This window comes from Odocoileus virginianus, chromosome 30 (assembly GCF_023699985.2).
Source record: "Odocoileus virginianus isolate 20LAN1187 ecotype Illinois chromosome 30, Ovbor_1.2, whole genome shotgun sequence".
NCBI classification, from domain to species: domain Eukaryota; kingdom Metazoa; phylum Chordata; class Mammalia; order Artiodactyla; family Cervidae; genus Odocoileus; species Odocoileus virginianus.
This window is the reverse complement of record NC_069703.1, coordinates 12,349,408-12,475,895: the sequence shown is the minus strand read 5'-3', so window position 1 is coordinate 12,475,895 and position 126,488 is coordinate 12,349,408. Positions and strand designations below refer to the sequence as shown.

Here is a 126,488-nt window from a genome sequence, read left to right as displayed (position 1 = left end):
GAACTGAGTGGAGACAGAACCCTTTATTTGCAGGGAGGCAATTTCTTCCAGTGCAGAGGGTCCTGTCTGTTCCCTGGCACCATGTTGGGACCCAAGGCACTAGCTCCTGAGCCAACACGTTGGGGGTCCCCAGGGGTGAGTTCCTCAACTTCTTACCCATCCGCTGAGATGCCCTCACTGAAAGGACTTTAGAATTAAAATCCACTTTATTCAATTCTTCCACTGGAGGAGCATTTCACTTTAAAGTATACAATATTCATGACATAAAATTAAGAGGCACAAAAATTGATGAGAACAGAACTCTCCAAGACAGTCTTCCCAAATAAAAGACTCTATCTAGATATTTGCTAAAGCACATCATTGTTTGCAGTGTTGTTAGTTGGGCATATCACTGATCATCTTATTTTTTAAATCAGATATAAATCACTGATTAAGACTGTTTTTTAAAGTAGGAAAGAATCTAAGATTATTTCTCATTATGGTCAAAGCTATGACAAACCTAGACAGCATATTAAAAAGCAGAGACATCACTTTGCCAACAAAGGTCCATATAGTCAAAGCTATGGTTTTTCCAGTGGTCATGTATGGGTGTGAGAATTGGACCATAAAGAAGGGGGAGCACCAAGGAATTGACGCTTTTCAACTGTGGTGCTGGAGAAGGCTCTTGAGAGTCCCTTGGACAGCAAGGAGATCAAACCGGTCAATCCTAAAGGAAATTAATCCTAAATATTCATTGGAAGAACTGAAACTGAGGCTGTAATACTTTGGCCACCTGATGCAAAGAGCTGACTCTTTGGGAAAGACCCTGATGCTGGTAAAGATTGAAGGCAGGAGGAGAAGGGGACAACAGAGGATGAGATGGTTGGATGGCATCATTGACTCACTGAGCATGAGTTTGAGCAAACTTCAGGAGATGGTGAAGGACAGGGAAGCCAGATGTGCTGCAAGCCATGGGGTCACAAAGAGCCAGACACAACTTAATGACTGAACAACAATGGTCAAAACTTTTCACCCTTAATTTCTCCTTAATAAAACTTCTGATCTCAGACCACAAAAACAACCAATAACAATAACAAAACCAGAGATAATGGCAGGGATGGAATCCCTGATGCAACGTGAACATTATGCAGGAACTAGAGCAGCCCTTCTCAAACTATGGTCCCCAGACCAGCTTCACAACATCAGCTGGGGATGTATTAGAAGTGCACATTCTCAGTCCATTCATGACTGGGGTACAAGGGGACAGGAGGGGAGACCTGTATTTTAACAATGACCCCCACAGGGGATTCTGATGTAGCCTGAAGTCTGAGACCCACAAGGACACAAAGAATGTCTGCTAGTCCTAGAGCCCTCCCTGCTGCCCTCCTTAGTCAACAAGCCTTTTGGAGGCCTCCCTTATGTCAAGTGTTCTGTTAGATCCTGGAGCTGCTGGAGGAGCCTCCCTGCCTCCTCACCCCCAACCCGAAATGTACATAGTGTGAATGGAGAGAGGTGCTCACCGAAGCCAAGAGGGCAGTGTTCACCAGTGCCGTTATTGCAACTGTTAGATTCCTGGCTCCTCAGCTATGATGTTCGGTGACCTCCGGCAGGTCACTATCTCCTTCTCTCTGGGGATAATAATAGTCATCAGGTTATGGGGCTGTGGTGAGACTTCAGTGAAATAATGCAGACAGGGCATTTAGCACTGGACTTCACACACAGAGAGGAGAGGCACCCAGGGTATAGGGGAAGAGCGTGGACAGCATGTGGGTCCATATCACCGGGCCAGGAAAGTTTCTGGGAGTGGGTCCTTTAGAAGCTGGTCTGGGGAGGCGGCTCATTCTGTGTAAAGCTGGGCTGTGAGCTGGAACCCAGTGGCTCTGAGGCTCCAGGGGCTGGGGTTCTGAGATTTGGGGGGCATCTCCAGCAGGTCCTGTGGACTCAACAGTACTATTTGGTTATCATTCTGTTCTTGTTTACCATTTTTCCCCCTTCCTGACCATTTTAAAAGTCAGAATCACCTTCTGCAGCTCCTGGAGTTTATGAACATCTTACCCAGGTGGCTCAGTGGTAAAGAATCTGCCTGCAATGCAGGAGACTCAGGTTCGATCCTGGGTCAGGAAGATTCCCCTGGAGAAGGAAACGGCAACCCACTCCAATATTCTTGCCTGGGAAATCCCATGCACAGAGGACCCTGGTGGGCTATAGTCCACGGGGTCACAACAGAGTCGGACACAACTGACTGAAAAAACAACAACAACAAATCTACCACCATCCAATAAATGAAGCCTTCTCCCTCGCTGGCTTCCCCTTCTTGAGAAATGTGGGTGAATCGAGGACTTCACCACTCACCAACCTCAGCACTTGCCTCTCAACTATCCTGTCCGGTGATCCTCTCAAAACCTTTTCTCACCAACCTCCCCCACTTTTGCATCAGTTTGCAGAAACACAGAAATGTTGGATGTGCAGGTCGACTGATTCAAGTTTCCCTTCCCAAGGGGTGCTTCTGCATGATGCTCACCATGCCTCACCTTGGCTCCCTTCCATCCCCTATCCCCCTGAAGTGGGTCAAGGACCCTGAAGTTGTTTGCAGCATAGTCTGTACTTTTTTTTTTCAAAATAATTCTTTTCTCCTTTGTTTTTATTTTTAATTGAGAAGGCCAGCACAAACGCCAGCACTGCGCCCCCTCTGTGGGTCTATTCCCCCTCTCCATCAGGAACCTGGGCCTCCCGTCCCTTTATTTCAGTGGCCGACTGATTGGAACAGAGCGGCCCCCCTCTTCCTCCCCAACCCCACAATTGTCACCGCCAATTAGTGCATTGTTAGGACACACAATGGCGTTACTGTAGCCAGTGGAATGGGCGGCCTTTGTGCTTCTCCAGCCGGCCGTGGGGGCAGTCAAGTTTCATTTAGAGACTTAAAACACAACGCCAGAAGAAAAATGCTATCAGGAAAGCAAAAAGGAAAAACGGAGAAAGAAAAAAAAAAAAAAAAACAGGAGGAAAGAAAAAGAAGGAAGGGGCGGGGGGAAAGATGATGATAAAGATGAAGATGAAGGGGAAGAAGGCAGGCCGTAAGCAAGTGTTGAAAAGGAGAAGGAAAAAACATCTGCTATTCAGGGGTTAGCCCCAACTCATGAAAAGACCCAAGTGGTCTCTACACACAGAAGCCCCCCTCAGAACACAAAAAAGGGCTCGGGCTTAACAGTAATTAGTGGTCTGATTGTGCTTGGAACACTGTGTGTCTTTAGAGGATTTTCCCAACTTTTCTATTTTATTTTTTTCCAGTCTTCTCAAATCTAGAAGGGGGGACGGGGAAGGTGGGGCCTGGGGAAGGAAGGGGCCACACTCGCTCCCAGCAATCTGGGTTTGGGGGGAATTCAGTTTTTCTCTTTGACAGGTAAATTGGATTTCATTCTCTACAGCTTGTAACTAATTACAGAGGGTATTTTTCTGGAAGAACGTGACATATGGGTGAGTCTGGGAGTCACGCAGCAGCCTGGCCCTTTTTGCAGCCTAGAAGATGCCCCCAGAGGCCCAGCCCTTTAATCCAGAGCCACAGGTTGTGGACTTTTTCTCTCAGCCAAACTTTTGTGTCCAAGAGAGCTCTGTCCTGCTTGTAAAGATGAACATCCCAGTTTAAACACAAGACTAGCCTGAAAAAGCATCCTTGACTTCTGAGCTGGTAGGCACCTGGAACGTTCGTCAGAGGGCTCTCAGGCTGGAAACACAGCTCCCCTGGTTTTCACTCCTCTGGCCTCATGGATCCCTCCCCAAGTCGATGTGTTCCCTGCTTGTTAGAGCTCTGGGTACAAAGGATGCTCTCTGAACCCCAGAAGCCTTCAGGCCACCCTGCCCTTAGACTGGTCTCTCTCTCCGCCCACCTGCCCCACCACACCCTTCAGTATCTAGAATGTGCCAAGATGCAACACATCAGACTGGCCACCAAACAAGAATATTCCTGTGTTGTCTGTAAGATTTTTCTTGGAACCACCCAACCCTGTGCAGCCCAATTCATAAACTTGTGCCGACTTCACTCTGTGACAGGGGGGTTTTTATTTCATTTCCCTTCGGATGAACTAAATATGCCTCCCCTTTCCCTCTGAGTCAGACCAGACTCCCAATGTTTGGTTGTTTCGGTGGTTTTTTGTTTGTTTGTTGTTTTAAATAAGCTAATTAATGGAGACATCCATTCCATGCAAGGTTTACATAAAATCACACTCACTTGAGAAAGCTTCCCCACGCTTTACCCAGGACTGGCTCACCGTTGGTGCCTCCTCTGGTTTTCCTGTCTGTCAAGGAGAAGCCAGGGAGGGGTGGGGGGTGGGCCCCCAGCCATGAGAAGACCAGAGTTCTAATCCACATCCTGCCCACGACCGCTGGGTGTTCATGTGCAAAAGGTGGGCCCCTGCGCTCACCTTCAGGCATTGTCATGAGGATGAGAAGAGACAGCCTATGCAAGGAGAGGAGCCCTGGCACACACCGCCTGGCAGCGAATACACACCGGCTTCCTTCCGCGTTGTCTGCAGTCCGGAGGTCGCAGGAGGGGCTCATTTTTCATTCCCTCCGCGCTGCGCCATGTGGCTGCATCGCTTGCTCTTTGCTCGGGGTGGACGCCTTGTCCACACTGGCTCCCTCACCACCACCTCCAACCCCGTGGAAAAAGAAGAGACCTGATTCCCTCAGGAAAGAAAGAGTGAAACCCTCTGATAATGGCCCCTGGAATGTCACAAACACCCCAAGTCAGGAAATGCAAATCCCAGGGAGGCCGTAAGGAAACAATGCTGACTGAGCTTCTGCTAAAGGCAGGGTGTCTGGGACGGGAGTGGAGAGGGGGGCGGGTGCATTGGTTCCCCCCAGAGCTGGGGCAAGGGAACATCTGCTTCATGTGGCAAACAGGGGAGTGGGGCCCAAAAGGGGGCTTGGTGAGCGACTTGGGGTATGACACCGGCACCTCCCATCTTCCTGCATCCTCAGCCTTCGGCTCCGGGAGCGCCCACGGAAACCCAAAGCCTGGGAGCCTGCAAAGAAAGAGGGACACAGGGTCGCAGTGGAGGACGGCCCGGCAGGGACCACAGCGAAGGAGGCTTCAAGCCTGAAGTCCTGTTATCAAGTTCACTGAATCTCATCTCCTGTCTGTCCACTGTTATTTCTCCCATCCTCGTCCTCTCTCCCCCCAGGCCATTTCAATGGCTTCTTAACCAGCCTTCCTGCCAAGCCCTTCAGTGCTCAAGCCTGATCTTGCCCCAGCCCCACTTAAAAGTCTCTTAAGGCTCTCAGCTGCCTTGAGGACACAGTCCAAACACCACAGCCTGACCCAGAAGCCCTTGACGGTGTAGTCCTGTCTTTCCCTTTAACTTCCTTTCCTGCCATCAGCATGGCCTCCTGGGCTCCTGAGCTGTGCTTTTGCATGGGACCCCATTATGGATTTAATGCTCAGCTGTTGCTGTCTTGAAATTCTGAAGAATTTTTGTTTTTTTGTTTTTTTTATGGTATTTTATTTTTTAGAAATTCTGAAGAATTTTTGAACGAGGGCCCTGCATTTGCCTTTTGCACCGTGAGTGTCCTATGCTGTGCTCAGTCATGTCCGACTCTTTGCAGCTTCATGGACTGTAGCCCACCAGGCCCCTCTGTCCATGGGATTTTCTAGACAAGGATACTGGAATGGGTTGCCACTTCCTTCTCCAGGGAATCTTCCTGACCCAGGGATCAAACCCACATCTTGCGTGTCCTGCATTGGCAGGCAGATTCTTTACCACTGAGCCACCTGGGAAGCCTTCATTTTACACGGGACCCACAAAATGTGGTGACCGGACCTACTTCTCTCCTTTCTCCCCCTTCACATTGCTCTGCCAGCTAACTTCTTACAGTTCTCCAGGTTTGTGCGGTTCCTTCTGTTTGAAACATTCTCCTTATCTATTTGCCAAGCTTTCTATCACTCATCAAATTTTGCTTGTGTGTCCCCTACTCTGCAAATTGTCCTGCATTCCCCTGTCTGAAGATTGTAGTGACTCTTTGTGATTGTTCACTTTTCAGCTTATCACAGCTTAGTCTGATTTTATTTCCTGCTTCAACTTACAGGTTAGGCATGTGAATAGGACAGATATGGTGTCTTGCACAAGTACCAAGATTTCTAATGCTCGTTTGAGTGACATTGAATCAAGTGCTATATTTAAGGAATAAATGCTTATTGCAAGTATCATTTTCACTCCAATGACCACACCTATGCTCTGCATACACCTTGATTTCGACCTTTATATCCTTACTCTAGCCTCACTTGGGTCCCTCAGAAACTGTGCACTTAAACCACTGCCTGGGACCAGTAAAGTGGCCTCTGTTAAGTGGTACGTCTTTGAGTGATGCCATCCAATAGAATGTTCTACAGTGACAGAAATGTTCGGTACAGAAGCCACCAGTCACACAAGCTACTGAGCATGTAAAACATCATAGCTAATGCAACTGAGAGACTAAATTTTTTTTAAAACTTATTTGTGTATTTAGTTGCACTGGGTCTTAGTTGTGGCATGTGTGGTCTTCTACTTACAGATGCAGGATCTAGTTCCCCAATCGGGGATCAAACCCAGGCCCCTTGCATTGGGAGTGCAGAGTCTTAGCCACTTGACCACCACTGAGAGTCTGAATGATGAATTTTATTTCTCTTGAACTCATTTAAAAGTTGATAGCCACATTGAAGCTCCCACATTGGACAGCACCAACCCTTCATGATGTTACTGATCGATGCTCATCATGGCCAGGGAGTAAGTCTGCTCACAAACCTTGCTGCTTCAGAAAGACCTCTGTGCAAATCACAAGCTTTTGAGCACCTCCTGAGGACAAAGATTTTCAGTGGCAGGGGAACCGGTCTTTCCTGGTTTCCTTAAGTGAAACCAGCAACCTCTCTCCACACACAGACTGCTGACGACCACAATTTGGGGCCCCCTGGTATAGACACATCCGGTCTTACTGGGAGTGAGAACAAAGATCCTTCCACACCTGAGAGGGAAGTACCTGATGGAGTTAAGTATTTTGGTTGCCAAGGGCAATAAGACTAGTCTTCATTCCTTCCTTCCACAGTTGTCAAAGGCTCCTATTCACACTAATTATGGCTCTTCACTGGGCCTTTGAGTTCTGGGCACACCACCAGTGGAGGGTCTTCTGGGTGTTGGTGAAGCAATGAGAGAAGGAGAGGATTCCATTATCACCGTGCACTGTTTCTTTCAGTGAGAACTTCTATAACCAAAACAGGTATCAGTAGATCACCTGGAGACAGTTTCAAAGGGGAGAGTAGCTGGGTGAGTGGAACTCACAACAAAACTATGTGGCTGAGATTCAGGATGGCGCAGGCAGATCACATGACAGAAGAGTGAGCTTCTTGGCTCTTTGTGTTTAAAAATGATCCACAAACTTGCAGCAAAGAGAAAGTCCCTATAGGATTTGGATCATAGTTCCAAATGCTATTTTTTTTTTAATGCTATTTTAAGTTATAATCACAAAGCAGGGCTGGAAGATGGGTGAAACAGATGAAGGGGATTAAGAGGTACAAACTACTAGTCACAAAATAAGTAAGTCACAGGGACGCAATGTACAGCACAGAAAATATAGTCAGTAATATTGTGTAATTTACAATTGTGTAATATTTTGTAATTTACAAAAATACTGAATCACTGTTGCATATCTGAAACCTCGACTGCAAGATCAAACCAGCCATTCCTAAAGGAAATCAACCCTGAATATTCATTAGAAGGAAGCTGAAGCCCCAATACTTTGACCACGTGATGCGAAGAGCCAACTCATGGGAAAAGACCCTGATGTTGGGAAAGATTGAGGGCAAAAGGAGAAGGAACAGCAGAGGATGAGATGGTTGGATGGCATCACTGATTCAGTGGACACAAATCTGAGCAAACTCCAGGAGAGAATGAAGGACAGAGGAGTCTGGCATGCTATTGTCCATGGGGTCGCAAAGAGTCAGCAACTGAACAACAACAATACCTGAAACGAATATGTCAATTATACTTCAATAAAAAAAAATTATCATCAAAAGGATAGATTATGGGAATTCCCTAGTGGTCCAGTCATTAGGACTCCATGTTTTCACTGCTGAAGGTCTGGGTTTAACCTCTGGTGAGAGAATAAAGATCCCACAAACAGCATGGCATGACCTAAAAATAATAATAATTATTGATAAATATTTTAGAAAAAGGATAGATTAACTTTCAGGTCTCCAAGTAAAATATGGGTCCTTCCCCTCATCTTTACTGCCACCACCTCCACCGCCACCATCTCGGGGTTCCCTTGGGGCACTCTCTATTTTCACAGACCCTAGAATAGACATTTCTGGAGAATTAGCTACAGCTAAGCCTGGTAAGTTTGAAGTGAAGTTTGAAGTGAAAGTCGCTCGGTCGCGTCCAACTCTTTGCAACCCCATGGACTCATCCATGGATTTCTCCAGGCCAGAATACTGGAGTGGGTAGCCATTCCCTTCTCCAGGTGATCTTCCCAACCCAGGGATCAAATTCAGGTCTCCTGCCTTGCAGGTGGATTCTTTACCAGCTGAGCCACAAGGGAAACCCGGGAAGTTAGAGCAAATCAGTCAATCCTAAAGGAAATTAACCCTGAATATTCATTGGAAGGACTGATGCTGAAGCTGAAGTTCCAATACTGTGGCCACTTGATGCAAAGAGCTGACTCATTGGAAAAAAAAAAAACCTGAATCTTGGAAAGATTGAAGCCAAAGGAGAAGGGGACAACAGAGGATGAGATCGTTAGAAAGCAGCACTAACTCTATACACATGAGTTTGAGTAAACTCTGGGAGCGAGTGAAGGACAAGGAAGCCTGGTGTGCTGCAGTCCATGGGGTAGCAAAGAGTCAGAGGTGACTTAACTGCAGTCCATGGGGTCACAAAGACTCAGAGACGACTTAGCGACTGAACAAAAACAAGCCTGGGAAGTCAGGATGAGAACTGGGAAAATAATAGCTGATACTGTGGGGCTTTCCCCCTTAAAGCTCTGATTGCATTTAAGAACAGATACACAACTTTCTTCCCAGAAATATAAAATTCAATTTGAAGCATTCTCCACATCTTTCTTCTCTCTGAGAACAGTGTTCATGCTAATTATTCTCAGCTGACTCTGTGGTTACAGAGGCTCTGAAATGGTTCACTGAAAATATACTTTATCCGTCACTATTTGGCTCTAGAGCTGTATTTAAAGGGAGCTGTATACAAAAAAAAAAAAAAAACCCATAACGCAGGTCTCTGACCCCAGAGGAATCACTGTCTGCCTGTGTGACAAGGAACAAAGTTTAGAGGCCAATACAAGAATAAATTCAAGTCCGTGTTAAGTTGTGGGCTGAAAGCTCCCAGTATGGTCAGAATTGGGGAAATGCAGGGATCTCTGGGGGCTACAGTCAGGAGGCAGCATCCCCCAGGAGATAAGCAGAGCCATTCCCAAGGGATGTTAAGCTGGAGCCTTCATGCTGGCTTTAGGAATCTCCTCCAGCCCCTGGATTTGGCAGGGCCTCAGGGAAGAAGTCCCAGGAGGAGGAGGGGCTCAACCAGTGAAGCTGTAAACCACGGCCGGTTAAGGACATGCAGTCACTCCAACCTGCATCCCCACATCCAATCCGGGACACCCAGCAAAACCATGATTCCTACTCTGCCCCCCTTCCGGGGCAATACACTGCAAAGCCACCTTCTGGCCACGGTGCCTCTCAACCACTCGGATCCAGTGTTAGAGGGCCCTGAACACAGGGTGGGGTAACCATCAGGAAGATTTCAGGGCCTGCCACTGAAGGGGCAGGGATGAATTCCCAGCTCTGCTCTTTACCATGAGCTGTGTGACCGCCAGCAAGTAACTTCACCATCCTGAGCCCTTCCCATCTGTCAAAAATGGGGTGATGAAGTTTCCCTTGCAGGATTACGATGAAGACCAAGCATGATTAAGAACCACCGGGAGGTGGGAGAGAGGTTCAAGAGGGACGGGACATAGGCTCACTGATGGCTGATGTTTGACAGAAACCAACACAATATTCTAAAGCTATTATCCTTCAATTAAAAACAAATTTTAAAAATTAATTAAAGATTAATTAAGTGGAATTTAAGTGGAATTTAAAATTAAGTGGGGAAAAAAAAAGAACCACTGTTCCTTTTCTACTCTTTATTCTAGTCTGTGAGTTATTTGATCACGAACTAACCTCATTTCAACAAAACTCACGGCAATACAGTTTCCCTGGAGTGCTTTTCAAATAGCAGAAACTTGGTTTACTATTTTAGAGGCACTAGGCTTTTTTTTTTTTCTGAGACTGGTCAACAAGGTTAAACTTAGGGAAAACTGTGCTGTGATGTATCAGTAAGAATTTAGTTCAGTTTCTGGATTTGACTGATCATAGTCATGAGCTGTTCAAAAGTATATCATTTAATCATTTGGTAAATATTTATGGAACACCTACGATGAAGTAGGCCCTGTGCTGCATACAGATGGCTGCCTGTCTCCTTTTATTTTTATAATAATAAAAACTCTTATCAATAACTGTTCCTTAAATAATCAAAGAGATAAGGACAAGGTCTTGGATCCAAATGATGTGGAAACATGTTTAAATGTGTCTAAGTTGCCATATATACAACAGATAAAGACTATCCAGATTACATAAATATTGTTTAAAGTCCCACTAAAAATCAAACCAGAGAATGGGCAATTCACAGAAAAGAGAACCTAAGCTGCCAAAAAACATATGAAGTACCCAGTGGAGTATTTAAAAAGAGTGAGTTAACATAACATTATCATATGATCCAGCAATCCCACTTCTGGTTATTTTCCCAAAAGAATTTAAAGCAGGGACTCAAATATCTGCACCCCCACGTTCGTGGCAGCATTATTTCCAAGAGCAAAAAGGTACAACCACCCAAGTGTCCATTAACAGATGGATAGGTGAACAAATGCACATACACAATGGGCTATATTATTCAGATTTTGAAAAGAAGGAAACTCTATTACATGCTACAACTCAGATGAACCTCAAAGACACGATTCGAGGTGCAATAAGCTGGATAAAGAGACAAATACTGTATGATTCCACTTACATGAGCCACCTAGAGCAGTCAGATTCACACAGGCAGTAAGTAGAATAGGGGCTGCCAGGGGCTGAAGAGGAAGGAATGGAGAGTTGGCATTTCATGGGTACAGAGTTTAGTGGAAAAGAGTTCTGGAGATGGACAGTGGTAATAATTGTACAACAATGTGAGTGGACTTAATGTCACTGAACTGTAAACCTAAAAATGGTTAAAATGGTAAATTTTATGTTATAGATATTTAATCACATCTTAAAAGCATTTCTAAGTTTGGATTCCAAAGTAACTAGTTTTTTAATCTTTAATTAGGTTTACTGGATATTCTTCCTCCCCCTCCCATCACTGAACTTCCTCAGTGAGCGGTTTCTGTTAAAAATGCAAGAGGGGGAGAAAAAAAAAAACTAGTACAAGGTAGACAAAGAAAGAAGTCTAAGATAAGTCATTTTGTGAAAAACGGTGATTGCAAGTTTGATGTGTACAATATTGTCCCATGTATATTAAGGAAAAGAAACTCATCATATGTGCAAAAGCATAAAGAAGTGTCTCCTAGGAAATACCCAATACTGGTCTCAAAGGTTACCTCTGAGGAGGAGACAGGGAGATAAAAGAGAACTCCTGATTTATCTTTATTGTTGAATAATTAAAAATAGATCCACAATTTCCCAGTACCTGAGAGGAAGGCTGGGGTCTCCTGCCCAGAGGATTTGGCAAGTGAGGCCTCAGATTGTCCCATCTGACTTTGATAGCATCCTACAAAGTGAAAAACAGGCTACTGCATGCCAGGAGACCACGATGGCAAATATCATGAACCATTGTCTACAAAGAATGAAGCATACCTGTGACGTCACCACTTTCAGTTTTCAGTGTGGAAAATACTCTCACCATGGCTCTACCTGGTGGTAACAGCTCAGCTTTGAGCCAGAAATATAGGAATATAAACACACATTTTATTGGTATGAGGTAAGCAAACTTACTTAACCTCTTCAAGCATCAGTTTTCTCACCTGTAAAATGGTTATAACAAAAATATAGATTTGGGAAGGAGGTTAGGACTACAAAGCATCTGGCATATACCAAGCACCCAAAAAGTACCATTGATATAAAATAATGAGTTCTCATTTCTCTAAAAGAATATTTAGAGTTCAGTTCAGTTCAGTTGCTCAGTCATGTCTGACTCTTTGCGACCTCATGGACTGCAGCATGCCAGGGCTCCCTGTCCATCACCACCTCCCAGAGTTTACTCAGACTCATGTCCATTGAGTCAGTGATGCCATCCAACCATCTCATCTTCTGTCATCCCCTTCTCCTCTTGCCTTCAATCTTTCCCAGCATCAGGGTCTTTTCAAATGAGTCAGCTCTTTGCATCAGGTGGCCAAAGTAATGGAGTTTCAGCTTCAACATCAGTGCTTTCAATGAATATTCAGGACTGATTTCCTTTAGGATGAATGGGTTGGATCTCCTTGCAGTCCAAGGGACTCTCAAGAGTCTTCTACAACACCACAGTTCAAAGGCATCAATTCTTCGGCCCTCAGCTTTTTTTATAGTCCAACTCTCACATCCATACATGACTACTGGGAAAGCCATAGCCTTGACTAGATGGACCTTTGTTGGCAAAGTAATGTCTCTGCTTTTTAATATGCTGTCTAGGTTGGTCATAACTTTCCTTTCAAGGAGTAAGTGTCTTTTAATTTCATGGCCGCAATCACCATCTGCAGTGATTTGGGGGCCCCAAAAAATAACGTTAGCCACTGTTTCCACTGTTTCCCCATCTATTTGCCATGAAGTGATGAGACCAGATGCCATGATCTTAGTTTTCTGAATGTTAAGCTTTAAGCCAACGTTTTCACTCCTCTTTCACTTTCATCAAGAGGTTCTTTAGTTCTTCTTCACTTTCTGTCATAAGGGTGGTGTCATCTGCATATCTGAGGTTATTGATATTCCTCCTGCCTGTCTTGATTCCAGCTTGTGCTTCTTCCAGCCCAGCATTTCTCATGATGTACTCTGCATATAAGTTAAATAAGCAGGGTGACAATATACAGCCTTGACGTACTCCTTTTCCTGTTTGGAACCAGTCTGTTGTTCCATATCCAGTTGTAACTGTTGCTTCCTGACCTGCATATAGGTTTCTCAAGTGTCAGGTCAGGTGGTCTGGTATTCCTATCTCTTTCAGAATTTTCCAGAGTTTATTGTGATCCACACAGTCAAAGGCTTTGGCATAGTCAATAAAGCAGAAAGAGATGTTTTTCTGGAGCTCTCTTGCTTTTTCAATGATCCAGTGGATGTTGGCAATTTGATCTCTGGTCCCTCTGCCTTTTCTAAAACCAGCTTGAACATCTGGAAGTTCACAGTTCACGTATTGTTAAATTTAAAGTTATGACCTCTCAAAACCCAAAGTCAAAGCTATTTCTCTCCCTTTCCCAGTAGCTGGCATTAGAAGTGTTAGTCTCTTAGGCTTATCTGACTCTTTGCGACTCCATGTGGCACAGCCTGCCAGGCTCACGTGTCCATGGAATCCTCCAGACAAGAATACTCGAGTGAGTTGCCATTCCCTTCTCCAGCATTTTTCCAATCCAGGGACCACACCCAGTGTCGTGCACTGCAGGCGGATTTCTACTGTATGAGCTAGCAGGGAAGCCACGTTTGGAAGGCAATCAGTAAATAGGACCCGGTGCCTCACCCACAGGACCTGTGGTTCGCAAACCTCAGTGCGCATCCAAATGACCCAAGGAGCTTGTTAAAAATACAGATTCCCAGGGGTTGTTCCCGGCAGTCCAGTGGTTATGACTCTATGCTTTCAATGCCAAGGGTGAAGGTTCAATTCTTTTTTTTTTTAAGTTAATTTATTTAATTGGAGGCTAACTACTTCACAATTTTGTAGTGGTTTTTGCCATGCATCGACAAGAATCTGCCATGGGTGTACATGTGTCCCCAATCCTGAACCCCCCTCCCACCTCCCTCCCCATCCCATCCCTCAGGGTCATCCCAATGCACCAGCCCTGAGTGCCCTGTCTCAGGCATTGAACCTAGACTGGTGATCTATTTCACATATGATAATATACATGTTAGGGTGAAGGTTCAATTCTTGATCAGAGAACGAAGATGCTATAAACCTTGCAGCCAAAAGAAAGAAAATAAACCTGAAAAACAAAACCAGATTCCCAGAGCCCATACTTAGAAACTGTGATCCAGTTGTGACCCCAGAATCTGCAATTTACCTCCGGTGATGCATGAAGCAAAGGTAAGAAACCCTGTTCTAAGAGTCATGTCTGAAACCGGTGGGGCAGAGTTCTCCACCACAATGTTCTTTTCCCTACTCTGCCCTCCCCTCCTTCTCTATAAGAAAGTGAGCACTTCCTTTCTTCTCCCTTCTCCAGAGTTTTAGGAAGTACACTTTCTAGAAAAGATGCCTTTGCTATTTCTTCACAAAGTCTCAACAGGACAGTTTCTAAAAGAAAAGGGGAGGGAAGGGGAGTGGAGAAGGAAGGGAGGAAAAAAGAGTTTCTTGGAGATGTAGTGGGAAAAGGAAGCAGAGGATTTCCAACTTTTGGTATTTAAACCAAAAAGACTAAAAATCCTTACATATCCCATTTAATGGGGCAGACAGACCCTTTCCATCCTCTGGGATAAAATCCAGAGTTTTCCAATTGGGCTAATAGTGGAAATGAGAGATACAGAAAAAAAAAAAAAAAAAAACAGGCTGGCGGGCAGGATAGTGGGGGTCGGGGGTTTGTTTTTAATATCATTTATTTAATTATAGCTTATATATTTGTTTAATATTTATTTATTGGCTACTCTGGGTCTTCACTGCTACGTGGATTTTTCTCTAGCTACTCCGTAATTGCAAGGACACTGAGGACCACAGGATGCAGCCACATAGCTGGGATGTGAATTCAGGCCAAGGCAAAAGTTCCCCTTTTCAGTATCTTTAAAAAAAAAAAAAAGTAAAAATAAAAACTCCCCTAATGCTTTTTTTCGGTTTCCTGCGGCTCGGCAAACACCAACTAATGAATTCATCTGCCCAAGACAGCCCCTCCAGAGGGAGGTAAACAGTTCCAGGCTCTTAGACCCTATCTGCTAAGTAAACCAGAACTACAATGGGCTAGGAGTTAAGCAGCTTGTGTGGCGAGAGGCTGCATAAAGTTAATTAATTGTGTCGCGGCTGTAGCTGATAAAGCAGGTCTAGTGGGTGGCTATTTTACAGTCACACAGCTCTAGGTGAAAGTTGAAAATTAACGTAGCTGCTTCAGCAGGAGCCTTGAGGTTCCAGAGTCAACCCCTATTAACACTACGGCTTCAAATGAAGGGGCAATTTGATTAGAGAAACACAAGGAGTTGGGGTCGGGGGTTGGTGGGGAGGAGAAAGAGGGCCCATTAAAGTTGGGAGCTTAGGCAGCTGCTAACCTGGAGTTTTAATTCAAAAGACAAGCGAGACATGTGCAGCAATACGAGGCCTGGGTTCTTCCAAGAGAATCCATTTTTCTCGTTCTACATCAGCAGCCATCCAGCTATGACCGACCCCTCCTTCATCCAATATGCTTAATTATTTTTAAAAACTTGTTACTACAGAAAGTTACTTCAACCTCAACAACTATGCACTCATGGAGAGTCTTGTTTCATCTAAGCCAGTGGTTCTCAAACTTGAGTGGGCATCAGAGTCACCTGAGGAGCTTGTTAAACCACAGATTGCTGGGCCCTCCTCTCAGGATTTCTAATCCAGTAGCCTGGGGTAGGACCTCAGAATTAGGATTTTTCAAGTTCCCAGGTGTTGTTGATGCTGCTGCTCAGGCACGCACATCTTGAGAACCATTTATCTCTATACCCTGTCACTTTTTCCTCCAGTATTATTATTATTGAAGCCAATCTCAGACAACGTATTATTTCATCAGAAATATTCAGCACTCTAAAAGATAATGGTATTCTCACACCTCAAAAGTAATGAAAACTCAAAAAAAAAAAGTAATGAAAACTCATTAATGTCATAAGATATCTAGTAAGAATTCAAATCTCCAAATACCCCATAAATGTCATAAATTATTTTTTAGTTTGCTTACTTGAATCAGAATCCAAGTAAGATGTGCATCTCATGGTCATGTGATAAGTCTTTTAGTCTCTTTTAATCTTTAACCATTAACATTCCTTGAACTCTTTTATTCCTTGCAATTAACTTGTTAAGGGACCTCTATTATTTTTTAAGAGGTAGAAGAACATAGCGGTAAACCCTCTCCGGAATCTTGGCTCCACCACAAGCCTTGTGACCTTGACCAAGTTAGTCAAGCCTCTGTCAGCACAGGGGTACTGGTAAATGTTTAACAACCAGTCTGGGCATGGGGCGGGGGTAGGGGCATGGGCAGAGTTCAAGCCCTAATTTGTACACTGGCCAATTTTTATGGTATAAATGCCCCCACCATGGTAGATTCAAGCCACCAACGTGATGTTGCAAAATGGAAAGCTGGGATGAGACTGTGAAGTTACACAATATTTCCTTCGTATGGGTACAACAGATATATACCACCTCCAGAGCACAGACGATAATGAAAAGTAATAAAATAATTAGGAAGTGATAAATTTGAATAGCTATTACCTTTGTTTGTAATAGAATTTATTTAATTATAGTTTATGTATTTAATTGTTTAATATTTATTTATTGGCTACGCTGGGTCTTCATTGCTGCATGAGTTTTTCTCTAGCTACTCCCTCATTGCAGTGCATGGGCTTCTCATTGCGGTGGCTTCTGTTGTTGCGGAGTTCAGGCTCTAGGGCGCACAGGCTTCAGTGGTTGTGGCCCATGGACTCAGTAGCTATGGCCCCCAGGGTCTAGAGCACAGGTTCAACAGTTGTGGCCCACGGGCTTAATTGCTCCACAGCATGTGGGATCTTCCTGGCCCAGGGGTCAAACGTGTGTCTCCTGCATTGGCAGCAGGATGCTTCACCACTGAGGCACCAGGGCAGCCCCATATATTTAACAGCTGTGTGTAACTACTAGCTTGCCAAACTCCTTAAAGTTTACAGGTCAATGCTGGTTCCTGCACACAGCTGTCTCTGAGTCTTGTCTCTCTTACCTGTGAAATGGCAGACATAATGGCAATGATGCTTAGGAGATGGTCCATTTGAGCAAACAATACAGATTCGGAGCATGCACCTGGTCTGGTGGACATCAAGTAGAGAATTACTCGCCCTGGCTGGCAGGGAAAGCAGCGATGTGGGGGCTTGTGATCACTAGATACAGTTTTCAGAATTCTCAGCCACCGAGTCTCCAGGAATTGGCCCTTGGGCCTGTCTTGGTCACCACACAAATTCCAACTGCCCAAAAGAAATGCACTTTCAGCAAGCTGATTCAGGCCTGCTCCACCCTCCACTTTACACAGAGGCCACTTAAACTGTTTGCTAAAATCAAGACCCTTCTTTTGAGATAGATCAGGTTACCGGCAAGGTGATTATTGCTTCTAATGGTCTGCAAACAGGTTCTCAACTGCTAACCCCTCCAGCCTCTGGGGACACTGGGCCAAGCCGATGGGCAGAGCCAACAAAAGCACCAGAGCCTCAAGGGTTGAGAGATGCTAAAAGAAAGAGGCTGGAGTTAGGAGGGCCCATTTCTAGTTAGCAAATTTAAGCTCAATTCCAAGCTGAGTGCCTAACATCCACAGTAGTTCCCCAAACAGCCTGTGGCCCCCTCCTGGAGGTCTCAGATTCCCAGGAGGCCCAGAGTTTAAGCTGGGGGCAGGAGATTTCATAGGCACACCAATCATTTTCCACAGAATAAGTAAATAAAAGAGGCAGGATGGAGTGGCACTAAATCTTCCAGTTGCCAGGCCACCACTTCCCACCTGTGAGTGTGAGCTTGGACAACTTACTGAACCTCTCTGAGCCTCCATTTCCTCATCTATACAATGGTTTCCACTCTGTAAGACTGTGGGATGAACAGAAGACAATGTGTACACAGCACTTAGCAAAACACCTGGCACATAACAAGTACACAATAAATAGTAGCTGCAAGGGACTTCCCTGGTGGTCCAGTGGTTAAGACTCCACACTTCCAGTGCAAGCGGCATGGGTTCAGTTCCTAGTGGGGATCCCACATGCCATGAGACATGGTCAAAAAGAAAAATAGTAGCTGCTAATAATTATTTAATGCTTGTAGATTCTGTCATAATTAATAAAACACAAATCTATTTAAAGATATATTTAATTAAAAGTAGCTTTTCCTTTCCATGTACTGTTTCATTCAAAAGATATTCAAGGTATTATAGAGAAGGTCTTTGGGGTGTTTCAACTTTAAGAAAGGGTTCTTATTCCTGGGGAACCACTGATCTAACCTCTAGGAGAGCAGCACTTTCTCTATGCACCTCAGGAGTTCTCGAACCCACAAAAAGCGACAATGTTTTTTGCACAGCTGACATAGGAAGAAAAAAAAAAAGCCATAGAGATCAAACAGCATGATCTTAGATATTAAGAAGGCAGAGGCTGGGATGAGGTGGAATGGAAAGATGTACCACTCTTAAGAGAAAAACTGATCAGAAAACATATCATCAGAGCGTTCTTTTCCCCCTTAGCGGTGTTCACAAAATCTTTCTAAGCACTTTCACATGGAAAGAATATTTAACATGAAAATAGGAATTTGCTGACACTCAGAAATGTCCATCTCTGTCTTGGTGTTCAAGGCACAAAACGCCTTCCTTTGGTTCTAAGCATTGCCATGAAGCGGGGTACAGCCCTGTGGATGGGGTGAGCCCATTTATGTGGAAGTGTATGCCTAGAAAGAGTCCATGGAAGGTTATTGCCAGAAACAGCAAACAGTGGTTAGCTCAGAGGTGCAAAATTCGGATATAAGAATAGCTTTCGCTTACTTCATTACTTCAGGATAAAGTCTTGTGACAATCATGAACTACATTTTCTACTTTTTAAATTTAGACATAGCTTACAATGTAAAGGCGCACAGATACACAGACTGTTCTAACAAATGCGTATACCCATGGAATCCACAGCTGCATCGAGATATTGAACACTTTTAACACCCCCAAAAGTTCCCTCATGCCCCATCCCAGTTAATCCTTTTCTTCTCTACCCCTTCTAGCCCCCTATTCTTCCAGGCCCTGCAAGCAAACACTGCTCTGATTTCTAGTTTTACCTGATCTAGAAAACTTCATATAAACAGAACCATACAGAATGAACTCTCGTATCTGGGTTCTTCCATTCATCATAATGTCTGAGATTCATTATTCATACTGATACATTTGTGGTCAAATTTATCAGTACTTGATTCCTTCTTGCCTAGAAAAACCCATGAACAGAGAAGCCTGGTGAGCTATAATCCATGGGGTCACAAGAGTCGGACACAACTTAGCGACTAAACCACATTGTATTGGTGAGTAATATTTCGTGACATAAACCACAGTTTATGTAGCCATCTGTCAATGGATACCTGGGTTGTATTTAGTTTTTTATTATTATGAATAAAGATGCAAAAAAAAAAAAAATTCATGTCCAAGCCGTTTTGAAGGCATATGTTTTCTCTCTCTTAGGCAAATGTCTAGGAGTGGGATTGCTGGATTCAAGTTGACTGTTTTATGCATTCCTACTCAGGGCCTCATGAGCCACTGTCAGGACGAGATGGAGGCAAAGAGAGTGGGGGAGAAAAAAGTAAATCTGAAATAAGGAGGATGTGGCATTGTAAGGCAGAAAGATACCATGGATGGTGATTTGGGAGACCTCTGATTTCAGCCCCAAACTGGCTCTTTGTCTTTGGGCAAATCAGTTACTCAGGGGGACTTTCCTGGTGGTCCAGTCATTAAGACTCTGAGCTTCCACTATAGGGGGTGCAGTTTTTATCCTTGGTCAGGGAACAAAGATTCCACATGCTGCAGTCAAGCTTAAAAAATAAAAGCGATTACTCATGGTCCTGGGTTTCTCATCTGGAAAAGAGGAGCAAAAATGCTAGAGATGGAAGGTAGGAGCAGACCTTTTCAGGTAGACACACCAAGAATGCAGCAAGGATGGGGTCATTATCAGACCTCTTGCCCTTTGAGGTGGGAAAACATGGTCAGCATCCCCACTGCTGAGCATCCATGAGGAATAGACATTGTTCATCACGACTTTCTGGATGTGTCTAGAGAAGAAAGAAGGAAGGATGAGTCTAGCTCTGCACAGTCTCCGGCTCACAGTTTATCAGGACCAATTTCCTGTCTTCTGAAACTCTTTTTCCTTCCTCCACAACGCAGCAGAGCAGGGGATCCAAGCACAGATTTCACAGACCAATATCTAAATTCTCTGGTGGGATGAGCTTGGTGCTGATGGGAGTGGTATGCTATGTGAATGAATGATCGAGGAAGGTCTGGGGAACGCCCTTTAGTGCTTGTCCAGGGGAGCCTTGCCGGTGAGCCTTTAGCCCTGGACCGCGGGCAGGCAATGAGAGGATACCTGGGGGTTATTGATCACTATCTACCAGGCCCTGTGGTTACTCCTGGGTTTGGTTTTCCCTGCCGCACTATGATCTCCTAGATGTCTGGAGAGCTGTGTTTGCACTTCGTATCTCCACAAGTTCCCTGGAAATAGTGAGGGTCCTTTGAGTTGTGGCTTTTTGTTTTGTTTTCTTGACCCTACCACAGCACGGGTGCTTCCCAGGGGCATCAGCCATAAAGAACCTGCCTGCCAATGCAGGAGACGCTGGAGACACAGGTTCGATTCCGGGATTAAGAAGATCCCCTGTAGAAGGAAATGGCAACCCACTCCAGTATTCTTGCCTGGAAAATTCCATGGACAATGGTGCCTGGTGAGCTAAAGTCCATAGGGTGCAGAGAATTGGACACAACTGAGTGACTGAGCAGGCACACATACAGCATGCAGGATCTTAGTTCCCTGACCAGGGATCAAACCCACGCCCCCTGGAGTGGAAGTGCGGAGTTTTAACCACTAGACTGCCAGGGAAGTCCCTCCATGGACTACTGAATAAATGAACAAACTATCCTTTTTGTGGCCTCAAGTTGGGAAGAAAAGAAGCTGAAGCAACATTTTTAAGGTCATTCAGGATGGTTGTCCCCCAAGTGACCAAACACCAGGATCATTCTTTGCTGAGCTCCAGATTTTTCTGCTGCTCATTCCAATACAAGTCTCAAAATTCTAAGTCCCTTCCCTGAAAATTTTCCCTTTGTTTACAGGCAAGAATAGTTCCCCTCTGTGTTCCTGCCTCTGGCAAGATCTTAAACATCATCAGGGCAGAAAATTACACAAAGTAAATAGAACTTGGGGCAGTGGAGTGGGAAGAAGAGAGGTGGATGTGAGCCTTAGGATTTTACAGGTTCCCACACCTGGCCCAGTCTGTGGCTCTGGTCACAGTAATTTCTCCTGGATCTCTTAGCTCTTATTTTGTCAAAATGACTTACCCTCGCTTTCCCCTCCTCACTCCTGAAGGCTTGGCCTTGGGAGGGAGATGGTTTGGCAGCTGTAAGAAAGGCAGGAGCAGGAGAGGAGGCAAGGGCCTGACGCTAACACCCGCTGCAGCTCCTTCCTGCACCAAGGCTGAGGCCCCTCTGATGACAGCCCCCAGGAAGCAATGACGACGTGGACTTCGACTTTCGTTTCAAAAAAAAAAAAAAAATCAGCAGAGCTTGGAAAGTGAGCTCAGGTTCTTTGGATTGCAGTCCTGGCCACTGCTAACCAGGGCAGCCTGGACAAGCCACTTCAAGTCCAGGCGCCGCAGGGAGCCTTCCTTCAGACACCCAGGGAGAGCAGCAAGATAAAACTGACAGAGAAGTACGTCCACGGAGAGCATGAGAGGGGCTGAGGACTGGCGTGTAGGGGCACAGGAAAAAGCAACTCATGAAGTTACCCCACACTCTGCTACTTCCCGTCTCTTCCCGTCTTAACTCTCACCAGCCTTCTTGCTCCCTAGTCAGTTAGAATAGCCCTTCATTCTCACACTCATACTGCAGTGATTTCCCGCTGGGCTCCAGGAATGCTCTTCCCTCATCCCTGCAGAGGTGAAGGCCTCAGGTCCTGGAGCTCCAGGATGAAGGGGGTGTAGACAGGCCTGGGGTTGGAGGCTGGCCCCATTCACTCCTGGGCCTGTGTGATTGGGTGAGTTACTTAATCTTACTTTCCCTGCGTGTGAAGTGGAGCTGGTATCACCTTCCTTGGAGGGTTCTTGTGAGGACTAAATTGGAAAATGTATATTAATATTTAGAATACTTCCCGCACATAATAGGTGCTCAGAAAAATATGTAAGTGAATAACATACATCATTTACATGGATCACTTACAGAATGATCCATGGGTGGCTGGGGAGCTGTGAAATCTTAGATATGAAGAGAATCTCAAATTGTGAGCTCTGTGAACTTAGGAACCCTGTCTTATCTACCTGACACAGTGCCTGGCATATAGTTGGCACTTGATCAGTGCTTGTCCAATAAGTTATTCATATAGAAGGTTGGTGGGGGGCAAACTAAAAAGTCTGGGGACTATTTTATGTTTTCGCTAAACTCACATTTATTAAGGACCGACTGTGTGCCAGGCAGATTCTGAGGAGAAAAGAAGACAGACTTTGGCTTCCAGAGGGTTACAGAAAAGCCAGGGCATAGGATCAAGTTGGGGGTGGGGCAGGAGAGCGGAAGGCCAGATGAACTGGAGAAGAAGGACAAGTGAGGTTGGGGGCTGGGAGGCTGGGCTGCCAGCCCACCAGAGGCGCTGGTGAGGGAGACAGTCAGGGGGGACTCAGCAGGCGGAGGGGCCGGGAGGACCTAGGATAATGTCAAGGTTTGGTCTCCCTGTTCTTGGCCATGGAAAAGTGGACCCTCATTGGCCCCATGGTGACAGGTTACTTGGCCTGGGGAAGGAGGCCTCCTCTCCTTCTAGAAGGGCAGCAGCTTTGGCAGAGACCTCCACGGATGGGACTCCAGAAGCCCTGATGCTTGTTTGAACCTGGAAAGCAGGGGTCTTCCCATTGCCCCTGGGAGAAGACAGCACCCAACCCACCCTTAACTAGAAACTGTCCTGCCCACAGCAAATGTAGAGAACGATCCCCAGCATAACACAAAATGCCACAGTCCAAGACCCAAGGCCTGGAGACTTTCAGTGAGGGAGTGGGGTTGGGGGGGGGGCGGGCTCAGGAGGAGCTTGCGCGGGTGGCTGCACGCACGCTTAATCGCTTCAGCCATGTCCAACTCTGTGCGACCCCACGGACTGTACCTGCCAGGTTCCTCTATCCAGGAGATTCTCCAGGCAAGAATACTGGAGTGGCTTGCCATGCCCTCCTCCAGGGGATCTTCCTGACCCAGGGATCAAACCCGTGTCTCCTGCACTGCAGGTGGATTCTTTACCTCTGAGCCACCGGGGAAGCCCCAGGAGGAGCATACCTGATTATTAAACAAACACCTTTCATTATACTCGCCCAGGGTGCTTCAGTCTGTGTCTCCTTTACGTGCAATTAACTGTTCCCACTTTTTTCCATATTATTCCTCTCCCTCTGTCTCTGTCTCTCTTTCTTCCTCACTCAATGGTGTGAGATTTTTATGTACCCATTCATTTAACAATTAATTAGCCATTGAGTGCCAAAATGCTGGAGATGAAAACAAGTTAGAATGTCAGCTCTCTAGCCTGGCAATAGTTATTAAAAAGTTAAATATTATCACAGCCTTTGACTCAGCAATTCAACTCCCAAGAATATATTTTAAAGATATACGCCCACCAGTGCCAACACTTCTATGTAAAAAGATAATCCCTGAACTATTTAAAATAACAATTCAAAATTAGGAACAATGCAAATGTCCATTATTAAGGAACTGATAAAATAGATTATGAAAAATTGAAACAACGGAATACTGTAACTGTCAAAAAAAACCGATAAATTTTGTGGAGTGATGAGAAAAGATAGCCAGGTAAAACGGCTTGTATTCAGTACATTATTCAGCTTGCATTATACAGTAAAAGAGCTTGTATATTATACCACTTAATTTGTGTAATTATGTGTATAAACAGTCTATCTAGATTCTACAGCTGAGCTGTCCAACGTGGTAACAGTAGCCACACATGGCTATTAAACACGGGAAATGTGGCTGATCTGAATTCATCTATTAGTGCAAAATTTCACAGCCAATTTCAAATATTTAGTATGAAAACAAGAATCTAAAACATTTCAATCATTTTGATTTAGGTTGAAATGATAATATTTGTATATATTAAATAAAAGATAATGTTGAAACTGTTTTTAGTTTTTTTTTTTTAAAGAAAAACTGGATTTTTTTTAATGAATCTATAAGAAAATGTAACATTACATGTATGGTTCAAATTATACTTCTACTAGACATCAAGTACCATTTTAGGTCAGGAGGCACAAACAGAGGTCTCAGGGCCAAATTAAGATGAAGCCTATTTTTGCAAAGCAAGCATTATTGGCACACAGCTATACCTGTTTATTTAGGGGTTGTTTATGACTACTTCCCTGCTATAATGGAGTAGAAAATGGAAACCCACTCCAGTATTCTTGCCTGGAAAAATCCTATGGACAGAGGATCCTGGCGGGCTACAGTCCATAGGATTGCAAGGAGTTGGACATAACTGAGCGACTAAACTTTCACTTCACTTTTCCCTGCTATAAAGATAAAGTTGAGTAGTTGTGACAACGATTATATGACAACAAAGCCAAAAATATTTACTATCTGAACCATAGCAGAAAAAGGGTCTCAAAGTTGCCCCAACCTTTATTCTAGAGAAATCTACAGAAACCACAGCCTACAGTGATTATCTTTATGGACTGAGACGAAAGTCAATTTTTTAGAAGTTTTTCTTCCTGGTAAGAAGAGGAGAAAACCAATGAAAATAACTTTAAAAGCCTTCTTTTGAGGGGGTATGCATTCTAGTAGGGGGTCAAGCAAGTAAATAACTAGAGAGTCAAGGAAAAGTATAAAGCCATTGTTAGGTGTTGAAATGTCAAGTAGACAATAACAATAATAATAGCCAGCAATTACTAAACACCTAGTAGATACTGACCACCGTGAGGAAAGTAAGGCTTTGTATATCTTATTTCATTTTATTGTAACATCTTCACTTTACAGTTGAGGAAATTGAAGGCTGGAGACATAAATAACTTGCTCAATGAAACGAGTGCAAGCTTGTTTCACGTTGGACTGAACTTTTCCACACTGGACTCTTCCAGGGAATCAGCCTGGAGAAGCTATCTTGATGACCTTTATTATCGCTCTCCCTGTTTCTGTTTATTTCTCTAGCTAACATTTTCCTCTGTTTTCCTATAATAGGCTTGAAAGTGAGGAAGGCAATGTGGGGGCTCCTTCTCTGGGGTGTGCTAAGTGCCTTTAAGAATCTTTTCATGATAAGCATTAACCTGCTGGTAAAACTCTGCAGCTATTCAAAAGCAAAAAGGATCTTTCCCAGACTGTGCACCATTCTCCCCACATCTCCTGTGCCCCAGATGGAGGGTGACCTCCCAGACTTCATACTTAGAGCATATATAAAGCTTTTAGCAGAAGTAGTGCATAATGATACTGTCAGGAAGCCTGCTTTTCTTACTTAACAATAGAGCGTGGACCCCTTTACATGATAGCACTCATAATCTAGTTAGGTTTTTTATTAATGGTGTTATTTTAGTAACCCCCTTTTCAATGAAAGCATCAATTAAAGTTCTGACCAAATACTAGAAAAATAACTTTAAAGAATCACTTTTGCTCTGTAGCCTTTGTTTTTAGGAAATGGATTTACCCACATTTATGATTTCTCTGCCAACATGGCAGCAGGCTGGGGCAGCTCTGGATGTGCTGGAAAACAGGCTCCATATCAGTTTTCAGCTTGCAGTAGCAATCTGCAGAGGAAGAGATGCAACAGAACACAACTGTCTATGGCCCTCGATGCGCTTACACAATCGACAGTGTCATACACCTGTAAAACCCAACACAATAACTGTCACAGTAATTATAACTTGCCAGGGGAACATCAAAGTCATGTCCAGGCAGAGTAGGGTGAGGAATAAGGCCTTAGTGCCTGCCTCTCTTTTTCTACTCTTCCAGCCACTGAACTAGGTTGGGCCTCTTCCCTTTGTCCCTGCACTCCTATCCAGGTCTCCAGGAGTCTCCTAACCTCAGATCTCCTCTGCCACAATCCACTTGTCAAGTGGTGGCCAGATTACACTTCCCCAAACCCTGTCTTGTGCATGCTGCCCCTGGCCCAAATACCTGAGCAAAATTCCAGATCTTTATCTTAGCATCCAAGTTCCTCCTCAGTGTTGCCCCAATCTATTATTCTGATTTTAACCCTGAGTTACTTTCTAAACCCATCTCCCTATCTCCAGTCAAAGTGGTCCTCTTGGCCCCCAACTCACCTTGCTCATTGCAGACTCTGCCTCTGCTTGAGTCTCCTGCCTAACTCCATAACTCCTCTTGTTCTATCTAAATCCTTCCCTAACTCAAATGGAATTCTCCGGAAGACGGCTGATCCCCTCAAGCCTAAACGTATTCCTCATCCTAACAGGTTGAATTCATGTTCATTCTCTGATCATGTGATGGTTTCAATTACTAGTTGTCTTTTATACATAAAGAGCATGTACCTCCGCCATGTTTTTCCTTGAGTTTTTTTCAATAATTTATTTCATAAACAAAATATCAAACCACTTCAATTCATGGATTTGCAGATGGAAGTCTTGATTTTAGCCCACTCTAAGAAAAGCAGCAGAAAGATCTATAATACTATATTCCCCATTTTAGATTTGTTGGCGCTCAGCTACATGTGAAACTACTTGTTCTACTAAATGTCATTCTACCATAAATATAATTCTTGATGAAATCAGTGTTCAGTGACTCAAAGCTGTGTGTTTGCATTGTCCTATCACGTCTTTCAACAAGAAGCTGTACTTGTAACTAGGATTCCCCCAACTAGACTGTACTAGATGAAAGTACCTATCATTTTATATCTTTCTCATATCATCTTATATCTTTTACAGAACATACCTGAGCACCTTTCATATGATACATTGTCCATAAAAGTGGCACAGCTTGATTAAGAGGAAACTCACTACCTCTGTGGGGCTTCCCTGGTGGGTCAGATAGTCAAGAATCTGCCTGAAATGCAGGAGACCCAGGTTCGATCCCTGGGTGGGGAAGATCTGCTGGAGAAGGGAATGGCAACCCAGTCCAGTATTCTTGCCTGGAGAATCCTATGGACAGAGGAGCCTGGTGGGCTACAGTCCATGGGCTCAAAAAAAGTCAGACATGACTGAGTGACTTTCTTTTCTTTCTTTCTTTTCACTGCTTCTGACCCAGTAAGTCAGGCCAAGTGATCTTCTCTTCCTGGAATTTCAGAGACTCTGTCTGTCCTCTTTATGGGCGTTATGATATTATCATTACTTAGCAGGACATCTTGGAAATGTTCCATGTGAACCAGAAAGAGCCTCTCACTCCCCCTCCTCCTCTTCTTTTTCCCCTTCTTCCTCCTCCTCTTCCTCTTCCTCTTTCTCCTCTTCTGCCTTCCTCATAGTTGCATGCTATTTTATTCTAAGGACGTACCATAATTTATTTGACTGTTTTCTATTGATAGTCATTTAGATTACTTCCAATATTTTACTAGGAATATAACACTGTTCTGAATAATTTTGTAATCTGTGGATAATTCTGTAGAACAAGTTCCTTATGTTAAAATTGTTAAAAACCAATGCGTGTTCCTTTGTAGTTTTGAAATATATTTTCAAATTGCCCTCCTTGAGGGGTTATAACAATCTACACTCCCACCTATAAAGTTGGAGAGATAGTCATTGTATTTAATGTTTTTTAAAAATTCCACTGAGCAGAAAATCCATACTGATCAAGCCATTCCATTATTTCTGTACAGTTAAGCTCTTTTCCTATTCAATAGAGAGACCTACTTCCATAGTTTCAGAAATTGAGAACTTGATCCTTTGTCTTATAAATCACACAGCTTCTCCACAGAAAAACAATAAAATCCAAGCACTGGGCTTCCCTGGTGGTTCAGTGGTAAAGAATCTGCCTGCCAATGCAGGAGACACGGGTTTGATCCCTGGTCCTGGAAGATCCTACATGCCACGAAGCAGCTAAGCCCACGTGCCACAACTACTGAGCCTGCGAGCTAAAGCCCAGGAGCTACAACGACAGCCCATGAGCTGCCCTGGAGCACAGGTTCTGAAAGAAGAGAAACCACTGCAATGAGAAGCCTATGCACTGACGATGAGTTAACCCCAGCTCTCTGCAATTAGAGAAAGCCCACGCAGCAACGAAGACCCAGCACAACCAAAAATAAATAAATAAATAAAATTATTTTACAAAACCCAAGCACCCAATTCTGTTTTACTTTACATACATGGATGTCCTCTGAAAACAATATGTAAAAATTAAATTTTTGTAAATTAAATCAAACAACAAGAAGACTCAGCATGATTCAGTAGAATCAACATAGCTTTCAGGGTCAAAGGAGTAAGTTTTCATCTTTCTAAGTTGTATGATCTTGGACAAGCCAATTAATTTCTCTGAGCTATAATTTTCCCCTCTGAAAAAGAATCTAGTATTACATGTTTTGACATGAATGACAATGTAAGGATAGACAGCTCAGGGAACATGTCTTACTCACGGTTTCATTCCCTGGGTCCAGGGCACTTCCTGGGATGTTGCATCTATTCAACATGTAGTGGATGAATGAAGCATACTTCCACTTACCCTTAGGATAAGTGACCTCTCCAAGGTCATGTAATAAATGACCAAGAAAAGTTAAAGGTAGTGAAGGTAGGAGCTCACACAGGTATATCTATTACCTTTCTATCTTTTTATGTATCTTTCTTTCTATCTGACCAAAGACTTCATAATTGTCCGCAGCTTTGCTTTATTTCAAGTGAAGAGCTGTCAGGAAGGCACCTTCTATAAGAATTTTCACAGTCATTTGCTTCCCTTACTTATTCATGTATCTCACACTTTTAAGACAGCATCTTTTTCTTTACAGAAATGAGACTTGATTTTATATCTGGGCTCCAACTCTATGTCTTAGCCTTAAATCAAACCTGTTGTTTAAAATCAGCCAATACTCAATGGATCTGACCCTTCCCTTTGAGTATAATATGATGCAAGGATGCGAAGTCACTTCAGTCGTGTCGGACTCTGTGCAACCCTACCGGCTATAACCTGCCAGGCTCCTCTGTCCATGGGATTCTCCAAGCAAGAATACTAGAGTGGGTTGCCATGCCCTCCTCCAGGGATCTTCCCAACTCAGGGATCAAACTTGAGTCTCATGTCTCCTGCATGGGCAGGCAGGTTCTTTACTACTAACACCATGTATTTACACCTGAAGAAAATACCTTCTGACCTCTGTCCCATCTTCCCTATCCCTTTCTTAACTCTTCACCAATGAGGTTCTGGGACCCATATTAATTTTCTGACATTATCTCAAATTCTCATAGTTTGAGTCTGCAAGCCAGCTCTGCAGCTTGATGATAAGACCTAGAAATTTTACCTTTTTATTTTTTGGGTTTTTTTTGTTTTTTGTTTTTTGTGTCATTGATTTACAATGTTTTGTTAATTTCAAGTGTTCAACAAAGTGAATCAGTTATACTTATACATACCCAGAAAATTTAAATTATCTGTCCAAGTTTACAGAGTGAATTGAGGGCCTGGATGGACGCTATGATCTAGGTGGACTCAGATCTTCAGGTTCTAGATCCAGAGCTTGCTCAACAGTCTACTCCCTTATACTCACCCCCTACAATTTTAAGTTTGCAAAGTGCTTTTGTTTCTAGTTGCTGATGTAATCATCATAATAGCCTTGGAGGCATGGCCTCATTGCAATTGCTAGGGGGGGCAAAACACCTCAAAATTCAGAGTCTTAAAACAGCAAGCACTTCCTACATCAGCTCCGGCATCTGCAGTTTATGTGAAGTCTCGTTAGGCAAACTTGCTGAACTTGGCTGGGTTTGTTCCTATATCTCTGGGTCAACTGGACGGCTCTGTTCTAGGCTGGGCTGGGCTGGGCAGGCTTCCATGGGAGCAGTTTTGACCAATGTATCTCTCATCCCCCTAGGACCAGTGGACCAGCCCAGGGATGCACTTCTCATAGATAGAGAAAGATGCAAGAGGCCAAGGTCCAATGATACAAGCAGACTTTCAAGCCTCTCCTAACATCCTATTGAACAAAGCAGGTGTCAGGGTCAGAATCAGTAGATTGGAGAGGCTTCCCTGGCAGTCCAGTGGTTAAGACTCCAATGCAGGAGGCATTCCACTCTTGGTTGGGGAAAATCCCACATGATCAAAAAAGAAAAAGAAACAGTGGGTTGCAGAAGACATTCATCTCTTTACAGGAAGAACTACAAAGTCACATGGAAGAGGGTAGAAATATGGGGGGGAATGAAGATTTGGGGCATTAAGACAATCTACTCAAATATCAAGCTTTTTTTTCTTCTACTCAAAAATTAACTTAAGCTAATTTTTCTTCATGCCTCCATACACAAGCCGATGCTCTAAAGCATGGTCTCCACTCATAGGTACCAGAGCACATGGGTGTAGCTAGAATGGGTTCTGAGGGTACTTCCTTTGCTGATAACTCCAGCACAAGGCCACATTTTGGTTTGTTGCAGCAGCGTTAACAGAAAATGAGTGACAAACTGGCATGGCTTCAACCTCCTGGCTCTGTATCCAGCTGTCCCCAGGCTAACAGCTTCTTGAAATGTGATTCACTGCTCTAGGAAGAGAAAAGTAATTGAGGGTATAATTTATATTGGGAAAATTGCTCTGAAAAAAAAAATTAGAGCAACAGATCAAACACTCTGACTTGAAGGGAGTCTTACACCAAAAGTCTAGGGGAATGGAACAAAGCAGAAAAAGGGATGCGATGAACTGGAAGGGTAGGTGGGTGCCCTGCGGAGGCGGAAGCTAGAGATGGGGGAGAGATCTAAAACCAGGAGGAACAATGAACAATACCAAGAAACTCCGAAATAATTGCAGAAGAGAAATATGGAAGAGCAACAAGCCTCACAGTTTCTGAGATTTGTTTTGCTTCTTAGAAGGGCTCAAGAAGGAAGACTTCCACGTATAACACCAAGTTTTTAAGAGAAACGTCTCCAATAGATTTCTTGCACATCCTACGCCTTCCATTGCCAAAATAAATATAGTAAGAGGCTGATCACCTATGACATGAAATCCAAACAAACTGCTAAACTCAGGGAAATCTGGGAAGATCCAGTTTCCAACTCAGATAACTCTGTGATCATCAGTTCTCTGTTTGGTTTAGATTACAAGCTCACTATATTCCCTGGTGGTTCAGAGTCTTTGGACTCTGTGGGAGAGGGCGAGAGTGGGATGATACGGGAGAATGGCATTGAAACATGTACATTATCATATGTGAAACAAACCACCAGTCCAGGCTCGATGCAGGATATAGGATGCTCAGGGCTGGTGCACTGGGATGACCCAGAGGGATGGGATAGGGAGGGAGGTGGGATGGGGGTTCAGGATGGGGAACACATGTACACCCATGGCAGATTCAAGTCAATGTATGGCAAAACCAATACAATGTTGTAAAGTAAAATAAATAAATTAATTAATTTAAAAAAAAGAAGCTCACTATATTCCCTGGTGGCTCAGATGGTAAAGAATCTGCTGGAAATTTGGGAGATCTGGGTTTGATCCCTGGGTTGGGTTGAGTTCTCCTCTGGAGAAGGAAATGGCGACCCACTCCAGTATTCTTGCCTGGAGAACTCCATGGACAGAGGAGCTTGACAAGCTACAGTCCATGGGGTTGCATAGTCAGACACGACTGAGCGACTAACACATAAAAAGACTTTCATAATGACACAAATAACACCATTCACATGTGAATACACTACCAGTGTTAAACTAAATAATAATAATGTCACCAGTCACAAAGCTGTACTGACCAAGGCCACACACCTGTGCATCTGAGGACTGGAGGAATAGTTCAATGCCCACAGCTGCCCGATGAAAGTCTTTCCCAGCCTCTGCACTTTGGACTTTATTTTTCTCTCATTCAGTTTGTTAAGCTATCCCAAATCTTTTTGCTTGGCCTGTTTCCTCATCTGTAAAAGAAGGAAATAAAAATACATGACCATTGGGCTTCCCTGGTGGCGCAGTGGATAAGAATTCGCCTGCCAATGCATGAGACATGGGTTTGATCCCTGGTCAGGGAAGATCCCACATGCTGAGGAGCAGCTAAGCCCCATGTGCTCTGGGGCCCATGTGCCACAACCAGAGTTCTCGCACCACGTGTGACTCAGTGAAGATTCCATGTCCACAACCAAGACCCAGTGCAGCCAAATCAATTAATTAAAAAAAGACAAAACTTTTCTCATCCTTGTATCTGGGTGTCCCCTTTGGTGGGCCTTACCTAAGTCAAGCTAGCTTTGCATCCCTTGAGACAAGACTCTAATTTCTCATTTGCACTTTCTGCTTACCTCACCAAAGACATACAGATAGCAAATAAACATGTTAGAAGATGTTCCATATCATATGTCATTAGAGAACTGCAAGTTAAAACAAAATTAAAATGACATGCTTATTAGAGTGGCCCAAATCCAAAATGCCTGCAACAACGAATATTGACTGGGATGTAGAACAACAGAAATTCTCATTTGCTGTTGGTGGGAATAGGAAATGGTACAGCTACTTTGCAAGACAGTCTGGAAGCTTCTTACCAAACTAAGTGTACCCTTACCAGACATTCTAGCACTCCTTGGCATTTACCCAAAGGAGCTGAAAACTTCTGTCACACAAAAACTCAAATATAGTTGCTTTTGGCAGCTTTATTCCTATTTACCAAAATCTGGAGGCCACCAACAGGTCCTTCATTAGGTGACCGGATAAAGAAACTCTGGTACCTCTAGATAATGAAATGTCATTCAGTGCTAAGCAAGAAAAGAGGTATCAAATCGTGAACAGACATAGAACAACCATAAAATGCTGCTACTAAATGAAAGAAGCTGATCTTAAAAGACTACTTATGCTGATTTCAATTATATGACAATCTGGAAAAAGGCAAACTGGATCAGTGGTTGCTAGAGGCTGAGAGGAGGAAGGGATTAATAAGTGGAACACAGAGGATTTTTAAGGCAGTGAAAATATTTCTTATGATACTATAATGGTAGATCCATGTTATAACACATTTGTCAAAACCTAAAGACTACAAAACCAACAGTGAACCCTAATGTAATCTATGGTTGCTGGTGATAATAATGTGTCAGTGTAGGTCCATTTATTATAACAAATGGACCACTCTGGTGCAGGATGTTGGTAATGGGGAAGGCTGTGCAAATGTGGGGGCAGGGGGAGTATATGGGAAATCTGTACTTTCTGAACATTTTTGCTAATGTGTTGTAATTTGTTCTTTAAAAAAAAAAAAAAGAGGCTTTAAAAAAAAAAGAAATGAGCTATCACACCATGAAAAGACATAAAGGAATCTTAAGTGCATATTGCTAAGTAAAAGAAGCCAATCTGAAAAGGTTACATACTGAATTACTCCAACTAGATGACATTCTTAAAAAGGCAAAACTATGAAGAGGATAAAAAGATCAGTGATGCTGTTTATAATAGCCAGGACATGGAAGCAACCCAGATGCCCATCAGCAGACGAATGGATGAGGAAGCTGTGGTACATATACACCATGGAATACTACTCAGCCATTAAAAAGAATTCATTTGAATCAGTTCTAATGAGATGGATGAAACTGGAGCCCATTATACAGAGCGAAGTAAGCCAGAAAGATAAAGACCATTACAGTATACTAACACATATATATGGACTTTAGAAAGATGGTAACGATAACCCTATATGCAAAACAGAAAAAGAGACTCAGATGTATGGAACAGACTTGTGGACTCTGGGAGAAGGAGAGGGTGGGATGTTTCAGGAGAACAGCATTGAAACATGTATATTATCTAGGGTGAAATGGATAACCAGCTCAGGTTGGGTACATGAGACAAGTGCTCGGGCCTGGTGCACTGGGAAGACCCAGAGGGATCGGGTGGAGAGGGAGGTGGGAGGGGGGACTGGGATGGGGAATACATGTAAATCCATGGCTAATTCATATCAATGTATAACAAAAACTACTGTAATGATGTAAAGTAATTAGCCTCCAACTAATAAAAATTAAAAAAAAAAAAAAGAGAGAAAAAAATTAAAAAAAAAAAAAAAAAGATCAGTGATGGTCAGGGGTCAAGGGTCAAAGCAGGGTTGGGAAGTGATGATTAGGTGAAACATAGGAGATTTTTAGGGCAGTGAAACTATTCTGCAGCATACTGTATTGAGGGATATATGACATTTTTTGTCAAAACTTATAGAACTATATAACACAAAGAGTGAATCCTAATGCAAACTATGGACTTGAGTTAATAATAGTAAATCAATATTGGTTCATCAAATTTAACAAGTTGCAACCACACTAAATGCAAACTGTTAATAATAGGAGAAATTGTGAGTGGAAAAAGGGGAGGATATATGGAAACTCTCTGTACCATCTGCTCAATTTTCTGTAAACCCAAAACCGCCCTAAAAAATTGTCTACTAAGTTTTTTAACAGTGCAACCCAGGATGCATGAGACAAGTGCTCGGGGCTGGTGAACTGGGATGACCCAGAGGGATGGGATGGGGTAAGAGGTGGGAGGGGGCTTCAGGATGGGGAACACATGTAAATCCATGGCTGGTTCATGTCAATGTATGGCAAAAACCACTACAATATTGTAAAGTAATTAGCCTCCAACTAATAAAAATAAATAAAATACAAAAAAAAAAAAAAAGTGCAACCCATTGCTTGACCAGTTGTGTATGCACTACTTTCTTAGACAGTAAATTATCTTTGCAGAGCACCTTTGGGCTACAAGCAACGATGTAGCCTGGCCGATATAAGCAGAAGGCGTTCAAAGCCAACAGGCCATCAGGATCATCCCCCTGCTAGAGTGTGAGCAGGAATGGCAGAAAGGAGAACAGAATATGGTGTGTGGAACACTGGGTCCCTCTGTTAGCTCTGACCAAGGAGTCACTGAGCACAAGAAGACAGCCTACTACGGGTAGCACCTCTCTAAGAAACAAGCCACACTTCTGATTTGTTTCACGCAAATAATCTAAATAAGCAAATAACAACCAAGTGATTCAACCTACATGATCTCCAGTTTTGCCACTGGTAGACCTGACACTATTATTCATTATAGATGCTGCTGTGTGGTTTTCAAGTCTTCCTTGAAGGCCTTAACAAGAACCTCAAAACATTCTTGCATATTGGAGAAGGAAATGGCAACCTGCTCCAGTACCTTTGCCAGGAGAATTCCACGGACAGAGGAGCCTAGCAGGCTATGGACCCAAAGAGTACCATGCGTGGGTCACAGAGTCGGATACGACTGAGTGACTAACACTTTCACTTTCATTCTTGTGTATGAAAGCTGGTTTGATGAACCTGTCTGCAGGGCAGCAGTGGACACAGACATTGAGAACAGGCTTACGGACAGGCTGGTGGGGGAGGAGGGGCAGGGTGGGATGTATGGAGAGAAGAACATGGAAACATCCATTACCATATATAAAATAGATAGCCAATGGATATTTTCTCTATGACTCAGGGAATTCAAACCGGCCGGGTGACAACCTAGTGGAGGTGGGGTGGGAGGGAGGTGAGATGGGTGTCAAAGTGGGAGGGGACATGGGTAAACCGATGGTTGATTCATGTTGATGTCTGGAAGAAACCAGCGCAATACTGTAAGGTAATTAACCTTCTATTAAAAATAAGTAAATTTTTTAAAAAGTTCTTGCATATAATGCTGATGATAAGGAAGGAGACATGCGTAATCATACATGAGGTATCTTATAAAGGAAAGTGTGGGAGGAGTCTTCTTTAGAATATTTTCAAAAAGTTCTTCCAAACACTAGATATATATTTTTTAATTACTTTCACTGCTGTTATTCTCCTACTTGTTACCTGAAGTTTTGTCTAAATCTTTATCCTCCATGAATTACAAAGACCTCAGGGGTTTTGTTGTTTTGTTTTTAACATTGCAAAGAGGTTTCTGTTGAGTAGGACCTTGTCATGCTACTTGTTGCTACTGATAGAGTTTGTTAGTCCAACAGTGAAACAATCTGTTCTCCCAATGCATGGTAGATAGATCTTCAATAGTGGAAATTCTCTAATAAATTTTAAAATCAGAGATGAGAAGCCTTTCTCCCACCTGGATTGGAAGGTGAAAATTCAATAAGACAAAAAAGAAGGCAGAGGGATTTCCCTGGTGGTCCAGTGGTTAAGATGCCATGCTCCCAATGTGGGGGCCATGGGTTCAATCATTGGTTGGGGAAGTAAGACCCTGCATGCTGTATGTGTGGCCAAAATACAAACAACAACAACAAAACCAACCTGGATGTAGAGTTTAACGGGTGGGTTAGAGTCCATGAAGTTCTAAGAATCACGACTGGTGAAGAAATGTTAAGGAGACCAGAAAATAAGCAAAATGAGTCTAGGCTGAGTGAGACTGAATGCTTTCAGCAAACCCACATGGTAACAGCTTTTTTCCTTCCACATAGAGAAGAAGGGGCTTCCCTGGTGTCTTAGACTGTAAAGAATCTGCTTGCAATGCAGGAGACTCAGGTTCAATCCCTGGGTTGGGATTATCCCCTGGAGGAGGGCATGGCAACCCACTCCAGTATTCTTGCCTGGAGAATTCCATGGGCAGAGGAATCTGGTAGGCTACAGTCCATGGGGTCACAAAGAGTTGGACATGACTGAACAATTAACACTTTCACTTTCATGGAGCAAAAGGATTGGAGAGAGATTTCAGATTTCTTGAGATTCACTTGAATGGTTCCTGTTGCATTGCTCAGTGGGACAATATTCTTTTTCCTCCCCAAGGTGGCCATGCAGAGGCAGTTCAACCCATCCATTCACTCTCATTCCTTAGCATGGAGTTGTCCCCATGCAGACATCCAGCAAGGGCACCATAAGAATTGATAGGCTCATGAAATGGGAGCCCTGGGGTGCACCACCAAACTAAAAGGACTCAGGTTGCAAGAACTGTCACTTAACAGTCACAGCAGGAATATATTTTTGATAACTGAAGCCTAATTTGGATTCTGTTTTTGGAAAATAACATTTGTTTTCCAAAAACTAGAGAATATTTTTGCAGGGGAAGGGGGTTCTTTCCAGTCCACTTTAGAGCTAAAAAGAAACTGTTTAGAGGATAAACTTTTCCTTTCCAAGGATTTATGTAGTAGATATGTACTGGCAAGTATATAGAATTCATAAAATATTAGAGGGAAAGGGGGACTCTAGGATCCTCTTGTTGAATCTCCTTACTCTACAGTTGAGGAAAATGAGCTCCAGAGAAGTGTTATGCCCAAGGGTACAAAGCTGGCTTACAAGATGAGATTTGAATCCAGATTGCCCATGTACTGGCCAATGCCCTTTCCACAATACTGTGTTTCATTTCCCTGCACCACAAGAAGATACCCATTACATCTTGCAGAAATTAAGACTATTTTAAATTAGTCACAAGTTAGACTTATGACTAATTGGAATACAGTGTTCCACCACCTTTAAGTCACTAGCTAAAATCCACTGCTCTCCATCATGGCACACCCAAGGCCTTCTGGTTGACCAGAGAAAGAATTAATCTCAACTCAGTTCTCTGTGTCTAGGCACCCACAAAATGGAAATCGTTGTACTTGGGGAAGAACAAGAGGACAAGATGAGATGAAAAGGAAGTATGTTTAAAATGGATAAAAGGAGGTACTTTTTTCCCACTACACACAACTGACCTGGGGAACTCACTGCAGCAGGATATTAAGATCAATGGTGAAGATTTGTGTTTTAAAAGATTAGACATTTCACATGCATATCATCAACAGCCACACTCAATAGGATGAAAGTAAGATGGATGAAAGTTCTCAAGCTTCAGTGCAGAAGTTGATCACCAACTGAGTTAGGTGAAAAGAAAAAAGTTGTCTACTCAAGTAAGATTTCACACAAGGGCAGAACTGGGGGGATTCCAGGCATCACTGCCAAGTAACACCACTCCAAAATAGTGGTGTAAACCAACAGGCATTTTATTATGTGCCTGGATACTGTGGGTCGGGAATTTGCAGAGGGCACAGTAGGGATGGATGATATCTGGGGCCTCAGTTGGGAAGACTTTAACAGCTGGGGGTGACTTGAGGCTGGAATCATCTGGAAGCTTCTTTACTCATATATCAGACACCTAACCTGGAATGACTTGAAAGCTCACTCAGCTGGGACTGTCAACTGGAGCCACATCTTATGCAGGTGTCAAGTGGGTGTCCCAATCAAAGGCACTTCCAAAAACCAGGTGTCCCAAGGGAACCAGGTAGAAGCTACATGGCCTTTTATTACCTATCTGTGAAAGCCCCATTGCATTACTTCCAACATAGTCTTATAAGTCAAAGCCATCACAAGTCCATTGAGATTCAAGAGGAGGAGACTTAGGACCTTTTACATCCCTCCCCTATGGGGAACTGCAGAAAAATATATGGGATGGGAGAGGTTTTTGCAGTCATCTTTAGAAATGCAGTCTCCCAAGGAATGGTTGGGTGATATGAGGTTGCAAGAACACAAAATCTAGTGGAAAAAACTGACGTACAAAGAGATAATCACAGCACAATAAAATAAATATCAAGGCAGTTATCTCCCCTGTTTTATAAGAATCCTTTTTTTTTCTTTTTGGTCCCTTTTATAAGAGTCATCACATTTAAATTTTTTCATTCATTTTCTGTCTTCCACTAGATTGGAATCTCCATGCATTTAGTTCCCTACCATAACCCCTGTACCTAAAACATTACCAAGCCACAAATAGGTACTCAATAAATATTTGTTGAAAGAGTAAGTGCTGTAATTGAGAAGCAGTGGAAGGAGTGAGGAAGTAAAGGCAACAACAAAGAACTCAGCTTGATGGAAAAGACATTTAAGTGGGTCTTGAATGCTTTTGAAGGATAGATACAATTTTTCTGGTAAAAAGGGGGGGAATAAATTTTTGTCTTTAAATCTCCTCCAGAGACTTCCATTAGCCCAGTTTAAGTGGACAGATCCTCATCCTAAATGCACAGACTGCATATAGCAGTTACAATGTTCTTGGTTGAAAGTGAAAGGAAAGAGGGACTCAAATGGATTAAAAAATAAGTAGTGTACTGTATCACATAAGAAGAAGTCTGGAGGCCTGCAGTCCAGGCAGCCTCAATGCCATCTTTCCTCATGGGGTCAGCTTGGTACTTTGACGTTTGCAAGCTGGCACCTACAGTGGTAGGCATCACAGGCAGACAAAACAATACCCAGCAGGGGAGAGGACTGTTCCCCCTTTGAAATAAATCTTTCCCTTAATCCCCTGACAGATTACCTCACACTGGCCCCCATGGCATCCTTTATTGGCCAGAATTGTGTCCCATGCACACATGTCACCCAAATACTGATAAGAAAAAGGGGAGCAACAGGAGCAAATGGACTAGTCACACGTTACTCCTGGGGTGTGCCAGAAGTTCCTGCCTCTCCTAAAACACAGGGCTGTTCAGTAAAGGAAGGACACCCCGAAAGAACAAAACAAACCATTGGGGTTTTGTTAGAAGAAGAAAAGAGAGGTGACTCTTTAGCATGTAGTCAATCGTACATGGAAGTTCCCAAAACTTTAGCCTTGGAGAAGGTTAAGGTTCTGTTTTCTTTGTAGATAGATATTATCTAACATTTCTATTTATTCTTTTTCATGCTTTTAGCTCCTTTCCTTTCTCCTTCTGTGTTAGTAATTAGTTGAATAAATCAAGTGCTGTATCAAAAGGAAAGAGTGTTATGTGCAGAGTGTATATACAAGTGGAATTAGTAAAAAATACATTGATTGTACATGAGTGCACTTTCAGGTAAAAACCTTGATTCAGATGCTTCTGATGGCCTAGCCATGTCCAGCTGTTCACCACTTATATCATGCTCTTTCATGGCCTTGTGCCTTTTATTTGTACCAATTCTTCTGTCTAGGAAGTCCTTCCAGTTGCCTCACCTGTAGTAAATACTGGGGATTGCCTTTCTAGCCTCCATTCTGCTGCTAAGTCACTTCAGTCATGTCCTACTCTGTGCGACCCCATGGACGTCAGCCCATCAGGCTCCCCCGTCCCTGGGATTCTCCAGGCAAGAACACTGGAGTGGGTGGCCTCCATTCTATCCTTCTAGTAATTTACTTAAAGAGATTGGGAATTGCAAAACTACTTTTTGCAGACTCCCTTGCAGCTAGGATCTGGCTCTGAAGTAAGTTCAGTCAATGAGGTACACTTGTGGGAGATTTGGAGACAGATGCAAGAAGAAGGTATCATTCTGCTGCTGGTGCTGCTGGCAAGCAAGGTTTGAGCAATAATCCTAAGAGGCATTTAACGCCATTGGACTCCATGTCCTGTTTTGGGGTCTAGTCACCAGTTTCATGGGTGTGAAGAGCTGTCGCTGCAGAAGCACCATCCCAACTTCTGGAACATAGCTACTGTGGTGGGCCCTTGACCTCAATAGCCCAGGAGGAGCCCCCCGACTTCTGCTCCCTCAGCCCATCAATTTTGTAAGCCTCTGCTTGATTCTCAGTATTAAATCTTTCTCTGTTTGAAATACCTAGAGTGCTTTCTGTTTCCTGTGCTAAACCCTGACTCATAGATCACCTAATTCATGTTTAGCCTGCTAGGCACCAGATTGGGCCAGGTGCCTCCTCTGTCCTCCTTCCATGCCCTGCCTGCTGAGCCATGCCTCTTCACCTTTGTACCCCTAACACCAGTGCTTGGCTCACAGCACATGCAGCGTCAATATTTACTGAACTGAAACTTCCTCTGCCAAGATACTAGGATGGTCCTGAAATATAGACAAAGGTTTAGATTATGCCCATCTCATGCCTGTTCTGCAAAGTCAAAAGGACAAGTTCATTCTAGACTACAACTGCATTCTAGAGGAATCCAGAGCCCTCAGCAATTCCATACTTTAGCCTACCACACGAGGTCACACCAGAATTGAAGATCCAACCTGGTGCCCAGGAAAGGGATGATAAGGAGCAAGGGAAGCTGCTTATCTCAAGAACTATGATCTGGTAATTCTCAGGACCCTCTACTGCTGGGCCTACAAGGCCTGCAATTAGCAGCATAGGCTTTAGAGTGAGGAAAACCCAAGTTGGGAGGTATGTGCGCTTGTGTAGCAAGTTACTTAACCTGTCTGGACCTCAGATTCTTCATCTATAAAATAAGGTTGATAATATCAACCTGACAGGATTCTTGGGGTAGAAGAGATTATATATGTAAAATGCTTAGCACAGTGCGTGAAACATTGGAAATGCCCAGTACCCATCCATCAGTATCTTTTATTATGGTCACCACTGTTCTTGGCTGTGCCATCACTATAAAATTCTGTTACATATTTTTTACTTTGCATACATATATTTTCCTTCAGCCCAAACAGACACACACACAATCAGACTAGGATACACTTCTCTATATCCTCTCCTAAGACATTCCATTTTATATTCTGTTGTGATTAACCCTTTTTTGCAGAAGATCCATTTAGGCACAAGACTGGGGCTGTGCTGAGGAAAAAAAAACCATTTGTGTCAGTGGCTCTCAACCCTAGCTGAAGTTCAGGATCACTTGAGAGTTAGAACACAACAAAAATAAACAAAACAAAAGCAAGAAACAACGTCTGGGTCCCTCAGCCAGAGATTCTGATTCAATAGGGCCCAAGCATCGGTATTTCTTAAGACTCCCTACATGCTCGTAATGTGCACCTGAGAGACACTGCTCAGTGGGGAAAAGATTAGTACGTCTATCGCCTCTGGGAAAGAAGACAGAAGCTCTTTTTTCTATAATCTCCACCACAGTGGCAGAGGGGAGAGGACTAAAGATTATAGTTGCATGATTCCACTTATAATGTGAACAAGGCATTCTTATTATGAACTTGGATAAATGACTCATCATGTTAATCCTTTGGTTAGTGTCTTGGTTTCTCCTTTAGAGGTGTCTCATGAGAAGAGGAGTGATTAGAAATGCTCTAGGACATGAAAAAAGCTAGTCTGGAAATACCCAGTGAGGGATATATGTTGGCTTATAGGTATTTGTTCTGTGCTAGCCCTGTGCAAGCTTGCACACTTTCGGGCTGGTTGCTGATGTCAGGTGAATGTACTTTGTACTTTGATCCAGAGCAAGTGAAACGATCCCTGCTTTGGCATAAAATCTAGCTAATATCTAAATACTAGAGATAGTTGGTGACAGCTGGGAGTGTGCTTGGACATAAAGTACAAGCCTACCTCATTTTACTGTGCTTCGCAGATATTGCTTTTCTTACAAATTGAAGGTTTGTGAAAACCGTGAGTTGTCAGATGATGGCTAGTATTTTTTAGAGATAAAATATTTTTTAATTAAGGTATGTGCATTTTTTAGACATAATGCTATTGCACACTTAAGAGACTGGAGAATAGTATAAACATCAGTTTAGACACTATTGGAAAAGCAAAGAATTTGTGTGATTCAGTTTATTGTGATATTTGTTTTATTGCAGTAGTCTGGAACCAAACCCATAATATCTCTGAGGTATGCCTGTACATCTAAAAACTGTAACTTTTTTCCCATTATTAAAGTGACACAAAAAAGAAAATAAAGAAGAGTACTGTGCTAAGTCACTTCAGTCATATCTGATTCTTTGTGGCCCTATGAGCCTGCTGGGCTCCTCTGTCCATGGGATTCTCCAGGCAAGAATACTGGAGTGGGTTGCCATGCCCTCCTCCAGGGGATCTTCCAGACCCAGGGATCAAACCCATGTCTCTTATGTCTCCTGCATTGGCAGGTGGGTTCTTTACCAGTAGCGCCACCTGGGAAGCCCAAAGAAGAGTGGAGAAACAGAAAAATACAATAAAGCCAGTAGAAACTAATAATAGAATTACATAGCATTACAAGGTGCAAGGCATGGTTCTAACCCTTTACTATGTAAATGCATTTACTCCTCTCTACAGCTCTACGAGGTAAGTAACTATTTGTGACTCCACTTTACAGATGAAGAAAGAGGATCTGGTGCTGTTAGGTGACTTGTCCAAGGTGGCACAGCTAGTAGAGGGAGAGCCACGGTCTGGACGCGTGTTGCATTCACAGGGCATGGTCAACCTCAGAGACAGCGCATAATATAAGCTTTATTCACGGATTCAATACCACTTGCTAAAGTTTAAAAAGTTACTCTCAGTTACCATTCACTCATCCATTTATTTCACAAATATTTATGGAAGGCATCTATGGAGAGCATACTGTTCCACACTGGATTATCAAGATATTGAAGAGTAACAGAGGCTCATCGTCCAGTCATCCCTATAGCACTAAACTCTCAAGTGTCTCCCCAGAATAATTACACAGTTATAATCAACAAAAATCTTAAGATTAGAAACACAGTAACTATTTCCTGAATACAAAATCCAACACTGATAACTTCAAAACTTTTGGAGTGTTACTAGATGGAATGTTTAGCTTACTAGATGGAATGTTTAGCATGACCCTCTGTATTTTCATCAATTAATAAGTACACCTGGGACAATAATTTAAGTTGAATCTCATAAATTTCACTTCGGAGTAACATGTTTAACATAGCAGTAGTGTCTTCAACTCAAAAATTTGATGCTTTTGGATGGATGGATAGATGAATGGATGGTTAGATTGAAGACAGATAAGTGAATTAATAGGTGAAAAGGCATGGCAATGTGCTAGTTGCTTAAAAATTGCATCTTTAAAAATAAAGATGTGTTGTCCAGTTTATTAAACAATAACTAATACTCAGGAGAAAAATCAAGATTTCTGCCCTTTCCATGGACTAAACATGTAATTTCAAGCAAGTCATTACGGTGCCAATTCCATCAGATTGTTGTGAGGATTAAATGAGATAACTGAAATGAATTATGCAGCATCTAACTCATGTTAAACAGCATATTTTAAACTGCCTTTAAAGTGAGGTAATATAGGTGAAAAAGCAAAAATTCAAATGACATGAAAAGCTATACAATGCAAAATAACTTTCTTTTGGCAAAGTTTTCCCACTGTTATTACTATTACAATACTATTATTAGAGATCTCCAAGCAAAAACAACATTTCCCTGTTGACTGAGAAGGGAAAAGTTTACAGACCAGGAGATAACATCCTTTGAGTCAGAACCAAGTGAAATAACACATGTATTCTGGCTAAATTCCAGCATGAGTGATTAACATTCTCCAACTTCAAATAATTTTTATTATTAGCCAACACTTGTCCATCCCCAATAATACACACGTTGCATAAAGGCCACAGAATGAGGCAGCCTCTCTTGGCATGTTCACAATCTCTGCATACTTTCCACTGAGGGTTTCCCTTTCTTTTTGATTGCCATTCCATAGCTGAAAACTCCCACTGCTTTCACCCCTGGGATGTTTGCCGACACTGACTGCCAAGTAGTTCCCCCAAACAAACAAACAAACAAACAAAATACAAGCACAGGTACAATCACAGGGAATGAAATAAGTAATATACATTTTAAACATATTTATTAATAGTTTTGATGTTTGTGAAGCGATTGATATTTAACTTTGAGGCTGGAATTAACACACATATTCTTCATTACAAGTCTTGTTGATAAGCAGGGAGGAGAGGACTGTTCTGCAATTTAGTTCCCAGTCTATGTAAGTGGGATCCAGAACACAAGAACGAGAACAGCCGCGGTGTGTCTCGGTCCTTTAGTCTAGTCCTGAGTATTTTGAGAACTCAGGCCCTCCTGCCTTTTTTTCCGCCTTCTTCCCAGTAGAAGGAAGGGGTTGGGGAAAGGGAAACAATTCAAACCCTCTTTGTAAGCGTGTGAATGAATTTCAAGAATGCTAAACACCTCAGTCTTCCAGCCTAATTAGAACACGTAGAAAAGAGGCATTTTTAGGACATTTAAAACTTGCAGCACAATAACCCATCTGGAGAGCGCCACAGTGCGTCCCAGTGGTTGGGGGCGCCCAGCAGGTCTTCCCGTGGGCTCCCGCTGCGCCGTGTGCCCCGGATCCCCGGCGGCGAGCGGCGTAGCCCGGGGGAGCGACCGGGGCGGGCGGGGTGGGGGTAGGGGGTACAGCCCCTGCCCATTACACTGCCCGGAGCCAGTGTTGCTTTTCTCCGCAGGCAGCTTCGGAACTGCCTGGATTTTTAACCCGATAAACTGATAAAGGACTAACATGTTTGGAGTCTTCCAAAGACGGAAAGAAAATCACTTTCTTGTTGCAACAGTAAGATTTGGTTACGAAATGCAAAAGTAAAGGTTAAAGCCTGGGAGATAACCGGTAGAATATGAGGCGGGGGGGAGGGGAAAGAGGTGGTAAAAATTGTGGGTGTCGCGGCCCAACTATCTCGATTCGAATCCCGGGTTTCCCATTTGAGCGCCTACTCTGCGCCAGGGGCTCGGAATACCGTGCTGAACAAGATTATCTACGTTGTGGTTTTCTTGGGGGGCATTAACATTAGCTCGGTTGCCTTGGTCAAGTTTCTAAACTGTTTCTTCACCTGTAAGGAGTGTCTGATTCATAGAATTATTTTAAAGATCTGAGACATCCTGTATTAAGATGTGAATGACTAACGCGCTGTCCGACACAGTAGGGACTCGGTAAGCATTTGTTCCTCTCTAAATCTGAGCTCACCTGGTGTGAGGGCGGCGCAGAGCGGAGACAGGTGCCACGGTTAAGAGTGATTCTTTGAGCAGTCTTTTAAACAAGCGCTGGACTGTAAGGATACTTAGCTGCTGAGAAGAGATCTGGTAGGTGCCCTGGAAGCAAGCGTTCATAAGCTAAAACATTACGGGAAAGTGAGCACCGCATAAGCGGGGATCAGCAGAGAACTCTGGAGGGACTTCTAGCCAGGGTTTCCCGCTCAGGGTCTCAAGAAGGCGTGATTAGCATTCGCCCCGCCCCCCATAGCTTCCCGGCCGGCGATTGGCCCGCGCTCCTCGGCTACCCGCTCCGGGCTGGACCCGAGGGCTCCTGGGGCGAGGCCGAACCGGCGGGGCAGTGGGCGGGGACGCACGGAGAGTGTGGCGGGGCGGCCCACCAACCGAGCCCCAGCGCGAAGGGGCGGGGCCAGGGCGGAGTCTCCCGGCGGGCATTAGAAGCAGGTGACCCGGGCGGGGCGGGAGAGGCCAGTCCGCCCGCGACCGTGACTCTGCTGTGGCCACCGCCGCCGCCGCCGCGTGCAGTTCAATACCGGGCGGAGGTGGGCGAAAGGGTGTTAGAGTGCGGGGGAGGAGCCGAGCCCGGCGCGTCCCGGGAGCGCCGCCACCGCCCCCAGGAGTCCGCTTGGAGAGCGGAGCCCCCTGCAGGGGAGGAGGCGAGCGGCGGGCCGGCGGGACGCGGCGGCGGGCGCGCACCGTGCAGTCCCGGCAGGGCCAGCGCTGGCTGCTCGCGGTGCTGTGAGGCGGCGGGATCCGCCAGTCGCCTTCCTCTCGCCCAAGTGCAGCCAGGCGCACTCGCCCCTCTGTCCGGCTCCCGGACCCTGGTGGAACGCACGGCCTGTCCCCGCCCTGCCCCCGCCCGGATCATGCGGGGGACCCCGGTGGAGGAGAGGGCGAGTGACCGGTGTGCGGCGACCTCGTTCAGGGGGCGACCCCCTCTCTGAGATGCCCCCACCTGCTGCCATGTGCTGCTTCCTCGGATACCCAGCCTCTCGCCAAACTTTCCCGATGCCAGTCCGTCTCTGAGAAACGCGGAGTGTCCCAGAGACGGGGGACCCAGGCTGGCTACGGACTATCTGCTTCTCTCGGGATTCTCGGAGGTGAGAGCCCGCGCCTTCCCCTTCCCCTCGTTCTTTTCCCTATCCCTCAGCCCTTTTCCTGGGGGGCTGAGCGCTATGACCTCGGTAGGCCCAGGGAAAAGGGAGGAAGGGTGAGGGACGGGGAGTCTGTAGTTGGGTTCCAGGAGGTGAAGGGGAGGGAAGGGAGAGAGGTTAACTTAGAGATTTGGAGACCGCTTGCGGGATTGTACCGTTGACGCCCCTCTAATTGGGAGTGGTTGCCATTTTTCTTCTCCCCCACCTTTTTTTTCTTTTTTTAAAGAGTACTTTCCCCAGAATCGGAGCTTAACCCTCCCTCTCCAGCCCTGTCCAGCGAAGAGCTGAGCGCTCCCTGCGGAGGCAGCGTCCTCCCGAAACAGTTGGTCTTTGGACGGATTTCTTGAAAAAGAAACCAACAGGTTGCCAGCCCCGGCGCCACACAAGTCCGCGGAGAGGGAAGCTCCGATCCCGGTTTCCTCCTGCCTGAGCTGGCCCCGCGCGGGCTGCGGGAGACGCGGGGAGGGAGGGGGCTATGGCTCGGCCTGACCCGTCCGCGCCGCCTTCGCTGCTGCTGCTGCTCCTGGCGCAGCTGGCGGGCCGGGCGGCCGCCGCCTCCAAGGCCCCGGCGTGCCAGGAGATCACAGTGCCCATGTGCCGCGGCATCGGCTACAACCTGACGCACATGCCCAACCAGTTCAACCACGACACGCAGGACGAGGCGGGCCTGGAGGTGCACCAGTTTTGGCCGCTGGTGGAGATCCACTGCTCTCCGGACCTGCGTTTTTTCCTGTGCTCCATGTACACGCCCATCTGCCTGCCGGACTACCACAAGCCGCTGCCGCCCTGCCGCTCGGTGTGCGAGCGCGCCAAGGCCGGCTGCTCGCCGCTCATGCGCCAGTACGGCTTTGCCTGGCCGGAACGCATGAGCTGCGACCGCCTCCCGGTGCTGGGTCGCGACGCCGAGGTCCTGTGCATGGATTACAACCGCAGCGAGGCCACCACGGCTCCCCCCAGGCCCTTCCCGGTCAAGCCCACCCTCTCCGGCCTGCCGGGGTCGCCGGCCTCGGGGAGCGACTGCGCCGCCGGGGGCCCGTCGGTGTGCAAGTGCCGCGAGCCCTTCGTGCCCATTCTGAAGGAGTCACACCCTCTTTACAACAAGGTGCGGACGGGCCAGGTACCCAACTGCGCGGTGCCCTGCTACCAGCCGTCCTTCAGCCCCGACGAGCGCACGTTCGCCACCTTCTGGATCGGCCTGTGGTCTGTGCTGTGCTTCATCTCCACCTCCACCACAGTGGCCACCTTCCTCATAGACATGGAACGCTTCCGCTACCCGGAGCGCCCCATCATTTTCCTGTCAGCCTGCTACCTTTGCGTGTCGCTGGGCTTCCTGGTGCGCCTGGTGGTGGGCCATGCCAGCGTCGCCTGCAGCCGCGAGCACAGCCACATCCACTACGAGACAACGGGGCCTGCGCTCTGCACTGTCGTCTTCCTGCTGGTCTACTTCTTCGGCATGGCCAGCTCCATCTGGTGGGTCATCCTGTCGCTCACCTGGTTCTTGGCCGCCGGCATGAAGTGGGGCAACGAGGCCATCGCGGGCTACGCGCAGTACTTCCACCTGGCCGCGTGGCTCATCCCCAGCGTCAAGTCCATCACCGCGCTGGCCCTGAGCTCCGTGGACGGGGACCCGGTGGCCGGCATCTGCTATGTGGGGAACCAGAACCTGAACTCGCTGCGCGGCTTCGTGCTGGGCCCGCTGGTGCTCTACCTGCTGGTGGGGACGCTCTTCCTCCTGGCGGGCTTCGTGTCGCTCTTCCGCATCCGCAGCGTCATCAAGCAGGGCGGCACCAAGACGGACAAGCTGGAGAAGCTCATGATCCGCATCGGGATCTTCACGCTGCTCTACACGGTGCCCGCCAGCATTGTGGTGGCCTGCTACCTGTACGAACAGCACTATCGCGAGAGCTGGGAGGCCGCGCTCACGTGCGCGTGCCCGGGCCCGGACTCCGGCCAGCCGCGCGCCAAGCCCGAGTACTGGGTGCTCATGCTCAAGTATTTTATGTGCCTCGTGGTGGGCATCACGTCGGGCGTCTGGATTTGGTCCGGCAAGACTGTGGAGTCGTGGCGACGCTTCACCAGCCGCTGCTGCTGCCGTCCGCGGCGGGGCCACAAGAGCGGCGGCGCCACGGCCGCGGGGGACTACGCCGAGGCAAGCGCCGCGCTCACGGGCAGGACCGGGCCCCCCGGCCCCGCCGCCGCCGCCGCCGCCTACCACAAGCAGGTGTCCCTGTCGCACGTGTAGGAGGAGGCGGTCAAGGGACCGGGAGCCGGGCGGGAGTTGAGGGAGCTAGGTTGTTTTCGTTTGGTAGCTTTGCCAAGGTCACTTCCGTTTTACCTTCATGGTGCTGACGCCCCCTCCTGGGGCAACTTGGAAAGGAGGGGAAGGGGCTGTTTCCAGGGGGGCACCTGTCCCAGGACTTCTCAGAGGGGCTCAGCTGACGTCTGCTCTATCTTCCTGCCTTTTCGAGGGGAACCCTGTTTTTAATTTATATGTCGTTTTCTTAATTTTTAACTTTGTTGCATTTTGGCAACAAAATTTACCTTTGCTTGGGGGGGTTGCTTTACAATCCTGAGGTTGGCATTATAATGAAGGTCCACTTGGTTCAGGGTTCTGTGAACTGTGTGGTCTCAATTGGGAAAATGTATTTCCTATACTTGTGTCTTTGAAAATAATGTGAACAGTGAAAGTTTAGGTTGCTGTGAGCGGGAAGTTTCCCGTGGGCTTCTCCAGCTTACTTCTCCTTCCACTGCATAAAGTGTCCCAGATGCTTTAAGATGAGCTGCTTGGCCCTTTCCCTAACTTTGGGGACACCCTAAGTCATACTGAGGAGGGGGAGCATAATGGGTTTACGCCTCCGGAAAGTGACGAGGTTAGGAAGTGTTTAGAGTTTCTGTGTGCGTCCTAGCTTTGTTTAGCAAGCTTGGGTTTCTTTTCTGTAGTCCTTGTAATCATTCTCATTCTTAACGGTGCCAGCTTTGCTTGAATGACTTAGAGGTAGCATTGTAAGTGTCCAGAATAAATGTTTGGAATAGTGCTAACCTAAGGGATGGCGATTGGTTGAACTTCAATTCCAGACTGTTAAGATGGCAGCTTTGTGCTGGAGGAGTGGGTGGTTCTTTTTAATAGACTCCAGTGATCTTACTTTAAAAAAAAAAAACAACTTGTGTTATATTTTGGTAAAAATGAACCCACTTCCTTCTTCTGAAAGTACTTAGTGATAGAGCTAAAGGGGGCTCCTTTTTACATTTAAGGACTAAACTGGATATACCTCCTGTAATTAAGTAAATTTCCAACACTTCTCTTATCTGCTCCACCCCCATCCCACCTCCTTTATCATGTTAAACAGTCCTTTTGCTTTTCTTATTCCTCCTCTCCTGGAGAGCTGTGATTAGAAACCACACCCACCCTTGAATGAGGTGCTTGAAAGGGGGGTGGGGTGGGAGGGAGGCTGGCTACCTGTGAACAAACATTGGCAGCAATGAGGGAAAATGACTGTCCCTGGACTTTGGACTAGATTACAGCCAGATATTTCAAAAGCAGCGAGACACTGCTCTCTGCAGCCTCTGACAACAAATGAGACCCATAATACACTTGCTTAAGCTTTTGAAACGTGACTCAGTGTAGCAAAAGGAAAGCCGTTTTCCCCACCCCACCTCAATATATTTTTCTTTTCCTCCTCTTCTGAGAAAGCCTGTATATTGGTGAGCACACCCTCACACACTTTACTGTTAGAGAATTCTGTTTGCTTTTCTAATCTGTTGAACCATTCCCTCATTCATATATGAAAGCCTGCGTATTGTTGAATATACACGTACACACACTACACACACACACTTAACTATTAAAAATGCTGTTTGCTTTCCTAATCTGTTTAACCATTCATTCAAGAAGAGTGTGAGGCTATAGTTGGGGAAGGGAGTGACAGTGCATTTTCCGGTAAAATACTGGGGACTAAATTTAAGAAGCTAAAATGGCAAATGCAATTAAAATTTGGGAAGGCCTCTCTAGGAAAATGGCAAGTATAACGATTTGCACTTCATTTATACCAAAGTTGGAAAAATAAGATTTAAGCCCAGGTCAGCTTTTACGTTATGGATATTAAGTAAACAAGTGTGTATTTTCCACAGTGGATTTAAGCACTATGCTGGTGGAAAGAAGCATGATGTTAATAGTTTTCATGAACTTTCAAAGGCTGTTCATGTTTATAAAAATGCATTGCTCTTACGCACTCATCTAAATCAAAATTAAATTTCAGCATATTTGACAAAACCTGGTACACCGAGCTACAGAACTTTCTGCACATCTAATTCGTCTGCTTATTCTGCAGCTGCTTAGAACCTTGAAATAGATACCCTGCCTGAGGGCCAGTTCCTCTCCTGTTTTTCAAATGAGGACCTTTTCTGATCACCTTGACCTCTTCCCAGAAAGTACATAGATTATTCTGCTGACTTCAGACATAGTGTCTAATTTGGGTTGTTCCTTTTCCTTTTTTTTTTTTTTTTGGAAGAGTGTAAAGATGATGCAGAATTTATCTAAAAGTTGTGAGAGGATGTGGTTGAAGTGATTTAATTCTTACTTTTAAAACAATTATTTTTTTATTTCGGCAACATACCAAACCTAAAAAGAACAACGAATTTACTTTAAAAACAATTTAAGACAGTTAAGAAAAAGGATACTAAGGCAAAAAGCAGTAATAGAGGTAATGCACTGGAGGTTTTTTAGGTTCATCCCAGTTCTTAGCGTTGCCTGTTTTCAGTCTCTCTCTCTCACCCCTGCTCTCCCTTCCCTCAAAGATTAAGCCCACCTGCTTCCTGAAGTCTTGCATCAACCACCCCTCCCCCTACCCAGGCAGAGAAACCCATCTATTTATGCTCACCCCCCCCTTTCCATCTCATACTCAATTCTCTCCTGATTTTTATTTTCATTAGGCAGACAATCCATACTCATGAAAGCAATTATAAAATGAAAGGTTGTGAGGTAGTTTAGCAACTTCTTTACAGCTAGCTCTGATTTTAGTGAGGATTGAAGGCCCACTTTAGTCTCATATACAGCTTTTGGGCTTTCCCTTTCGTGGTTCAATTTTAAGCAATGTCTCTCATCATAGATAGGAGGGTGAAGATTTAGAAGGAACTAATATGTGACCTATCAGTGAATCAGCTGACAAGAGCCTTAGGAAGTCTTTTTACTCTGTATTATTAACCTCACATTTTGAAGCTGTCTAAATTGACTGGAAGAAAGTTCTCTTGGTGCCTTATTGGTTTATCCTTGCAAACCTTTGTCATATTTTCTTGCCGTCGCTTCCAACGACGGGCCCATGTGTGTGCTGTGTGTCACTGTGCGCGTGTACAGGCTTAAATAATGTGCCAGCAGCGCTGTTTCCAAGTTGGTATTCATTAGGCCCTTTCCTCCTGGGCTAGGGCTGCACTAATCCTGACACCGGCTGCCAGGAGAAAACCTCATGGATCCCACACCGAACCTTGGTAACAGCATCCGTGACCTGCAGTCTCAAGTACAGAATGGGAACCCCAGAGCTAGGAAACGTAGTTGTATATTTTAATGAACTGCCACCCCTGCTAAAGAGGCTTCTTTCACTTTTGTGCTCTACAGAAAGACCAAGGGGGGCAGGAGGGACAAAGCTTTGAATCACTGCTTTCTATCACCGAATGGGGCCAACAGGACAGAGAACATCACAAATCTAGGCAGGTGTGAGGTACAGTGGCTGAGAATTGCCTGCTCCCTCTGCGTGCCCTTTCTTGCCTCCAAAGTCCAATCAAGTGATCCTGGGAAAGAAATCTGCCTGGGTTGAGGAGGGTGGTTCTGAAAGAAAAAGCTACCAAGACATGAAAGCAGGGTGAAGGGTAGGCAGGATGAAAGTAACTAAGTAACCCGACTCAGAACTCTCAAAAGCTTCTAGCAGCTTGATGACAATTACAGGATTTATTTCAGCCAGGATAATGTCTGTGGTACATCATTTGAAGACAATATTACTTCATGTTGTTAAAAACTGTATGTATAGTATGTATGTGTTGTGGGTGTATATAAATAATTTATATATATGGGAGATTTAGTGACTTTTGATACGGGTTTGGTGCAGGTGAATTTATTACTGAGCCAGATGAGGCACATACCGAGTCAGTAGTTCGAGCCCAGGGCATTCACTACTTTTTCTGATTTCCACATATGTGTATTGCCTGTCCCATGAGGTATCGTCGATGTCATGTCAAATCCAGAACTCACAAAGCAATGCCAGTGGTATTTTATTTGTAGACAATCAACTCAAATCTATAAATTATTACTGGCAGATGATTATAATATTGAATCTCTTAACACTAACAAAAGGAAACTCAGAGCATCTTGATAAAAAGTTTTTTGTTTTGTTCCTGGAAGTCAGTAGAACAGCAGTTGTATGTGGTTATGTTAGTTTCAAGGTACTTAATTTGCTGACACTATTTCAGATAAAAAAATCTGTATGTATTATATTTGTGGGAAGCTAAAATAATGGTTTGAGATTTTTATCAAATATGGAGAGTAGTTATTTATGAAAAACAAAGAAATGTCTATTTTTGTTTCTTTGTTCCCAATTAATGTAGATAAATTTTAAAGTGCATTAAAGCAATGGTAAAGTAAATAAAAAGATACTATACAAGTATTTTTCTCCTCATGCTTTTACAAAGAGACACACTGCTTTCTAAGTGATTCCCTGGAGTAGGAAATGGCAAACCACTCCAGTATTTTTGCCTGAAAAATTCCAAGGACAGAGGAGCCTGGTGGGCTACAGTCCACGGCATCTCAGAGTTGGACATGAATGAGCATGCGCTGGCTGAAGGCACTATGTGGATTCTAACTTAATTATCAGATTTCTCAGATATGAGTGGCAACCTTTTTATTGATAATGAAATCAAGCAAATTCCAATCACAGAAGCAGAACTAATGAAAACATGTTTAACTTGAATATACTTCTTAGGTTTCTCCTGCCAATCCTGTGATTGTTTTATGATTCACTTGAAGAAATGAAGGGAAATACCCAAGAACAGAGACACTGCCTGACACTGTTGTTTCGTCAGCTCTGTCTAGACTGCTGAAGCAGTCTGGATGGAAGCGGTGCTGTTCTGTGTGCCTGCTTGGCAGTCATGAACTCCCCAAACTTGATCATTCAATTTACAACTTGGTATTAAGGCCTACCAGGTGGCTCAGACAGTAAATTATGTGCCTGCAGTGCTGGAGACCTGGGTTCAATCCCTGGGTCTGGAAGATCCCCTGGAGAAGGAAATGGCAACCCACTCCAGTATTCTTGCCTGGAGAATTCCATGGACAGAGGAGCCTGACGGGCTATAGTCCACGGGGTCACAAAGAGTTGGACATGACTGAGCAACTAACACTTTCACTTTCATTAAGGTCTAAACACCAGTCAAGGAGCCCAGATAAGGGGATATATATTCTTCCTCTGTATTTGTGGAGAATTGGTTCCAGGAACTTTCCCTCCCGCAAATACCAAAATCCACAGATGCTCAAGTCCTTTATGTAAAATGGTGCAATATTTCCATATAACCTACACACAGTCCCGTCCTCCCCCTGCATCCTCCCATATACTTTAAATCATGTCTAGATTACTTCTAATGCCTAATACAAATCCTCAATAAGGAGTTGTTTTAAGTATAATGCAAATGGTTGGTGGTATGCAGCAAATTAAAGTTTTGTTTTTCGGAACTTCCTTAGATTTTTTCCCCAAGTATTTCCAACCCATGGTGATTGAATCCACTGATCAGAACCTGTGGATACAGAGGACCTATTGTAAGTTGATTTAAAGTTGCCACTTCCCTGACAATATGGACAGATGCTTGGCAAACCTGAGAGAATGTAGTGTCAAAGTAAGATGAGCATTGTTAGATTGGTACACATTAGGGCATTTGAGAGAATAGAAAATACAGCAGTTGAGCTGGATCCTGCTAGAAGAGCCACTGTGCCTTCCCCGTACAGGTCTCCATAGTTGACACATCTTCCCGATGCCTTCTCATTGCTTATTCCCCGCCAGTAGAAAAGAGGCCTGTTAGACTTAGGTGGCTAGAGAAATAGGTCATAATGCATTTTTAGTGGTTTAGTTGCAGAGCTCTTTAATTGGTCACATCCAACAGAATGAGAGGCAGTATAATTGTTCTATGCATAGATTTGGGAGCTAGACTGACTAGGGACTCAAATTCCAGCTCCATCAATCATGGGCTGCTTGATCCTAGATAGTTTAACCTTTTAGTACTCTCATCTTAGTACTTTCTCATCTGTGAAAGGGCAAAAATGATAGTATTTATATTTTAGAGTTGAGAGGATCTGAAGGATTAAACCAGGTTAAGGTAAGTATCAATAAAATGAGGAAGCAGCCATTCAGGCATGGGATGGGAGAGAATTGAAAGACTAGTTTTCAAGTTTGTGTCTGTGTAAGAATCATTGGGGGTTCCTATTAGAAATGTAGATTTCCTGGCTTCGCTCCAGAAACTGAGATTTGTTTTAGTCTAGGGTCCAGGAAGTGGTTCTTTTTGTTTTGTTTGCTTGTTTTAGTAAACTTTTAGAATTATTTTAGGTTTACACAAAAGTTGCAAAAATATATACATCTTGCCCTAATATTAACATTATCATAGCACTTTTGTTAAACTGAAGTCAAGATTATCATGTTAACTCCAGACTTCATTTGGATCTCACCAGATTTTCCACTAATGTTTCTTTATCTGTTCCAGGATTCCACTCATTTCTTACAGGCTTGCAGCCCATGAGAGGTAGATGGTCTAGGGACCACATCTTGTGAAATACTAGGACACGTAAAGGACCAAGCAAGGTCAAACTGCCCTATCCTCATGTTGGGAAGATGAATGCAATTTTGAAGCAGAAGGGAATAAACTGGTGAGGCTCTGGAGGGGATGGGGGTGGATACAGAAGTTTGATTTTAAGCCTTGGGATGGAATTGCCTCCATTGGATGAGAGGGGTTACCTTAAGAGTGAGGCATCTGTTCCTAACGCCAGGTGAAACAGGTTGTGGAGTTTGGAACGTGGGGTTGCTGCTTAGCCTGAGGAGATATGTCTAGAATTGTGGGTAGGTCAGGGGACTGAGTGCAGCAGATGGGGAACAAGCACCTTGAGGAAGGCCCAAGTAGTTGATTAAAGGGGATCACAGGGACCAGTTAGCCTGTGAGCCATATAAATCCTGTACTTCCTGGAACCTGCTGATAAGGCTTTGGAAGTGGATCACAGTAGTAACCAGCATCAAGCACTGCCACATTTGGCACTAGCACAAAGTCAGAGGGTGAAGCTGAGATGATCCTCTTGGGAGGCCAGTGGGAGGTGACCAAACACTGAATCTCTGCCTTTGGAAGTGTCACTTCCCACAGGGAGGAAATACAGGGCCACCGTCTGGGGAGCCAGAAGTAAAGGTTGGAAGTGAGAATGCTAGGATGAAGGAATAGATGTTTTAAGAAAAAGTTAGGAGAACAATCTGAGTAGGGATGGACACATTCTTGAGTACCTTAGGTTCTGAGGCTGTCACTGAATTTTTCTAATATTCAAATTACTAGCTCCCTTCACATTTACCTGGGCCTTTTTTAAAGAATGTTAACCACTTTTCATTTGACTCTGGATTCCTCTTAATTTCTATTTCACTTTGCTAGTTCTTTCTGCATTCTAGAGATCCCTAAACCACAAACTGGTATTCTTAAAATTTGTTTCACATTAAGTAAATTGTTCTCTCATCTGCCAAACCCATTTAAAATAGACTAAATTGCCTCAGAAACCAGACTGCCCCTGTGGACAGAATTTGCTGAAAGGCTCCTGGATTTTATTTTTGCTGGCAGTGTCAGGCTGGCCAGGGTGGTAAGTGGCCAACAGTTAAGATCTTAGGTGATCTAATCCTTGGTAGATGCTGGGATAATCGAGATTCTGCACAGAAACGAGCGCTTGCTGAGAGAGGCTGTGCAGCAGTCAAGTGCTTTACCAAGTAGTTCTGAATTCTCAGACTACAGCTTCTGGGTGAGGAACAGTCCTAGTCACTCTACACGTGGTTAGAAGGCTTGTGTGATCAAAGAGTTCAGGTAACCCACATGCTGTAGGGAAACACTTCCAAAAACATTGCATAACCTGAAATATAGAGTGAATGATTTTCCAGTAAATAACTGGACTTCATCAGCACTTTTAAAAAATCAAGTAATGGTATATCTTATAAAATGGGAAAACTAACAAATGAAACATGAGCTGTTATAAAACCAGGATTTAGTAATGTTGAATTTCAATAATGGGCATACAGGGTACTTTAGATGTGATAGAATAAGGTCATGATAGAATCTGATACAGAATGGAAAAAACTTCTCAAACACTGGGCCCTAAGTTGTCTTAGGGTGAACCACGTGAATTTAATGTAGAAAAATGACAATTTCATTTGGTTCAAACATAGATTTGAAACCTTTGTCTTGTCCTTATAAAGTTCAGTTCACAGTATTCCAGTTAAAATTGCACCATCAGTATATTCCAAAAACTAAAAATGAAAATAAATTTGAGTTGAGGTACTCTTTTATAGTCTTAGTACTTTAGGGAATAAACCCTTCCTAGGTATAAAATCTCAACACTACCCTATTGCCCCTATTGCCCCTACTAGGAACTAGTTTTCATGCCCTATAGTATTTATGAGGACCTTTAAGTTTTCCATTTATCAAAATGGCTGTAATTGTCTCTAGAATTAACACCGAAAGAGCAATTTTTAGTGATTCTAACTTGTCTTCAAACTACAGTCGTGTCCAAGCAGTGTTCCTACCGCTTTTTTTTAACCTTTGACCACTCAAGATGTGACAGCATTTCTGCTTAGTAACTGGCATATTATTACATGGTACAAACTATCTTAGTAACAGTGATTGTCATAGTTTTTCTCTCCTTCTGCACTAATTCAGATTATTTCTCCTAATCAACAACTTACCAAGAACAAAGTTAAAAGATCTGACCTTAGGTAGTGAATTAAGGTGGATGAAAACACAACAATACTATCAGGAGTGATGGAATATTGCTAGAGTGCAGTGACTAGGGTCTTAAAGAAACCTTATGGTGATTTGATATATTACATGGCTTGTTTAACAGTCACCCTCTTTATAACAACCACAGTTCTACTTCCTCTTCTTCTATTTTCTTTCCTGTTCAGTGGCTTGAAATCCTCAAGTAACTCACGTTCTGATTCAACGGTATTTCTGTAATTCCTTTCTGTGTTTTACCTTTTATCTTCCAGTGTGCTTTTTTCCCCTGTTGGTACAATAACACACAATTCCAAAGTGCCATCTAATGCACTATGCCACTGAGCACCACAGCCAGTGATTTTAAATGTACTAAATTATCTTCTGGTTGAAAAGAACATAAGCCAAAGAAATAAATGCCTCTTAACTAAAGGCAACGGTCAAAACTACTTTTGAATGGTTAGTCGGAAAATGCTTTAAGGCCTGCCTATCAGAGCTGATTGAAAACATTTGAGCTAAGCAGAACCGTAATGTTATGTGAACAGTGAGAACGTGCAGAGCAGTCACGTATTTTAATTAAAATAGTTTATTAGCTTTTCTTTTAATATAAACATGAGGAAGAAAAACCACATAAGTTGTAGCATTCTTTTCAAAATAAAACTGCAACCAATACTTGAATCTCCAAGCTCCATAAACAATATTTTTTGAGGTGGTAGATTGTAATATTTTATATCCATTATTTATCATTTATGTCTCTGTCCTTTAAAAATGATGGAACCTGTGGCACTCAATATAATGTGAAGCCTTGCTATAAAGAGAGAAAGTATTTCTGGCCCAGAAATGCTTTGTTTACAGGCAAAATTCCTAGGATTACATTTGAGAAGGTAGGAGAAAGATTTTACATAGTTGAGAACACTTTTTTTTTTAATGTTTCAAGTTTAGGTGATATCATTACCAATTTTCTAAAAGACTGATTACTGGACCGCCCTGTTTTTTAATGGGCTTCCTGGTGGCTAAGTGGTAGCCTGTGTTTTAAAAAGCCTGAGGTAAGGGTTCCTAAGATTTATCTTTCCTCAAGTAACACCCTGAAGTGACACACCTACAGGTTAACACAGAACAGAAAAGCTGTTTCATCACTTACTTTCCTGTCACTACTATGAGGGTCCAGTTCCTTTCAATTTATTACTGAGAACTAATGCTGTTGTTCATAGTTCCTTTGCCAAATCTAGAAAAAAGAAACTTCGGTGCTCAAGCAGATAAACAGCCCAGCCAGGCACAGGACTATTTTAAAAAGAGGAGGCCAGGTCTATAAAGATACAAGATATCCTCCTGAAGTCTTTGTGCAATTTGAAGCTTTGATACTTGTAGAAATATAAATGCTACGAACTTACAAAACATCACCTGAGAGTTTACTTCAATTTCTTCTAAACTCATTTAGTTTTGTAAATTTTAAACATTAAGCTCTTAATTTTAATCTTTTGTTTCAGCCTATTGTTTGCCATCTTCAAGAGGGACTGAAACAAAAAATTCAAATTAAAAGCTTAACGTCTAAGATTTACAAAACTAAATGAGTTTAGAAGAAATTCAAGTAAGCTTTCAAGTGATACTTTGCGTCTGTAGCATTTATATTTCTGCGGCAGTGTCCTGGAGTGTCCAAGCACACTGTATTAAAGCTTAAAATTACAACAAGACTTTTGGGACACCTTTTATTTCACTATCTGCTTATTCCTGGACTAACAGGTTGGCTGGAATTATGAAAATATCCTTTAATACAAGTATTTAACAAAGAGGAAAATCATCAGAAAATGAGAAGCACCATTAGAGTTAACAAGAAGCGCAGCAGGGACCCAACAGAAGTAGGTAACAACATACTTTCTCTGCTTATGATCCCAAACATGCTAATATGCTAATAAGTAGTGCTTGCAAAAAATCTGAATGACAAGTGTTATTCAGCAGCTTTTTGGTTTAAACTGATTGCCAAAAATGACTAGCAGCTTCAATGAAATAGTAGGGAGGAAGAATCCTTCAAAACCTAACAATGATACAACAGTCTGTTCCTAAGTGGCTTTATGAGTTGTTAGGAGTCCTATGTTTGAACGGTAATACTGCATTGATTCTAAAGGAATATGCAGCAATATGGGCAAGAAAAATAGGAAAAAGTAAAAGTTATATAGTTAGTGTCTTTAAAGTCTAAAAATTTAAACTATTAAAAAAAACCTCACATAGTTCACAGTTATCGGCCTACATAGTAAGCAAATATCTGTGGGTGGGTTGGGAGCTTTTAGCTTTGGAGTGGTTTTTGTAACTCTGTTTACATTAAAAGGGACAGAAGAGTGTGTTGCCTTGACAAGGTCCAGTTTTTTCCTATGACCATAATCTTTGTCGTCCGCAAGTCTCTTGAATTCAGTGTCTTTCTTCTAGGTGAAAATACTAACTTTGCTGGTTTCTGAGCAGGAGAGGTGGTATTTCTCCAGTCCTTGTTACGAGGGGTTCATGATGTTACAACCCCTCACCTCTCTCTGTTTATGAGAGGATGGCATTGGAGCGCTGAATACCAATGAAATTATCAGCACTGAAAGACCTTCTCACAGCAACTCTGCAGAAGTCTTTGTATTTGTCTTCACACAGTCTGGAGATGGCCTAAGAAAGTCAATCAGACAGAACATAAGTATAATTGGGGGAAAAAAGTTCCAACCTTAAAGAAAGCAGCATTGATAAGCCACACATCTGCATTCATTTAGGTTCACAGTTGCTGCTACTTTGGATAGCTCATATCTACACTGCTGATTCCCTAAGATAATATTCTTCAAGGGCTATGATGAGATTGCTGGGGCAGGGAGGAACATATTTAAAAACTGGGTTCCCAAAATAGGCCCCATCTAACAGCAATATGATGTTACCTACATACTAGATCCTTAAACATAATGAACACACCTGAGCAAAATCACTGTTTACCCAGCTATTCAACTTCTATTCAGTCTTCATTATTTACTACACACTCTAAGAAAATTTTAATGAGGTAGGTGTGTGTTGAAGGCAAGAAAGGTCTAATGATGAAGCACTACAAGGTGCTATTTCACATGCATGTAAATTATCGTAGAAAAATGTCTTATTTCTAAAGTACCAAGGTACCAGAAAAAGTGTCAACTTTATTCATTTCAGTTGTAAATTTTGCTGTATACCCACCAGAAATCACTAACTACTTCAAATTACTCTTCAAATCACTACTACAAATTACTTCATCCCATGTATGTTACCACTTCCATTAAAAACCCACCTACTTTCTACATCCAGTTTCTGAACCCACATTGTAATTTCCAAGTATAGGTCTCACAGGTTAGCCCCTGATGCTTCTGGTCTAATAAACTCATGGGGCTGAACTGTGATACACACACACACACACACTGTAAGCTCAGACAGTTAAGAGTGGTAAGTAATTATCAATGTACATATGATTAGGGATACAATTATACAAGAAATTATTCCTGTATGGTTATATGTAAGTGTGGAGGTTCAAATAGAAAACCATTAAGAACAATTAAATCTGATTTAAAATATTCTGAATTATGGTTACATAAGAGATAGCTGTAATTTAAAAAAAAAAAAATAATGTGAGATCTCTGTCTAACCCATAAAAGACACAGGAATAAGATGCCAATGGGTTAATAAGCTCTTCAAACTGTTAATTTAACAGCTTTTCATTTTCCTAGTCACTGCTTAGTGTAAGTTAGCCACAGATGCTGGCTTTGGTGGCTGACAGAAAACCCAGTTAGTGAATCCAGAGTCTTACCTCTAGGTTCTGTGCTCTTTCTTTGCTAAGAGGAGCAAATAGGAAATTCAGGTTGTTGTCATCTGCTAAGGAGCGAAGGTCAAAGTAGTATTTGGCATAAACACTGGCGGGAACATTAATATTAAACTGAAGGAGCTCCAGAAAGTGCCTTTCCATCTCATTCCTGGGGGAGGAGGAGAAGACAAAACCAACATAGGACAATTTTAGTCAACTGGGCTAACTTCAGAAACCCCATTCTGTGGCTCTAAATACAGTTTTGAAACAAATAATGGCTCCCCAGCTGGATTAATACACTAATGTTCAAACAAGGTGCAGCTATTTGTGGTTCTTCCTGCGTCCTGGCACTTGGGAGTTTGGGACAAGGGGGGGGAGGTTACGGCCCTCTTATGCACCCATGCTGCTGACTCGGGGGCTCATTCTTCAAAGTTCCATTAGTGCAGCCGTGCATTCATGCTCCACGCTCACTCACAAGGCCCCGCTATAGTCATCAGATGAAAGGAATGATGTATGCTGTTTATTAGCTCTGGAGAACTTGCAGACATTTTCACCGGGCGATAACAGGAAGGGGCTTATTGAAGGAGAGACACGCCAACAAAAGGAGTAGGCACATCACCACGGCAACAAATGGGGCCATGGAGAGCCACTGCTATTATCTCTGAGGGGAGAAGACTCTTGAGGCAACAAGGATTCATCTCAGATAAATAAATAAATAAGCTACACTCGATGCGAAAGGGAATCTCCTCCCCCTGCTCCAGTGCAGGGGACTGTGGCAAAGGGCAGAATGCAAGTTTCTGTTCCTCTTAACCCCAGCAGGACGAGAAGGTGTTCCTGGGACAGGATGGGATACACTTTTTAAGCTATGGGAGGCAGCAGGATTAAGGGAAGACGTCTTGGCTAGACTAAATGCACCTGAGCAATGACCCCAATGGAGCAGTTCCCCCTGTGCTCCGTCCGCCGGCCCTGACTAGGACAGAAGGTGCATACACATGCAGGGGGCGAATTCAATGCAGTGGAAAAGTAGGGTGCTGGGAGCAGGTCTTTGCTATGGGAACATACACAGTCATTTGCTTGTCTGTTTAAGTAAACAAAATCAGAGTAAGTCTTACCACTTTCACAGCAATCACTTTAAAGAGTTAATTATATAAAAATGATAAATACCCAAATGAAAGTGACTTATTTTTCAAAATATTTGTTTCCTAGTTTTAAAGTGTTAATATTTTATCACTGGTAAGTCATCAAATGTTTGATGTTCTCCTGCGTGGAGAGCAGAGTGGGAGCAGAAATGAGGTTTCTCATTTGTTGAACTTTAAACCTAACTGAACCTACCTTCAAAATTAATTTCCTGTTCATATGGCCATAAGTCTATAGAAATGTAAATCAGATAATGTTTTGATAATCAGCTAATCAGGACTTAATTTACTACAGGAATAAATGCACTTCACTATCCCTTTTATATTCTCTTCCACTAATACATTTTAATTGTGTGGAAATACAGTACTTCATAGGATTAACATGTCTATTAACAGAGCTTTACTTACTGAAGAAAAAAGCATTAGGACTACAGAATACGCTTCTGCGTTTTTTTTTTTAATGACTAGATGACTGAAGAGCATGCCATTTATAGGCACAGCAAATTTTCTGAACAGCAGCTGCTCAATATATTCAAACAAGATACATGGATGTTAGAAAACTTTTAAGGAAAAGCTGATAGATGCCAATTTTTCAATTTAGACTCAAAATGAGACCATTACAAATAGCAGCCAACAGCAGGGGGATGAGACAAATGTGACTTGAACACTTGGTTGTAATGCTTTCTAGTTTCCAAAGATCATAAACAAAAGCAGCCTATTACGAACACAGCTCCTGGTGATTCTGTTTTACACAGAAAAGTGCTGTTTACAATTAGCTTCTTCCTGTAGCTAGACACTGCCATCAGTGCTGCTGGGCGCACATCTATGAACACCCACACACTTCCCTGCATGCTCTCTGATGCTGTAACTGGACCCAGAGCCCCCGTCAGCTTAGTTGCAGGTTCTGAGAAAATTTCAGCTGCCATCATTGGCAGACCTGGTGTTTATGATTACACGTTTTCCTTCCTTCAAGGAACCAGTTTAAAGATGGATGATAGTGGTGCTCAATGTCACTTTAGCTTCCACAACTTCCAAAAGTACTTCTACTTATCTCGAATTATCTGCCATAACACTAAGGTGGCTACCAGCAATATCACCATGACACTTTTTATCATCAAAGTGGACATTTTCACCAAAAGCCACTTTGACAGCTATCAACAATCACTGGTCCCTTCTCTTAGTCACAAGCTGCTTTGCTTCAGTTGTAAATATGCACTTTGGTAATTCTGAATTAAGAGTCAGGGGCAAAGGTAACAAAAACAAACTCTTGCCACTGCCTGCCATGACCTTGATCGTCCTCTGCTGTTCACCATAATAAAGAGGTACCCCTTTACGTGTTCCTAAATGCCACCCACAAGGACATTTTCGCTGTCAAGTGAGCACTTCTAGAGTCTGCTGCAAATTCCTCTGCCTCCTGCGGCCTCCCACCTCGGGGCCCTTCCCCACAGCCAGACTGCGAGCCTGATGTTTCATGCCCATGGGAGCGTGCCATCTGTGAGGAACCCCCCTAGTTAACTCGAGGCCCCATCGAGTACCGCTGTGGCTGCTGAGTGCCCCGGGTGAGGCCCCACTGACACTTCCTGGGCTACCTGAGACAAAGGAGTTTCCTAACTCAGCAGACCTATTTCTAAACATGGGGAACACTCCTGACAGCGGAGGAAACAGAACAAGAGATCTGAAACCTTTCTATTTGGTCATCTGTACCATCATGGTTTCCGTAACAACAGAACCTTAGAGACAACCTCAGATTACAAAAGAAGAAAAGACCTACAAAAACAAATATACAGTGTGTGACTCAAGTTGAAGTTATAACCTCAGTAGTCTGGAGGTGCTAAGACATCAGCAGTGACCACTTAACTTCCAAGGCCAGACATGTGTCTCTTAAAAACAGACTGGACCTGGTAGACGACCTTAAGAAAGACGTGAAGTTATTTACTGCATCATGTTGTTCTGGTAGTGAGCTTGTAAAATGGCAAAAACCACCAAAAAAGTAATTTCAATTTATCAAGCAGGATATTACAACAATAACACACCAAGATTTAACTAATTAATGATGGGAAATACATACGGTTATACTTCAGCTAGACAGAAAGCAGTCTAATTTTATATTTATACCTAATTCAGCTTTCTGTGCAATGTAACCTTTCTTAAAATGTAACATTTCTTAAGATGTAAACTTTATGGGAGCAAATAAGGCACTGAAAACGGTTAGAGCGTTCACCGCAACCTTACAGACTCACATGTCCTCAACTGTTATGTCCTTCAGGATCTGGCAGTAGTCCACATTCCAGACAGCCTGATCGTCCCAAACCTTGGAGGCAAGAAGAATGGCTCCCAAAACAATTCTTTTCCAGTTAGTGGGGCAAATGTCGATCTCGGCATAAGTTAAAAGCCTTTCTAAGTAAACCTGCAAAAGTAGAGGACTGATCTTTGATTTTAGTTCAGTTTAAGGGCTGTGATAAGAACTGTTAGGAATGATAGTTTTCATCTGTTTTTAACATGTCTTTTATTCTTTGGTTCTACAGAGACTTTTGCTTGGCCAGCCAAGGCCAAAGGCCAGGTCACAGTTGTAAGGCAGATATTTCTGTTAGTCTGGTATTTCTACTCTGCCCATGTGAATTTCCAACCCAATTTTGGTCGCAGGAATGAAAGGACATCTCAGCATTCTAAAGACAGGCATTGTGTTATTACCTTCATACTTGTAAAAGGCAGCACATATAGCCCAGCATTGATTCAATTCAATGCTTGAGTCCCTACCGTGTGCAATGTACCTACCATACTGGTGGTGGGTACGTGGCAATTTTACGTAAAGCTTGAGTATGTAAAACTCTGGTAAGACTGAGCAGTTCTTTATCTTCTCTTCAGAGGATGAACTTGAAGATAGTAACTGGTGGTCAAGAGAGCCTCCCAGTGGCTGCTGCGTGGCACAGCAGGACAGGCAGTACAAAGCAGCTTTACATTACCTACCACATTTAGTGCCTTTTTAAGGAAGATTCATGCACAAAAAGAGCTTTTTTTTCATATCCCCTATTTTTCACATCTCTATTATTTCATAATTCATTTGTCTTACATATTCTGCAACTTAGTCAATTTTTTTGGTTCTAAGGTGGTTAAGAGCTGCCGGTGTCTGAATCCCTGGGGCTCCTCTAAATCTGCCAGGTAGTTTGTGGGATGACTTCATGGCTTCTTTTATATGTGTCAAATGGCTATTCTATAAAGAACCAGACCAAGTTAACAGCTGAGTAAAGATTAAAGACATAAGTTGTGATGGTGTTACCTCTGCCGAAGAGAATATATGCCATTTGACAAAAAGAAAAACGTCCCGTTATCAGATTGACATCTCCAATCTGCCGAAGCTCTCCAAACTCAATTGTCTTTCAAACAGTTACTGAGATTATATACCGTTAGTGAACTTCTGCCTCCACCCCCCAGCGAACTCCGCAAGCGCCAGTACTCTCTAAGAACGTCTCCACAGGGTCCGCCCCTCTACTTTATGGCACTGATAGAGGCAGTTCAACCTTAGCGGCAGTCCCTCAATTTCACTAAAGGCAAACCTGGTCTCATTTACACCACTTGCCCTCCTGTCTCAGTGGAAGTGACATCTGTTTCTTTTCCCTGAAGCTAACTCTTCTATGAATGAAGTCAGTCCCACCTCTCATTTCTGCAGAACACTGTTCCCACAATTCATCTCTTCTTGATCCACCCCCCTCTGTCAGATATTTTCTCCAATGTTCTCTTACATGTTCTCAGCCCATCCGTCACCACCCCTTAGAACACTTCCCTCAGGAAATGTTCTGACACTGGCTCCTCATGACCCATCCTCTCCTTAGCCCATTTAGTCTGCCCCTGGCCGCCACTGCCCCGCTGAAACTACTGAGGCATGGTCACTGCTGCCTTCATGACAAACAGCCAGAGCTCTTCATCACAGCACCCTACTCCCCAGGCCTGCCCTCAGAGATGAGAGACCCTGCCACACGCCTGGCTGCTAGGACCAAAGAGTTATCTCACTCCCATCTTTTGGGAATTCTTATCTCCACTTTCAATGGTCACCTGCCGGATCTGCTCTTCTGTCCGTCACTTCTGGCTTCTATCACTGCCATTGCCTCCTAACTTCTCTGCTTCCACTGACCGCCAACCACAGTCTGTTCTCCCCAGAGCAGCCAGAAGAGCCTCTCAGAGTAAGTGCACTTCACGGGCCTGCTCAACATCTGCCAGGGCTCTCCCATCAAACAGGTCACTTCTGTGGCCTGCTAGTTACAAGGCCCTGTGTGAGATGCCATGTCCTTCTGTGACCTCATCACCTGTGCTTTCCCTCATTCCCTATTCTCATCACAGTGGCACCTTGCTGATCCCTCAACACAGAACCTGTTCCTGTCTGTGCCTTGTGCTCTGCCCCCTGCCTGTGGTATCTCATCTTCCTCAGTCCAGCCAGGTCCTGGTTCAGATCTCACCTCTGTAAAGAGGCTCTTCCTGGTCTTTCTAGCATGCACGCGTTAAGTCGCTCAGTCGTGTCTGACTCTCTGACGCCATGGACCCATCTGGCTCCTCTGTCCATGGGGAATTCTCCAGGCAAGAATACTGCAGTGGGTTGCCACTCCCTTCTCCAGGGGATCTTCCCAAACCAGGGATGGAACCCGAGTCTCCTGCACTGCAAGCAGACTGCTTCCTGTCTGAGCCACCAGGGGAGCCCCTCTAATCTCTCCATCCCTCTACCTTGCTCTCTCTCTCTAGCTTTCACTACCACTTCAAATAGTCATCTTTTTAAAAACAGTCATTTTAAAAAGCCTTACACTCTGCAGTACACCTGATACTTACACACACTGTAAATCAACCACACTCCAACAAAAACTAAGGAAAAACAAAAACCCGTACGTCTGCTATACTTACCTCAGAAAGGCAAGAACTCTCCTCTATGCCCAGCACTCAGAACCGTGACACAGGCAGGCATCTGGTGCATATTCATGCCCTAAGGAACTCCTTGGCAGCACTCAGCATGTGCACCATGCTCTCCTTCTTCAAGCTCTCCTGGCATCTCTTCTGATTCTCTCCTGGGTTTCCTACCACTCCGGCCACTCCTCTGGGGATGTGTCCTGTAAGTGCTGATAGTTTCCACAGATCTATCTTCTCCTCAACTTTTATTTAACGTACTTCCTCTGCATTTGAACAGCTACACGTAATTCCCTGCCTCTTGCTCAGCTTCAGGCTCCAATCCCATACAGTCAAATGACTGCTAGACACTGTCACTCTGCTGTCTCACAGGTCCATCGGGCTTAACTTGTCTACAAAGAAATGTCCCTCTTCCAACCCACATACTCTCTCCCGCCTGCATTTCCCAGCTCTCCACCTGCCAGCGCCACTCCTGCCTCTCAAGCACATGCTAACTAAGCACGGTAACTGGCTCGCAGCTCCAAGAAAAGGCCTGTGTCGGACCCGGGGCCCACTGAGGGGAAGCCTCCTCTCCTACACTCTGCCTGCAGGGGCGCAGGCAGTGGTGGACGTATGCCCTCCCTTCAGACCATGCAGCTGACTTTCCCCTATAGGTTTGCTATAGGGAGGAGTTAGGCAATCCCAACTACCTCTCAGCTGAATATGATATATTATTCAAATGATAAAATCTTACCATAGGAATTCAGTATGGATGACAGAAAGGTCCTCACATAGCTGGAGCTTGGCAGGCTAACTTGAGTAAAGCCTTTCCAAACACTACTGACACCCCAGGCCTGGGTACCTTCACACGCAGGCACCAGAGGATAGTAGAGACGGTTAACACTATCGTCCAAGGACAGGGAGGTGAAGGCAGTCGGTCTCAATCAAGACACACATCACAATGCCTAGGCAACACAGCCTGAGACTCAGAAACACACTGAATCGACACCTGCCGTGGACCAGGAAGTTCAGTGATCGCCTGCATCCTACCACCCAGCACACTTTGCCGGTGCGTACCTGTGTGCACTGTGTGTGCATGCGTCCTGAGCTGTGGAAGGAGAAACCAGAAGTCTCTCCTGCTGCCTTTAACACCAATTGTTTTGTGATGAGAAAAGCAATGGCAACATTTTAAATCATGATGATTACTAACGCTCAAATCTGTGTGTTTTACTTCTTTTTGATACATTTCTCTTTAATAAAGTTCTGATGATCATTTCAGGAACCTACTTTCATTTGAAAAACAGGCCCATACCTTCTGTACAAGAAAAAAATTTCTAGAGATGCTTCTATTAAGAGAAAAATATATTACCAAAGTCACTATTGCACATTCAGCAGTCAGCTGGGCGGCACTGAAAAGAGTACGAACAAATCTGTAAATGAATTTGTGTTCAGGATCATGCTTAAAGTACTCCTCCGGAACCTTTTCTCGCTGAAAGAAGAAAAAACACAATATTAAGTATCCACTGAAGAAAAATACTTAGAAGTACCCTCAAGACAGCAATCTTTACACGTGGGCCTACATGCTACTTAAAATAATTTTGACTAGGTGACATGTCTTGTAGTCTTTTAAATATAAACAATGGGATCCTAAAGTACCATAGTGATTCAATACTCACTACCATTCATTAAAGAAAAATGCAAGCACAACCTCAGAAAATGTATTTTCACCTTCTTCCCCAAAGAACTCTAACCAAATGCAAAGACTTTTTAGGCTCAAAAGTCTTGCTGATCATTGTACGTCATCACGCTTTTCTGCAGTCAACTATGAAAACACCTTTCCAGTGTCCTGTAACCAGAGGTTCTAAGAGTGTGCTCTCTTACACAGCAGTCACATGTGTCTACTGAGCACCTGCAGAAGTCAATTTTTAAACCCTATCATTTTAATTAGTTTAAAATTTAAACAGTTTTTAAATTTTCTCCTTAGAGGTCTTACATATTTGTTAGGAAATGTTTATACTGTGTGATGCTATGGAAAATCATCCTTTAAAAAGCTCCATTTTCTGTTACTTGGGTATGTTTACTTACCTGCTCACTCGTCATACAAAGCGTAACTCGGTTCTTATCAGTCACACCCCTGACACAACATGCCTTTGGTAAAATGACTAGACATAACATGGGGTAGGGGAAGAAGACTTAAAGGAAGACAATCTTGGCTTTGAGCTGGAGGCAGTAATTTTCTTCTAGTAATTAATTTCAAAGCAAATCAGCATGAAATAAACACAACTGTAATAAGAGAAAAATACACCTTCAATAAAAGTGACACTTACTGTGAGTGGATGTGATCTCTCATCAAAAATATCCAAGGATCTATTGGCATCTCTATAAAATAAGAATGGGTATTTTAAAAATTAATTCAGGAGTTACTAGCTTAGTAAAGTATCTGCTAAAAGTAGAGAGAGGAGTAGAGGAAGCTTAACCTTAATAAAGCAAACAGTTTTACATATTCTCTTGGATTCTGCCCTTAGAAAGGTCTTCTAACCTATTTTATACTCAGCATACCAAGTTGCATGAAATCTCTTCTACAACCAGCCAGAGCTGCCTTTTCCTGCCTGTCTTCTAACAGGCAATGTTCGTAGACCAATACATTTCCACTTCACTAACCTCACAATGGAATATACAAGAACATTTTATAAAGTGGTAGTAGTGGGCAATAGTCTTCTAACTTCAATGAATGTAAATATGACATTCATGCTTTTTTCTTGTCTCCACACCCTTTTGTTCTTTATATTATATTCTTATTGTTTATTTCTTCTTGTCTCTCTTAAATAGTTTGAGTTAAAAATGTTAATTGTCTTTTAAGAGAGACCAGGCTTTTTATTTTAAATTCCACCACACTACTACACTGTGCCCATTTAAACAGCAGTTCTGCAAATGTGGTCTATGGGCCTCTGGGAATCTCCCCTGGCCCCTCCTCAGAAAGCCTGTAAGTCCAAGAGGTCAAAACTGTTTTTTATAAGAATACCAAGATATCACCTGCCTTTACACTGTTTGACACTTAACTTGCTCATTTCTGAGTGTGAATCAACACAGTGGTATGAAACTAAATTAGAAGTCATTCAGTTATTCCTGGCCAAATGAATGTAAAAAATCTGCTTCACTTAAGAACATCCTTGATGAAAGAGTAAAAATTAAGTGTTCTTAAACCTTTACTCTTCTTCTTCATATTCTGAGCAAGTGGAAAGTATGCATTAAGCATTTGTATGTACTGAAATATGGCTGTGCTAAGGAAGAGCACTTGTAACTTACTGGTAATCAAGTCACTTTTTTCCCCCTAGAACATCATATTTAAACCACTTTTTTCATGAAACACCAACTGACAGTCATTTTTTCAAAAATGAACAAGGTGAGCCTGTCACTTCAAAGAAAACTCTAAACTATTTGTTGCCAATGATAAAATTCAAACCATCATGCTAAAAATATTAGGATTTTTGGAAAACTTGTACCTTCCAGTGTGAGCTTTATTTATGGTGAGCTTGATTTCTCAATACTTAAAGACTTTTCCAATAAGACTGGTAGTGATACTAACAAGAGTGAGTTTTTGACACTGTTTAAGGACACGTGAACCAATACTTTGCAAATGACAATGCAAAATATTATAAAATCATGTACAAATAAAAAGATCCACTCAGTATGCATGACAGATCAATGGGCATTAATTTAACATAGTATCTACTTCAAGTTCACTGATAATGACTTGGAACTCCATCTTAACTAATTTAATAAACTAGCACATGTGGATTTTGGGGACAGTATCAAAGAATATGTTAAATTATCTCAAGGCTTTAAAAATTCACCTTTTCCCAATTATATATCTGCATGTGGCTGGATCTTCATATTACTTCTTCAAAGCAAATGACTGAAGACAGTATTGACATGAAAATCAACTGTCTCCTATTAATGAGATACTTTCCTCTCCACTATTTTGTTGTGGAAAATGGTTATTTTTCATTAAATAATGACTTATGTTAAACACTGGGGTCCCCAGTCAGATGGTGATCTCATCCCTCAGGAGACAGTTTTCGTGTCCTCATGTGGAGAGAAGCAGAACACCTTACTTGCACCTACCGAGCAGAGGCTGGGGTGCTGCTAAATGCTCTGCGACGCACAGGGCGGCACCCCACACCAAAGCAAGCCTCATCCAGCTCAAAGCTTCAGCAGTGCTAAGGAAAGCCTGCTTTAATTTTTTAAATTTTCAACTTCAATTTCTAATACAGTAAATATCCATATAAACCACATAAAAAAAGACCCAGAGGGATCAGATAGAGACAGAGGTGGGAGGGGGGATCAGGATGGGGAATAAATGTAAATCCACGGCTGATTCATGTCAATGTATGACAAATACCACTACAATATTCTAAAGTAATTAGCCTCCAACTAATAAAAATAAATGAAAAAAAAAAAAAAAAAAAAAGAAGAGTCCCAAAATAAAAATAAATGATTCAACTCAATACTGTAATAAAAGCACTCTAACAGTAAAAGCTTACTCTAATACTGTCTATAGTTATTAACACTAAACTTGATACTGTGTAAATTAATTAGCTGGAATAACAAGTCAGGTTTTAAAAGAGCTCACCTGTTCTTTATGTGGTAATATATTGCTAAGGTCACACTGTGGAGGAAAAAAAAATATTGTAATAATTGGTTTCTATCACATTAGGCCTGAAGACATTTTAAAGGGTCGGCAGAGAGGTAAGACCTTCCAGATGCCCCGTGGCCCCCACACCCTCTAATTCAGAGCAGTACCCAGAGGTGCTATCCCCATGTTTTAGGTTCTTTGGCTTTTAGCAAAATTAGGAAACCCAAAATGTAGATGTGCTCTTAGAAGACATGTATGGGCTGATTATTATAATATATAAATTATTATAGATTTCCCCAGTCATTTGTCCTTCTATGCACAGAATATTTCATCCCATACAAGTTACACCATCTATCCACGTGGTTAAATTAAGCCATATAGCAGATTTTGTGTGTGTGGCTTTTTGTTAGGCACTGCATTTCAGTCGATTTAGTTCGGTACCCCCCTAACACATCTATTTTCCATTATTTCTCTAAAAGTAAGTAATACAAGTGCTCCATATCAAATAAAATAGATTTAAAGTCACTTTCACACATAATTATTAGAAAATTTAATAGCAAAATTTTATAGTCACAAAATTGATGATAGGCCTAGTTATCCTGAAATAAGCACTGCTAATAAGGCAGCACAATACACTATTAATGACAGGTATTTCCACATTATTTTAAATAAAGTATTAACTAACCAACAGGTACAAGTCCTCAGATACTTTTTACATTACTATAGCCCTAAGTTATTCACAGATGCTGTGTAATAGGCAATTAAGGGGTTCTCTGGTTAAGTTATTTGCTTCCCTTTGTTCTCAGTATCTAAAATGAAACTCAAAATAAGAGAGAAGGCAAATCTGAATTTTGTTAACTTGTCTATAGAATCTTAGCATTTGCAGAAAGGCCTGTAACACTGTTAACATCAAAGATGGATACTTCTATAGTGCTTCAAAGTTTCTTCAAATTGATTTTAAAGTCACAGAATTAAAAGTTACATGATAAAAAGGGCAACTGAACCTAATGTAACACTTAACCCATTTTACAAATAAGAGAATCAAGGCTTAAAATTGACTTACTCAAGGTCCCACCAATTATCAGAAGTAGTTCTCTTTCTCCTACCCTCGAAGCAGAGAGTGGTTCCCAAGGTCAGCTGCACACCGGATCACCCGGGACACTTTAAACACTGCCTGACTTCTGCTTCAAAAAGTTCTGATTTAACTGCATTAGGTACAACCTGGGCAACAGGATTGTATTTAAAGCTCCCCAGGTGACTGCAACGTGCAGCCAAGTCTAGGAATGAATGAGTCAGGGTTAAGATCAGAATCTCAGGATGCTTTTGTCTATGAAATCATGCCTCACACATCATTCCCCAGCTCGTCAAAAGGGGTGTGTGTGAGAGAGAAAGAGACAGAGGGACAAACAGAGAGGCAGATAGACCCACAGACTCTTGTGTCTTGGGGGCAGGGAGGAAAGGTGGAATTCATGTATGTGTTCAGAGACATACATCTTGAAAAAGTTGCATAAGTGATTCTAATAAGGCTCACCTACCCCAATGAAAACTAATCCTGTGGTATTTTTCAAAATCATTCCTAAAAGCCAATTTGCCCTATTAATTTTCTCAGTAAACCTTTATTTCATCAATAATGAATGTGCTGAATGGTCATTTTTAAAACTTAATCAGAAAAAAATTTACTGTATTTCCAAACACTAAGACTAGGTTGAGAATAAAAAGCACGAAACCTACTCGTCTGAGCAAGGTTAAACTTTAAAACTACTTCTGAAATATATACTGGAACATCAGGCTCTTTTGAATTCAAAAGAAGCTATAAGTCTAGCCACCGTGAGAGTAGTTTTTAACCCCCAGATTTAGAGTCTTGGCTGAATAAAAACATTCAGTGATTACGAGAGAAGTGCCAAAACTCAGGACTTCAAAGAGCAATGGGGCTCAGTTTTTGTTGAAACACGATTTGACTGAAACTAATATTATAAGAAAGTTACATTATTATGATTGTGAACTGGTTGTTTTTAATTAAAGTTAGAAGTTACTGATCATTTAAATAGCTAAAAAATAAAAAGCCTTGCACATTAAAAATGAAATTAAATTTATAAGCTAATTATATTTTTAAGACAGAAAAGTAAAATTAATGATAAGGATACTAATATTTTCAAGTAGCATTTCCCAAACTGTTCTGGAAAGTCAACATTCATATGCTAAGAAGACATTAGTTAATGTTCCATGGACAACCCCAAGGGAGGTAGGAAGGTCTGCATCCTGTTTGGTTTTTAATTCTCTCTCTTAAATAAACTTGAACGTTCCCATCATTAGGGCGTTCTAAACTGCGCATCTCCAATTGTGGACTGTGAGGGGTTTCCAGAAATTGAGGAATAATTTTCGTCATCTAATGCTGTTTGTGTCCTCTTAAGTATAAGCCTGACCACAGCCTTGTTTCTGAAACTTCATCTCTTTTTTTGTTCTCTGCTTTGATTGATACAGTGTGTTAGAGATACACATATATAAACAAAAATTAAAAAAAAAAATTAAATGTGTCTATTAAGTTAAATCTCAGTTGAACAAATTTCATCTATGGAGAAATTAAGCTTGAGAGTATGCCCCTTAAAATGGTTTTGATATATTTTCAACCTCTTTGGGGGAGAGGAAGTATTATCATACAGAAATACTGCAGAAAAAAAATGCACGGTGGGATAAATCTGACCAAGTCCAGTTAAATTTAACTGCAGATTCGCTTCGGTGCCAGTAGGGGACAAGCTGTTCCTTCTTCTAATGGTAGCTTCCAAACTAGCATACACTGTTGTAGGACTCTCCCAACTCATAAAGAAATAATTTTTTTCTAGAAACGTACAATAAAAAGGTACCTCTGTTTCTCATTATGTTCAACAGTGTCTTAACAATAGAAATACATCAAATGAGATTTACATTTTTCCTGGGATTTCTTACTTGCTAACTGACTTTCCCTTCTATCATGTACTCTATGATTAAAATGGGAACTGAAGACTCATATTTAGAGGTCCTTGAAACCAACATAGAGTTGACACCAGTTTCTTAACCTGATCACTGAAAAGGACAAACCAAATGAATGAAATTATGTATGGCGAGGATGCTTTCAGCAAGAAGGGGTCTGCCACTCAGCCTTGGCAACCTAGTTGTACTCACCATTTTATTGTGGTTCTAAGATTAGGCTGGCTGACTGTGCTGTCATCTAGAAATATGGTTGAGCATGAGCTATACTTTTTAGTAAGCTGCCCTGGAGATACCTGAAGGGGAAGGGAGATAGAAGAAAATGTCACAGTAAGTTAAACCTATAAAAGTGTGTTTTTTCCTTGGTTAAAATGTCAAACGATAAAGCATTAAGATTTTCCTTACACTCCATGAACTGCTGAGTGTTGCATCAGGTGCAGCTCCATGGGAAACCTCTGTACTCTAACTTCCACAGGCAAGATCTGAGAAATGTGGTATAAACTGCTGCTCTTGAAAAAGGACCCACAAATGAACCTGGCAAGCACCTATTATAAATTGCCTTTATAATAATGTAGAAAGCTTTTAATAAGACTTCAGTGTTTCTTCCTTAAGCAATGAAATGCAGTGGAGATTTCTATTTCTATTCATTTACTACAATAAAACGCAGCGCTTTATATAATATTGATGTGAGAGCATTTCATTGCAGTAAATGAACGCCAATCATAAATGTATTAGTTTGGGAGACAGTGTGAGGAAACAAGCGTTTTTGAATCAGAGGCTGGGCATGCCAGGGCTGCTCTATCACTAGTAACCTGGAGGCCACAGATCTCTTTGAGCCTCAGTTTCCTTATCTGGAGGATGAAAGGGTACAGCTTTAAGATTCTCTCACAGCCAAGAAACAGACAAAGCAGCTCTGAGAATTTACTTCTCACTTCATGGTTAAGTAAGACTGCCATTATATTATGCAAGGGAGGGCCTCAGAGAATACTTTCCACTCATCTCACAGTTTTATTAATTCTACTCTACATGTTACCTGACACTCATCATGGCACTCTGCTGCCTTGCGCATTCTGCTCTCTGCCTGCAGTGGCTGCTTCTTCCTCCTTGTCCCAGCAAGCTTGACCCCATCGACCTCCAGCAAACCTCAGCCAGCAGCCACACCACCAAACGTCTACCTTTCTGCACACTTAACACCTCTATTTCACCACTTGTCACATGGTCTCAACTGCTTGCCTGGTATCCCCCTCCTAAGTAAGCAAGCAAGCTCCTCCAGGTGACAGAAGATTCTTACTGCTCCTCCTCCAGCTGCTGAGCACAGAATCTGGGACAAATGAGGACTCAACAAGCATTTGACCAATTATTTAAGATAGATTACAACTGAATGGTAAATCATGCTAATGATACACATTGGAACTATCTGCAGTGGTGCTGGATAGGTGACAATGAACTTTGTCAGACCCTCTAGAGAATAAACTACCTTTAAAACACTTTAGAAGTATCCATTTATTTGTGAAGAGCCCAAAAACACAGCCATAGTCAAATACTAAAATAGCCTGAACTATGTTAGGACAATTCTCTTCCTTTAAGTAAAGGCCAATAATCAAATCCCAGTCACTGTCAGTAGCTCTGAGTAATAGCATTTTTTAATACCACAGAACACAAACAGTTTTAACACTTGGTTTTGTTGGGTTTTGTTTACTAATTCAGATGAGCCTTCCTTCCTCCTATTAATATAGTTTTCACCACGCTGTCACACTCTATCAGTGTCCTCCACAAACGCGTCAAAGGTGAAACAAGAAGAAAATCTAGTCAATATTTTTTAAAATACAGAGCATTTAAATAAACATTGCCAGTAGCCAATGATAAGAACTATCCAAATGGGTGTATAAGCCACAGTTTTGCTTGTTTCAGATATTTTATGGCAAGGCCACTTACTCCTTATTAACAAAAAGTTCTAGACATAACATACCTGAAAAGTACCACTATTTGGAAGAATTTCTCCTTCAAGCTAGAAATGATTTAAACTGAAACTCATATATTCCTTAAGCTATCTGGTTAATGTGTAATTTTAGAATCTCAAAAGAGACACAGCATGAAAACTGAACATTCATTAAAACAGTTATATTCTAAATGAAGTTATCTTTTAAAAGGTCACCACTATTAAGAGTATGACACATTACATATAGTAAAAGTCAGTTCTGACTATAAAATCTATGAGGGGAATAAAAATAGTAAGAAAATGCACCAAAATATAGACTAGTTTGTAGAGCTTTGGGTGGCATTTATCCCATTTTTCTCTATTAAAACTTTTTCTTTATTATGAATTATATCTGTTTATCTTTGGAAATATTACTGCTGAAACATTTAAGAAGTTTAATCAGACGTGGCCCTACAGACTATGGGTGCTCATTTAATCTATCAGCAACCTACAGACTACTGGCTAGACCCTACCAAGGAAAAAGTGAACACTTCTCCAGGCCTACTCCTGAAGTGATTCAAACTTTTGGCATCTACTATTCACTAAAGGATGGCAGAATTAAAGCCTCTGAGCAAAGCCTGGATGTATCAAGCTGCCAACAGGTTACTTTCCCCTAATCTCACTTTAAAATTTAAGTAACTATCCTTTATGATTAAGGCCTTATCATCGCTGGCTCAAAACCTCAATAAACTACACTGACAAAGATTAATGATATAAAATGGAAATACAAAAATCAAACAGCAAAACCCACCCACTGATAGTCTAATGTTCAATGAAGAAGAGCATTTCCCTTCATTCAGAGCTAAGGACAGAACAGATGGACTCTTACAATCTTTACAAGAAGGGAAAAGGCTTACTTAGTAGACTTCAGGCTTAATGGCAAAGACTAGAAAATCATCATACTGGAATGGAAGACTAATAAGTAACAATCCCCCCCAAAACTTATCATTAAAAGTCAAGCACCTGTTGAAATTCTGCCCCCACCCAGTGAATCTTCCCATCCTACCTATTGCCTCTGAGTTTAACCCATCAAAAAAATTAAGTTGAAATTCACTTTTTTCCTCCCCTTTCCACAAGCTTTAGATGTGTTTATTAATAATTATTAAGACTCTAACTTAAAATTTTGTAATACTCTATGCATTAGTGTGGGGCTTCCCTGGTGGCTCAGTGGATAAAGAATCCACCTGCCAATGCACGAGACACAGGTTTGATCCCTCAGTTGGGAAGATCCCCTGGAGAAGGAAATAGCAACCCACTCCAGTATTCTTGCCTAAAAGTCCATGGACAGGGGAGCCTGGTGGGATACAGTCCCTGGGGTTGCAAAAGAGTCATGTCTGACTTAGCAACAAAAGTGCATTAGTGTAAACTACTCCATCTACATTACTGCACATTAATGTACAATGTGGCAGGATGAGGAGTTTGACTAGGATTCTTAATCAAGGCCTTAGTAGAAATGTACAGTATTCTAATTGTAGGTATTACAGAAAGTATTGTCTGAATCAGTATCATTAATTATACTGAATTAAAACTTTTAAACTTAGAATTTACATTCAAAGTATAAATCCAACTTTGAGTGGACTACCACAAATCTACTTCTTTTCCCCCTTTCAAAGATATCATCTCATTAGAGATAAAAGTATTTTTTAAAAAAGCCATACCCAAGACAGGATAAACTGCAGATGATTTTTGATGTTTGAAAGATGAAAAAATGAGATAAAGGAGTGGTAACTCACGGCAGAACAGAGGAAGCACAACCTTGGAACCTACAGAGTGACTGCGCCAGGAACAAAACCAATCTGTCTTATAGAACCCAAGGCAGGTTCAAAATTCAGAGGCGTGGTCACCAAATCCGTGCAGTGAGGTCTAACAGTTAATGAGTTAGCAAAGTGATGCTTCCAATTAGATTTTAACAGAGAGTGAGGGACCATCACATATTTGAGGGAAACCTCCAAGAAGTCACAGATCAAAGCAGGAAGAAGGAAATCGATGGGAATGATAAAAATCCAGGAGCAAATAAAAACTTTAAAAAAAAATCTTCAACATCTACAGAAAGATGAGAAATTGCATCAGTGAAAAAAAGAATGAAAGGATGGAAGAGAACTTTATAAAAATAAGGTAGACAAAACAATATATTCAATAGAAGGATTAGAGCAGAGTCAAGGAAACCTCCATGAAGTAGGACAAGAAGACAAAACGGAAAACAGGAGGGGAAAAAAATCTGTGCAGAAATATTGCTCTAAAATTTTCAACATCTGACTAACAGGAATCCAAAAGAAAAAAAATAGAAAATACCAAAGAAGCACACAAAAAAATTCACTAGAAGAAAAGATGTTCTGCGTGTTTAAAGGCCCCAGTAGAGTGACAAGGTCTATACCAAACCATGTTATGAAATTTCAAAACCCCACAAAGACAGAGGGTACTACAAGGTTCCACAGGAGGAAGGAATGGAGAAAAGACTAACTTGGTAATATACAATGTATCAAATTCAACAGATTTAAGAGCAACACTGTAAATGAGAAGACAAGAGGGAAATGTCTCTAAAACTGCAAAAATTAGTTTCAACCTAGAATTCTACACTTAATCAAATAGAAGGAGTTTCACAGAGGCTAGGCCTTTATAAAATTTTTGCCCATGTGCCTTTTTGCAGGAAAATGTGCTCCAGTAAAACAAGGGAGTATAACAAGATAGAGGGAAACAGAATCTAGGACATAGGGGATCCAACTCGAGAGAGCAGTGATGTGAGATCCCAGGTGACTTCACACAGATATCCCAGGAAAACAGGCACAGAGCCAGTCCAGGAAACATTAGTATGTAGGGAGTAGGAAGACAAAAGGCTGGCGAAGAGTGTCTCCAAGAAGAAATGGAACAGATGTGGTTTTGTGGATGGTAAATATTTTTGATAGGCATGTGACAAATGTTACAACATTTGGGGGAAAAAATAGCTATTAGAAAACAGGCAAGTGAATATAGTCAGGAAATTAATTCCACAAAAAAAAAATGAAGAATGTGAAAACAGGGAGACTGGCCAGGGAGCTACTCAACTATGTTTGGCTGTGTGAGATCATGTTTGCTAGAAAAAGCAGAATTGGATTATCCTGAAAAGTGTAGAAGTGCTCAGATTTCATTAATATTGAAGAAAAAGAATGAAAGGTGTACAAGGAGGTGACACAGAGAACTATATGGCTCAGCAATGAACAATACTTGCTTAGTCATAATAATGTAAACAGTGATTCTGATTTAATAAAAACTGGTGCATGTAAAGGGAACAGAAGGAGGGAAATAAAATCACGGTGGACGAGGAAGTTAAGCTTTTACCTGTTGTGCCAAGAAGTCAATGGACGGTGCTAAAAATTAAATTACCTATTACACTTTTATTACTTTGGTTAAAAACTAAGATAAAAAATTTAAGGCAAAAGAATTTAAGGTAGATCTTTATACTATAACCATATTATTGAAATTTAACTTAAATGTCAGGACCCTTGAAAAAAAAAAAAAAAAGGAAACTACTAAGTCAAAAACCTTTCTGAATATACTTGATAATTAGGAACTAGAGATTCAGAAAATTTATAAATAAGAGGTCAATGCTAACAGTATTGGATCCATCATACTTTTTAGGAATCATGGCAGACATGCTTTTAATTAATCGAACTATTGATTTCTTAACTTTTCAACTATTTACTTACATGGTTTAAATGGTTGCTCTTCCTCTTTTCTCGCACTAAGAATAAAAAAAATTAACTGATGAATTCCAATTCAAATACCATAGAAAAATAAGTCACTAATTATCTGATGGATTACCAATATACACAATGAGTTAAAATTTCATTCTATTTTTTAAAATAATTTCCAACAAAATATATAATTTAAACCACCCAGCAAAATGAATCCTATAAATAATATCTAAAAACTTAGTTTTACTATTTGACTAATACTAACAGATACTCTGTATTAGGTACAAATCAAAGACTCTCCATTTACAAAAGAAAAGGACAAAGCAGGTAAGATATTTAGCTAATAAAAAAATTTACCAGCTGCACAGTATGTAGTATTTTCTAGTTCTACATGTACTTTAGTCACCAAGATTAACAGATGACAACTCTAAGTTCCAGTTTCTGGTCAAGCACCCGTGTCTCTGGAAGCATCCTGAACCACTTATTGGTCACCTACTCAAACACCCAACTTAAAAAATACAGGTTCTTTACACACTGGAAAGTAATCTATAAATTTTAACACGTGTGCTGACCTCACTGAACATACATCGACAGTACATAGAACTGTTTTGCTCCAACAAAGGCCAGAAGAATATAAGCTCAAAGAGGATCTCAGGCCACACACTTTCCCATGGCATCACAAGCACGAATTCCTTTAGACTGAGGAGAGACAGGGGCGTGGGATAGTGTTTCTTTTACTCTCTCCACCGTCCCTCTACAGTGTGAGCAGCTCATGACTCTGGAAAAGACTGAGAAATACAGTAATCCTAACTAAAAATAACTGCCTCAAGACAAAGTACACACACTTTAAGAAAATGCAAACTAGAAACCCCAGGAGCTCCCAGGTTGGAGAACATGTGGTGCACTCTGGGCCCTGCCCCCACGCCTGGCCCTCTTCCATCTGGCTGTTCCTGAGACAGACCCTTTGATAAAAACCAGTAATCTAATGAAAATAAAAGAGGAAAAGAACCCTCTATTTTTTACTGTGCTGCATTACTTCAAATATTATAGAACGTTCACTTCTGGTATTCCTGCTCTCATAAACAACCGAAAAACCTCATCATATATGGCTTTTTAGCAAATAAACTAGGATTTAACATATATTAAGGAAGACAAGCAGGCAAGACAAGCAGGAGTGCAAAAACTTCTGATTCTCATCTTAAAACAAGCAGGACACCAGAAATGTACACAAGGTTTCCCATACTGAGGATAACCTTCTGGAAAATCCCATATGGCAGGCACACTGGTCTGATTACCCTGGCCCAGCACTACATCAGGATGAGAGAACTTTGAAGAGGTAAAAGTTCTTATAAGAACTTTTAAAAGAACTTAAAAATTCACATCAATCTGGATGTGAGAGAGGTTCACCTGGTTGAGCACTGTGCAATATGGTGCCAAAATCACAAGACTCGATTCCCATACATAACAACTGATTATGAAAACCTAACTGTGACCTAAACCATATCATTCATCTTTAACTCATGTGCTCTTGGAGCAAAAGGAAAAGGACAAAGTAGCAGAGAAAAACAGACCACAACTAAATCATGTGCCAAGCTGACTGTTGATAAAGAAATAGCAGTTTTTAAACAGATGGTCTAAGTGTTTCTCCTCATTAAAACAGTGACACCTAAATGAAAAATGTATCATCACATATTAAAATAAAACATCACATATTAAAATATTATCACATATGAAAAAAAAAATTTAAACCATTCTAAGTATTTTTCTGTATCTTCCCATAATACACAAAACAAAAACAGTTTTCAATCTTTTTCTCAGGGGGGAGAAACACTGTCTTACCGTCCGTTTGAGATTTGCTCAGGAAAATTGTGCTTGCCCTTGGGTGGTCAGAAGGGTTTGATTCCAAAGCTAAGTCTGCACAGGAAAAAGAGAAAAAGGTGTGACAATTTAGTTGAGTAGAAAAAGACATGACTTTTAAAACAGCTACACGTTGATTTTAATCAAGTTTAATAGTCTTAAGAAGAGCGTTTAGTAATGACAAGAAGGAAACTGTAATAAAGGCAACAATATAAAAATTCTATTGGGAAACAGAAAAATTGTAGAAATTCTCCATACATGTGGAATAAAACCAGGGCTATGTCTTAGGCTTTTTTTTTTTTTAACTTGCACCTAATGTATGCCACTTTTAGGCGAATCATGTATGTGATCCCCCTCCTACTTACTGATTAAAAATTCAGTCACCTCTCTTTAAGCTGACATTACTAGCACATTTGAGGAAGTCTCAAGAAGCAAGTTATGCTGTAGTCAATTACTATCAGATACCAGCTCAATCAATCAAATATGCTATAACCAAATGAGCTGCTTTTGGCAAATGTTCTTCAGACAATCTAATGGCTAATTCCAACTACACTCAACAAACGAACTCATTTAGTTGGCTGCCGTTTATCTAGGGGCTATTCATCATGGCAGATTAAAGAGGATTACGTAAGAGTTCAATGTTCTGATCCATAGGAACACTTCCAGGATAGTGAGTTTTAACTTTGCCCTCTATTTCCAAAGCTAAATTCTCACTTCTTCCTTTCATGCTGCATGATTAATAGAGGGCTTCAGTAAGAGTACTTCCTGGAGCACATCAAAGGGCTGCTTGAAAAAAATTTTGCCCATACCTACATAAAAAAGGTGGGTCTGCTGACAGTTCACCTTGCACCAAGGTGGGACAGTCTTCTATTTAGGCAGAAATATCAAGCAAGCACAAGCTGCCACGCTGGACAGTAAGGTTGTTGTTTAAAACAAACATAAAAGCCCTATGGGCAGTTACTCAGTGAAGTCCACCTCAAACCAATTAAACAATCTTTTAAGAAACTGGACCAAGATTTTTAAAGAGCAACAGTTAAGGCAGTATTTCCCAAACCACACAATAATTGGCCTATTTTTAAAGGGGACTTTGGTGGTCAACGTGATTTACACATTATCCCTGAGAATCAAAAGAATATATACATTGATATATTAAAAACTAACCATGTGTTCCCCATCCCGTATGGCAAAAACTACTACAATATTGTAAAGTAATTAGCCTCCAACTAATAAAAATAAATGAAAAAAATAAATAAGTAAAAACTAACCAGCCCCATAGTGAATTCTGTCTAACCCAGCATTTCACAAATGTTATCTACCTAGAATCCTTTTCTTCCCCAAAGAAAGAATTTTGCATGAATAGTAATTTGGGACTTCCTGGTTTAATGGGAATTTTAATGTTACTGCCAGCACTATAAATTTACATAGCTAAACCGACTGCTTTGTTCTTCGTGAAAATTCCTTCACTGCATTTGGAGTTTATTAAGCTGTTTTTGGAGAAAATATTCTACTCAACAGTTTTATGTAAAAGACCCATAAAATTATTTTAAAGTTTTTTCCCCCCTACATATTTGAAAAGTGGGACACTGGGAAAATAAGTTATTTCAGTTATACACAAAGTTGACAGGCAGAGACTTTCGACCTAAGGCTTCTGAAAGGATTCATGACTACTTACCTGTACCAGAAAGTGAACAGACTACACTGGAATCTAAAAAATAAGCAGAAATGCTTGCAAAGTAGCCATATTTTTCATCAGGGTTTATGGAATGGTAAAATTTAACAAGAGTCAATGGAAGTCCAGGAAAAATAAGTGTCAGGATCAAAGAGAAGCAAGCTTTAACACATACACACACACCACCCCCCACCCCCACCCCCGAGCCAAACCAGGATGTGCTACAGGTATGCTATGATGTGCTACTACAGATCTATATACAGAAAGCAAGAAGACTGGGATAAAGGAAATGACAACATGCAGGAAAAAAGCAAACCTGCCCAAGTGATCAGAAAAGAGCTGGCACTCCCCCTACCCTACCCTAGAGGTTTCAAGGGTGGGCACATGACCCAGAACTGGCTGATAGATCACAGCTTTCCTGGAACTTCCCAAGAAGCAGAAAAAGGCAGAGTTGTCCCCTAGGATCGTTAGCTAGTCTGGAGCTGCTGGACACTCCTCTTGCCATCATGAGGGGAAAGGCTTTTCAGGAGAGATCAATAGAGGAGAGCAGAACTGAGACAGGCTGTGAGGTCATTAAACTCCTGGGTGAAGTACTGCTTAATTTACTCATTCAAGTCCAGTTATATAAAAGTCTATATATATATATATATATATATATTAATTTAAGCTATTCTGAGACATTTTCTCAAACTTGTAACTGAAAGAGACCTGGTTAACCAGCAGTACTGATGATCACAATGAAGGTGGGGAAAGGTAAAAGTCACTTGCTCATTCCTTTAACAAATGTCATGAACAAAAATTTGCATGAGCCAAAATGACCCTATTTAAAAATTAACCCACAGATTTACAACCCTTACTTTTAGTTGTTTTCCTTATACATTAGAAAAAGCTCTAATTAGTGTATAAGTTATGTCTTCTTGTTACTAACAACCCTTCTACATCTGACTGTTGCATATTTAGTTTAATAAATACACAACAGCCCATCAAGCGTTATTCCTGTACTGTACTTGGCCAATCCCCTATTGTTGGGGTTTAGGTACTTACAACGTTCTATTCTTTGATGAGGAAACTTTTCATCTATTGTTACACAGCTTTTTAAATAAATAATGGTTTTATCTCCTTAGCAAAGATCTTCAAAAGTGGGATGTCTAAGCCAAAAGGTTAGATCATTTTCATGGCTCAAGGTACAGTGCTAAACTGCTTCCTGAAGAAGGTGGGGCCACATTAATGTATAATACTACCAATCATGACAGTTTTAGTTCCTGCCCCTTCTCTGTATAGTTGAGGGGCAGGAGGAAGTCCTACTAATAGAAATAAGGAACAGCACTGTATTATCTAATCTGTATTTCTCTCGATTACACAATTTTTACTACTTTCCCATAATTATCAGCATCATTTCCACTTTGGTGAGCTGCCTATCATTCATACATACTAAACATACCAGGGCCTTACTGCTGTCAATTTGCATGAGGTTTTCAGAAAATATTAATCTTCTGTTTACAGCCTATATAACAATTTTCTATACAACTTGCACTTTTTGCCAGTGAAAACTACATCACTATTTTATAATAGACTTGACAGGTAAGCCATTAGACAGTAAACTCATACATACACACAATATTTCTACATGCTCCATTAACTGTTTTGCCAAGAGTCTAAGGAGACGATGAAAAAAATATACTGTACTCTTCACTGTCACAAAGGTAAGACTGTCAACTCTGAAGCAAAGCATTACCACCCACCCTTCCCCTCAGCCCCTCTCCCACAACAAGCACACACAGTAATGTTTAAGGTATTTTGAGAAATTACTGTGCATTTTATATGTGAATTCTTCCTAAAATTATTTCTTTAGCAATCTTTAATAAAGAATGTTTTAACCCAGGAGAAATATTCTTGAGCTGATGATTAGGGGTTATCATTAAAGTTATATTTTAAGACCCATCACTTTTATATTACCAATTTAAATTCCAACTTACTTGACAGCATGATAGACTTATGTGGAAAAAGGATGACTAAAAAAAATTAAGTTCAGGTCTTAATATAAACACTCCCAGGAGGAAACCTGTAAAATACCAGGTCACTGAACATTACTTTTCCTCCAACCTAACATTCTATAAATCATGAGATCCATCTCAATTGCAGATGTTAAAAATATGAAAATAAAGGCAACTTAGAACAAAATGCATTACCGAAGCCTAAAAGTGTTAAAATTATGCTGTCAAACTGTCAATAAATGATTTTTCCCTGTCAAAATATCAGAGAGAGGGTAGTGACCAAGAAATCATGTGACAGGAGACTAATGCCAACACACTGACTTCAGTTCAGTTCAGTTCAGTCAGTCGAGTCTGACTCTTTGCAATCCCATGAATCGCTGCATGCCAGGCCTCCCTGTCCATCACCAACTCCCGGAATCCACCCAAACCCTTGTGCATTGTGTTGGTGATGCCATCCAACCATCTTATCCTCTGTCATCCCCTTCTCTGCCTGCCCTCAATCTTTCCCAGCATCAGGGTCTTTTCAAATGAGTCAGCTCTTCACATCAGGTGGCCAAAGTAATGGAGTTTCAGCTTCAACATCAGTCCGTCCAATGAACACCCAGGACTGATCTCCTTTAGGATGGACTGGTTGGATCTCCTTGCAGTTCAAGGGACTCTCAAGAGTCTTCTCCAACATCACAGTTCAAAAGCATCAATTCTTCAGCGCTCAGCTTTCTGTATAGTCCAACTCTCACATCCATACATGACCACTGAAAAACCATGGCCTTGACTAGACGGACCTTTGTTGGCAAAGTAATGTCTCTGCTTTTTAGTATGCTGTCTAGGTTGGTCATAACCTTCCTTCTAAGCAGCAAGCGTCTTTTAATTTCATGGCTGCAATCACCATCTGCAGTGATTTTGGAGCTCAGAAAAATAAAGTCAGCCACTGTTTCCACATCTATTTGTCATGAAGTGATGGGATTGGATGCCATGATCTTAGTTTTCTGAATGTTGAGCTTTAAGCCAACTTTTTCACTCTCCTCTTTCATCTTCATCAAGAGGCTCTTTAGTTCTTCACTTAATATATTGCAATTAAACAGGACTGTCAGCATTTTCTGGGCCAACTTCTGGGCTCCAGTTTACTTAAAGGTTTACTCCATTTACTGAACTGCCCTATCATCCCTAGTAGTACAGTATATTAGTTTTATGGCTAATAATAATACACTTCATGTCTTACAGTCATCTGGTGATTTCATCTGAGTCCACACTTTACACCCTAGCCAAGCGGTTCTTGCCAGCCAATGCTGACCTGGGCTGTCTCACCAGAGGGCACACAGCATGCTCCTGCAACCCCCTCAACTGACCTGCTTCCCCAGCTTCTGACCAACCTGGCTTCCAAACTGCTTCTCAACTTGCCTCTGACTTGGTTCTCAGTCCTGCCTTACCTTAATCCTCAATCGAATGCTGTAATGATGATGACCAAGAGATGATATACAGGTAAGTATAGCTGGCTTTATGTATTTCTAAACAGTACTTAGCTCAGGCTTCTTGGACTTTTAAGAACCTTTCTGGGTTGCAAGCTATGGTGATTTCATTTCACATTATGCAATGTTTCTGTTTTAACTCTTAGAAGTTTTATTACTTCAATACCCTAAAAATAAACAATTTTTTTAAAAGGGGTGAGAAAAAAGGTAGTATTTCAAAGCAGAGCACAAAATGTCATCAATAAATTTTATTCCTAAATGTCATGTATATGGAATTTATAGTCCTGATCTATCAAGGTTTTAAAAATGAGTAAAACCTTGGACAATTCTATACCTCAGAGAAGAATCCCTACACTGCCTAACTCAGAACATGATAAGAATCAAATGAAATTCAAGAGCAATCTATACACTATAGCTTCACTGAGTTACACAAGCCCCTTCACCATGACAAGGCTGCAATCCATGAGGGGATACACTATATAAAGCATAATAAATGACACATCAAAGCTTTCACAAATTAACTCAAAAGCCAAAAGTGGACATTTAGCATTTCATAGGAAAACTGATGTCCACTTATCACCCTCAGCCAAATAACATCTTAAATAAATAGTGCTTTGTTGTTGTTCAGTCACTAAGTTGTGTCTGACTTTGCAACTCCATGGACTGCAGCACACCAGGCTTCCCAGTCCTACACGATTCTGTTTGTGCAAACTCATATCATTGAGTCAGGCCACCCACTAAAGGAAAGAGGATAAGAGTACCCAAGGGCAAGCATTTCTCCTAGTGTTCTTCCTTTTTCTTCTTTAATAAGCAAATGCATGTCGTTTCTCCTGCTTCTGTCATGGAGATTAGTGTGTATCTTCCCCCCGTTTTTTTCAGGTTAACATGCCCCGGAGATGAAGTCATTAACAGTGGAGAGAGCCCCTTCACAGCTCCCTAACTCTTCAGGGTCTGGATGTGCGAGTCTACCAGTCCCTTACTGGACATCTCAATTATTTCCAATATTTTGCTACTGAACATATGCGGCCTATACCTTCAGAATAAATTCCTTTAGTAGGATCTCTGGATTAAGTGAGACTGTGCCAACTTCCCCTTCAAGGGGTTGATTTCCCATTTCTACCAACAATATATGAATGTAACTTTCTTTAGTATCATCAAAGAATGCAGTGCCAAGTTTCTGAATTTTCTCCCAACACAAGCTACAGTAGTTGTATTTTCATTTCTCTTATGTGTGAGGATATGTTTAAAAGCCATCTGCATTTCTTTTTCTGTGACTTGTCCCATTCATATTGTTGTTAGCCTACTTTTAGATTCACTCAGTTTCTTCAAGTCAGCCTATTTTAGGCCCTTATTAATGTTGCTTTTTTGTCCAAACCACTGTTGGCTCTCAGCTCAGTGACTACACCAGCCTCCTAGCTTGTCTTCCTGCTTCATTCTACCCCTGCCCACGTTAGAGTAGCTGGTCTGATCTCCCTCCCCTCTCCCCACGCCTCCTTCCCCTTCTTTAAGAATTATCATCATTCCCTTGCATATAACTTCTCAATGGTTTCCTATTACAATTAGACTAAAATCCGTATTTTTACTTGTCAAGGTCTACTAGACACAAGGCCTTAATCCCCTGATATTCCTCCTGGCATTCTTTCACTCAGCTGTAGCCACCCTCTTTCTGTCCTCAGCCTACACCAAGCATATTTCCTTCTGAGGACCTCACACGGCTCCCCCTCACCCCTAGGATGCTCAGTGTCACTCAAGGAGACCACCCCCAGTAACACTGCCCCCCTCCCCAGTCCGTGACCATCATGTTCTTTCTTCTCAGTGTCTCGCTACTTGACATTATTCCTGTGTCAACAGGCCCCAGGTACCTCTAGGAAGTAAAGACCAGAGTTAGGGTTTGGGTTTTGTCTGTATAACCTCTGTTTGTCCTGCCCCTAAATGGTGCCCAATAATCACCCATTTCAGTGTACCCCAAATCATTTATGCTTCTCCGAATTTTCCTTCATCATCTAAGATTTCTTCTAATGCTGTCCTGTGATGTGTCTGTCACCCAAGACCAGCATTAATTTCAGATCTCTCAGAGTGGTAGTTTAGTTACTCAGACTCAAAGACACAGACAGGTTACCAAGACCTACAAAAACCTAAGAAAGGAAAACTACTGTTCAGTGAAAAATCAATGGTAACTTGAATTTGGGGAAAGAACATTTAATGTTAAAATACCTTAACTACAAAATGACTCACCCTATGAATTTAATTAAGTCATAAGACAAAGCCATAAGACCAGAATTCTACAGGGAAGTGCAATACATCACTTTTTATGTCTGTGCCCAGAATAAAGCAATATAATGAGATTATAAAAGACAACCATAAAGGGTGGGTAAATGAATGATGCTCCAACCATTAAACAGGTGGTAAAAAGCAGACTGTACAGCTACATGCAGCTGCGTGGAAATACATCCTGGAGCACGCTTCAGGTGTCAGCATGGTTCCAGGAGCTTCCCATCTTCACTTTACAAGAGAGAGTTACCACGTGGCTCACAAAGAACAATCTCATACAACACACACAGCGTTGTGTCTATACATATACAAAAGGTCCAGAAGAACCAACAGCAAAATATTAATAACAATTCTGGGTATTCTGAGTATGAGTGAACGACTTTTTAGTACTTTGCACATCTTTTACCTCAAATGTTTATTATCAAAAAAGTAAAAAAAAAAAAAAAAAAGTGTTTATAATAGCTACTGAAAGGAGGAAAAACCTGTTGCCCAGAGGTTTTCCCCCATTACGTTGTCAATTCCTTCCCTACCCACTCCTTGGAGGATGAAAGGAAGGAATCACTTGAGAGAGCAGCTTGCACTCTCAATGAGCAAAGTTCCTAAGAGGAGTATATAAAGGCTGTTTGAAAAGCTGATGCATAATAATAAAATCAGATAATAGGACCTTAGCATCTTATATTCTATTATTGACACTAACATCAGTTACATTACATACACTGTTAAAGGCAAGATAGCGACAAAATTCTTTTGAGTCTATCTGATATTTATACTAGGTTCTTAGGAGTTAACTAAAACAGTTTGAAGAAATCATGTTCTTCTCAAAGGTTTCTGAAGAAAAAAACACAGCATCATTTATGTTTGGTTTTGTCTAAGTAACCAAATAATTCTTCATTGCAGAAAAGCCAAAATGTTTTATATCAATGCAGGTATTTCTCAGTTTCCAGGGAAACTGATATAAAACTGTCTGAAATAAAAACATTAAGAGCAAACTTCCAATGTGCTTGCACTTTACATTCATGTTCTGACCTCGTATCTATGGAAACTTAATAGGTAAATGCTGAAATTGAGGTTTCTCTCATCAATTTATTGAATGCCAAAAAAAGACAAATTTAATTAAAATTTTAACAATCATGTCAAACATAAAAAGGTAAATTCTGTGCTCATGAACTCTCTCTTTCTAGTTTCCGACCTAGCACTCCTCCTCACTAAATGCTTCGTACCTTACCTGCCCGCTTACCAGTTTCTCCTAACGTCCCTCTGTCCAGGGCATTCTCGGCTTCAATTCGAGTCAGCAGAACAAACTCTTTAAAATATACCAACATGTTTACCTGACTGGTAAATTGAAGCTATTTCACAACTTCTTTTATTCCTATCCATTGTAATAAATGTACAGACATAGAATGGAGAGGTATGTGTTGCTTCTGAGTTGTGAACAATAAACTCAAATGGAAATAACCAAACTGAAGTTGAGTTAGGCCTATCTTATGGATAAATTATAAAATAAAAAGTGCATTCCAAACTTTTTTTTAAGCACCCAACAACTGAATTTGGTGTATCTACCACTCTCAAGTCTGTCTCTTCTGTTCAGTAGCTATGTTACAGTTATTTCAGACCTATAAGCCTTGGCTTCTTCATTGGCAACAAAGGGAGAATATCCACAGGTCTTATAGATGGAAGGGTCAGGTGAAATACACCCGAAAATACGTTGTAAATCGTAAAAGAATCATATAAAAGTCCAACTTTGGTCTCCCTACACTAGCCTACTACTGTTTTTTAAAATCACTTAGAGGCTTACCTTATAGCAACAAGCTGAGCAGTTTTCACAGGTATGCACAAGCTTTGTTTTTAAAGCTACAATTAATTTACATAATTTGTTCTTTCACAGTATCTGACTCTTCTGAAAAGGGAGTACTTTCCACTTACAAAGCCACGTCCATCATATGGGTGAGTTCACAGGCTTACCTATTCTAACTTTGAAAGAAATGAAGTAAACCCAAATAAAATTTAAATATAAGAGCTATAAGACATTTCCTCTATGAAATAAAGAAATACTCTCTGGCATTTAAATGAAACAAGTGGGCCAGTGGGGCTTTAACATCTTCAGGGCACAATGTTTTCTACTTTAAAGAACACAGTCTTTATTAATGAGCCACATTGTTATCCAGAATCTTTTTTTTTTTTTTAAACCTAGAGTCTTCTAGTTTCAAAATTCTACAGGGAAAAATTCAAACGTTTCCTCTCCTCTCTCTCCTCTTCTCCATGACAACCCACCCCCACCCCCAGCCATTTCGTCTTCAGAATTTTACCTGAACATTCTAAAAGTTGAATAGGATTCCACTGGCAGGAGGGGGCTGGAAGGAGAGGTAGCCATGGAGACAACTTTTCTGCAGGATCTGCCATCTTAACTGCCAAATCTTTGTATTACAAATTAAAGTCTGAATTTCTTTTTTCTCCTTTGAAACTTTTGACCGACAGTCTCAGGAACCACCCCCAATCCTCCCTTAGAAGAGGCAACATGCAAGTGAAGTTGGTTAAAGCTGGGGAGCTGAAGACATTTTTGTGTCAAAGTGGGAATCTTAATCAGAGCTCCGTGGGGTCGTCTTTGGGTAAAAAAAAAAAAAAAACCAACAAAAAAAACTATTCCCTGCAGCCGCTGCAGTAACGTTTCACACTGTTCAGTTACTTTAAGCCCCCCTCTAACCTTTTTCTTTCTTATCGTTTTCAGATTATAGTTAGAATAAGGTCGCTTCAATCAGGACAACTCGAGACAGAATTTTACTTAACGCCACACTAACTCTGTCGATATCAGTTTTGATTTTAAATAACAAATCCTAAAATCTGTCTTGTCCCGAGTATCAACTATCCTAACGAGTGGAAGTGTATCTAGATCCTTACCTCGTTCCTTCTCTTAGGTACCATCTGGATAGGTAAGGATAGGAAGATGGGATGGATATCGCCGAAGTTGGGAGTATTTAAGTTTTCATTGAAAGAAAAGAGAATACATCAGAAAGTCTTTACAAAGTCCCACGAGATGTTAAATAGAATCACGAACAGCAGGAGCCACAGACTTGGGGGTCTTGGGTCGGGTTGCGAAAAGGGAATGGGGAAGAATTGGGCGTTCGGGTAGAGAAGAGGGAGAAAGACTGGCCGGACGCGACGGGGAAAGAATAAGGGGTGGGGACGCCAGGCAGGGCCAGCCTCCGTCCCCGGTGCCCAGCCCCGAGAGAGCCAACTCCAGGCAGGAAGGAGCCCTAGGCGGCGGCTCCCTCCCGGGGGACCTGGGGGTCGGCGGAGGCCAGAGGTAAACCCGAGAGCAGACGGCGCCGGACCCGCGAGGGGCGAGGCGTGCCGGCCGCTTCCTTACCTTCGGGCATCTCCCGGTCGCTGATGTGCTGCAGCTGGTGGCCTTCACCCGCTCCGAAATCCAACTCGGTGGGTTCCACGGCAGCGGGCGCCGGTGCTACGGCCACCGCGTCTCCGGCCGCCGCCTCGTAGACCTCAAACTCGTAGTCTGGCTCTGCCGGCCCCGCGCGCCGGCCCAACTTGGGGCTGGCATTGGGGGACACGCAACAGGTCAGCGTGTTCCCCATGGGGCGCCTCCGCTCCTCGCTGCCGTCGCCTCCGCTCGGCCCCCGACTCCGCCGAGCTCAGAAGCCGCCCCCTCCCCCAACAATGGCGCGGCGGGCACCGGCAGCCCCGGGCTATGCCGGGGCTGCGCCGCGCATGTAGACGCGGCCTCGCCTGCCTCTCTCCTGTCCGCCCCGCCGCCGGGACCGGGGCAGGGCTCCGGCCCCGGCCGCACCCCCGCTGTCTCGCTGCCGCCGCCTCCCCGGAGTCAACTAGTCTGTGAAGGCGGCGACCAGCCCGGCTTATTTAAAAGGGGTGGGGACCCGACAAGCGCTGAGACGCGCAGCCACTGCCGGGAGAGAGCGCGGTCGGAGCTCCTCCTCCTTCCGCCGCCGCCTCCCGACTGAAAGCCGCTCGACTGGCCGGCCCTTGCCAACCGGAACGCGTCCTTCGGTCACCTGGTTACGACGGACCAATCACACACAGAGTTTCCTCCCAGCGCCCGCCTCAGAGAGCAGGCACGTGACTCGCAATGCCCCGCCCCCGCCCCGCGGCTGCTCCACCCCTCGAGTGGCGCGCCCGGGACTCCTGGTTCCATTCAACGTGCTGCACTCGGACCTTTCCGGTCCTTCGGGAAGCGTTGCGGGAGTTTGTGAATCGAAGCTTTTCTGAGTCAGTGGGCTCTATAGAAGGCTGGTTAGTAAAGAGTCAGTTCCGTTAGCAACTCGGTTTCACCGGGTCTGACAGCTGACTCATTTAATGCATTGCTCAACGAACTTACTTACACCCGAATTGTTGACAGTTTTTTGTAATTAAATGCTCCTCTCGAACTGACTTCGAAAGAGTGTTAGTTTCCGCCTTCAGTTTAACCATAGCAATCCCCCGGGTCCTCAATAAAGAGCTGTGTCCGTGTCTTGAATGAGACTCGAGGACACGTCACCCCTCCACTTCCTCATCGGTAAATTAGGGACCGAACTCCTCCCTCCCAACTCTGAAACGCTGGGATTCAGCAACTCGATTTTCTCGCTGTTTTCTCTCTTCCACGGCACGAGTCTCCAGGTTTCCCTACTTTCACCAGTAACATAAAGCATAAAGTACGATTTTCTCATACAAAACTCAAGAGTCGCAAAGTGAAGTACCACGGTTTTGATTTAATGGAGATGATGGTAAAGATATGTTCCCAAGGTCACATGATTGCTCAGGGGTATGGCCAGGATTTGGTCTCCGATTGTGTGGATCCCCAAAGGCAACTTATTGTGATTATCAGAAAATAAAGGTAGAAGTCAAATTTGATTGGAAGTGGCATAGGATTTTCTCTAAGGGAGAACAACTTTTTGAAGTGAATTTTAAAATACTTTCCCTTCTTTCAACATTGGTTAGTCCCTCCTACTTTCTAGGCACTGTGTTCCTGCAATAGCCCTGCCCTCGATGAGCTCCGTCAGGCACATGAGAAAACAAAGGCTTATAAAGTCCAATTGTCTGAGGTCAGTCACACTGCTGCCAAGTACTTGAACCTGAAATTCAAACCTAGATCTGTCTAACCCCAAAGTAGGTTCTGGGGTAAAGAGCTTGATTTTTTTTCCCCCAGAAACATGAAAACCTTTGAATGTTGTGACCTTAAGGAGTCACAATCAGGTGGTTTCTAGTGAGGTCACTCTGGATAATAAGGAGGATTGATGGAAGAAACAAGAGCAATTAAGAGACTTAATATTCATCTAAAAGGGGAGTGAGAGTTCAAACTACAGGCAGTGGCAGAGACTGGTGTGGTGGGAAAGGATTTGAGGTCATTTGGTGACTAGATACGGAGCAAGAGGGATAAAAGAGAGGCAAAAATGGCTGCTAGGGTTCTGACTTAGGGAACTAGGGAGAGCACAGTGACTTTTTCCTAGATAGTACAGAAAGAGGAAGAGGTTTGAGGAGGAAGATCATTTGGGGCTCTGTTAATGAGAGCATGGAAGTAGAGCTCTCAGGTTGAAAGTTAGATGTAAACTTCTGTAGGCTATGTCCATTTTGTGATATCCCATCTTATGTTTTTGAAAATAACACATACTAAATCAATTTTAAAATGTAATTGGGGAAATCCCCTAATGCTGTGCTGACAGTTAAGACTATAATATTTTTCATGGAGCAACTTGGAATCTATGGTTTTAGTAAATGACATGTCCTATATAAAATAAAACTGTTAAATGAGAACAATATTGAAATTGTCATTGGAGTACATACAAAGTAGTTGAAGCTGTGGGTGTAGAAGTAATTGCCTTGAGAAGACATGTATAATAAGAAAAGGAAGGGAGGGAGGGAGAGAGGGAACTTCAAAAATAGGGAAATTTAAATGGCATTTAAGTAAACCTGACAAAGGGAGAAGTGGAAATCAAGGGTCCTGTGTATTAAAGGGAGAAGTGGAAATCAAGGGAACTGTGTATTAATCAGAAGTGGCTGATCAGCTGAGTTCCATGAGGGTAGAAATCACATCTGCTCATTTCTGGAACAGAACACCTAGCACAGTACCTGGCCATTAGAAGCTCTACTTTGTAATTCCCTAAACAAAGTCCAGTGTTGTCCAGAGGGCAGGAAAGTTACAAATACCACTGACTGTGGTACATGGGTGACTGGGGATGGGTGCAAAGTGGAAGGCAAGCAGTGAGTAAAAGAAATAAATAGGAGGTGATAAAGTGGAGACAAGGATTTTCTTCCCAAACATTTGGCTGAGAAGAGAGATGTGCCAGTCATCAGAAGAAAATGTACAGTTAATAATTTTTTTTAAGTGGAAAAAAAAGTATGTTCATATGTTAAAGGGTAGGAGCCGATGGAGTAAAAAGGAGTTTGAGGTTAGAGGAGATGGGAAAATTGACAGAGCAAGGTCCTCAAGAAGGCAGAAGTGGATGTCCTCCAGGGCAGGCATAGATTAGCTTTGGATTGAGAGAAAAGCAAGGAAGGAAACAGGACCTGGGTGACAGACACCTGTTCTGGGTCTGTCAGAATAGAGACATTTCTGATAGAGAAGAGGGTTAGGAAGAGCTCATCTGATGACCTCTATTTTTCTCTGTTATAATAGGCTTCTGTTTGGAAAGCTACTCCAGGAAAGTGAGGATAATGCATAAAGAAGTTTAAACATTAGAAAAGCTTGATATACCTAATAAAAAGCAAATGATAGCTTCCCTCAAAATCAGAAAAGTTGAAAATAAATTTGAGCGAAAAACCAAGGAGCTCGGGTATAAAACAAGTGTGTCACAAAAGTGAATGATGGGAACATTTGTTCCTCCAAATAGTAAAAAGAAATAGCAACAACTTTGAAGGGGGAAGAGTTTTTAAAAAATTAAGAAATGACATGTAATTGCAAAAAATGTGAACTTTTACAAACCCTTTCATCACACATAAGACCAAAAGGAAAGGAAAAAAACCCAGAGGGAGTATTCTCCTTTGTTAAAAGGATACCAGGATGGAAAGGTCACCTCAAAAATCAAGGAAGCAAAGATGATTAATATTTAATTTAATTGTTTAAAAGATATAAGGTTTGGATACAAAAACAGGCAATATATTGAAATGTGGGAAACCATGGTAGAATGGGAAAGGATTCAAGGAAGTTCAGTTTCAGTGAACAACGTCTCGTTAAATCCTTAGGACCTAGTGACTACATTCCATGACAATAATAATATTGTCTGAAGTCCTAGGAATGTCATTAGCTATCATTTTGGATGATTCTTATAGACTTGGGACAACGCCTAAGATTAAGTTTCAAAACACTGCCTGCATTTAACATCAGGCACATACAAAAATAGATATGCATGACCTTGAAAATTAAAGAATTTTAAACTTGCTAAGCAGAAAAAATATTCAGAAGCACCATTATGAAAGTATTAATAGATTTGAAAATATTTTGTTTCAGAAGAACATTGGAGGGCAGTGAGAAAAATCCTTATCCTGTTATGACTGTGGCAAATCTGGGAGAGAAAAGGGAAGCAGAGCAGTAATGACATTTGAATTAAGCTAGAGTCTGATTCTGTGATAGAATCTACATTTGCATATGCCAATTGATGTATGAACATTCCCTGTTTTACATGGATCTGGAGTAAACGCATTCATTAATTCAACTTATTCATTTAATGGCTGTTCAATACCCTGATGACTCAGAAGGTAAAGAATCTGCCTGCAATGTGGGAGACCTGGGTTTGATCCTTGGGTTGGGGCAAAGAACCCATTCCAGTATTCTTGCCTGGAGAACCCCCATGGGCAGAAGAGCCTGGCAAGCTATAGTCCATGGAGTTGCAAAGAGTCAGGCGTGACTGAGCAATTAAGCACAGCGCCTGAACTCTTGGGCTTCCCAGGTGGCGCTAGAGGTGAAGAACCTGCCTGCCAATGCAGGAGATGCAGGTTCAATCCCTGGGTCAGGAAGATCCCCTGGAAGAGGGCATGGCAACTCGCTCCAGTATTCTTGCCTGGAGAATCCCATGGACAGAGGAGCCTGGCGGGCTACAGTCCATATGGTCCCACAGAGTGGGATACAATTGAAGAGATAGCATGCACGCTCCCGAGTTCTTACTATAAGTCACACTTTTTGGGTTCAGGTTTAGGTTGCTTTGACCAAGAAAAACAAGGTCCCTGTTCTCATGAAATTTATCTTCTAATAAGGGAGTCCACAAACCAGTCTTATCCATCACCCCTCAAACTCATGGCCCAGGATATCTATTTATCTCCAGCTATTGTGTCTTCATGCTAGACAGTAGGGTGGAGGAGTAGAAGAGAGATTTTTTTTCAGAAGTCCACATAGCACAGTGCTTACATATCATTGACTTAAAGCTTAGTCCCATGGGCATAGATAGCTGCAAGGGAGGCTCAGAAAATGTAATTGTATAGCTGAGTAACTAATGCAGAAGGGAGAACTAGACATTGAAACTAGATATTGAAAGCACGCTTTGTAAGGAACAATCTAGTAAGGAAAGATTAGAGAAATTTCAACTTAAAGCAAGAATGATCATGATAAAATTTCATAGCCTTTTGCAAGCATATTTGAAAAAGTTATACAAGGAGTTCTATAATGATCTTTTCTTAAGTTAAAAGGACAAAAAATAATGGAGAAAGACGAACTGTGGAATGAAACTAGGTCAGATGCAAGAAAGAGTCCACAATGATCAAGTAAACAGGATTATATATTATACGTGTGTGTTGTGAGTAACTGGATTCTATCCTGAGTATTACAACTTGTTGGTCTTATAGAAGAGGATTTTGTGTGTAATAGGTACATTTTTTTCTGGATGTAGAGTCTACCCTTATCATCATATTCTCAGTGGCATGTGTGAACAAAAAAGTTGAGAATTACTATTATACCTGATTTCATGTGGAACAACTTGACTGCTCTCATTCCCGACTTCAGAACATTATAATCCAGATTTTGGAGTAAGTGGGGGCATTAGACAATACTGGGAGTCATACTGTAATAAACTACCCCGTGTCTGTTCCAGCTCTCTTCCTTCCCTATCCTTCTGAACTGTTCTCCCACCTTCTTTCTCTTCTCACACCATCTAGGTTTCCCTCTGCCAAGTGAGTATGTTGAGATGAGAATGCGAATTTAGTTGAAATGATGCTCTAAAAAAATGAAAAAGTTGTTAGTTTACCATACCATCAGGGCAATGAATGCACACTGGACAAGTCACTGTCCCAAATATTGAGGCATTTTGTCAGACAAGTTCTAGGAAAAGTCTGCAGTTCTAGAAGAGTCAAGGGGTTTCCTTTTGCCTTCTTGGGGCCATCATTTTCCTCTGCCATTTAATGGTTTATTTACTTCAGTTCCATTTGTCTAAGTATGATAGGAAATCTAAAATCTTGCTCAGCCCACCAGTGCTTCCTCTGATCACCTCCAAGCGAAGGCAGAGGAGCCGTTCTCTTCCGGAAGTGCCTTGTTCGGGCTGCTGGTTTCCTAAAGCAGATGCCAGCTGCTCCCAGCTCCAAAGACTGTAACAGTATGTGCTCTATACTTAACTGGTCTCATAAGAGAGCTCCTCCCCTCTATACTTACCCAGGAAATAACTCACTGCCAAATCCACTTAGAACAAGGCAGAGTGATTTTTAAAAACACTCACAGTAGATGCTTTCAGTTGTTTGTTCTTAATCATGCCAATGCTCCTTTCCCCCCAGCATTTCCAAATTTCACTATTTCCACTTGTTTCCCTTGTGTGCTACCTTGGGATGTTTAAGATGTTTATTCTCTGCACTTCCGTTTAATTTTATACTCTTGAAACGGAATCCTTGGCCACGTTGCCTTATTGAAGTTAGAACCATTTTGGTGCAGTGGTTCACCATGTTCCCCTCAGTTTCTCCTAGCCTTTTTGACAACAGCCTCCTGAAACAAAGTTGATGTTAGAAACACTGCAGAAAAAGGAGTTTCATTAAACTTGGCAGTAGGGAAAAGTTTGAAGTCTTTTTCACCAAGTTTGTCTCCTAGAAACAAAGCTCATGGATTTTTAGGACATGAAATTTTTCTCGTATGAATCTATTGCCCTTTTCTGGAGACAAATCAATTTTTATCCTCATAGCATGGCATTCACCCTGAAATACTTCTAGAACTTTTCTATCACAAGGGATTAAGACAGCAAACTGGAAGGAGGTAGGGGCCAGGGAACTTGTCTTAAGAGTCAGATTTGAATAGACAGCACACTTGGAGAAAAAAAAAACAAACCAATAACACAGGTTACATTGGGGGTGGGGGTGCGGGGGGTGGGGAGGGCTAAGGCCTTGTCCCCTCTGGTGAGTAAGTTTACCTTATGTAGGGCACTTGTTTGACAAGCCTAGGTTGAGTAAGGCCGTACACCCCATGAGCTGTGTTTTTCCAGTCATACTTACCATGCAGATAAAACCAAATACTCATCTGAAAGTAATACTCTGGTTATGCAATCAATGCTTTGCCTAGGAAATGCAAGGAAAAATTGAGACCACAGGAGCAGCTGAAGCTACTGTCCAAAAAAATGAATTCACTATTCTTTGTAGTCATAGAATTTGCCCTGTCCCACCTTGGCCATCTGGTAAACCTCTACTCATTCTTTTGAGGCTTATCTCAAGGAGAACCTCTTCTGCAGTGCTCTCTGACTCTTAAAGCTACGAAACCCCTGCATCTTCAGTGCAATCAGTTCCTTCTCTAAAGCAGCCTTGTATCCCATTGTATGGTAATTGCTTGACATCCTCATTAAACTAGCCATTCCCCTAAGGACAGAGCTATTTTATTCAGCTTTTTGGCAATCCCAGCACAAAGTATAATGCCTGGCTTGCAGCAGGCTCAATATGTTTTTTCTTGAATGACTAAATGAATGATAAAAGTTGGAAAAATGAAAAAGTTGGACTAAGAGTACCAGCAATCACAATTTGAGAACTGATACAATTATTCTTTACTTTTCAGCCTTCTCTATTTTTTTTTTTTTTTTTGGTGTGTGTGTGTGTGTGTGTGTGTGTATGTGCCTCTCCTTCTAGTTTCTGTTCCTCTAGAGCATTTTTTAAAAACAATCGTCATTTTCTAATGGTATAGATGACTATATTTACAAGGCAAAAATAGAGACACAGACATAGAGAACAGATGTGGGGACACCAAGGAGGAAGGGGAGGTGGTGGATGGGTTGGGAGATTGGGGTTGACATATATACACTACTGTGTATAAAATAGGTAACTAATGAGAACCGACTGTGTAGCACAGGGAAACCTACTCAATGCTCTGTGGAGACCTAAATGGGACGGCAGTCCAAAAGTGAGGGGACATATGGATGCATGTAACTGATTCACTTTGCTGTACAATAGAAACTAACATGACATTGTAAAGCAACTGTACACCAATGAAAATCTATCTAAACAACAGTCATTTTCTAATGCTCACAATTTTATGGGTCCTCATGGGCAGGGCACAGCGGGGACCACTCCTCTCTGACCCAGAAGAGTTCGGGCCTCATTTGGAATGGATCTAGCTGCTGGACACGGTTCATGCAGGGCCATGCAGCTAGAGGGTCTGTTCTGGCTGTCAGCTGGGTTCCTCACTCTCCTGTCAAATGCCTAGTCCCTGAAGGCTGGGACATCTGGAACTAGCCAGACATCCATCAGCACATGGTGGTCTCAGGAGAGTCAGACTTCTTACTGGATGCAGGTATGTAATCCCACTGTATTTTGCTTCCCTAGTAAGTGTATCAATCTAAAAATACAGAGGAGGAAGGGAGAGGTATGGTGAGCAGTATTCCTTAAATCAGAAAAAAAAAAACCCCTCAAAGTTAACTTATTCACCGAAGTTCATCAACCTCTGAAGATCATCCAGACCATCACCTTATAATGTATTATGCTAAACTGTAACCAAATCTAAGTCTTATGCACTGTCTGCCATTCAAACAATTCCTTTCCCCGCTTGGTCTCTGAGTTTTTTGGTAGCTAGAGAGAACACAGATTTGTGCAGAAACAAATTTGCCATAGGTTATGTTCATTTTGTGATGTCTCCACTTATGTATTTGAAAACAGCATGATGGTAGTGGTTAGTTGCTCAGTCATGTCCGACTCTTGCAACCCCCACGGACTGTAGCCCGCCAGGCTCCTCTGTCCATGGGATTCTTCAGGCAAGAATACTGGAGTGGGTACCCATTTCCTTCTCCAGGGGATCTTTCCCTCCCAGGAATCGAATCTGGATCTCCTGCACTGCAGGCAGATTCTTTCTTGAAAACAACATATAGTACATTAAATGGAGAAGAGTAGTAGGAGAAATTTCCTAAAGTTTATATGCTAAGAATAGCTTATTTTTCTAGCAATTACCTTGACAGAGCAATTTAGAATCTGCGGTTTCAGCAAAAAAAAAAGTGTCCTGTAAAACAAAACCACTGATGAAAACAAAACTCCAACCATTATTATTGCTGCTACTTTCCCCCCCTTTATTTACTTCTGACTGTGCTGGATCTTTATTGCTGCACAGGCTATTCTATAATTGTGGCTAAGACGGCTACTCTTCGTTGTGGTGCATGGGCTTCTCTTTGTGGTGGCTTCTCTTGTCGTGGAGCACAGCCTCCAGGCACACGGGCTTCAGTAGTTGCGGCTCCCCTGCTGTAGGGTTCAGGCTCAATAGTTGGGGCACACAGGCCTAGTTGCCCCATGGCGTGTGGTATCCTCTGGGGCCAGGGATCAAACTCCTGTCTCTTGCTTTGGCAGGTGGATTCTTTACCAATGAACCACCAGGGAAGCTCTAGAGCCGCTACATTTAACTAGCGATTTCCATGTGAATGTATACTGTGAAGTGTTTGCTGTGCAGAAGAAATATCCACAAACCACCCCCATAATACAGTAATATGAAAGCCCGTCAGGGAAACTCTCCACTGGGGACCAATGGCCCTTCTGATCCCATCTCACGAGGAGCTTCCCTTCTCCAGGGGAGTAGGTGGAATGAACACGCTGTTTGCTATCGCCTGTTTTTGAAACAAGGTGTATGCCAAGGTCTGTGTGCCCTTCCCCAGAAGCATCAGGGGAGGAGTCTGCAACATCTGCAAGTTCTGCGTAGCCCTCTTTTAGGTAGAAATCCTGCTTTGCTGGCATTTTATGTTTCTATAAAAGAATAGGAAGAAACTTACCCCTCAGGGTCTTCAACAAGATAAGGTTGTGTCTAGGTAGCAACTGTGATGAGGTATCTACAGAGGAGAAAGAAATAAATAGGATCGGAAAAACACACATTCCCTACCTTAGAGTCACAAAGAATCAGACACAACTGAGTCCCTGAACACACACACAGAGGTATCCTTACAGGGCCTTGACTGAGGGCCAAACAATCACAAAAAGAGCAGTGCTCGTTCGGAGACTCAGGACAATTTAGGTAATTAATTACAATTAAGTAGCAATTAATAATGATTTGAATAATTGAAGGTTCCCCACCTTCAGGCTGTGGGCTGGGAGCAGTGCCATGCTGAGCCATAATGGAGCCTGAAACAAAGGAGGAATTAGTAATGCTTATTTGGCTCTGTTGAAGTTGTTAACATGTTGTTCATTATAGATTTTTGAACATATATTTATTAAAAATATTCCATCCAAATATTATTTCTCTTGATCAGTGAGTGTTTGGAGGTCCTCTTAAAACTTCGGCACTTGCGGGAAGTGCCTCATTATTTCCTGCTGCCTGTCCCTGCCCAGGCCCAGAAGCAACGCATGGGGTACTCTGGATGTTGCCTGGCCTGTTCTTGACCAGAGACTAAAGAAGAGTCAGATCCTTGGATTGGTCCTTGACCTTTGGTGTCTAATCATTGAGCTCAGAAGAACCAAATTCCAGCCTGGGCCAGCGATGGAAGCCAGCCCCAAGCCCTGTGTGTACCACTGTTAGCCCACTGTACAGACAAGAAGCTGAGACTCAGTACAATTGGCAAGTATGCCTGAGATGACAAATCTAGAAAGTGACACATGAGGGCTTGAATCCAGGCTGGGCAGATTCCATGGGCTGTGCTCTCAGTCACTGGGCTCCAGGAGACTGCCCATTCACTGTATTTCCTACCATTCCCCAGTGAAAAGGACAAATAATGTGTTTTTTTCTCTCTTAACATAACAGTCAGTTACAAGTTATAGGAAAATATGTTCTATTAACTTTTGATAAATGTATTGTCTTTTTCCTCTTACAGAGGTAATACATATTCAGTAAAGAGAAGTTAGAAAATACACATATATGAGAAATCAAAATCTCACCTCCAGAGCCACCCACTATTAGTATTTTGTTGCGTATCTTTCCAAGATTTATTTATTTTTGTTCTCTAAGCTTTCTTTTAATAAAGATAAATTACATGTGTATGATTTTAAAATGAAACCATGCTAAGCAGGCAGCTTTTTACAGTGTGCTTTCTTCATTTAACAACATACCTTGAACATCATTCTCTGTCATTGTTTTTTGCAGAGTAATTTGTAATGTCTTCATAATATACATTCATCCTTTCATGAATATTTATTGGGGGCTGCTACTTTCCAACTAGGCACTAGAGATACATCGATTAACAAAACAAAGAATTTGGCCCTCTAGGGGTGACACTGAGGTAGAAGATGACCTTTAAAAAAAAAAGGACAATAAATGTATGCCACTTAATAGGGACACTATTTTGGATGTATCAGGGAGTCTTCCATGATAAAAGGCTTGTGTGGATGCATACTAAGTCACTTCAGTTCTGTCTGACCCTGTGTGATCCCATGGACTGTAGTCCTCCTGGCTCTTCTGGCCCTAGGATTCTCCAGGCAAGAATACTGGAGTGGGTTGCCATTCCCTCCTCCAGGGGATCTTCTTGACCTAGTGATCAAATCAAACTTACATGTCTCTGACACCTCCTGCATTGGCAGACGGGTCCTTTACCACTAGCTCTACCTAGGAAGCCCACGTATGTGCTTATTAAAGAACAACAACAAGAACAAAAAAAAACACTGGGAGAAATGCTTCTGGTTGTATATTCCTATCCTGCTTTGCAGGCAGATTCTTTAACGCTGAACCACCACAGAAGCCCATTATGGGCTTAACGGTTCCATAAAACTGTCCCCCTAAAATCTGTATGTTGAAGTCCCGACCGCCAGTACCTCAAAACGTGACCATATTTAGAGATAGGGTCTTTAGAGTGGTGAAAGGATACGCTGAGATCATTAGGGTAACTCCTAATCCATTATGACTGGGATCTTTTCAAGAAGAAGAAATTTGGACATCAAGGCATAGAAGGAGGACACTGGGACAAGACGGCTACGTGTAAGCCAAGGAGAGAGAACCGGAGCTGATCCTTCCCTCACAGCTCTCAGAAGAAACCAGCCTGCTGGCATCTTCATCTTAGACTTTCAGCCTCCATAATGGTGAGGAAACGAATTTCCATTATTTAAGCCACCCAGTCTGTGGTATTCTGTCATGGCTGCCCCAGGAAACTAATAAATTTGGAGAAAGAGGCCAGAATGAGGGGGAGGGCACAAGCCCTGTGAAGTCTGGGGACCACAAGGGCCGAGGCTTGGTAGCTTGAAGTAGAGAAAAGCGGAGGCCTTTGGGGCGGTGAGGGAAGCTGAGAGGAGAAAGGAAGTCAGGAGAGGCAGCAGGGCGCCGCTGGGTCCTAAAGCACCCCGCAGACCTCAGAAAGAACTTCAGGTTATACTCTGGGGAAACGGGAAAGCCCTGGAGGACAGTTGGACCTGACATTTTAACAAAGGTCCTTGGCTCCTGAGTGGAACCCAGAAAAGATGTATCAAAAAGTTTGTAACCCTTATATTTTTTAAAGTTTTTTTTTTTTTTGTTTGTTTGTTTTGTGGACCATTTTTAAAGTCTTTATTGACTTTGTTATGATATTGCTTCTTTTTATGTTTTGGTTTTTTGGCCCCTAGGCATTGTGGGATCTTCGCTCCAACCACTAAGGATGGACCCCTTGCCCCCTGTCTTGGAAGGCAAAATCTTAACCATTGGCCCACCAGGGATGTCCTTGTAACCTTTTTAGGTGTCCATAAAATGATTTATCAGTGCATCTTAGTGAGAGGAATGGGAGGCGGAGAAGGGGGGCTTCCAAGACACTGGCCCCAAGCCCTAAGCCTTCTTTGTACCCCCGGCACCTCACCCCCCAATCTGACAAACTATAAGCTGTCGCTGTAAACCAGCCTCAGATTTTGCCATGAGTCCTTCCCTACAGGCCTCTGGGGCCTCTCCTCCCCCAGGCTGAGGCCTGCTGGTTGCTGGCTGCTTCCTTCCCTGATGTCTGTTCCTGCTCACTGGGTCTCACACCCAGGGTCCCCGTCCTCAGGCTCCCTCCACCAACTCAAACCTCTTAGCTCATGGGCACCAACTGCCATCTGCCAAGATTCCATCTTACTCTTCTCTCTGTCTCTGTTCCTCCTCCTTCTCTCCCTCATTCCTAGTTTTTCCTGGACAATGGAGACAGGGAAGCCACCTCTGATATCTGCAAACGAAATTTCATGGAAGTGGACAATCTGCAGGTGAAGTCACAGCTACTCAACCCAGTTGGAAACTTTGGGCCTTTCTAACAAACCAGAGGTAACCGCTGCATGGGCAATAACAGTGCAGGTTAGACCAAACTTTGATCAGTGTGCTGAGCACACTCAGGAGGTTTTCATCCGTTTCCAGGCTCCTCTTTTGCTATTGAGGGGTCCTCTCTCATATAAGGAGCCCCCATCAGTAACTTCCTTTAAGAATACATGTGTTTATTGTTACCTTCTGCTCAAAGTCTTTCCATATACTCCACTACCTCCCACCCAAGGCTTATCGACTCCATCAGTGCACACTTGTCACTCTATTTTGGCTGCATTTTGACCGTTATTCATTGAAAATAAAGGATGAAAGGGGATCATCTTTCTCAAAGCACAATAAACACATAAAACTGGAAAAAAAAAAAAAACCAGATTCCATTAGTAAGTGTGCCTGTGCAGCCCAGACTTGAAGGTTAATCCCCTCTTTGACCACAGGAGAGAGTTGACATTAACAGGTGGATATATAAGCTGGATATTCACCAGTGCAGATTCCCTGAGCCTGTAGGAAAGGGAAACATCAGGAGGGTCACTGGCCCTGGTCCTCTCTGTCACAAAAGAGCCTCAACACCACCCAGTTATACCTATGATTACAGAGAAGCATTGGCAGGTTTGAAGAAAGAAGACATAACTGCTCAACCTACCTCTGTGTCTCATTACTGGGCCACATCTGTGGTGTATCATGAATCAATATTTTTAATAAATCCCCTAATAACTCCTTTAATCATCTTGGGAATGGCGTAATTATACTGAACTGAATAAATACACAGGCGCATGTGTGGGTTGAAACAGTTCACTCCTTAGATACTGACATTCAAAATATATCACAACTTTTGTAACTCTGTTTTGCATTTCTTTTCCTTCTTTTTCTTTCTTTCTTATTTTGTTTTGATTTAATATGGAAGTGACCTGTGCCTGTCTTGACCTCTGACAGGCTCCATGAAAACCTGAAACCAAGGCGAGGTGACAAAGTCTGGTCCCTCAGCACTAAGGGCCTCCTCATGTTACTTCTTTACTTAGAAAAATAAAACGTTATCGCAGAAGACCCAGAGCCACAAATATTCTTCCTAGGAGAATTTGTTTCCAGAATTCTTAGCTTTTTGCTTAAATTTAGCCATCAGGGAATTGTCTAGACTGGAAATATCTAGGCACAACCAAAACAAAATCTCAAGTGTGCATCCGTCTCTTCCAAGCTGAGTTAGAATCAGATATGCATTTGGGAGGAAGCAGGCGAGGGAACTCTTCCCACCACACACAGTCACCTCAAAATCAGATGGAAGGCGAGTAAACAGTTGCGTGTCTGTTCGCACATCTCACCAGAGTCCCATTTCTACTTTTTTGAGCAAAATAGCGAAAAGTATCTAATACATATCATTAAATAGGTTTGCAAAACTATAATCTTTGTAACTACCATTGCTAACCAGACACTAGCATGCCTTTATGCTCAGTATTAGAAATGACAGCATGAAACTTTTTAGCAACTCCTTCTATTTCATAATGATACTGGGTCATCTTGAGTGTGAAGGATCATGACACCGTCTGTATGTAGTTTTAGATTCCCTAGTGATGCCAAATATATTCATGTCAACAGATACCGTTCCAAAATACCCGAGTTCTATTTAGCTGAATACCAAAGGACTGACTCGAATTACTGCAGAGGAAATAAATATATCTTTAACTCAGATGGCTAAACATTAAAAACTCAGAAAATCTATCTTGCAAAGAGCTGGAAAGTAGTAAAGTAAGACCTTTCCAGAAAGGCCAATCAATTTTGTGCTTTCCTTAACTATATTATTATAACCCTTTTCAATTCACATCTTTTCTTAGCCATATGTGAAAAACTGCTTTTTTTTTTTTTTTTACTAACGTTATGATAGCACCTAATTCAGTTCAGTTCAGTCGCTCAGTCGTGTCTGATTCTTTGCGACCCCATGAACCACAGCATGCCAGGCCTCCCTGTCCATCACCAACTCCTGGAGTTTACCCAAGCTCATGTCCATTGAGCTGGTGATGCTATCCAGCCATCTAATGAAGGAATGAATAAATAATAAAGTGTTAATTAATTAATTATGAATAATAAATCATTAGAAATGTAAAAATCTGTTTTATACTACTCGATACAGTGGTGGTGGTGGTTTAGCAGCAAAGTCATGTCCAACTTTTGTGACCACATGGACTGTAGCCTGCCAGGCTCCTCTGTCCATAGAATTCTCCAGAGGAGAATACTGGAATGGGTTGCCATTTCCTTCTCCAATGTACTCAATATAGTACAATACCAATAATCATAGTAATAATAATCATTGAAGTAATATGCAACTCTGATTGAGTACTTAGCATGAACTAGAAGCTTTGGTAAGTTCCTTTATGGATGGTCTTATATTAACCTCCCAACAACCTTGATAGACAGGTAAAATAATTTACTAATTCCTACTGTGTATGTGTGTGTGTGTGTGTGTGTATGCATGCACATGCATGCACACACTCAGACATATTTGACTCTTTGCGACACTTTGGACGGTAGCCTGCCAGGCTTCTCTGTCCATGAGATTTTCCAGGCAAGAATAGTCGAGTGGATTGCCATTTCCTCCACCAGAGATCTTCCCAACCCAGGGATCAAACTCATGTCTCCTATGTCTCCTGCATTGCAGACAGATTCTTTACCTGCTGAGGCACCAGGGGCTCACTGCAATGAATGGCTAAGATTTTTATTGAGAATTTATGGTGTGTCAGGCACTGTACATGTATTAGGTGTTTTTTAAGTGTAAGTGTTGGTTGCTCAGTCTTATCTGACTCTTTGCAACCCAACGGACTGTAGCTTTCCAGGCTCCTCTGTCCATGGGATTTCCAGGCAAGAATACTGGAGTCGGTTGCCATTTCCTCCTCCAGGGGATCTTCCCAGCCCAGGGTTTGAGCCCAGGTCTCCCACATTATAGGCAGATTATTTACTGTCAGACACCAGGGAAGTTTATTTCTCACAGTTTCCCACAAAGTTCCTCATGAGGAAACTGAGGTACAGAGTTGAAGTGACGCGCCCAGGGCTACTAAGCTGTAGGTGACGTAAGTCAAGCCTCCAACCCCATCTGTCTGGCAGCAGCTCTTACTAGGCAGCTGCTCAACACCTGCTCTGTTTTCATGTGTTAATGGTCTCTCCTCGAGGAGCTGATTGTTTGCTCATTTTTCAGATGAAGAAAGGAAGGCACTTGCTCAGGGTTTAACACCCAGTCTTACCTGACTCACAAGGAAAGTGCTGGCCCCAGAAACAGAAAGTAAAGAGGCTGTCATCTTCAGCAGCCAGCGCTCGAGAGCACCCATCAGTCTCGAGGCAAACCAGACTTTTTATGGGCATGCTTAGACTGAGAGACACAGGGTCAGAATCCACCTTGCTGGGTCCCGATTCCAGTCCTTTCTTAGAGTTTTTGAGTTGGTTGTTGAGGCCGGTGGGTTTGAAAAGTTTCAAGTCACAGGCGGGGAGTAGAAGCACAAGTGAAACTATTCTTGTCGAGTGAGAACCTTCAGCTTGTAGTTTTTCCTGTTATTCATTTTGAGCTTCCTCTTCCTTACCATTGAACATTGTTTGAGGAAATATTTCAGTACTAAATGGCAGTAATTTCTATTTTCTTAAATTTCTTCTGACATAGGTTCATAGCCTCAAGCTATTTTTTAAAATATCTTGTGCTTTTCTATCATATGTATTCTTATATGCTTATATTCCAAATCAACTCCAAGCTACATGTATTCAAGGTCTATATCTTACTCATGCTGTTAATCCTTATAGAACCTCACATCTTATATTGCACAAAGTGGGTGTTTGAGAAATATTTGGTCATCAATATGAGCAGCATATTTGGAACTTCATTATGCCACCTAAAACTATCATAAAGGGTAAGCATCTATATTCCCAGCACATAAAATCACATACATAAAGATACAGAATCCATCTTTTTGATACATAGCTTTAGCTTTTGACAGCCACTGTTCAAAAATTTGGTGATGGTTCCAGCTCAGCCTGGTGCACTGTGCAAAAGACACTTCCCTTGCAAAAAGGTGTTTCACTTTCCTGAACTGTGTGCAGAATTGTCACTTTTCTTTGTTTCTTCAGAAATGAGTCCCTTCATACAATAAACCATTGTCATTTCTTCTCTCTGAAGTCATCTCAATCTATAATATTTAGTAGATAAGTATATATTCACAAATTAACATAATATAAAGATGTTTTTATATGTAGATAAATACATAGATATGTGTGTGCTAAGTAGCTTAAAGAGTAGCTTAAAGAGTCTTGTCCGACTCTTTGCAACACTATGGACTGTAGCCCACCATGCTCCTCTGTCCTTGGGATTCTCCAGGCAAGAATACTGGAGTGGGTTGCCATGCCCTCCTCCAGGGGATCTTAATGACCCAAGGATCGAATCTGGGTCTGCTGTGGCTCCTGCATTGCAGGTGGGATTCTTTACCACTGAGCCACCAGGGAAATCCAGATACACAGACAGACACAAATAGACTTACAGAGCTTGAGTCCTCAACCAGAGCTCACTGTGAATGGCACCCCCTAGGAATAGTCAGTGCACAAATGCATAACCACATGCAGTGCCCTTGAAGTTAGAGCTCCGTGCTAGAAGAATTCTGGGTTCCCTGATGGCTCAGCGAGTAAGAAGAATCCTCCTGTAATGCAGGAGACACAAGAAGCATGAATTTAATCTCTGGCTGGGGAGGGTCCTCTGGAGAAGAAAATAGCAAGTCACTCCAGTATTCTTGCCTGGGAAAGTCCATGGACAGAGGAACCTGCTGGGCTACAATCCATAGGGGTCCCAAAAAGTCAGACAAACTGACCAATTAAACACTAGAAAAATCCAGCACTAGAGCAGAGAATTTAATAATAGGAGTTTACTGTCCTTTGATTTTTTTCTCCCCTGCTCTATCTACATAATCCTTTACCTTATTTCCAGATTTTAGCATTCTGACTTTTAAATTCTTTTCTCTACAATGCAGAACCTGAACAGACAAGCAAAACAACATATCTACCTATGTGTAAGACAGAAATTCAGGTGTTGGCCTATTTGAAAGAGGTTCAACTTAATTTTTTTAATTTGGATTTTTCAGGAAGTTCTTGCTGTGGGATAAATTTGATTTATTTTATCACATTAGGTTAGTGTTGCTTCTCTGAGTTGAAATGTAATGAAAAGCTTAGAGTTTATATATGTGGCTCTGATGGGTGTATGCTTCAGATGAACAGATATCTTGGTAAGCTAATATCATTTTTGAATGTGGCTACAAAAGTTGTCATCAAATCCTAGAGTTATGATGGGAGAAATTCTGGGAAGGAAGTAATCTAATTTACCTGTTGTAGTACAGATATATTCTAAAGATTGGGGTTTCCCAGGTGGCACAGTGGTAAAGAATTCACCTGCCAATGTAGGAAACACAGGTGACTCAGGTTCGATTCCTGGGTGGGGAAGATCCCCTAGAGTATGAAATGGCAACTCATTCCGGTATTCTTGCCTGGAAAATTCCATGGGCAGAGGAACCTGGCGGGCTACAGTTCATGGGGCTGCAAAGAGTTGGACACGACTGAGCGTGGGTAACTGAGCAAGTGTTCTAACTGGAGTTTCCTCTTTGCTGGCTTAGATCCAGGGAAGTAGGTGAATTCCCTTATACATCCTCTTTCTTACTTTGTCCTTTTACACACACACACACACACACACACACACACACACACTTGCACATGCGTGTACAATTGCCAATTTTTCTACAGTGCATGTGATAATTTTGACAATTAGGAAAAAAAAACATAGTAATAAGTATATGGTTATCTGGCACACAGTAGATATTCAATAAGTTTTGTTGAATGGAAAAAATACATTTGAAAACATGAATTATGAAATCAAGACTTGTCCCTTGATTCAAAAAAATCATAGATATAGCCTCAGGACATAACCCCATAAAGCAAGATTCATGCACAAATGTTTATTGGAGAGTTATAGCAATAAATTGGAAGCAATCTAATAGGGCAATAATAAGAGAATTATAAAATAAATGGTATATCCATGAGGAAATATTATGCAAGTCTTTAAGCTATGTTTATAACAACTTTAAAGAACATGCACAAATGTTTATGATATAATGTTTAATTTATAAAATCAAGGGCTGGCTACATTATATTTCAGTACAAATATTTTCAGGGTAGTGAGACTATTAGGATGTAGTGGGGGAGTTTTTTGCCTCTTTTCCATATTTCAGAATTTGTCTCAAATACAAAGATGAATTGTTTTGATAATGAGAAAAGAGTTAAAAACTAGAAAAACATTTATATGAAAGAAAATTTATTCATATACCAGCTCAAAAATCAATGAAAAGCTTATGTAATTATAATCTAAACTAAACCTTTTTGATGATTTTAATATAATTCTGTAAGAGTCACATAATTAAGTTTCTGTTATCCCTGTAGATAATCTATTCTGAAGTATAATGATCAAAATATGTCAAATTTACTTTTAATTCTTTGGCTTCCATTTGGATCCCTTGTGACCTAGTGACTTGATAGGAATATGTGTGCTTATATCACATTCTAACATATTTCTTTTACTAAACAATCTATTCATCTCATCTTCTTTCCTTGATTATTTTATCCCTATTATCTCAAATTCCTCGAGTGCTAATTCTCCCATTTATTGTCTCCTGACTCTCTCCTTCATCAACAAAGTTCTGTCTAGTCAAAGCTATGGTTTTTCCAGTAGTCATGTATGGATGTGAGAGTTGAACTATAAAGAAAGTTGAGCACTGAAGAGTTGATGCTGTTGAACAGTGGTGTTGGAGAAGACTATTCAGAGTCGCTTGGACTGCAAGGAGATCCAACCATTAAATCCTAAAGGAAATCAATCCTGAATATTCATTGGAAGGACTGATGTTGAAGCTGAAACTCCAATACTTTGGCCACCTGATGCAAAGAGCTGACTCATTAGAAAAGACCCTGATGCTGGGAAAGACTGAAGGTGGGAGGAGAAGGAGATGACATCACCTTCATGTCGGAGAAAGGTAAATGGCATCACCTACTTGATGGACTTGAGTTTGAGTAAGCTCCGGGAGTTGATGATGGATAGGGAAGCCTGGCATGCTGCAGTCCATGGGGTCGCAAAGAATCAGACACGACTGAGTGACTGAACTGAACTGACTGACTCTCCCTCACAGTGGATCATTTCCTCACATAGTCTATAATTTTTAATTGTGAGCATGTCTTTATCAGGCACATTAGTTCTTTAGATGTTCCATGTGCTTTGCATTATAAAAGTGCCTCAAAGAAAGATTTTGCATTTGCTTCCGGTCTAGCTCTCAGAGATGCCATCCCACTCAGGATACATTTTCATACTGGTTCTGGGCTTGAGATTCTTATACCTCATGGACAATATCAGTTCAGATCTTACATCTCTGCTTGGGGTTTTAGTTTCTCAGTGGAGACTCCTCTTTATGCACAAAGCGCCAAGGGCACTGGCTTCCTTGAGGCTGCTGGTGTGTTGTGTCTAATACTCTCTTCACAGAGAGACCAGACCTCTAGGACTGTGCTCTGAAGCAGCAATCTTGGTTCCAGTTCCCCACCTGGTGTGAGCCATCAATCATGACCTTTATTCCTATATGGTTGCTAAAATGCCAGCCCACAGCCATTAGGACATGTGTCTGGCCCCAGTGCCCCAGGGGCTTGGATGTCATCCCATACACATATTGCCCTAGTTTTGAATTCTGTCTTCTGTTCTGATGCCTTAGTATTTCCTTTTCAAGCTTATATGTATTTTTAAATTTTTTGCATCTTATCCAGAAATCCTATGGTTTGTAAGAATTCTGTGGGATTCTTGGAACTCTAAAAGGGGAAGAGTTTGTCTCAGTTGGATCTCTCAAGAGATTTTCTGGACAAGATCATCTCAGACTATTAAGTTAACACACCCGGTGCATCGCCCTCATTTTGAGGAGAGTCACTAGCGAGTCGTCATTAACAACAGTTGGAGCATCTGACTTTTTCAATTTTCACAGCTCTTCGTGTATGATCACATGACCTTCATTTCCTTAAATTCTTTCAGTTCAGTTCAGTTGCTCAGCCGTGTTTGACTCTTTGTGACCCCATGGACTGCAGCACGTCAGGCTTCCTTGTCCATCACTAACTCCTGAAGCTTGCTCAGACTCATGTCCATTGAGTTTAAATTCTTTAGTAGGTAGAGATGCTCTAAGTATGTCACTTTTGTATGTTGAAGTAGGCAAAAAAGCTAAGAAATTACTCTGGACTGTATTCACCATTCTCTTAGGCATCAGCTGAAGACACCCTCAACACCAAACGATGGTTAAGGTAATTCTTTAAAACTAAACATAATAACCAGAAGAAAACTAGATATACTTTTTGTGTCTTTCCAAAGATTATGATAAATTCCAAAGTGAAGTTTCATCCAAATGAAACATAATTGGTTAAGTATATGCTATAGTTGCTCAGTTACCATAATAAGGAAATGATTTGAGCTTCTTCCCTCACCCCAAGTCTAGTCCTGAGCTTAGGCAAAGAGCCCCAAAGAGGAAAATGAAAGCTACCTTAATGGGGCACCTCTCACCCACACCTCTTGTCTGTGGCTAGTGGCCACTGGCCACTTTCACTCCTGAGATCTATGCCATTTGCACCCATTTTCTCCTTGTTGTTGATGAAAAATTTCAGAGGGCTGGATACAGATAAGCACAACCCAAGGGCAATTGACCAGTAGGTTCTGATTTTTAGCTACATCACTAAAATGAATGAAATGAAAGGTGTTCAGTTGTGTCTGACTCTTTGCAACACCATGGACTATAGAGTCCATGGAATTCTCCAGGCCAGAATATTGGCCTTGGTAGCTCTTCCCTTCTCCAGGAAATGGCAATCCACTCCAGTATTCTTGTCTGGAGAATCCCAGGGAAGGAGGAGCCCGGTGGGCTGCCGTCTATGGGGTCGCACAGAGTCGGACACGACTGAAGTGACTCAGCAGCAGCAGCAGCTGTTCCCTTCTCCAGGGGATCTTTCCAACCCAGGGATGGAACCCAGGTCTCCCACATCGCAGGCAGATTCTTTAGCAGCTGAGCCACAGGGGATCACTAAAATGAGTTTTCCTGAATTATATGATGCCTCAACAGAGAGTAATGGTAGGAAATGTCTTTTTAATAAAGATATAAAATTTGTTTCCTGTTGTATCGGACATCACCAAGATTTGTGTAAGATCTTATTGTCACCAGTCATCTCATTGGCTTTAAGAGAATCCTCTGAGAAGAGGAAAGGGAGTTATTATTCATCTCACAGCAGAAGCTGCCTGAAGACCTTCTGGTGTCCCCCGGGCAAACCTGGGGCATCTAGGTTAGCACTGACCTGACACCTTCCTTGACTCAAGTTACCTTTTGCAGCTGTGATCTGGATTCAGCAGTTCTTCCTAAACTTTACTTCTCTCAGCCCAATAGTTGGGTTTCACCCTCTCATTCTGATCCCTCTGCATCTCAGCTCCACAGCAGCTGAAATTCCCACACATATTACTGCCTTCTCACCATAAATCTTCCCCGTTACTCCTGAAATGAACCCACATGGGCTTTCACACGAGCCAACTGCACATTTATCATTTCGATTATATTGACCATTTGCTGCAATCTTCTCAGTCATAACAGACGAGCCAGGGTGATTCATGCAGGAATGGTAGGAATGACTGTGACAAATCTTTGGAAAGACAAACATTACATGGTACCTCATTTGTGATGGGAAAATGTCCTAGCATATAAAAGGCATCTGAGTTTGTTAGCTTGGCGAAGCTATAATGTAGTCACTAACATATGGGATTTTTTTTCTCACAGTCTGATAACAGCTTTATTGCATGTGAGTCTCTATCATTTATTGCTTCCTATGACTGTAAAAAGGGGAAAGAGCATGCTATGCCTTGACTGGATGACTTAGATTCATGATTTGTTTGATCAGAAGTATGCCCTCTAACTATAGTGCTTCAATTTATGGTCATCGTTGGTTTGACAATAAATGAAAAACATAATTAGAGAGCATTTAGGAAATTGAGCTGCTTCCTTAAATTAGAGCTTCTAATTTGGTCATTATTTTAGCCCCAAACTCTGCTTGAGTTTTGATTTTTGCCCTATAACTTTATAAAAATGATACGAATAAATCAAAAGGGCTAACTAGGTGATGAAAAGTCTTTGCTGGTGGCTCAGTGGTAAAGAATTTGCCTGCCAATGCAGGAGACGCAGGTTCAATCAGGAAGATCCTCTGGAGAAGGAAATGGCAACCCACTCCAGTATTCTTGCCTGGGAAATCCCATGGACAGAGGAGGCTGGCAGGTTACAGTCCATGGGGTTGCAAAGAGTCGGACATGACTTGGCGACTAAACACGACGACCACAATGATGAAAAGACCATGAAGTCTCTTTACGTTACTTCAGCCTGAAGAGGAGGATCTGTCCAGGGTCACACATTTGTGTGTGAGAAGCAGGAAACAACAGAGAGACAAAAGGCGAGGGGCTGCAAGCAACAAGTCTATGGCACAAAGATGATATACGAGATTTCTTTTAAATCTTCCCCACTTTTTTTTTTTAAATCAAAGGATTGGTTTAAGAGACAATTGTGACAGTTGTGAGAAAATGTGGGAAATTTAGAGTTTGGCACTTATGGGTTCTTATTCAGAAATCTCGCAAAAATCCAGAGTAGACACATATAAAGAGATGAGAGGACTAACAAAGACAGTAGTGTCAAGCCCATGAGATCAAGAAAAGGCTGAAGCAACATCCCCGTATGCAGGACACTGCAGAGGCAAGACAACTGCATGTAATACCTGACTCTGAAGTGGAAACTTGCTCTAAAGCAGTTATTAGAACAACTGGCCGACTTGAATGGGTACTATGAATTATTAGATGGTAGTAGTGTATCAGAGTTAAATTCTGGACTTGGGTTTTTTATTTTATGGTTAAGTGGGAGAATGTTCTTATTTTTAGGAAAGCACACAGAAATATTCAGGGGTGATATAGCATCAGGTAGATAACTGACTCTCAAATGATTAAAGAAAGTAAAATTCTTTGAACTGTACTTAAAACTTTTCTGTAATTGTTTCAAAATTTAAATCAATTTCAAAAATTCTAAAAATTAAAAGTACAGCCAGAAAGGTCAATGTGTTCATATCTGTCCATTGCAGCATGATTTATATCAGAAAACTAAAAACAATGAAATGTGTAACAATTTGTACTGATGATCTCAACTGTATTTAAAACATGGAAGAAACGATTATAAAGAAATCTGTAAAGTGTTATGGTTATGTATATCTATGTGGAAGAACTATGATTTTGTGTTTTTTGGAGGGGCATGTATTATCTACAGAGGAATCTTATGGTTCACTAGGACTAGATGGTAGAATTTAACTATAAAGTAACAGAAGTGAGGAAAGGGATTAGATGACATAGTATTAAGTAAATAGTAGAATTGAATCATACAGAGAAATTGCATATATATGTCTTTAGTTTCTGACAAGTCAACTGTGAATATTCAAATTGTAGTTTTCATATAACCTAGGCCTGAAATGCAAGCCAACAACTTTATCTGTTGCCTAACAATAGGAACGGTGAAGGACTCCAATGCTGTGGGAAGAACTGGCAGTGCTGGATTCATTAAGAAATGGGAAAGACTAAACTAATACTGAATATTACTGTATCCTGGGCAATTCATGGACTTTTCCAGAGTAATTTTCATTTGACATGCTATGTAGGATGTAGCCTTTGGTTAGAAAGTGACTCTAGCTTTGATTTGAGGTTAAGTTCATAATTTTACTTTAATTCCTTCTAGGGATCTTAGCTAAATCATCTTATTTTTTTTTAACTGTCTGGTAAAGAATCCACATGCAATGCAGAAGACCTGGGTTTGATCCCTGGGTTGGGAAGATCCTCTGGAGGTCGGCATGGCAACCCATTCCAGTATTCTTGCCTGGAGAGTCCCCATGGACAGAGAGCCTGGCTGGCTACCGTCCATGGGTTGCAAAGAATCAGACACGACTGAGCGACTAAGCACACATGATTCACAAAGCGTAAAAATTTCATTTCAATGATCCGTTTTTAACACAGTACAGGACTGTGAAAAAAGAATTTTCATTTTCGATAGTTCTACAGATTTGTTTAAAAGAAAAGAAAACTCACATTTACATTTGGAAAGAAAACTGGTTAGATCAAATCAGTGGGGAAAGGCCCTTCAGTAATGGTAATCAAGATAGGGACCCATCTGAGCCTGTAGCCAAAGTAGAAGTAAAGACTTTCCTTAGATGCATGAGGCCTCCCCGCTAAAGAGACTAGGTAAAATAGTATGAAGACACACACAGAGACACACCTCCACACGGACAGACTCCTTCCCCCCCCCCCCCCCTCCCACACACCAGTTTGTCTTTCTCTCTCTTTAGCAAAACCTTTCTTTTCCCCTGGGTGCCTGCATTTGTGCTCAGTTGTGCTGACTCTTCGGGACTGCATGGACTGCAGCCTGCCAGGCTCCTCTGCCCATGGAATTTTCCAGGCAAGAATACTGGAATGAGTTGCCAATTCATACTCCAGGGGATCTTCCCCAACCAGGAATTGAACCCGTGTCTCCTGTGTCTCCTGCATTGGCAGGCAAATTCTTTACCACTGAGCCACGTGCGAAGCCCCTTTTCTTTTTCCCTACCTATGGACAAATTCCCTTTCCCCACTCAGAATCCTCCCTGGGACAAAGTTGTAGTTTACTATGTATAGAGACTCTCATAGCATTTTCACAGTCTCTCCAAGCCTCACTTTCCTCGTGGTAAAATAGCCATAAGCGTAGTTCCAGCTTTGCTAGGATGTTGTGAATATTTTTTAAAGGATTCACGTGCATTGCTTTACATGAATCTTTTAATGTTACTTCTCTTCTGTATTAGTTTCCTGTTGTTGCTGTAACAAATAACCACAGACTTAGTGGCCTAAAATAACACGCTTTGATAACTCACAGCTGTGAAGGTTAGGAGTCTAACGTGGGTCTCCCTGAGCTAAGATCAAAGGTGTGGGCAGAGCTGTATTCTCTCTGACTCCAGTGTTAGCTGCTTCAGTCGTGTCCAACTCTCTGTGACCCCATAGGCTGTAGCCCCACCCCCACCCCCAGACTCCTCTGACCATGGGATTCTCCAGGCAAGAATACTGGAGTGGGTTGCTATGCCCTCCTCCATGGAGGCTGGAGGAGATCAATTTCCTTGCATTTTCAGCTTCTGGAGGTTGCCTGCCTTCCATGGTTCGTGGCCCCCTTCTTTCTATCCCTCCAAGCTCTGCTTCCATGATCAGATCTCCTTTGGACCCTCCTGCCTTCTTCTTCTGAATAAGGACCCTTGTGATCCCATTGTACCCACCCAGATAAACCAGGATTATCTTCTCATCTCAACCTCCATAACTCACATCTGTAGAGTCCCTTTTGCCATGTAAAGTGACATATATGGTCATAGATGTCTTGGGGTCAGCGTGGATTTTTCTGCCTACCACACTTTCCCTTTCTGCCCGTATTTTTTAACCCCCCAGGTACTCCTCAATCTGGCCTAAACCTCCCTTTCTTGTTTGAATTCTCTCAGGTTTCCTACTCATTCATCCTGCTTCCAGCTATTAATTTCTCCTTCTCTTCCAATTCAAATCCTACCCATTCCTCAAGTCCCAGTCAAATCGTAAGCCCTTTAGTAAAGCCTGTCCAGGCCATCAACTTACAAGGATAGCTTCCTAAATCCCATTGCATGTAGTAGCTGTACCATTCATTTGGCAGATACTCTGCCTTCTTGTCAGATATTCATGGCACATGTGAAAGTTGTTCAGTTGTGTCCAACTCTTTGTGACCCCATGGACTTTCCAGCCCACAGAATTCTCTAGGCCAAAACACTGGAATGGGTAGCCTTTCTTTTTTCCAGGGGCTCTTCCCAACCCAGGGATCGAACCCAGGTCTCCCACATTGCAGGCAGATTCTTTACCAGCCGAGCCACAAGGGAAGCCCATCACGGCACATAGGAGCTGCATATGCACTGAATAAATAAATGAATCTCCACCACCAGACTTTAAGAAATTCAGTCTTTTTGTCTTTTTTCCCCAGCTTTATTGAGGTATAATTAACATATAATATTGTGTTAGTTTAAGGTATACAATATGATGATATGATATACATAATAATAAGTTTAATAAACACATCGATTGCCTAACCTAATTACCATTTTTTGGTATGGAAACATTTAAGATCAACTCTGTTAACAATTTTAAAGTACACAATACAGTTTTGCTAGCTGGGGACATAAGAAACCCAGAACTTACCCATGTGTAACTGGAAGTTTGTATTCTTTGGCCAACATCTCCCCCATTTCCCTGCCCCAACCCCTGGCAACCACCAACCTACTTATAGAACCATGTCTTATGCTACTTTCTAATTCAACACTGAAGGGTGGTAGAGGGGAGATACATGGCAATGATGAAAAGATAAATCATGTCCTCCAGGGAGGAAATATTTCCAGAGCCCCATCTGCTTCCTTAATTTAGAGCAATACCAGCTTACCTCCTACAAAAACATCTAGGACAAGGGGTCTTTATTCTCTTTGAGCTAGTGTCTATGACAACCTTTAGTAACAATTTTTCCTAAACTCTTCCTGTCCAACTTCTCATGGTCTCTTAATACGGTACCCATATGTATGGTCAATAGAAGCTCTTACAGAAGCACAATGTCACTGCTGAGAAGTGCTCCAGAGGCTGCATTGCCTGTGCAGGGTAGGGCAGAAGTGAGATGTGGGAAGACTCAAACCCTCTCATTCTACCTGAGGATGACATTCTTAAGAATCTGTGACCTCCCTTAATTTGCATATCACTAGTATATTATTTATTGGCTGATCATTTTCATTGTTTAAAGAGTTTTGGAGAGGAGGTATTTGTTATTCTCTTTTACCCCCAAAGATAGATGTCACTACTTCACGTGTAATTTTGCCTTCCCAGTTTATGATGACCACTTTCTGTAAGCAAATATTTTTACTTTTCTACTAATATTTTGAAAAAAATATCTTTAACAGAACTTTCTTCATCAGCTCATAGCATTTATTGAGCAGTTTTTCTCAGTCAAGGAAAAGGGAAAAGAAAATTTGATTTCTTTTGTCCTTATGATTCTAACTACCAGCCTAAAATTCATATGAAAATACACATCACACAATGCTATTTGTTGAGACAAAAATTTGTCTCACATTTTTGAGAGATGAGTTGAATCCTTTTTATATAATTCAGCAAACAATTAATACATGAACACTTCATTGGGTTTTTGTGAAACAAATAGATGTACAAGAAATGGTTCTGGCCATCATGGAAGATCAGACATGAGCATAAAAAGCTGCCCATGAACTATTTCAGGCATCCATTCTTGCTCACCACTCGTGATAGATTGGGCACTAGACCAAGAAAAATTAAACCCTAGATGTAAAAAAAAAAAAAAAAGTTCCTTTCAACTTACTGGGCAAACAACCAAGACTGCAGACCTCTCAGGTTTCAGAAAACATTACAGAGAATCTTTACTGATGGTAAATTTGCTCTTCCAGCAATATACAACTTTTTCTGTATCCGTAGTTATTGTGCCATTTCTGTGACTGTGACTGTGTTTCACAGTTGGGCACAGATGTGAAGTTTCGCTTGTATTCAACTGTAGAAGATTAATTTGTAACTTTCCCCCCTCCCTTTGGGGAAAAAAATCAGGAAGGAACTTAAATACAAGGCTTTTCCTCCTATTTTACATTCAAACATGTCTTGCAGGAAATGAACAAATAGTGATTCTCAAATATAACATTGTGCTTCTATGTGCTGCAGTACAAAAAGAGCTTTACTGGAATTTTGTGTGTTCCGGAAGTTGAGATTTTTTAAGAACAAATGTGGGACTTGCATTTTTTCACTTCCTGTAGAATATAAATGCCAAATTCCTTAGCCTAACACTCAAGATCTCCAAAAGCTCATCCCAGCTCACTTCCAATCTTATCTAGGTCCATCCTGATTCCATGAACCCAGCAACATCTTGTGAGCCATGCTAAAGATTTTTACCTCCAAACTGTTTTTCCCTCTGGATTATCCTTTATCTTTCCTTCCCTCACCCCCCCAATCCCACTGTCAAATTATTTATTCTTCAAGGTACATCTTCAGAGAAAGGGCATCCATAAAGCAACCCATACATCATCTCCAAATTAGAATTTCTTCCTTTCTTGGGTTTTCATAATTTTGCATAACTAAGGATTACAGCTTTTGTAATGAGGAATAAAAACTAAAAACTACTTAACAGTTTATCAAATAAAACTTGAACATAGTTTTTTTTTTTTTTTTTAAAGGGCAAGAAATTCTTTCAGAACCAAAGAGGTACATTCATACCTTTAAATGCTCTCCCCAATAAGCAAAAAGAATAGAAATGCCAACCAACATGAAAGCAGTAACAAGATAGATTTGCCCTATGGGTCAAATGTTACTATTTTTTAAAATAATGGAAAGGTGGGGAGAAAGCAATTAAAAAGATAAAATAAAAAAATTGAATGTGACCTACAAGAAGAAAGTCAACAACATGCCGGGCGCGGTGGTGCGCGCCTGTAATCCCAGCTACTCGGGAGGCTGAGGCTGGAGGATCGCTTGAGCTCAGGAGTTCTGGGATGCAGTGCGCTATGCCGATCGGGTGTCCGCACTAAGTTCGGCATCAATATGGTGACCTCCCGGGAGCGGGGGACCACCAGGTTGCCTAAGGAGGGGTGAACCGGCCCAGGTCGGAAACGGAGCAGGTCAAAACTCCCGTGCTGATCAACAACATTTTAATGGGATATTTAAAAATGATAAATGAATACATGCATACTTCTGCAAAATTTCTTCAGTTAATGTGTGGGTTTAAGGCAAATACTAATAAAAATTCCAATGCGATTTTTTTAATTAAAAAAAGAAAGTGAAGTTTATTGGGGGGAAACTAAACAGACATTATTTAAACCATATATTGAAAAAAGAAAGAATAATGCAGTGACATTAGTTCCGCCTGATACTAAAACATATAAAAGCTACACTAATTAAAGTAGAATGCTGTTGGAAGATGACTAGAGAGGTAACTGAACAGAACAGAACATATAGCCTAGAAATAAATCTCATTATATGTAACACTTCAGGAAATGATAAAGAGAAAACAAAGGACTTTTCAATAACTGGTGTTGAAGATTTTAGCTCTTTAAGAATTTTCTCGTTTCACACTTCAGAATGTGTTCTAAGTAGAATTTTAAAACTAATGATTAAAATAGTAAAATCTTCAGACAAAGTAGAAGAGGTGAATATTTTTTAATGTCTGGAGGAGAGAGTTCTTTAAGGTTAGAAGGAGGAAGAGGAAGCAAAAGAGGAATGAAGTAATATTTGATCACATAAGTCCCAAAGGTTTGCATATTAAATATAAACAAGTAACTGATTGATGTCTGGTCAGTTGGTGAAGCAGCTTCAGGCTCTGATAAAATGCTCCCTTCCACCTTTAGTGCCTACATCTATTCCAAATACATAGTAATAATAAATAGGATATGAAAAGGGAAAATCAAAATGATATAATTGAGTTCAAGAAAGGAGACCAAATAATAATAATAAATAAAGGAGACAAAAGCAAAAATAAACAAGTGGGACCTAATTAAACTTTTTTGCACAGCAAAGGAAGCTGTTAACAAAATAAAAAAGAGGACCTACTGAATGGGAAAAACATTTGCAAATGATATGACTAATAAGGAGTTAATATCCAAAATATATAAACAGCTCTTACAACTCAGTATCAAAAAAAAAACAAACAACCCAATTTTAAAAATGGGCAGAAAACCTGAGTAGGCATTTTTCCAAAGATATACAGATTATTAACAGGCACATGAAAAGATATTCAACATTCCTAATCATCAGAGAAATGCAAATCAAAACCACAATGAGATATACCTCACATTTGTCAGAAAGTTTAGTTCAGTTCAGTTCAGTCGCTCATGTCCAACTCTAAAGAACATAAATAAAAAATTTGGGCAAGGATCTGAAGAAAAAGTAACTCTTGTACATTTCTTGGGGGAATATAATTAGTGCAGCTACTGTGGAAAAGAGTATGGAGGTTCCTTAAAAAAACTAAAAATAGACCTACTATATGACCCAGCAATTCCACTCTTGGGTATATATCTGAACAAACAAAAACACCAATTCAAAAAGATACAGGCATCCTAGTGCTCATAGAAGCATCATTTACAATCACCAAGACATGGAAGCAACCTAAGTGTCCACCAACAGATGACTGAATAAAGAAGATGTGGTATATATAAACAATGGAATACTATGCAGCCATAAAGAAGAATGGAATTTTACCTTTTGCAAAAAGGGATAGGCCTGGAGGGAATTATGCTTAGTGAAATAAGTCAGGTAGATAAAAACAAATAGTATATGTCACTACTGATATGCGGAATCTAAATAAAACAAACAAATGTAGCCAAACAAAACAACTTTCATTTATAAAGAACAAACTATTGGTCACTAGTGGGGAGAGAGAAAGGTTTTGTTTTTTTTTTGGAAAGGGTTTTGTAGTAAGAAAAATGTAGGTGATTAAGGAATATAATTACTATATAAAAAAATAAGTAAAATACAAAGATATAGTATACAGCACAGGGAGTATTACATAAAAATTTAAATGGAATATAGTCTATAAAAATTTTGAATCACTATATTGTATACTTTTATTTTCTTGGGCTCCAAAATCACTCCAGATTGTGACTGCAGACATGAAATTAAAAGATGCCCATTGGAAGAAAAGCTATGACAAACCTAGGCAGTGTGTTAAAAAGCAGAGACATCACTTTGATGACAAAGGTCTGTATAGTCAAATCTGTAGCTTTTTCAGTAGTCAACTACGGATGTGAGAGCTGGACCATAAAGAAGGCTGAGCACCAAAGAACTGATGCTTTCATATTGTGGTGCTGGAGAAGACTCTTGAGAGTCTCTTGGACTGCAAGGGGTTCAAACCAGTCAAACCTAAAGAAAATCAACCCTGAATATTCATTGGAAGGACTGATGCTGAAGCTGAAGCTCCAGTACTTTGGCCAAAGGCAGGAGGAGAAGGAAACAACAGAGGCTGAGATGGTTGGATGGCATCACTGACTCAATGGTCATGAGTTTGAGCAAACTCTGGGAGGTGGTGAAAGACAGGGAAGCCTGGCATGCTGCAGTCCATGGGGTCACAAAGAGTTGGACACAACTTAGCGACTGAACCGTTGTATATTGTAACTACACCTCAATGAACAAATTAAAAAAACATAAATATAAATATCACCGTGGAACTGAAGCAAACAAAATCCGCCACAGTTGAAGAGAGCAGAGTTTCAGCTTGTATACCTTCCAGTCTTCCATTCCCACGTCCAAGGCTTGCACAGATACAGCCTCATACAGAGACAACTGAGGACAAAGATCAGGCCTGAGACTCCCTCTAGTCACAAGAAACTGAAAGGAAAGGTTGGCTTACCCATTGCTTAGAGGTGTGGGTTCATAGGAAGCTGCAGATGTTCAGAAGTAGGAATTCAAAGATACAACCTGAGGCATGAAAGAATTTGTGATATCTCCAATGTCTCCTATCCTGGTAATAACCAGATTCAATCCTACTTGGCCTCCAGGATAAGAGGAGATCAGGGGCATTCAGGGTGGCAAGGCACGCTGAGGTCTCCAGCTCAGAACTGGGTATGTAGTAGAAGTTTGATGTTCCTGACTTACTTTGATATTGTAGGTTTCAGTCTACAGCCATACCATCTAAAACAAAACCATATGAAATTTGAAAGAAAAAGAAGAGGATGGGAAAGAGTGGTATATGCCAAAA

At 42.0% G+C, this 126,488-nt stretch overlaps 2 protein-coding genes and 2 long non-coding RNA genes across 5 annotated transcripts; 1 reads left to right on the top strand and 3 right to left on the bottom strand.

The window, feature by feature from the left end:
- The first annotated feature begins 46,036 nt into the window (after nucleotides 1–46,036).
- FZD5 (frizzled class receptor 5) lies at nucleotides 46,037–49,163 on the top strand. Its single transcript, XM_020893653.2, has 2 exons — nucleotides 46,037–46,775; nucleotides 47,056–49,163. Exon 2 carries the CDS (start codon nucleotides 47,305–47,307, stop codon nucleotides 49,069–49,071), a length of 1,767 nt encoding a protein of 588 aa, XP_020749312.2. The 5' UTR covers nucleotides 46,037–46,775; nucleotides 47,056–47,304; the 3' UTR covers nucleotides 49,072–49,163.
- Nucleotides 49,164–58,373: 9,210 nt separating this feature from the next.
- Nucleotides 58,374–94,078, bottom strand: CCNYL1 (cyclin Y like 1). Of its 2 annotated transcripts, XM_070458543.1 has the most exons (10): nucleotides 93,460–94,077; nucleotides 82,678–82,752; nucleotides 80,851–80,885; nucleotides 75,385–75,485; nucleotides 72,223–72,258; nucleotides 69,917–69,968; nucleotides 68,959–69,078; nucleotides 64,964–65,130; nucleotides 61,594–61,756; nucleotides 58,374–60,443 (listed from the first exon to the last, which is right to left on the bottom strand). In XM_070458543.1, exons 1-10 carry the CDS (start codon nucleotides 93,683–93,685, stop codon nucleotides 60,327–60,329), a joined length of 1,092 nt encoding a protein of 363 aa, XP_070314644.1. In that variant the 5' UTR covers nucleotides 93,686–94,077; the 3' UTR covers nucleotides 58,374–60,326. The 2 variants fall into 2 exon arrangements, with proteins under 2 accessions (XP_070314644.1, XP_070314645.1); XM_070458544.1 differs by lacking the exons at nucleotides 69,917–69,968; nucleotides 75,385–75,485 and having other exon boundaries at nucleotides 93,460–94,078.
- A 7,081-nt stretch (nucleotides 94,079–101,159) lies between these two features.
- On the bottom strand, nucleotides 101,160–102,895 carry LOC139032136 (uncharacterized). Its single transcript, XR_011484662.1, has 2 exons — nucleotides 102,432–102,895; nucleotides 101,160–101,826 (listed from the first exon to the last, which is right to left on the bottom strand). It is a non-coding gene; the product is annotated as an uncharacterized lncRNA (long non-coding RNA).
- Nucleotides 102,896–103,173: 278 nt separating this feature from the next.
- Nucleotides 103,174–104,682, bottom strand: LOC139032135 (uncharacterized). Its single transcript, XR_011484661.1, has 3 exons — nucleotides 104,505–104,682; nucleotides 103,536–103,583; nucleotides 103,174–103,294 (listed from the first exon to the last, which is right to left on the bottom strand). It is a non-coding gene; the product is annotated as an uncharacterized lncRNA (long non-coding RNA).
- Nucleotides 104,683–126,488: the final 21,806 nt, after the last annotated feature.

Excerpts from the sequence above, each read along its gene's own strand:
- CCNYL1 (XM_070458543.1), bottom strand. The coding sequence starts at position 93,685 with ATGGGGAACACGCTGACCTGTTGCGTGTCCCCCAATGCCAGCCCCAAG. Across the intron at positions 69,969-72,222 it reads TATTACCACATAAAGAACAG|AGATGCCAATAGATCCTTGG; the intron begins GTGAGCTCTTTT and ends CTTATTTTATAG. Across the intron at positions 65,131-68,958 it reads AATGTGCAATAGTGACTTTG|GTTTACTTAGAAAGGCTTTT; the intron begins GTAATATATTTT and ends CTACTTTTGCAG.
- FZD5 (XM_020893653.2), top strand. The coding sequence starts at position 47,305 with ATGGCTCGGCCTGACCCGTCCGCGCCGCCTTCGCTGCTGCTGCTGCTC.